This window comes from Astatotilapia calliptera, chromosome 6 (genome assembly GCF_900246225.1).
Source record: "Astatotilapia calliptera chromosome 6, fAstCal1.2, whole genome shotgun sequence".
In the NCBI taxonomy this organism is placed as follows: Eukaryota; Metazoa; Chordata; class Actinopteri; order Cichliformes; family Cichlidae; genus Astatotilapia; species Astatotilapia calliptera.
This window is the reverse complement of record NC_039307.1, coordinates 8477929-8622107: the sequence shown is the minus strand read 5'-3', so window position 1 is coordinate 8622107 and position 144179 is coordinate 8477929. Positions and strand designations below refer to the sequence as shown.

The following is a 144179-nucleotide window of genomic DNA, read 5'->3' as shown; positions in this document are numbered from 1 at the left end:
TGATTTTAAGTGTGCTGTATTTTACAAAACACACAGTAATAACGACGGCCCGCTAGCATGCGCTACCAAAAATAGTGCTTTGTTGTGTATCTGACGGACGAAAGCTAAACCAGTGCCACACCACTGAAGTTGCAGCATTTTTACAAACCAGTTCTGGTTCATCTGTTTCATTCAATGATCCGCTTTCGCCCTTCTCACTCTCCGTCGCCGCCATGCTTTTTCCGCCATGTGCGTATGAAAACAAAGGCTCTGCCCATATTCTATCGCAGTATGATATGGCCCAGTCCTAGCTGTGTATACATTTAATATTGCTTTGTTTCTGATTTGTTTCATTACATAAATACGACATAATGTTTAAATGAAATTACTGAAAAAATAGTTGATACCTGAATTAAAGGCTAGCAAACAGGCTTTTAAGTAACAATGGATAAAAGCTACAAGTTATAATCAAGTAAAATTTACAAAATGTGCAAATAATTTTGTAACTAAGCAATAATTATAATAATATTTTTCTCTATTGGTTGACACTAATTGCACAAACAATAATAATAATCTGAGAAAACATATGTTTTGATATCATAGTTGGTTCTCGCAGTAAATTATTTTTTGCGTCCCCGGGGACTCATTAGTAGTTTGTGTATGTCAAATATGTCGATAGGATGAGAGTTACACAATGATATGAGAAGAGCAGTAAAATTTATAGTAGTAAAATAATTTGGCATGGTGCAATGGCAAGCTGTGGTATTCATTGTCACTGTTAGGTTAGCTCGAGGGCAGCAATCATCAAACTGAAATTAAGCTGATGATGCTTTCACTGTCACTGGCCAAATTCCACTTTTATACAGCTAGGGGTTTGGAAAGCAAGCATGACAATGTAATAGCTAATATAGTGTACAGACAGTTAATCACATGCTAGTCTACTACAGCAGCAAAAGATATATATGAATATATATTTGTGTAAAATGCATTTCTTCGCCCTTTGTCTCTCTTTTCTATGGAAAAGTTTGAAACACATCTATCTTGAAAGTGTAGATGGAGGCAAATATTTCAGGGGACCAATGCAAAAAGAAGTTATTTAACGGTGGTATCTTTAAATTGTGCACATAGAAGTCTGGAAAAAATATTCAATTGAAACTATCAACAAGTAAAGTGAAAGTGTGGAGAAAAGAGTTTGAGAGAGAGAAAAGAACTGGTTAACTGCCTTCGGAGCTCTTCAGCTTGCTGTCATACAGGATGTCTGACTATGGGCCTATGATACGCTGAATTGAACAAGAATTAAAGGGAGAGATAGAACCAGAGAGCTGGGAGAAGCCTGACAGGGGTATGAACACGAGTGAACACAGAAATGGTAAGGCAGGAAGGAAGGAAGAGTGAAGGAGTGAACGCTATATTGCCAGTAGGCATTGGCATTTAAGATTCATTATGGGCAACCGTGCCTGTTTCAACACGGAGAAACTCAGCTGTCACCCTGATATACGACAGCAATATTTCCCTCTAAATTCTGATGGCCTACAGTAATTTGGTATTTAGTAAGTGATGTTTAACAATCCTTTTTCTTTTTCTCCCTCCTGCTCTTTGTAATCTACACAATGACATGCAACTTTTAGCAGGTACTGTAAATAAGCAAGATAAAGACTATCTGGGTTTATTTGTATTGGGGGAGATATCGTTGTTGGCTCCACAAACTCTGTTATTTAATATGAAACGACATCAGGTTGCAAAGGCAGGTGCATTAGAAACTGGCTTTCAGGGATTTAAAAGAACATCTACAACGAGACTTGACAGTCATGCTGCTTGTTCAGATAGGTGGCATGATTTAAACAATCTATGAAACCTGAGCTGCTGTTCACAGAAACGTGTGTAGTGTCTAACAAGGGGATTTCATGCATCTGTTAGACGCTACGTCAGATTCTGTGCACAGTAGCTCTAGATTGTGCACAAAAACATACAGTCCAATGAGGGGATTTCGTATATTTCACACATCTGTTAGATTTAACCCTTTAAACCCTAACCTAATTTACCCTTTAAACCAGGGGTGGACAACTCCAGGCCTTAAGGGCCGGTGTCCTGCAGGTTTTAGATGTATCCTTGATCCAACACAGCTGAATTAAATGGATAAATTACCTCCTCCACATGTCTTGCGGTCAGTGTTGGGGAGTAACGGAATACATGTACCGCCGTTATGTATTTAAAATACAAAATATGAGTAACTGTATTCCGTTACAGTTACCGTTTAAAAAGGTGGTATTTAGAATACAGATACTTTGTTGAAACAAAGGGATTACACGGCGGTATTTTCCTGTTTCATATTGTCGCGGGTCAGGACTGTTTGGGTTTTGTTTGACAGCTATGTTCTGTTGTTCCAGGCGGCAGCGTTATGGTTGCCATGGTTACAGGGTGACACGCCCTCTCTCTCTCTCTGCGACTGTGTTTCCTGGGTGAGAGAGTTCCTTTTTGTTGTTGTTGTGCTAAGCTAATAGGCAGAATGCTACAGGCATAGCCCTAAAGAATGTAGCCTCATGGGCAGTGTAGTCCGTGCTGCAGGGAGAATGGACTGCCATACCTGTTATGTGTCTGTCAGCGCGAGGAGGAAGAAAAAGGAGAGTGGAAAAGTACGAGTTGTCATTGAGAAGAAACGGGAGCTGGAAGCATGAAAATATAATAATAACCACTGCAGCCAATCTGTAGTGGAATACATTTTAAAAGTAACCTTCCCAACACTGCTTGTGGTTCTCCAGAGGCCTGGTAATGAACTAATGATTTGATTCAGGTGTGTTGACCCAGGCTGAGATCTAAAACCTGTAGGACACTGGCTCTTGAGGCCTGGAGTTGTCCACCCCTGCTTTAAACGTTAACCCTTTAGACCCTCACCCGTCGCGGGTGAGGGTCTAAAGGGTTAAGGAAAAAATACTTTACCTTAAGATGTTTTAAGTAGTAGTGGGTCTTTTTTCTTTTTGAGCCTCAATGTTGTTTTGTTGGTTGGTCCCCCACTTGTCTAGTAGTTTTTAGTAGTATTTATTTATTGTCATTGTCAAGAACAATGAAATTGCGTTTGGGGCTTCCATACAACCCAAAAAAGAAGAAAATAATAAATACCCCTTAAAACCCAAGTGTACATATTTAACCCAGTGTGACTCCAATGCAATAAGACAATCCTTAGCAATAATGTTCGTAGAAATTCAGACAAAGACCTGAGAAACATGACAAAATACAACAATGCAACCCATTCAATATTATTGTACTGTGAGATATGATATCAGATATGATAGTTATCTATTTAAGAAAGAGGGGGGGGGGGGCAGGAGGGGGAAGAGAATAAAGATATGATGCACCAATGCAGACCAGTTCATTGCTATTAAGAAGTTGGATATGGTTATTGTCCGTGAGAGGGGGGCAGAGAGTTCAGGAGCCTCACAGCCTGTGGATACAGGCTGTTGGCCAGTCTGGATGTTCTGGCCTGTATAGACCTGTACCTTCTCCCTGAGGGCAGCAGATGGAAAAGGTGGCGTGCAGGGTGATGTTGGTCCCGCAGGATACTGTGCACCCTCCTCAGACAGCGAGTGGGGAAGATATTACTGATCTCTGGCAGACTTGTTCCAATAATTCTGCCAGCTTCTTTCACCACCCGCTGGAGTGCTTGCTGATCGGCCTTGGTGCAGCTGGGGAACCACACTAGAAATCCATACGTCAGAACGCTGCTGATGGCACAGTTGTAGAAGTTCAACATCAGAGATCTGGGAATGTGTGCGCTCCGCAGATACAGGCCATTTTTTAATACATTTCGACTTGCCCTCATATTTCACCCAGTGGTCCACAGACTTTTATATTTGGTTACAGTTAGACATCACCTTGACCTAACATCACACTAAGTTAATGTTAGGTCATGGTGAGAATTATGGTTTTGAATGAACTGTCTGATTAGTAGTAGTTTTTACTGTATCTATCTATCTAATGCTACCTGTAAACATCATGCCTTTTGCATTTGTCTCAACTATGAGCATTCACTGTAATCACAAAAAGCAAAGTGTGTTTTGGGATTTTTAAATTATTATTATTTTTATGTATAGGACTGCATGGCACTGTTGGTTTTTTTGTGTGTGTTTTATGTGGTTCTCAGATCATAAAATGTTAGATGATACGATAAAATTTGAGATGATAAGATCTGCACCATGCACTTTATGAATTTTTTAAAAAGTTGGTGTAAAATGGAAAGACACTAACTATGAAGAATACTAAGAGCACGCTCATAGCTGCTAAGTGCATTTAGGTACAGTATTATCCCCATATATGTCACACATTTTAGCATAAATTTGGAGCGCTGTACAGAGACACTTTAGACATGGGACAATAGACTTGAAAGTTACACTTTATGTCATGTTTACATTTTGTATGTCCTGCATGTACAGGACATTAAATTGAGATATTAAACTTTTAGGCAGAAACCTAAAAGACTCAGATGAAATGTTTTACATATATTATTTTATGTATAGCCTTTCAAAGCCAATCTGTATCTATGGCTTTGCAGTTGTGGTTTGCATTCACTTGACATGTGAGTGTGTAACACACAGAGTTTCTGCTTTTGTTTGCGAAGTCAAATTAGCATCTTCAGCTGTGTCTCTTGAGCATTCAGTAGATTTATCTGGTGCTGTCCGCTAGAGGCATTTTCCCAGAAGATCTTCATACCAGTGAAGCACAGGCCTTAAATCTCAAATCAGTGTAGCTGCAGTCTTTGCTTTGGGCTACGTGGCATTGATATGAAGGCAATTCCAGCCTTCTTTCATGGAGGCTGCTGTCATTCAGCCCCAAGCAAAGTTCCACACAGCCCAGCATGGCAAACCTCTGCTGGATATCTCGCATTTTCTCATCATCATTCCTCACCTGGGGAGCTGCATCCAGCCATGGATGCATACACGACAAGAAAGAGAACGAGGGGCGAGAGACAGAAAGAGAAAGAGAGATGAAACTTTCATGACACGCAGGGTTGGTGTGGGCAACCACAATGAAAATTCAAAGGTGAACTTTTCTCCAGGACTCTCAGTGATGAGAGTAAAGACAGCCTGGAGAGGTGCGAGGGAGGGGAAGAGGGGCTGGGGGAGTCAGTGAGTGAAGATAGCCCCTGGATGTGATGAAGGAAGAAGACAGAGTTTATCGCTGGGCTTTTAATCCCACTATTCCTTTTTAGTATACCCCCCTTATCTTCTCTTTATTCCCTATCGCCTTAATTTTTCATTTATTTCATCCACTTTTTCGTTTTGAACTTTCTGTGTTATATTTGTTCTCCACCAATGCTGCACATCCTCCCCCGGATGTGGTAGGTGTGAGAGAAAGTCTGACCACAGACCGAGGGAAGCATCAGGAGACTGGGTTGGGAGGTGGCAGATGTCTCAGTGGAGATCTCTGAGGACATCGCAGTCTCCATGCAGTCTCCACACACACACACACACACACACACACACACACACACACACACAAGGAAGTATATCGGCTCCACTGTTCTCTCTCTCCGCATCAGCTTGTCTGTCTCCCTCTTCCAGGAAATGTGCGGTGCTGTGTTATGATCGATGGGTTGCGTTCGGAGACAGAGCAGCCCCCACTGTTTGTTTGTCTCTGTTACGCATGGCTGCAGAATGACAGCTGGGACCAGTGCATGGCTTTGAGTCTGTCTGGCAAGAAAAGTTGGGCTCCTTTGGTTTAACTCATGTTTTGTTCCAAAAATGGAAAGAGATGAGAGTTTCTGAGTGTTATGTGGCTTGGCTATGAATGCCCTTTGGTAAACCATATTCACAAAAGGCACTTGGGGAATTTTGAATATAACACGTTGCTCCTAAAATTTATGTTTGCCAAGCTCGATTTTGCAGCAAAAGAAATCAATAGAACCTACTGCGTATGTGTGTGTGTGCGTGCGTGCATGTGTGTGCATGTGTGTGTGTGTGTGCTCCAAAAATAACAGTCTATTGTGTTAAGTAAAAGTAGAAAAGGACAAAAGGGAGGGCAAGAGATGTGTGAGGATACTAGTGTCTGGAATCATAACTCATCTGTGTACATGCATTCATGGTGTGTGTACCCACACGCATTGCCAAAGCAAGAAAAGTGAGCAATCAGCAAAACACAATCACTCACAGAGACATGTTTTCGATCTCAAAGTCTACCTCAGGAAATGAGAAGGATCTTATCTGAGTTCATCTGTTAATAAAATCTGCCTTTAAAGCCAAAAAATTAAATTTAAGCATTTACCGATAATGACTGAGGATGATTCACCGATTCACTAATTACCATTATCTTGGCATGGTGCACTGGAAATGAACAGAAACTGCTCTAATAAACCCCACGCTGCCAAATCTGCATTATATCTGCTCCTAAAATAACCTTTCCTGTGTATTTGACTTCCAGAGGCAGCACAAAGTTTGCTTTGATATTTATCATACTTGTGACAAACAAGAACAGCAAGGTATGATAAGCGGTAGATTATCGAGTTGACATCCAAGACGTCTGCTATGGTGGTGTTTGAATATTCTGGCACATTCTTACCACAGTTTTTTTTATACTCTTTTTTTATACTCTTTTTTTATACTCTTTTTTTATACTCTTTCCACATATTGTTAAGATGCAGATAATAATCCTGGTGCAGAAAAGCAGACAAGCATTGGATCAGATGTGCAGCGGGACAGCTGTGGGCACTTTCTAGGGAATTCTCCTTACATGAGTGATACATCTCCATAATCTGTGAATACCACATGGTTGCAGGATATACAGAAATCTGCAGCACGGGCCTACCGACTAAAATGAATAAATTACATGCAGCAGTCACATATTGTATGAGGTGTAGTTACAGTTACAAACAAGAAAAATATCCGCAATTAATTTTTTTCTGCTGTGTCAAAAAAAATTGGATAATGTTTTCACTTGAGCAAAAGAGGAAGTGAGTAAAAACAAAAGTATCATGATCAGCTTCTTTACAAGACAGATACGCACACAAATATGCACATGCATATATGCACAGTTGGGGCAGATATTAGCTAGAGAGAAGACTTAAACCTAAAAAACGCTTAGCACGGCCGCAGTGGAATACGTATCAGGATCATTTGAATATCTTATCTTTTTTCACCTGCAACCAGGACCAAATCTAATGCTCTGAAGCCCCACTAGGATTATTGTGCACAATTTTTATTGAATTATTTACAACATTGTAGAAGAAGAATAGGATTTTGCATAAAAACTTTTGCACCTCGGAATATATTAAAAAACAAAAGGCAGAAGAACTGAGCGTAGCGAAGCTTTGCATGGTTACGCCGCGCTGCCTGTTCCTATGGAGACATCAAAGAACTTCTCATCACAGGAGGGAAAGTTTTGAAGCTTGTTAAAATTAAACGGTTGAACGGCAGTTGTTGTATCATCATATCATCATCCTCATGAAACATACACAGAGAAATGCTGTCTATGTAAGCAGGCTTCACACTGTTTACATGTATCCTTCTGACAGATGATGGAGAAGAGTGCAGTGCTCTGACTCTACATCCTCATAATATAAAACATTCTCATAATCGAGGGTTCATAGTTATATATTTCTTTTATGTTCGTTTATGATCAGTATGTTAGTTATAAATGACGTGGAAATAACATGGAAATGTGCTATATACACTTGTCGGCCACTTCATTAGGTAAAACTGTTCAAATGCTCTTTAATGCACATTTCTAATCAGCTGAACACATGTTAACAACTCAACAACCATTTCTAGGTTTCAAAGAGAAAGGTCCAAAAAAGAGAAAACATCCAGTAAGCAGCTGGTTTTGGGGTGAAAATGCCTGTTGATGCCACAGATGTCAGAAGAGAATGGACAGACTGCTTTGAGCTCATAGGAAGGCAACAGTAACCCAACTAACTGCTCCTTACAACCAAGATATGCAAGAGAGGATCTCTGACAAGTTTGAAGTAGATGGGCAACAGCAGCACACCATACCATGTGCCAGGTGGATCACATCCCACGTCACAAAGGTTAAATCATCTCTAAACTTTTTTTTAAGCATGGCATTAAGGTCACTGTACTCAAATGGGCTCCACAGTCACCAGATCTCAATCAAATAGAGCACCTTTGGTCTGTGGTAGAAAGGGAGAGTCACGTTATGGATTTGCAGCTCGCCTGTGTGATGCTATCATACCAGTATGCCCAAAATCTGAGGAATGCTGCCAGCATCTTGTCGAATCTGTGCTGCTAATAAGTATTAAGGTAGTACTGAAGGTAAAAAGGGTTGAATCTGGTAATAACAAGGTGTACCTAATGAAGTGTCTAGTGACTGTATAGTTACACGTCCTCAGAGGAACACAATACAAATGCATTATTAATAATATACTATAAAAATAAAATATTACATACTCTGTGCACCAATATGTACAGTTTAGACATATGTACAAGCATGCTATAAGAAAAAGATACACATGACCACCAGCCACGATACAAACAATACAGTAGATATAAGCAAATACAATGTGATAGCACATTAAGCATGAATAGAAATACCCACCATTTTCGCTGACACACGCACCTGTATATGCAAATAAATCCCTCCTCCCTTGAGACTCTCCACATAAATACTTACTAGGTAGCAGATTTGCCTGGGGTTTTCGGTGCACCTTTCCTCTTAACCTTGATGTTCTCTCCAATTCCCACACATCTGCTTAACACATGTAGCCCTGAGCATTCACTTCCACCTGACAAGAGAAAAAGGAGCGATGAGAAGAGAAGGAGAGAGAAGGATTGGGGGATCAGGCGTCTCCAGAGATTGTGATTGGCATTCAGAAGCACAGCTTCCAGTCCGCGTGCCCAGCATCCCTTAGAGCTCCACCTGGCCTTCACAAGGTGTGGAGAGTGAGCTGAGAGTCCTTAGATGTACTTTATATACATCTTTAGTTTATTCCTGTCAGAACAACCTTTCGTGGATGGTATTCAGTAAGAAGTGATTTTTGTATTTTATTTTTGGTAACCTGGCCTTCAGTTACGCTGACTTTTAGTCAAGCTTACTTGTCTGGATCTTGATACATCTTGATGCTTCAATCATAGGATCAGCTAACATTTGCTATTAAGTTATAGCTTGTAAGGAAAACCACAAGTGTTGCTTAGAGGGTTTAATTGTAGCCAGGAAGAATAAGAAAACTGATATTTGAGCTAAGCCAGTTATTATTTATCGTCTGACTGTAATGTAGATAAATGTTAATAAAATATTTGTTAAATAGAAGCTATTTATGTTGAAGCTTGTATTTTGGCCAGGGCCGTCTTCTTCCTGCATGGATCCAAAGCCTGCTAAACGTGACTCTCCAATATTGTTCAGACTGCAAATGAAAATCAGAAAAACTTCTGGTGTCTTCTCTGTATATCATTTTAAGATTTTAAGAGTTTTTCTCCCCACATATCTGTCTGCTATAGATAGAAAACAGTAGTGTAAGCTCACAACTGCTAAAAAGCAAAACATGGCTAGACTTCTTTCTGGTCAGCTGTAGGTAATGAAATATGTGCCTGAACCTTAGATTCCCATTGGATGAGGAAAAAACGGCATCATATTTTAGTATGAGTAACCAAATTATTGTCATTTATTTATTTTTTCACAACGTAGACAGTTTTGTTTTGCCTCATTACTGATACCACATACTTGCTGAGGGTCTCAATTACTAACTGCAAAGAGGTATTTATTTCTGGAAGACATTAGAGACCTTAAAAGGCAAACAAGGTCATTTTTCTGATTACAGAAAAACTGATTCAGATGGAAATAGCTCAAGTTTCAGGTGGAACAATGCTGGAGTACTTCTGCCACTGTATATGTGAACAAGCTCATATGTGTGTGTGGTTGTATGTGTATGCAGGAGGATGTTATTGCTGAGGGCAGAAAATCAAAGGGAAGAGAAAACAATACAGGCTATTCTTTCCATTCTGTCCCGTGGTGGTTCTCCGAGGCCCGCTTCTCCAAAAGCCTTAATATTGTCTTCTTTATTTCTCCTTTTTTTCCATCCTCTGTAATTTCTTCTCTTTTTCTCCGTATTGCGTGTACATCCACATTTTTCTCCTCTCTGTAACTTGCTTTATGTAGAAAATGACTGTTCAGTCAGGGATATACTGCATGTAAGAGAATACTGCTTCAGCCTGTAAGTTAAGACAGTGTCTAAAGTGAAAGAAATTAATAGTGACATGCCCCCAACACACACACACACACACACACACACACACACACACACACACACACACACACACACACACACACACACACCTTGTACAACTCATTTAGAACATCTAGCTAGGATAACACATCCTAGGATAAATGTTCCCACTCTCAAACCACTTCACCCCAAAGTATCCTCAGTTTCTCTGAGTTTCTTATCTGACTTTGATTGAGTCCTCAGTGCATCCTTTTGCCACACTCCGGTGTAATATTACTTTTAAAAGAGCAGAACGAGGAGAGAGCCCTCACGAACAGACTAGTTCCCATCCAACCGTTTGTAGCTTCCATTAACCCGGACTATGCAGCCTCACTGGTTTCACACTACATTTCCCTTCATTCACATTAACACGCCATTGAGTCTCAAAAAGAAAAGGGTAGGATGTAATTGCCTTTTGAGCGATGTTTGTGTCATTATCTTGCTTCAAAGTCAACTACTAACAACAACCATTTAGCACCACACACTCAGAAAGCTTCAAAAGTCTCAGCTGGTAATTTGGAGCATAGATAGTGACAATCAAAGGACAGACTTTGGGTTTTAAAGAGTCAATTTCAACAGTGTTTAATGCTGATCACAGGTTCCCTGTAGAGTAAATAAATATTGGAAGGAAACTTTGGAATGCAGGATTTTTCAACAGCCTGCATAGCTTTTTAGGAATTTAATATGTCTGTTCTTTTACCATTCTGAAGTTGCTCTTAAGTTAGTTTTCCAGTCCATATAATTCTCAATTATGCATGATTTTATTTTGGGCATGTACTAGAATAGCTTTATAACATTAGATTGTGAAAACCACCGTATTCTTCCCACAATGTACCACATTTCACCCTCTGTCTGAAAGGTTCTACTGGCTTTTTTACAGCACTAATTTTAACATGGTGTTACTAATAACATAAATGAAGGTTCTGCTGGATCTAGTTATTAGTAACAGCTGTGTTTACTTGCTATTCAAGATTCAAGCCTTATCTACTCTATATGTTCAGTGAAAATGAGGCAAAGGAATACCAATTATGTCTATTCCTATCCTTAATGCCATTGTACTGGAATAAATGAATAGAAGTAAATAAAAGCATTCACACCTGATTTTAGACAAAATAAAACATCACAGAAGACATAGCTTTCATTATAGATGTGATTAAATCAGTTTAGCTAGGGAAAGCCCTGTAGCCAAGAAAGCCCTAGCACTCTGCTCTGTATGCTGTTAGGTCTGCTAAGAATTTACAGCTAAATGTGACAGAACATCCTCAATCCATGACAATTACAGAATTAGGGAACAAAAGATAGAACAAACAGGAAGTTCAGAACCTAGAAACTCTCTGGTCCTAGAAACATAGTTGCTGTAAGTATAAGTACAGTTTTCTGAGAGCAGAACTCAGCTGTGCAGATGTCGATCAGCATCAGACCCAAATTAAGGAGAAACACTTGCAGAAGTTGCTGTGTTACACAATGCATTCACGTAATGTTGTTGCTGTTTTTTTGGAAAGTACTTGCATAATCATGACTTAATTTTCTCATGTGCTAGTAGGGAATTATTTTCAAAATATCAAAAGCTGACTTTTGAGGCAGCACTTTGAAACACAAGGTGACACAAAACACATTAAACTCCACTTGTTAACTGGTTTCTAATAGGGATCTTGAAGTATCTACAATCTTCCATTGCTTTGACCTGTGGTCATATATTCAAATCTGACGTGGTTTTAAGTCGTATATTTTTAAGAAATTAACTTAATTAGTTTAAGTTCTGAATTGTTATATTGACAGTGGTAATAAAAACCCTTAAAGGCAAGAGTATATAGGAACACTGTGGTTCCTGAAACATTATATAAATATAATTTTAAAAAAAACACCTTTTGCAGTTTATATAATTATCATTCGTGTTACAAGCATGATATACTGTACATATATCTGAGCTTATTCAGCTACAGATGTATCTGATATGAAAATGGGATTTCCATTCATCATAATGTGATACACAACACTGTAATAGCTATGTCTAAGCTAGGTTTCATTATAAGCCAAGCTGACTCCAACAGTTGCATAAACACAGCTGTTGTTTGTTTATGTTTAGAAAGGCTTGCAAGCACCAGTTGTTCTTCAATTCCAGATTCAAAGGATAACGGAATTACGTGCTCAATTTCTACTCCAAAAATCTGCCGAAGCACTGACCAGAAATAGACTGCTGTTTGTCAAATTAATGAGGGAGTCGTTTGCCAACAACAGACATGCTCAGCTGGACTCCCTTATCAAATAACCATAGTTAAACCCAAAACACAGCTTTGGTTCTACCTGGAATAAACAAAGGAATAAATCATATTCATATTCGATCGGTGTTCTGCAACAGCGTGGCGACCTGAAACTTGTCGTCCTTGTAGCCTGAGTCACGTGCTCCTATAGCATTGGCACATATGTTGCAGCATGCATATTTTAATGTATGTGTGCTAGACTGTACAGTTTGAGTGTGGTTTTGCTGTGCTTTGAATGCTAATCTGCTCAGACAACAGGACCAGCCGGGTCCAGGGGCTATGGGCTAAGGACAGAAGGACCTTGACAGCGCTGAATCTGTGTGAGTGTAAAGATGCCTCCACCCACACTGACTGGTCGGCCTCTTTCACCACATGACTGTCAAGACAATTATGATTGCTCCCATAGCGTAGAATTGGATAAATAAGGCTTGGGGGAGACAACTGGCTGAAATGTAGACAACCATCTAAAACGCAGGCTCAGAAGCAAGTTGGCCATTTTTCAAATACAAGAGGAGAGTCTTTTTTTTTCTTTTCCTTTTCCTTTTTACATTAAAGTGAAAAGACTAAGATAGAATAAAAAGACAGGAAAGCCTAATTGAGTGATGGGACAGAGAAAAAGATAGGACCTTGACAGGAGAGTCTGAGATTAAAGAGAGAGAGAGACAGATGGAGAGAGTGTAGAACAGCACACTAGTGTTATACAGTATATTGCTATTAAGGCACTGTTGAGTTAAATGCCTCCAACAGCCCCAGTCTTAATATACACACACAAGCAAATCTATACACCAACCTCTGCACTTATGCACCTGCACTCCTTTTGCTAAAAAGCCGGCTCCAGTTATTACACGATAGATCTTTGGCCCCTTGCTAGAACTCTTGCTAGAACTGAGCCACCTGGATATCAGATGAACTAAAAAACGTATCCTCCTACCGTTGTGCAACACAGTGAAAGAAATGACTCAGTCAGGGAGTTAGAACTAAGATAAAAAGAATGCACATATTTGCCAGGTCAATGTAATAGTAGCAGTCACCATCACAAAATCACATGCATCATCTCTAATAGTGCTCATTTATCACAATGCTCACTAAGGAAAGCCAACCTTATGCATGCAGTTCTCCCTGCATTGACTTATTGCTTGTTGTCAGTGTGAGAGGCAATTCGCAGACAAGATTTGTCACTGACCTCATCAAGTGCACAAAGAAAAACAAATTGTCTGAAAATGTAGCAGGTTTATCATTAGTTGACATGTGGCCTATTTTCCACCACCTCTTGTCACTCTGTAATTTGAAGCATCGACGCCGCAGTCTGCCGCACAATGCACAGAAATGTAACAGCGCTGCTCCACGGAGAGCGGGCGTTGACTTGTATCTAGACAAACAAATCGATAAGCAGTCCACTCTATTCCATTATCGGGCAGAAAAGTTAACCACCAACGCCAACAGTGGGAGCACAGCATCAGTGGAGACTAGCAAGGGGGAGGAGGAACAAAACAAAATGAATTCCCAATTTATTTCAGAGCAAACACTTACAATGGCATCTTATTGATTGAGGACAAGTTGGGTGGAAACTATTCTGTCAGTGTTTTAATGCTGAATTCAGCAGAGCTTTCCCTGCAGTGCCGCCACTACTGCTGCCAAAAATATCACATATGGCATTTAAGCTCGACCTTAGTTCCGGCTAAAGTTTAGTCCACACTTTAGATGAAACTTTGAAGGCATGTTATGTGCAAGGCTGTACTTACTGTAAATATCGGGAATTAGACTTCTCTTTCAGGACATCTGTTGTCAGTTTAATGGGGAGCATGTTATTTTTTATGTCTTTCAGATTAATTTAATTTAATCGTTCATGAATGCATTACTTATGCTAGAAGGACTCTATAAGAACAGATGTTGATGGATAATTTATCCACAATGGAAATGCTACTTCCTGGAACAACCAGAAATAAATGCTATTATTTAAATGAGTAATTCTCTAAAAATCTCTTGGAAATGCAGACTGTGTGCTTGTTGTCTAAGGGAGCCTAAGGCAGTGAGGTTGTAGCCTCTGTAGGAGAGGTCATTGCTAATCACCCAAACCAGTCGGGGCATTTAATCTCTCTCACCTAAGCAGCAGAAAGTCTGGCCACTCTAAGGGCTTTTGTAGCCTGTGCGTATATTTTCCAGACTGTCTCCCTCATTATTTTCCTGCTTTCCCTCTTGCCTTTCTTTTGTTTTTTAAAAAAACAGAGTCTTGCTTCTTCAGAATCATTGCCGGTGTTACTATTTTTACCAATCTAACAAGGTTGCTTGGTCGCAGAGGACTGTGGGGAGTGGTGAAGAAAAAAATGCTCACTGTGATCGAAGGCGAATACATGGAACTTCTCTTATGCCTGCCCTTAGAGCAAATGGCCCTGGGGCTGAAAGTAGAGCCCCTGAGATGGAGAGAGACGGGAGGAAAAGAACACAGAGCAGGAGCGCTAGCTCCTGCTACTGTCTAGACGATGGTTAGTCAAACTCTTAACCTTGAAGACAGATGAAAAGAATCAGCCTGGAGCTGAGTGAATATGAAGGAAAATCACAGTTTAAATCAGACTTGTGTCCTTTCATTTGGCGAGGAAAAGTTGGAGTCTTTGAACAGTTAAAAAACTAAAAGGACTAAAGACTTTGATGTAGCTACTAAGTGAAGTGGAACTTGTGTGAATTGTTCCTACCCTCTGACCATGTTAATGCCATCCAGAAGCATCAGGTGATTTAATGATTGAATTTGTAATATTTTTGTTTACACAGAGTTGTGTTATATGTTTTCTGCTTGCTTTTAACTTTTGAAATTACCCATTCCTATATAGTTCTCTGTATTTAACAAATGATATGAGCCTGAGATTAGTTTTAATTTAACTATGAGAGTTAAAAACCTCTGTGTTATACAGATACATGTAAACAGATAAACGAAGTCTAATCATGGCACTTGCCTAAAATGAGTGGAACCTCACTCTGAGAGCTCAAATATTCCCTGTGGTATGCAAGATATTTGAAGTGTGTTCTTTAATCAGTCATAGGAAGAAAAAATAAGCAATTAGTGCCCTTGTATTTACTGTGCTTTCTAATTCTTAAAATTAAATTTAGGGCTTCTACATTAGTACGAATGATTAGAATATAGGTGGATGATGTTCTGTTTAGAACTTCTACATCTAAATTCAGGTGTTTTCATGACAAGGTCTACGCCTTCAGAAAGCAAAAGCTATAAATGCCTATGTGGCTAAACTGCCCCAGGCTGGTGGCTTGCAAGGACTGAAAAGAGGAACAAATAAAAACACCTGAGAGTATCCTGCATCTGGGGAATTTTTCATGGAAGAATGGTTTACATGGGCAGAAATCTGTGCCATCAGAAACTGAATTTGAATAAGTTAAATTTGAATTTGAATTGCTCAGATTGAATCTGAATTGTAACTTGAAAAACTGCTTTTAAAAACTGAATGTGAATTAGCATGAATTAGACTAACTATTTACTTTAGCTAAAGTTATTAAGTTAGCTAAAGAGTTGGGATGCTGTGTAAGACATAAATAAAGCTAAAATACAAAGGTTTGGACATTGTTTTGCATGTTTCCCTACTGTATGGGTCTCTGCAAGTATACAGGGCTCTGAGAGGGAACAATAGGACAACTTTGGAATTCTACTAGAAACAGTCGATCATATTTGTTTGTCAAAGCTGAATCCAGGGCAACCTACGCTAAATTAGCGTTTTTAGCTAACAGCTACAATAAGCATAAAAGTTACCTTACAGCTATCATTTGTTAACATGACGCTTGTTCTTATACATGTAATACATTTATTACCAACCTGAGAGTTTATCCGCTGGTCATTCGACATGACGAATGACTTCTGAAGTCTTAATTCAGCTCAAGACGCTGTAGATTCCCATCAGTAACACTTTCTAGTAAAACTTAGTTCTATTAATCATTACTCTTGAACCGGAACCGGATGTAAGTCCCAAAAAATGAATTGTAGAACTGAAACTGAATGGTGGGAAGTGAATCTGAAATTATTCGAGAACTAAATTTTTAAAGGATAAAATACAGTTTCAAAGCAAATGAATTCATTTTCAAAATATAAAATTCTATTTCAATTTAGTGATAATCATTTTCAAACCAATAAATTGAATTTCAAATTAGGCTAATTCAAATTCAGTTTTTAAAAGCATTTATTCAAGTTACAATTCAGATTCAATCTGAGCAATTCAAATTCAAATTTAACTTGTTCAAATTCAGTTTCTGATGGCACAGATTTCTGCCCATAGGTTTAGCTCCTCTGGGCTGCACCTTGGCACAGTCCAATGTTTAGTGCTTTAGAGCAAGAAGGTCCAGGGTTTGAATGTGATGGCCATTATCTTGCTCAATGTAAGAGTTCTCTTACTTTGGTTTATTCCCACAATCTAAAGATTATTACCATGTGAATGGCTGTCTCTTTATATTAAATGGTAAATGGCCTGTATTGTAGCACTTTATTAGTCCCTAAGGACCCCAAAGCACTTTACACATCCAGTCATCCACACACACACACACTCACGATGGCAAGCTACATTGTAGCCACCGCCACCCTGGGGTACACTGACAGAGACGAGGCTGCCGGACACTGGCGCCACCGGGCCCTCTGACCACCACCAGTAGGCAACGGGTGAAGTGTCTTGCCCAAGGACACAACGACCGAGACTGTCAAAGCCAGGGCTTGAACCGGCAACCTTCCGATTACAAGGCGAACTCCCAACTCTTGAGCCACGATCGCCCATATTAGCCCTGCATTACACTGGTGACCTCTATATGCTCTCTTGACCAACATCAAGAGAGCTTCAGCCCTGCTAAAACCCTGAAATGGGAAAGACTATAGAAATGGACGAAGAGGAAAAAATCAGCAGGCTTATATTAGAAAATATTGGACAATTATGGAAGGGGGAAGTTGGCTGAATTTTTTGTGCACAGAAAAAATTAAAAAACAAAGAACTTATTTCTGTTGAATATATGACTAAAATGGCTCTTTTCAAAGGGAGGGATCCAAGTGAGTGAATATCTGTAGAAAGTAGGGGTGCAACGATACTCGTATCGATATTGAACTGTTCAATACAGTGCTTTCGGTTCGGTACGCATATGTATCGAACAATACAAAATTTGTAATTGATTTTATCAACTTTCCTTCCGACGATGCTGTCTGTGTTGAGCGCTCAGTGAATCTGAGTTCGACTACTCCGCCTAGGCTGCACTGTCGAGCGCAGATCCACTGAGCGCTCAACACAGACAGCATCGTCAGAAGGAAGAGCGCAGGGCAAGCTAGCGAGACAGAAGTTAAGCTCTCCTTGCAACATGGCAAATTGAACCTCCCCCACCCTCATTCAGATCTGGTGTTTGGAATTATTTTGGTTTTCATGTGACGTATGACCCTGAAGGTAAGCGCGTCATGGACTAAAGTACAACAGTATGTTGGATGTGCCACGCAATGCTCAATTACATGGGTGGGAACTAGTGTGTTAGCGCAGTTAGCTCGTTAACGTGTTGGCCGTCTAGCCCCATGCACGGGGCGATCAGGGGTAGCTCGTTAACGGAGATTTGCCGTGTTGTGGCGTTAACGTCATTTCGACGAGATTAACGCTGACAGCACTAGTGGGAACACAACTAATATGACTGCACATTTACACCGACATCATCCTAGTGCAAAGACAAGTGGAGCCAGACAAAACAACAAGCATGCATGCTACAAACTTTACCCGAGTCATTTAGACAGCCGTTTGCACATGATTCTCCTTATGAGGACCTGATATGTTTAATATTGTGGTGAGCTCAGACAAGGTGGAGACGGAGGTGTCGTTTGGTCTTGCTTCACGTGAGGTGAGCTAGCCAGGGAGCACAGCCGTTTATTGACATCTGCAGAAGAACACTGCCGCTAGCTAACTGCTCAGCGCGGCAACCGCACAGCAACAACAACAACACACAGGGCGCCCTCTGATCCCGGAAGGACACACCGTCGCAGCGAGAGGGCGTCACCCGTCACTATGGCAACATAAACAAAACATAACTGTACAAACAGAACCCCGAACAGCCCTGACCCGCTACATAGCCCCCACCTAAGGGGTCAGTCGTCCCCGACGACCCCATTACCCCACACAAAGTCCTCCTAATGTCCAGGTGCCTTCTTTTGGCGCACCGGCCGGTCACGACCGGCGGGGGAAAAGTCACTCGGGTCAGAACATAGGGTGCCACCATCATCCCACTTCTGACACCAATGTGGCGAGCTCAGACAAGGAGGAGACGGAGGTGTCGTTTGGTCTTGCTTCCCGTGAGCTAGCCAGGGAGCACAGCCGTTTATTGACATCTGCAGAAGAACACTGCCGCTAGCTAACTGCTCAGCGCGGCAACCACACAGCAACAACAACAAAAACACACAGGGCGCCCTCTGACCCCGGAATGACACACCGTCGCAGCGAGAGGGCGTCACCCGTCACTATGGCAACATAAACAAAACATAACTGTACAAACAGAACCCCGAACAGCCCTGACCCGCTACAGAAGAAGCGTATAGTATAGCTTTTATTTTGGAAAGAGCCATTTCTCTGTAATAAACTCTTTTCCAAAGATGAGTGATTCCTCAATCAGGCTTGCAAAATCGCTAGCCTGACGTCCCGGGGCTAGAACACCAGGAAAAGTATTGTAGACCTGCACCAGACTGGGAAGAGTGAATCTACAATAGGCAAGCAGCTTGGTGTGAAAAAATCAACTGTGGGAGCAATCATCAGAAAATGGAAGACATACAAGACCACTGATAATCTCCCACGATCTGGGGCTCCACGCAAGATCTCATCCCGTGGGGTCAAAATGATCATGAGAACGGTGAGCAAAGATCCCAGAACCACACGGGGGGACCTGGTGAATGACCTGCAGAGAGCTGGGACCAAAGTAACAAAGGTCACCATCAGTAACACACTACAACGGCAGGGAATCAAATCCCGCAGTGCCAGACGTGTTCCGCTGCTGAAGCCAGTGCATGTCCAGGCCCGTCTGAAGTTTGCCAGAGAGCACATGGATGATACAGCAGAGGATTGGGAGAATGTCATGTGGTCAGATGAAACCAAAGTAGAACTTTTTGGTATAAACTCAACTCGTCGTGTTTGGAGGAAGACGAATACTGAGTTGCATCCCAAGAACACCATACCTACTGTGAAGCATGGGGGGTGGAAACATCATGCTATGGGGCTGTTTTTCTGCCAAGGGGACAGGACGACTGGTCCGTGTTAAGGACAGAATGAATGGGGCCATGTATCGTGAGATTTTGAGCCAAAACCTCCTTCCATCAGTGAGAACTTTGAAGATGAAACGAGGCTGGGTCTTCCAACATGACAATGATCCAAAACACACCACCCGGGCAACAAAGGAGTGGCTCCGTAAGAAGCATTTGAAAGTCCTGGAGTGGCCTAGCCAGTCTCCAGACCTCAACCTCATAGAAAATCTGTGGCGGGAGTTGAAAGTCGCTGCTCGGCGACAGCCCCAAAACATCACTGCTCTCGAAAAGATCTGCATGGAGGAATGGGCCAAAATACCAGCTACTGTGTGTGCAAACCTGGTAAAGACCTATAGTAAACGTTTGACCTCTGTTATTGCCAACAAAGGTTATGTTACAAAGTATTGAGTTGTATTTTTGTTACTGACCAAATACTTATTTTCCACCCCAATTTACGAATAAATTCTTTACAAATCCTACCATGTGGATTCATGGATTTTTTTTTTCACATTCTGTCTCTCACAGTTGAAGTGTACCTCTGGTGCAAATTACTGACCTCTGTCATCATTTTAAGTGGGGGAACTTGCACAATCGGTGGCTGACTAAATACTTTTTTGCCCCACTGTATCTCACAGCAGAACATGCAATCAGTACTGTTCACTTGAAACAATTCTAATCTTATCTTTAGAAGACTTAGTGTCCTTCTGCTAATGGCTTTGGTGACAAATACAATGAAGAACATTTAGATACTTGATGGTTTCCCTTTTATAGACATACTCTGTCCAAAAGTCTTTGCAAGTATCTGTCATGTGAAGGCTGTGTGCAGGCAGGAAAAGGACTCAAAGGGCAGACACTCGGAGACAAAAGGTGATCTTAAATACAGCTTTAACCCTCTCAAGGCAGGCGTTGCCGATTTGCAACAGTTAAAAACTAACAACCTGATTACCCCACATACATATGTGGTACCACGGCAGGACTTGGTTGTGCATTAGCAACAAAAAGTTTAATTTGAGCCTGAGACGGTTAATGGTGAACTAACAAAACTAAGACTCCAAGGTAAACTTACACAAAAAGAACACACAGCAAGATAAGAGTAGATCACAACACGGACACAGAAACACAGGGCTTAAATACACAGAGGGAGCAATCAGGGAATGGGTAACAGGAGGGAAACACAGCTGGGGCAAATCAGGCCTAACGAGACAAAGGAAGCAAAACCAGACGCATTTACATGAAACACGGACTTTCAAAGTAAAACAGGAAACATAACACAGAGACGCGAACTTGACAAGGGGATACAGCTGACAGGGGAGACAGAGCAACTAGAGAACACGGCGACATAAACCATAAGACAGCACTCTAAGAAACCAAAGACTAGAAATGATAAATAATATAATAAACTCAAAGCCCTGGGTCACCGGCTCAGGCATCCTAACACGATCAGGTTATATGAAATCCAATATCCTCCTGTTTACATAGAGGTCACACATGGTCCAGCTGATAATCACTTCTGGCTTCCATGTCATATGAATAATCATTCTCAAAAAACAGAGAAGCGGATTCCAGTGCAGAAAAAAAAATCGTTTTCTGCCTGTCAGACATGGAGATCCAGTCATATCAATTTAAATGTGGTCTGTATTATGTCAAATTAGCAAAAAAGATGAGAGAGGCTGGATTTGGGAAAGACAATTTATTTGGTGCTTTAATGAAGATGCATAGAAGCAGATTTTTCTGTAAAATGGAAAGCAAATTCACTGAGTGACTCGGGACAAACAGAATACCTTTAAGGTCATAGAATATCAATATTAATAGATGTAAAACTACAGAGAGCTGTGCTATTCCCCAAAGGTTAATGCTACTGACAGGATACATGACATAACATCCATACAGTCTGGCTAAAGATGAAAACTGTAGTTAAAGGTGCCCTTTTTCTGGTGCCTTATGGTGACAATTTGTGGCACAACTAATTACAGGATGGCATGACGGAAAGATACTGCCATGTGTTCAAATGGTATTCACATTGTGTTCCAAATGCTCAACATTGGATTTGGCTTTGCAAAACTACTTCCAGGGTACTAGTGAGCATTTTTACTGATGTGAAAACAGCTGACACAAATTATCTACTGTCATGTGCTGCTTGTGAGAATGAAAACAATGGACTACAGCCAGATCCAACTCTACCAATATTTTCTGGCGTTAATCTTGTGAGAGTAATTTACATTTTTTCAGTAGCTATTAATATTAATAGAAATGTATGATTGCTCGTGGTCTGGTAAATAATTCCGAGTGACCCTGCTCATCCTCTGACTCTTAACCATCACAACATCCTTTGAGCTGTTTAAAAAATGAAAACATTTAAATAAAAGTTTGCTTTCCAGTGTAAAAAGCCTTAGCCTCTTTTCATTTCTTGTCAAAATTGGACTCTTCCCTTCCTTCTGGGGGACTTTGTCATGTAGAGCCTGATTGTGCAATAATACTGCAGAGTGGAACTGCGCACCATTACTCTTATGACAGCTAAGCCTTCTTGAACCGCCTTTGCAGTCATATGAGGGTTTAACTTTCCATTTCTGCCCTGCAGTTTTATTGGAAAGTTTTCTTGCTCTTTCAGGTCTCTACTGCCGCAGTTCCCCTTAACTGCCATTTCTTAATGACATTTTGGACAGTGGAAATTACAAGCTAGAAGTGTTTTCATATCTTTTTATAGCTGTTCTGCTCTGTAGGCATCAATTAGCTTCATTTTCAGATCAGCAGCAAGAGGAGTTCATGGTTGTTGAGCGTTACCGCAAAGTTTGAAGAGTCAGATAAATTTTCATGCTCTGTAAATGTCATTCACTGTCAATTTTTAATGACAAGTCACCTAACCAGTGAATTAAGTGTTTTACAAATAGAATACATGTCGCGCAATTTTTCAGTTCATGAAGTAAAAGTGTATTTTTATTAATCACAGATAGACTGTGCTGCTAGTACAGCAGTACTTTTCTTTTTTTTAAAATGTTTATTTATAAGATTTTAAGTTCAAAGTTACACAACGTCACACCAGACAAAGGACATAAGATTCAAAAACAATAACATTTAAGCACAGAAAAAAAAAAGAAAAACCAGAAACCAAACACACAACAAAAAAAAACAAAAAAAAAAACAAACAGGAAAGAAAAGGAAAAAATAAATAAATTAAAATACACCAGTTAGCCAGTACAAATCAAAAGTTCAAAAGAAACACCATTGTCCAAAGAAGATGATCTTCTGTGTGAGTTTAGACAGGGCAACAGAGAGTTCACCAAGACCAAAAGATGTGGGAAACATGTCCAGGAAGAAATCAGGGTCCGGCAGAAGTGCAGTTTCACACAAACACAAAGTGCAGTCAAATGGGTTAAAGTTTATGTTGAATTCCCATTAATATGATTGAGAAAAGGGCCCCAGATTTTGACAAACTTAAAATGGGTGTCAGCCAAACGATAACGAACCTCTTCAATATACAAACAAGCAATCATCTCACGTAGCCAAACCCTGAACAATGGAGGAGATGGTGATTTCCAGGCTCTAAGAATAAGTCTTCTAGCTACAATCATGCCAAACATTAAGGCTTTCTGAAGAGGACGTCTGAGTGCCAATGAGGTTAGGGAGCAGCCTAGCACTGCAAGTACACCATCCGGCTCTAATTTTAAGTCATAAATCCAGTTATATATATTAAATATCTCTGCCCAGAAACTCCTGAGTGTGGCGCAAGACCAGAAAAGGTGACCAAGGGTTCCATCCATTGCTTTGCATCTATCACACAAAGACGAAATAGACGGAAAAATGCTGCATAGCTTTGTTTTAGAAAAATGCCAACGATGAAGGACCTTGAACTGTATAAGTTGTAGTCTGGCATTAACAGAGCATTCTTTAATCTTCTTCAACCCATTGGCCCACAAAGCATCTGATACGTCTACTTCCAAGTCCTTAACCCAAGCATCCTTGATGTGGTTAGTAGGTGGTATAAGTGTAAAAAGTGTAAGTAAAGTAAAGTAAATTGGCTGATTAGGTGTTTGGAAGTGGGATTTTTATTCAAATAATCATAAAAGTCACTATGAGCAGGGGGCTTATTCAGATGGGTAAAAGAGTGTTTAACAAAATTCCTAATTTGTAAGTATCTAAATAAATGAGCAGAGGGGAGCATAAATTTTGATTGCAGCTGAGCAAATGAAGCAAAACAATTGTCGATGTAGAGATCCTTAATAGTGTGAAGACCTAATGCTGACCAAAGCTTAAACACAGGGTCCATCAAGCCAGGTGAAAAAGAAAGGTTTTCAGTTATTGGAGCAAAAATGGATAGGTCTGGAAGGCACAAAGCACCCCTAACTTGCTTTAAGATCCTAAGAGAATGACCTAGGACAAAATCAGCAGTACTTTTTAAGCTTTTTTTCTTCTTTTTCTTCTCTTTAATGCACAAAGTAGTAAGGACTAAATATAACAGGAAACAATTATTTATTGTTAACATGGTGGGAGACTGCAATGCGATTTCACCCAAACCACGTTACCACCATGAGCTGCTTTATTCTCTATCTGCTGTTCTAACAGGCAAGAAACCAAAACAGAATTTTTTTCTTCTTTATCTCTAAATGGTTTACACCTATGAGTGAGAACAAATCAATTATCATGACCGAGAAAACTGTAAAATGCTTTAACTGCCCTGAAAACACAATACTTAGTAATATGTACAATGTGTAATTAGTACCGACGTGGAAATGATATACGCCCCCTAGGATGGTTGAGAATGGCCAAGCTAAGAAGTCCTGTGGGACTTCCGAATACAGATGCACAAATTGGTGATGGCTAACCAACCGGACATAGTAGTGGTGGACAAGCAGAGGAAGATGGCCGTAGTGATAGATGCAGCCATACTGAGTGATAGCAACATCAGGAAGAAGGAACATGAGAAGCTGGAGAAAGGCTAAGACCTGAGAGAAGAACTCGAGAGGATGTGTTATGTTTATCAGACGTACAGTCAGTGTTGGGAAGGTTACTTTTAAAATGTATTCCACTACAGATGACAGAATACATGCCCCAAAATGTATTTTGTAACATATTCTGTTAAATTACTCAATGAAATACAAAATTTTGCTCTACAAGGTGATATCTACTTACAAGGAATTTTGTAGGTTATTATTTACAAAAGGGGCATATTATAAAATATGAAATAATAAAATATTAAAACTTTTTTAAATTATGTTTTTTCACTTACATAGACACAAACTGGCGTTTTCCAGTTTCTATGAAAACTCAAGAGCATCTATCTACACTCACACCTTAAGCCAATTTAGAATCAGTAGTTAATCCGCAAAGGGGCTTTAGTAGAAAAAGATCATCCCTGTCAGACCAATGTTTCTTTTTTAATCTAACTTGAAAGATCATTTAAACTTTACATCTAACAGTAGAATTTATTATTTGTCTAATGTCTGTTTGCATTTAGACAAACACAGAAGGTCTCATGATATTCCAGACTTTAATCTAGAAAAAATACTTTCAAGCAGTTATCATTAAAAAACACAAACATGTGCCTTGTACTGCTTGATAACATATACGCCCTTTCAGCCTTCAGAAAGGTAGTCATAATTACCTTGAGGTCCAATAATTGGCTGAAACGTATGCATTCTTGCAGGCTGTAGACGACACTATCCATATTTCTCACAGTTCACTGTCTGTTCCACATTCAAGTCCCATTATGCTTATATAATAACTAAGTAGTCGGTTAATTTAATAAGGTCTATATTAACTTATTGAAAATCATTTTAAATGTAGTTTTTATTTCTGCAGGGACTAGACATGATCTGTGCTAATTCACTTTTTTTTCAATGTCATTGGAAACACTGTGAAAAAGTAAAACAAAAAAGTGGGAAGGATAAAAATGCACCCCAACTCCACACTGATATATAGAAACACGAAGGACAAGCTGTGCTAACCTTTTCCAGCTCTCCCAAAGCAGTGGCAGCAATGAATTCGTTTTATGGATCCTTAAAAATGGTGTGTTATGTTTGTCATTTGTCATCAACTAATGTGGTCTTACAGATCACTAAAGATATATAAATTCCTGTTATATAAAGAAACAGGAATACCATAAGATTTTGCATTTTAATACAAGTTTGTATAGTTACAGTGAACTTAAAGGGGAACAGAGTCTATTCTTAATAGCAAAACAACCAAAGTAGGTGGGTCTTTTCTTTAACTATATATATAGCATGCTAAATATAAACCCTGTTGCCCAAGCAAGTCAACATTTCTCTTGGATCAAAAAATGTCTTAATGTTGGCTAGCATACACAGCATCTACCTTTGTTGCTTAGCAACAAAAAGATTTTATGGAACTGCAAAAATGATGGGCTGAACTTTTGATTTGACAGTTTTTCTTTGAAGAGGACATCGGAAACCAGAATGGTTGCTATGGTATTTACTTCACGTCTCCAAAGGCGCACAAAAATCTTGATATAACAAACACGAAAATTAGCCCAATTCCAGCAACACATGAAATCACCACTCTGATGTGCAAATATGTTTCCACATCTTTTGATGGTCTCCCACTTTAGAAGCTATGTGGCATTAATGCACTGTCTTGTAGAAATTTTCTTGTGCCCGACTTCACTTTTTCTTATCCATTTGCCCTTTTGAAGCTGTGGATTCACATTGTACTGGATGGTCTTTTTCCCTGGAGGTGATTTCAGCTTTGTACCTGATAAGAAGTGCTGTGTTCCTCCAGGGTAAGCTGTCTGATGTGAGAGAAGCTTAGTACCCTGGAATACATCCATTTCCTCAGGAAATACACTCACGTTCATACACATGAGCACACACGCCAAAGGAAACCTACAGCTCTTCACTGTAAGGAATACAACAACTTGAAATTATGGTCCAAATAAGCCAATCTCAACAGCAATCTGTACTTATTTACCACAAGCACTTCACACAAAGTAGGTTTCTACAAAGGCAATATTTTGATTCTGCCTTCAACTATATTTTCTTTTATTGTTGTTATATATGCTTTAGGATAATTCAATTCAATACAATTTTATTTTTTAAAACGCCAAATTACAACAACAGTCGCCTCAAGGCGCTCTATATTGTAAGATAGAAACTACAATAACACATACAGAGAAAAACCCAACAATCATATGACCCCCTATGAGCAAGCACTTTGGCGACAGTGGGAAGGAAAAACTCCCTTTTAACCTCCGACAGAACCAGGGTCAGGGAGGGGCGGGCGTGTGCCACAACCACTTGGGGTTAGAGATGGATAACAAGATAAAAGACAGATAAAAGTGGTAAGAACTAGTCTTGTGTTGAACAGGCAGGCACAGTGTTAAGAGACTCTGATTGGACTTATAAAATGGGTGCACAGGAAGATACTAATGGCAATGTTGCAGCCAGAAATAAATCAGCAATGAGAGATGAAATAACTGTTAGCGACACAGACTGCACAAGTCCAGAGCTAAACTGGTCTTAACTCTGGTGAAGTCTGAAATGTTTTAGATGGTTACTTATACAACCACAGTCTGGAATGGTCACTAGAGTGGCCTTTTGTCAAGTGCAAAGCAATATGAAATGTGACAGTTTTAGAGGTAAATCGGCCTTTCGGCTAAGTAGGTATGCCATTTTCTTAAAGCAGACCATCTAAAAATCTAAAAAACACTAACTAAAAATCCAACTCACATATTTTCTACACTGTAGTGTTTTTTTTTTTTTTTTTAAAGGCACAAGTTAACTGTCTTTTTGAGAAGGATTGCCTCATCCTTTTCACAGATATTAATAATTTAAGTCCTAACTTATATGACGATATGAAAAAAAGTCCTCATCTTGTTTGGGGTAGGCTTAACATATTAGTATTTGCCTTTTCCACAAAGAAGCAACTTTCCTTAGCATTTAGATAAGAGGTCATTTCACAGTTAGGAGGTTTCCTGTAGAAGAACGAGGGACTCTTTGACCTTGTCCTGTGTCCGATTCTGTAAATCCTCTCAGTGACCGTTTGCTAAGCTCACCCACTTAGTGTTGCAACACACATGTAATTTACAGTGAATGTGGTGCTATATTTAAACTTGGAATGTACAGTAATTAAAGAGTACACAGAGATCTAGAGAAGAAAAAAAACAAGACTGCATGCAGCATTGTTCATGAATTTGCAAAGTGGAGCTGTTAGTCTTTTTTAGAAAAAGAAATGCAACTGTCTTTTAACCCCTGGTTGGTTTTAATGTTTGAATGCATATATAGACAACACAGAGCTAATATTTGCAATTTAGCATTTGTGTTTCTAAGCTGTGTCTATTCACCAAAAGGATTTTATGGTGTAGTGCCTCTCTGTAACCCCTATTGCCCTTGCATTGGCAATGCAAGAGTCACGTCTGGACTAATTGTCTGCATCAAGGCATGCCTGGGTTAGCTTGGGAGATGGTTTTCACCAGACCTTATAGCCTCTTTGTCTTAATAACATTTAAAACAAAATCTGTGTTTTTAAGAGCTTTCAGGACAGTGTCCACTGTAATATTTGGAATGTGAGTTGGGTCAAGAGGAATCAGTTAATCAAATAAAGAGCAGAAAAGAGCAGCTAACATTGTTCATATCTCTGATAGGGAGCGTCTTGGATTCTATTATGCAGATACTCCCTTCCTTCCCTTTCTTTTTTGATAATATTACCAATAGCTTTATTGAATCAAATAATAAGCATAATGCTAAGCTTTTTGTTTGTAGAGGGCCATTTAGTCGGTGGGATAGCTAAAACCAAAATGAACAAAAAGCGTATCGCTTAATACTGAGCTCAAGACTGAGCTCAAGACTGACATCACCTGAAATGTGTACCATAGACCATATGGCCATGTACCATATAGCATTTTATTACATGTTAAACAAGTAAAGTAAATTAAAATAAACCTTTATTGATTGTGAAAATTTTTTTGCAAATATAAAACTGGATTAGAAGCAAGGTGTTCTCAACTTTTTGATGATGCCATTTTCAGGCTTTGACACAGCAGTGATTACATGCGATGACACGTCTTATTCTTTTAAGCATCTTAAACATTACACGGAGAGTCTAGCAGCTTCTTCTCTCCTGTGCATACCGTGGCCTCAGCTATGTATGAACAATGTCTGCTGCTTTAGTCTCTTGTCATATCACGGTGAGAGAAAAAAGACTCCCACTGGTCCCCTGGGGCAGCTCTGTCAAGGACACCTGTCTGCTACTGTGTTTCGCTGTGTTCGACTGCACTCCAGTCAGCACGCTGGCTGATTACATAAAACACTGAGTGCAATAAAGTGTCCTACAGCAGGACGCCTAAGGCTTCACCAGTCCTGTTGTGCAGGGCCCATCCAAGTTCCTCTCCCTCCTGTCCCAGACTCACTCCACCAGCTGTCTGCTCATCTGTCCTCCTCTCTGCCTCGCTGTTATTTATTCCTCAAAAGACACAGGCGGGCTGTTTGAGAGGACAACTGCATGCTTGCTTCAATATCCCAGCAAGTTCTTCTGGTCAGTCGATGTGTGTGTGCCTGTCTGGTAGAGTGACAAAGAGGTCGGCTCTAATTAAAATCAGCATTTGTTGCCGCCGGGAATGGTAACCATCGTTGTGGCGATAGTCAGCCCACTTGGTCCCCTAAGCAACAGAGCTAATGAGACGGGAAGACATGGCTCTGCTGCCAGAGGAGCAGTGCCGCTCTCCATCTCATATTATTTTTTTCTTTTCTCTGGCTTTAATCTCTTCATATTGAGTTCATAAATGGTTTTGTTTTTCCTGCTCGCTGTCTTCCAGTGATTATAACATCATCTACCTCTCTCTTTTACTCTTTACTAATTTAGTAGACCTATAGGCACACTTGCCATGCTTTGATTATGTTTTCTATTCTCCCTTCCATTTTCTGACTTCACCCCTACTTTCCAATTACATCTATTTTCGTCCTTTAACTATTCTTCATCTGGCTCTTCTTTCATTTTGCTCTCATTTGTTGCAGTATGTGCATCTCCTCCCTCACTGCCTTTCCTTCCTCCTTCCTTGTTCTCATCTCTGTCGTAATTAACACCTTTACTTCTCTGCAGTTTGCAGCCTCTCTTCCCTCCTCCTGTCTCTCACTCCTCAACAAAGTAAGAATTAACATTTATAAGATGCTCAAATATTTTTGGAGTGCCTGCGTGCATATAAAGAGATTTTGAAATTCAGTGCAACAGTCTGCGGTCTGGACCCTTATCTCTGAAATGTTCGCATTGTTTGCCTGCAGAAATGTCACCAAGTTAATCACTTGCATGGCAATTCAAATGCTTCAAGAAATCTGTATGATCAGAACGCAGATTAGGTGTTTCAAAATGCAGAAACCTACCGAACTTTACTTTTTGACAAGGACTTCACTCAAGCTCCATTGACATTACTTTTCTTCCCATCTAACTGCATGATAGAAGCAAAACAAATTCATTTTCCTCACATTTTCCTTGAAATGGCCCGCTTCTTTTTAAAAGTCTTTCCTAAGCGAAAAGTCTTGTACAAGACAAACTTGGAGTTAAGCTGAAAATAAAGATGGAAGCCTGAGGATGGTAAGAATGTCTTATTGCCTTGTCACAGCGTTAACAGCTCACATTCTTTGTCTTGTATCAAGCTGTGGTTTGGGACTGCGTGTGCTTTGTGTCTGTGTCAGTCAAGGCATTCCTGAAGATGAAAAACTGCAGTGTGAACCTCAAAAAGATAATTTCAAACCCACTACAGCATATACTTTACTTTCCAATTCTGTGCAGGATATATTCACACAATGACTAGTGTCAGAATTTTTATCAAGAATATTTTGTCCATTCTACTTCAATTATGTTGTTTTGACTTTCATTTAGCTACCAAGTTGCCAGAAAGCTATAGCCACTGTCTGTGTCCCACGTGTCTTCTTATTTATTCACCTTGGTGTTGTGTTACTCCAAAACAAAGAAGAATGAATAGCTCTCACGAAAGACTCGATTATGAAATAAAGTCGCTAGTGATGTCTCATATATCCAAAAGCTTTCTGATCCTTAGTGCACAACCAGCACTTAGGATTTAGCCAGGGTCAAAGAAAAAATCAAAGCACTATAGAAGTACATTATTGTTTAACGACATGTTTAACTGACATGAATAACTAACCCAATTTCAATCCCAGGTCCTCAAATAAATTGATTATAATGGATGATGAATATAATTGGATACAGTTTTGTGTCATTTTTCTTTAGTGCAGAGGATAGTCTGATAATTAGTGTATTCCCTCAATATTGGGCACATTGAGTGTTGTAGGACACAGCCATGGAAATGCTGGAAAATCTTGTTCCAGCTGGGAACAGTTATTCTTTCAATATGCATTCAACATAGTATTGAAAATCAACACTAAAGCCTTGAAAAGAGCATTTAAATATCTCTTTTCAAGGCTTCCTGACCACTCAAAGCTATTTTACATGCATACACACCAATAACAGCATAGGGGGGCAATCTGGAGTTCAGTATCTTGCCCAAGGATACCTTAAAACATCAAAAAGAGGAGGTGGGGATCAAACGACTGACCTTCAAATAATTTGGCAAACCACTCTACCTCGAGAGCCCTCGTGCAACCGAGGAAGTGGATCTCATGTGCAACTTCTTGGATGTGGACAAATGGGAAGGTGTAAAGGTCTAAGTAAGTTTGACATGAGCCACAAGATTGGGTTGGAGCCAAACTGCAAGGCCTGCGGGGTGCTCCCAGGCAGCAGGGATAAGAGCCTACTAACAGTGGTTCAAGTAGGTAGGCACAAACAAGTGATGGGGTGTTGGGGGATGCTGGAGTCCACGGTAGCTCATACTCCCAGCTTACAGGACATAATGGAACTGCTGTTAAAGTAGATCCTTAATAATACAGGACACATTTAGAGGTCTCAAACAGCCCATGCCTAAGTGGGCCTGGACTGTTTTGATATATAGCACAGTAGGTTTTGGTAGACATAATATTTTGACACAATTTTTTTAAACTCTCCGGACAGTAAACCATTTTAAATTTGCCTTTTGAAATGTTTTTAATAGTCATCCTCATTTTTCTTTAGTCGCCTAAAGCTCAATCACTTATTCAACACCACAGAGTAAACATGATAAATGCTTCAAGTAGGCAGCAGGCTATTTTTTCATTTACCAATTCTCAGGGTCTGATGTAACTGTCCCTGGTGTGTTATGTCTTGAAAAATACTCCCCGCATAGCCCAGCAGCTTGCATTAAAAGCTTCAGTTTATGCTTGAATGTAAGACAGATGAAACTGGAACCGTTACATCAAATAGAGCTGTTCATTTTGAGTGATTAGACAAACTAATGGTATGGCTGCTTGAGCTTTAACATCAACAGGCTCGGTATGTTGGATCAATAGTAATTGTTGATCACGATGTCGCAGTTGTAAGCCACAACACTGTGAGGGTTTTACTTTCATCATCACTCATTCTTGTGATGTGTCTAATCAAATTTAAGTTTAATAATCAGTGTGTGAGTGGATCAAACAGCTGTATGCTATGTAAAAGGTGTTGCTTTTAGACCAAAAAACAAGACAAAGTTAGTGACTTGCTAATAAACACTGTCAAGTATTTGACCCCACCATGGCTAAAATAAGCTGAAATTAGAGGGATGCCTCCCATGGTGTAGTTGTTAGGGCATTTAAGGTTGTTGGTTCAATTCCAGCCAGAGACAAAAATCTGCCCTTAGGAATATTTTGGAAGAGGATCTAGTAGAAGTCTGCCAATTCAAACATGCAGAGCTACCTTCTGTGGTCAGCCCTTGTGGCAAGTACCTGAAAGTAGGCCCCAAATATGCTAGATTTTCTTTTTATTAGAGTTGGAAAAAAAGTATAGAAATAAGTCTGTGTAAATGTTTGCTAATGTTAGATATAACTTTTAGGCTTAACGGTGTTCTCTAGTTTTTTTCACTCTCCCTTAATGCTCAAAATTAGTGAGTTAAGGCAAGAACAGGTAGGAATATGAAGGCTAATCATGATCATAATTATGTAAGATAGCCAGGCACCTTTATCATAAAACATCTGACTGGGAAATGTGAATTTTTCAGAACTCTTCTCTTAAAGAGATGTATATCACAGCCACAGGGAAACTCAAGGCTAAACATCTAGTGGGAAATTGAAGGGATTGTCCTCTTCTTCTCTCTATAGTAAACTAACCAACAGAGAGAGCCTTGTTTTCTGAGTCACCACTGGTGGATGGACTGCAGCTTCATCTCATGGTCAGTTTGCAATACTGGGGCCAGTATACAGTCACCCACGTAAATTACAGTCTTCAGTGGACTTAATGAAATAATCTGAGAGTACATTCTGCATATAATTTAAAAATGTTACATAATATCTTTACATATATAACATGTTAAAACTATTCTCATCCCCTATATGATTTAGGGCACAGCAAGGAATTTATTGTAATGCAGGCAGGAAGTGCACATAAATGTTCTAATATAAAATAAATATGCAAAACAAAGAAATATGCATATATTATATATAGAGACCATATGTCTAATAACTTCTAAAGGAGAATGATCATTTTTAATGAAAGGTCTGTTCGTGTAAACAAAGGAAATTCAATGGCTGTGTGTCAATTAAACTAGGACGTATCAGAATTTGCATTTCCTGGGTTTGACCCAAAAGAACCAACAGAAAATGTAAAATCTAAAACAGTTTGGATGTTTTATAGTGAGTGGCCGCCCATAGGTGTGCTGTAATCCATGTTGGATGGTGTAATGAAGCCCTGATACATTCATCTCCCTGTGATTGGCTGATTGACTGAGCACATTTACTGAGTGTGGTAGCACTTCCTACGGAGCCCACTGAGCCCAGTGGGTAGGCCACTGCTGAAATTCAACACTCAATGAACTTGATTTCAAGATTAGTTTGGATTCAGCTTTAAGTTTTTGCACCCTGTTACACAGTACTCAGCCCTACTTTTGTTATTTTTTTATTTTATTGACTCATAGGTGAAGGTTTGTGACTGCTTTTAGTGATATATTGCATTTATTCTATAACAGGACCAGGTCTTAACCGTGGTAGCGTGAATGTAATCCTACTGTAGAAACGGAGCATAACCAAACTGCAGGTGTAGGTGTAGGTGAAGTATGGGGCTGTGTATCTAAGCTTTCTATCTCTGTTACTCAGAGATAGAAGAGCCAGTAGAGCTCAGGAAGCGTATTTAACACCCATCTCTGAATCACTCCGAAGAGTTCAACTGAAAGTTTGATTGGTATAAAAATATTCGCTCCTCAGAGTGGGACATGAGAGTTATTTGTGAAGCTTCCTACACAAACTCTCAGCGAGCGAATCTCCTTTTAAGTGTGAATGACATCATCAGTGCCAGATTCTTTTTCTTTTTTCTTAGTCTGAATGTAAATGGTAATTAGTAACAGTAGGTGCAGAGTTTGGTGCGGGCTTCTGGTTACTCGTCAGCATTACAGAGCTTTGGATTTTTTCATGGATTCATTTCTAAGGTGTACGTACGCCTTAAGAAATGGTTTTATGTAAGTGATTAAGTGACCTATCCAAGATGAGTCACCAGTCTGAGGAGAACTTTTTGAAATTAGGCTATGAAATTACTGAATAAGTGTGTCACTGGAGTGAAATAAACACAAACACAGTTGCTAGAGAATCAGTGACACTGTGGCGTTGTCACTGGAACTCAAATGGCAAGATTTCCTTTCTTCATATTAACCCATCATAATACCTTACCTAACTAGCTGTATCACATGTTAATTCAATTCAATTCAGTTTTATTTAACCAGCGCCAAATCACAACAACAGTAGCCTCAAGGCGCTTTATATTGTAAGGTAGGCCCTACAATGATACATACAGAGAAAAACACAATAATCATATGACCCCCTATGAGCAAGCACTTTGGCGACAGTGGGAAGGAAAAACTTCCTTTTAACAGGAAGAAACCTCCGGCAGAACCAGGCTCAGGGAGGGGCGGGGCCATCTGCTGCAACCGGTTGGGGAGAGAGATGGAAAACAGGATAAAAGACATGCTGTGGAAGAGAGCCAGAGGGGTAAAGCTAAACTATAAAGCCATTAAAGATATGTCCTTCTTTATGAAAATGCTAATCATTTGAGCATTTCAATGTCACTTCTAGTTGTTTTGAAATGTATTTAAATTCTCCTAATTTTGAAGCCATTCTGGAACAATAACAGAAACTTTTTGTGTAGTTATGTAGCAGCATTGTCTAAAAATTGACTTATAATTTAATGGTTATGTGGACATTAAAAAAAAAAACAACATGTAAAAAAATAATAATCAGTCAAATCTGATCCGATAACAAAAAAACAAAAAAAAAGTTTAAAATGTTTGCTAATTTTGCTGTTTTAAAAGCTTTGAGTGCTTTCACTTTCAGTTTGGTTGTCTCTAGTGGTTTCTGTTTTTTTCTCATGAGTGAGATGTTAAACGCAATAAGCTGCATGTAAATTTAAGATAATAATAATAATAACAAACTGGTGCCATTTGCATGAATATTCGCCACCTGCTGATTGTTAGGACAGCTCCACTCTCCAAACACAGGCATTTTTCACATAAGTCATTTTGGCATGTCACAGCAGGGAAAGCACAGCTGTAAAAGAATAAAATTATTGATGACTGAATTCTATTCAGCTTCCTCAGTTCCAGGCTCCTGGTATTCTTCATGCTGGGTCACTGTTGTGACTTACTGGAACACTTGAGCCATTTTTAATGTTTTTAGCAACACCTACGCTTTTTCTACAATGGCAAGTCAAAATGCCTGCTGTGTATAAAAAGGCCTGTTGGAGGAGATATTATTACTTTCTTTCTGTCATTTATAAAAAACCTGGGAACCATGGAGCGTTTTAGAAGAGAGAAAGAAAGTGTAAGACAGAGAGAGTGGCCAAAGAGAGGTTTCCTCAGAAATACTGTACAAGTCAAAATAAAATAAACTACCAACGAACTGAAGGATGGGAAAATAGTTTCATCTTGAATCTATCAAAGGGTTTAGAAAAGCCTTGGTAAGATGGTGAATCCTGCTCTCAGTCTATTCTGAAATCGTAATTATGTTGCTGGTATGAAGGAAGAACGTTAGAGAGAGCGAGAGACTCATTAAATCCATGGCAGAAGGTGTGCTACAGTAACCAGCAGAGATGGGCAGTAACGCGTTACTTGTAACGCGTTACTTGTAACGCGTTATTGTAATCTGATTACTTTTTTCAAGTAACGAGTAAAGTAAGGGATTACTATTGCAAAATCAGTAATTAGATTACCGTTACTTTCCCGTAGGAACGCTGCGTTACTGCGTTACTAAAACCGTGATTTTTTTTGCGAGAATGTCTCATGACAGTGACGTAAGCAAGTGCGACGTTGGTGACAGCAGCTGTGTGCAGATCAACAATGGATAATATATCGAGTGCGGGAGAGAGTATGAGCGTGCAGCGTTTAAAGTGTGGAAGTACTGACCTTACTTTGAGTTTGATTCCATAAAAAGTGACAAAAACATTAGCGTCCATCGTGCGTGGGAAGAAAACTTCTTTTTACAGCGAAAAAAACCCCTAAACTTCCGAGCAAGCACCGAGTAGCTACGACGTGATGGGAAACTCACAGAGACACTCGCGCGGATTCTTCAACTGACCGCAGCACACCTGCACCAGGGTAACCCTCCGCCTACCCTGCTCCTGCTTTACAGGTGAAAATAGAGCAAAAGGACCGCTGAGTCTTTGACTTTATTTATTTTCTGCTGTGTTTTACTTGCATCTGTTTGAAAGAGTGAGTGAAAACACAAAAAATATTTTATTTTATGTGCTGGAATGTGTAGAAAATAGGTTTAAATGTTAAACTAATTTATTCAAGTCAGAGAATGTTGCATATAATTAAATTTTTGCTTGATGCATAAAGTTAAAAGATTAAAACTGATAAAACAAGTTAAAAAAAGAGACTTTTCCATTTGATTACATTTTGTATGATGGATTATGTAGAAAAAGTAGAATTGGGCTGAAAGATCTATCACTTTATCACCTCTTCAGGTTGTAAATCGTGTTTTTAAAAAGTAACTAAGTAACTAAGTAATTAATTACTTTTGAAAATAAGTAATCAGTAAAGTAACGGGATTACTTTTTGGGGGGAGTAATCAGTAATTAGTTACTGATTACTTTTTTCAAGTAACTTGACCAACACTGGTAACCAGTCAATGAGCACTTCTCTTCCACACAGTAACAATAAAAAAACAAAAAGTGGCTGTGTGGACATAATCACACAGCCAGTACTAAAAGCATAAATCTGTGCTAGACTTTATGAATTTCTAATATCGTCATAAAGTCCAAACTGTACATTTTCTTCTCGGGGCAGCCACCATCTCCAGCACTCTTCCAGATCTTACTGGGTGAAAGATTAGTGTGAACAGCAGGTGGGTCTATTGGTTAAAAGGACAGTTGACCAGATGACCAGCCCCCATAATGAAAATTATATTTCATTTTGGACTGGGGGCAAATCACCAGCTTCATTATTCAGCTGTAGCACATGGGGGAGGACAAATGTAATTTTCCTATTGGATCCCAGCTGGGCTGCAGCAAATGTAGTGCAAAGGAGATAATCTTTCTAAAACCCAGAAAGGCCCTAAAAAATTCCACTGGGGTGCATTAGATAAAAGCTGCCAGTGTCTGACAAGAACCCATTTAAGCCTTACTAATACGGCTGTTTTCTGCCCTCTAATGATAGTGACATCGGCCATTTCAAACATTTGCAGGTAGCTATTTGGTCATTACCTGAATTCCTTTAAAAGATGAAAAATGAGACTTCAGTTCCTCTCACGGACAGTGAACAGCAGAGACAGCCGTACAGATGCCGGGAGCATCCTCTGCTGCTGGAAAGCTCACCGAGTTTCACCACACGGTGGCCCTGTGTCTCCTTCTCGACGCTTCTCCTCGCCTCAGCCGCCGTAAAACCGAGACTCCCTCCCTCCTTCTCCAGCACGACCTCCTCCTCCTCCTCGTCCTCCCTCTACTTCCACTCTTTCTTCCCGTCGCGCTGCGCAGAGCCACAGACGGTCCTCCAGCTCCGTGCAGCCCGGTGCGAAGATGGTCGGCGGCTTGTGTGCTCGCAGGCTGGCCCGACGGTCGCGGTCCGCGCTCATAGCTGCCCTCACGGTGCTGCTGGTGCAGACGCTGATTGTGTGGAACTTCAGCACCCTCGACTCCGGGGAAGAAAGAGAAAACGGAGGGTCAAACGTGCGGGAGAAGAGGGACCGGGTCGCGGGCAACAAAGCCGCTGGCAGCCACTATTTCCAGCACGGGGACAAGCAGCGGCAGCATCTCCCTCCGCCTGGGAGAGGGGGGTCTCGCCACACACAGCAGCCGGTAAGACAGAGGCGCTGCCGATGTATTCATATCGTATCCCCCGCGAAAAAAAGACTGTCTCGCCGGGGATGAATGGGGTTGGCAGGCAGGTCAAACATCTCCACGCACACGGCAGGGCCCAAATGAGTGTTTGAATTGTTGTCAGTAGAGCAAAGGCTGTCTCGCAAGGAAATGATAGGATGTCAGATGCAAAGCGAGCCCTTTTTTTTTTTTACTCTACCAGTGCTGGGAGACTGGCATCCTCGGCTGGATGCTCGCTTTGGTCTGGAGCCACACTGCACCGTTTGAACGTCCGTTTAAATGAACGCACTCGTGTCCAGACTTGAGTTTGAAATGCCAAAGCTGAGTATGAAATCTGGAGTCAGCCCGCACACACGCTGCTCTCTCCAGTGTGGAATAATAGCACAGAGGGGTAAATCCTTCTCTAAATAAGGCTGTTTTAATAGCAGAGTCAGTGGCTGAGGTTGTAGCCTATACCTGTCATGCTCTGTTTGGTATTTCAAGTCAACTACAGTTGCTGCATGGCTCAGCAGCACTGTCTCAGCAGGCCAAATAGAAACATAACCTAATTTGCAAAGTAGTTTTGGAGTGTACAGAGAGCCTGTTTGTGAAAACAGGAACAGTTTTATTGGTTGTGGCAGCGTGAATCACGAAGCACAAGACAGACGTGGAGCCGAAACAAACTCCCAGACCAGCATAATGAACATCTTCAAAACAATATGAATAAATCAATAATACTAAATCAAGTTAAGTTATTGCCTGTGGGAGTGTACCCATTTACAGTCATTTAGAGAATCTAATTTCACGTTTGACTCTTTGAAAATCTTTAAAAAAAACTGGCTTCTACAAATCCAAATATTTATTTGCAGGTTCCACAAAATGACATTTTTTGCCAGAGGCTAACATACTGAACGGTTCCACAGTTCTTCCACACATCGTTTGATTAATTTTCACAACCTGATGTATCAGATTACATTCTCGAAAACCGAGCTTCTGACTGGGGTTCTTGTCAAGCAGCTAGGTTGCCCTGAAAAAGTTGGACACCGTTGTTCCTGGCAAGTGTGCAGTAGTTTCCCTTCATAAAGCTGCCAGTCATTCATGTGTAGCCCACTCCTCATCCACCATGCAACCAGTAGATAACAGGCTTTGATGTAGTTTGATACACTGTGCGACAGCCAGTCTCTCAGAGCCGTGCACTGTATCATCTGTCTCCTCCGCAGATTTTCTAGTGATTCACTCGCTTCATGTGGTGGGACACTGAGTTCCACCTGCCGGCATCTCCGCAATGCAAAGTCACGCCGAAGCAAGGTTATATTTGAGTCAGTATTCTATTTTTTGACAGAGAATCCTCTAATGAAATATCCCTGCATAACTCCTGTGTAGACAGTGGTCCTTCTTAGTGAGTTTATCTTCTAACGCTTTATGGTTTTATATCTATTTTAATGTGTTGTACATGTATGACATAAGAGTAACAGTTGGGTGTCAAGACCTTTTTTTTCCTCGCTGCTTTAAAAACAATCTGCCAGATGTATATGACTGTTAAAGCACATACAGTCAGCCTGTATCCAGTCAGTACAGCCTATGAGCGCACTTGCTCCATGCCTGTCGGATTTCTGCTTGCTCTCTCCACTTTGGTGGCCCCCCCGGATTCATAAATTCAACTGGTGCTCTCGGCCACATACACTGGTTAATCGCTGCATTTTTTTTTCGCCTTGTGGCTGGTTTGTGTGTGTGTTTTTGTGTATGTGGCTTGGCATGGCAGAGTTGTCCAGCCTAAGGCTGATGCATAAGCACCTGCTAACTGATGCTATATGAGTCACCACATCAGAGAGAGGGGATAGCAGCATTTTGATCCAGAATAGAATGAGCCACAAGCTACAGTATGACAATAGAAGAATTTCTATGTGATAACTTGTGTTGGATGGAAACATTATGCATAGCTTTGGATGTGTCATCCCAGCAGGCAGGAGCTACAGTTGTCATTAGTGGTTGTTTCCTGTCGTGTCTCTTCAGGGAAATTCTGCTCGAGAGTGTAGACATTTTCTTTTCTAGTCCAACAGACACCACGGCTTTCCTTCACAAATAACTGGATTTAATCACGAGTGATATTATGTCAGCTCTGAATTTGTCTTTTCACGCACGCTGTGGCTACCTGTTAAAGATTCATGACCAAAAAGTTCTGCACGTATTAATTAGTCTGTCTTGTTTTGCCTGACATCGGTTTATTACAAGAATTAGTATCATGATTATTATTAATAGGTGCTTATTAAGGCGGTGCTGGTGATAGATGTGAAAAACTGTTAATGTGCCAGAATTAAACCAATCTACCTTCAGCAGCAGACTGAGGAAAGCTCTGAAAAGAGTCTGGCTTCACATCTGGTCGTCAGCGGTTTCTTTCCATCTGCTGCACTAGTCATATACTATCATCATCCCCATGTGCCCAGCGGGTGTCCACCTCACACGTGTTGTAAAGAGTTTTCCCATTAGTCATGGTAAGACACGTAACATTACCACTGATGTACACTTTTTCCATTGTGCTGAGTTTTCCTAATGGTTTCCAATAGCAAATATGGCATTACAAACCATCTGGAGATGTCTTTTTACTGTTTTTTCAACATGTTTCCACAGTGTGGTGATGATATATGATGTGCTTAACCTCAAATTATTATAAATTTTATTGTAATATAAAGATATTCAATACAGAGACACATTTGGCTTTGGTGTATATCCAATTTCTTCAAAGAAGCAAAAAACAGCAGATATGTTAATCAAATTGTTTGTGATTGACAAGGCCTTGTTAGTTCTGAGTCGGAGCAAAACACAAGTTTTGCTCTCAAATTAGGGAAAAATTTTTGGGAGGAAGCTTCCGATTGCTGTCCTGTGAGCTGTATCTCTAGGTGTTCACATCCTTGGCCACACTTTGCTTGAATATCAATATTTTATTGTCATTAAAATGGATTTAAAGAGTGTCAGAATTAACATCAAGTTTAAAATGGAAACATTTTTTCTCTAGTCATGCTGGGACCAACGTTCATCTTGCCATCATGCACACCGCCTCACATGTACACCTTAGATTTGTCATATTTAGGAGCTTTGTTAAAATCCATTGTTGCTACCATCTATCCTCCAACTACCACCACCACAACCAACACTGTGTCCGTGATCACACTGCTGACTCACACTGACACACATACACACCAGCACGCTCAACAAACACCCAAAATGTTGTGTGCGTGCAGGGAAACAGTTCCCCACAAACACCCACATGCACTTAGAAATTTATAGCTACACACAGAGTGTGCGTCATTTTTTTGTTTTCAAATTTCCCTTTTTGAATGTACATATACATGTAGTGCTGTAGTTTAAAGAGCAGACAGGATAAACGATTGCATTTGTGCTAATGTTGTCTATATTTATGAGCAAATGTTCATTTTTTTTTTCCAAGAAATGTCCACTGCTTGTGCTTCTTGTGCCCCCTTTTGCTAGCAAACACTGGAAAATAATGATAAAAAGCTTTTTAAAAAGTCTAACATGAAAGAGCAGCTCAGATTTACACCACGGTGAAACAAATAATAGATTAAGATACAGCCGCTCACCTAACTGACAGTAATGTTGGCTTAAATCCCCCCAAGTGAAGCAGTAAAGAACTGGCAAGTCTGCAGAGATAGTTAAAGATTAGACTGTGTGCTGTGTTTATATTCATCCATCCATCCATTCCATCCATTCGCTTCCGCTTATCCTTTTCAGGGTCGCGGGGGGCGCTGGAGCCTATCCCAGCTGTCATAGGGCGAGAGGCAGGGTACACCTTTTACATTCATTCACATGTTAATTGTCATTCATGCAAATTTGATTTTTGACTGTGACACTTCGGGCATGCACTGTAAATCACTGTGAAGTAATACAAAAGTGTGATTGTATTATGAGTTTAGGGTCAAAATATTCATTTGTCCTTCCCTGAAAGTCTTTTGTTCACTTTGTGATAAAAGCTGCTTGTTCACCTTCTTCCATTTTTAAATTCAGTGCTTTCTCACGTTGCCTTCCTGGCGGTATCACTTGCCCCGGCGCTACTTCATGCACCAGTCACTGTCAGTGCTGGGTTTTGTATCCTGTCAAAGCCATTTTCACAGTGGTAATTGTCAGTTAAATTGGCACTCCCCTAAAGTAAATCGTTGTAGAGTGCGAGCTATTCTGTTTTAAACAGACCTTTGAACGTACATAATTACAGTCCATGAAGATGCACTGTGTGATTTAAAAATTCAAACGTCTCAATCATTACATCAATAAAGTGTTATTTTGTTAAACCTGTAATGAGGCAAAAGTAAAGCACAGCCTGCCTGTCAGTGCATCCAACTGTGGTTGTGCTTTTACACACAGGGAGTTTCTTTTTTTAAGTGCCTTTAGTCACAGAGAGAGGTGGGAACATATTCAGATCTAAGGGAGGAAGTGTGCACCTCAGACTTGAAAGAGACACATCGAAAACCCAAGACACTTTGATGTTGAAGTGTAATTTGTATACGTGACACCGGTGCTTCTTCCAGCAACGGAAAAAACATTTTATCATTATCATAATGCAATACTCTTAAAACCCTGTCATGTTATTTCACTAAGCTGAGCCTACTAAAAGGCAAAAATGTCAGTGTCAGTGTGGCATCCTAAAACTTTGATTATGTGCTCTGTAGCATGGAGACTGAAAGTTTCATAGAATCCACAGCACAGATATTTCCCTGTTTAACACTCTTCCTAGCACACATTATGCATGTATTGGAAGCTTTTTCAGTGTAATCAGTTTGCACCATTCGCTCCCTTGTCTTCCTCTTCTCCACTGACATTGTGCAAAGGAGGAACAGCCATTTAACTATTCAACAGGTGTCACAGTATGAGAAACATACTTATCAGGAGCAGAACACAGAGAAGAATGACTCACACAGTCCTGTCAGTCATCTTGACTCTTGCTTAGGAGATGAGCATCAAGCGTGTTCCATTAATTAATTATTTAACAGTTCAAAGGGCTAACAGCATCATGAAATTAACTCACTGTCCGGTAGGTTTCTACTATAGTTTACAAAAAAAAAACCGGAATCAGCAGCAATAATTTTGATAATTGTTTAATAGATCAACAAATTTATGCAAGTGCATTTCTTTTATTTATTTTCATTTTCTCAAATTTAAGCGTAAGAATGATGTTTCTTTTGTTCTGTTGGTTGGAGATGATGGTCGATCTCCATGCAAGATGACGACGCTGACATTTTATTCAATCAAAAATTAATGAAAAATCGAACTGATGAGGTTAACGTCCGTAATGACAAGGCAGATGCTTATCAGACAAGCTTCGCAGCTTTTTCCTTAATGACTGTTTTTCTGGACAAGAGGAATGAGAATCTAAATGTTATTCTCCCGTTTACCGAAAAACTGTCAAACGTGTCACTCCAAAATCGGGCTGAATTTTGGGGAGTCCATGAGGGTTAACACCAACTGCGGTAAACCCCTAAGAACTATATACCTGTCATTGATATTTTTTTTCATATTGCATTTGCATCTGCAACTTATTAGTTAGTTAGCTAATGGGTGGCATAGTAATAACTACAACCACAGCAATGACATGAAGTCAGTGACAAAGGGGACCTGGCTTTTGCCCTAGAAAGTCCAAAACTATGGACAACCTGCCTCTTATTTATTTATTTAATTCACTTTTTATTTTTTTATTATTTCTGTATATATTATTTCTGTGAACCTTATAATCAAGTCTTTTTTTTTTTAATAACAATTCAAGCCCATGCATTTTCTCAGCTGCATGAAAGCTAAATATAAACTGGATTTACTGTCAGTCCATTTCTACATGTGCTACCCAGCTATCTGTTGTTTACACAATTGCTTCCCAAGTGTTTTTATAGTACCTCAGCTAACTTTTACATTTTTTTAAAAGAAATATGGGAGTTGTTGATGTTGCATCAGGTCAAGCGCACTTAAATCCATATGTATTACAGTACACTCCATCAGGTTGTTCTTTTGCTGATAGTTCCTTTTTCCTGCAGTGCACACACAAAAAGTGTGAACTTCCTCCAAAAGCTATTTGAACTACAAAAGCTTTCTCCAGTCCTAAAGTGCTTTGTGAGTCTTTGTGTCCTGTGTAGATGCCGTTGTGTTGGTTATGTTTGTTCACTCGTTTATGCAGGTTTTCCCATAAATTTGAAAGGGATAAAGTTGAAAGAAAATCAGCTTCGGTGTCTCTCAGTGCACTCTCAGAGTAATGTGCCAACACATTAGACTCTGTATATGGATGTGTTTCTGTGTGTGATGTGCTCTGCTTGATGCCTTTGTTTGCCTCATCTGTAAAACTGCACAATCAAAGCTCATAACTACTGTTCATGGTGCTTCCGCCACGTCAACTCAAACAAAGCTCACTATTATCACTCATTACAGCTCTGCGTCAACCCGACATTTGCATACACAGAAATCACTACACACCACAACTTCAGACCAGCCAACTCTCCTGCCTCAGTGTGACATACCCCACCCCACCTCTCCGTCACCCACCCTGCCCTTCATCCTCCCATCATCCGTTGCCTGTCGTTACAGATGGTTTCATTCCCCAACACATTAATAACGCATCATCCAGATGAATAAAGCTATAAAATACGTAGCGTTGCCAATAATCCCACAGGTAAGAGGCTTAGCAGACAGCCTTAAGGGAGGGAGAGACAGAGAGACGAACTTTGGGGGGGGGGTGAAATTAGATTTATCTAAAATCGGGTATCCATGTTAATATTTAGCACAGAGTTTAAAGGCTGAATATAAATGCACACATACACGCACAAACACTGGTTTGGACTAGAACCTCGCCATATGGAGGGATTATTATACCAGTTTTTTGTTTTGTTTTTTTAATCTTGCTGTTTTTGAGTTTTAGGGTTATCCCTTTAAAAAGAGCGTTTATTTTTTGTGTAAACAGTAAAGAGATGAATGCCACCCACTGAAAAACTCAGATTCCATATGTAAAAATGTTTTTTAACAAACAATGAACAATCAGTCTGACAAAGCTAGATGTTTGAAGCTCAGTTAAACAAAAGTAATACATATTACCATGCACAGTAATCAGAGATTAGCAAAACTCAAGCGCAGTCCTGTTGATTTTCATTTACTAACGCTTAATAAATTACAAATCTCGTGAGAGTCTTAGATGTAACTGAGAAATATTCTGCCAATTTTTTTACACGATCATGGTTGATTGGCAATTTGCTGATTAATAAAAACAGGTGTGAGCATCTCTGAAGCAGTGCTGTCTGAGAAAATAAACTCGATGATGACATACTGAGGTCATAAGCGCTATCTTAGTCTTTCTGATTTGATGTTAAAAAGCCTATTTTACATTCAGCTTGAAGAAAATTGGCCATTAAAAGACTAAACGCTGTGAGAAATTATCACCCACTATTTTTTTTAAAATATAAAAATCATCTCTGCCACCGGTGCACACAAACTGTTTGAGTTCAGTTTTTGATTGATTTAACAACTCATTTCTGCAACTCTGCAGCTGGTTTCTGCTAAAACACAAACTCAAGTAATCTTTATCTTTTTTCTAAAGGAACATACAGTAAGTGATTTGCTTTCCTCCTGGTGTAGGCTGTCAAGTAGACATGATGAGAAACTGCAGGTCAGATTTTCTGTACTGGCACTCACGTCTCTTTTCTTGCTGATGTTTTGGCCTTGATGACACTGCACACTGCATATGTAGCATCTCTGTTGGATACCCTGCAGCATTCACCATGAATGAGCTTTTGCTGTGGCTCATTAAACAGTATGGAGATTGTTCCTCTTTTAACCCTAATGGTCACATCTTACTTAGGATGACAGTCTTGTCAATGAGGAAGCACATGACAGACTGTCCACTTCCCTTAAATCGTTGGAGCAACATGCAACACACTGGTCCACATGTAAAATGCAAATACATTAACATGTAATCATGCCCACACGTACTAATGACACTGACAATGAGCCAGCGCCTTGCTATTTCCTCCTCAACATGCCATACACTAATCTCCATGTACTGTGTTATTGTAGTAAGACAGAGGGAGGGAAGATGACAGAAAGAGAAAAGAGCACATGGCGGTGTGGTGAAGACACAGGGTAAAGACATGATGGCTGGGTAGAGATAGGGCTATCCGGTCTGTCAGGGAAAGCTTTTGTCCTTCCAGTCCCGTAGAGCAAGAGAAGAAGAACTGACAGCAGTGCTTTTATTCCTCTTCCTCCTCATCTTTTTTTTCTTCTTCTCACAACTGGAGCTGAATGCCAACAGCCCAGAAGACTTGTCTGCGTGATTAAGAGAGAAAGTCAGAGGGGAAAGAAAAGAGAGATAGAGACATGCAGAGAAAGAAAGACAGATATGTAAGACAGAAGAAAGCTGGAAGAAGAAATGTTGGATGGAAAAAAGAAAAGATGAACGTCTCATCCCTTCTACAAATCCGATGTCGACTCAAATCCCAGCGTAATCCTCTGGGGAACCCGGTTTGGTTTGAAGGCTTGTTAGTGTAGCTTGAGTCCCACTGGCATAGACTTCTGTGGTTGGAGACCGTTTCTGGAAACTAACCTGAGCCCAAATAGTCTCCACTCCTTCAGGGTTCAGGTCTGTAATTTTTCTCTCTGTTGGTAAAATCTTAGATTTAGTGGAAATCTGGTGCCAAGACAGTGATCAGCAGGTTTTATCAACCGTAAATATATAATAAGAGCTCTGATTTGGGATTAGACTGAGGAAGATGTTTGAAAGAATAATCTCAGCTTGATGTTTCAACACAACTGACTTGGTGTGACTCCACTGGTTTACTTCTTCACTCTGACTGATAAGTTGTTCCATTATGATATTTCTTTGTATTAACCATGGATAAAATTCTAGCATGCAAGCTCCATGCATGCAATGGGGCAGTCACCTACCTGGTTTACTTTAAATAATAAAAATGCAAGCAGGTGAATATTAAAGAACAACATCACATTATTTGCAAAATAATGCAAAAGTATGATTTAAATTCACCTATAAGTATCAGTATAATATGTATCCATTCATGTATTCTTCCCCTTGTGGGGGAGTTGTGGGGGAGCTGGAGCCTATAACAACTGTTGTAGGGCCAAAAGTAGGGTACATTCTAGACAGATAGCTAATTTGTGGCAGCGACAGAGACAGATAAGACACAAATAGAGACAGATAACCCTTCAAACCTTCATTCAATTTAGAATTACCAATTAATCTAACCCCCTGCATGTCTTTGGACTGTGGGAGAAAGCACAAGCACCCGCAAAGAATCCACGCAGAAATTGGGCGAACATGCAAACTCCACACAAAATGGATGGAAAGTACCGTCCCTACACACTGCTCCCCGGGCACCCAATGGCTGCCCACTGCTTCACTGAGTGAATGGGTTAAATGCAGAGAGGAATTTCCCCACGGGGATCAATAAAGTACACTTTCTTTTCTTTCTATGAGGCAATAGTGCACCACAACACTGTGCTTCCTACCCCAAATCAGTCTTTTTTATTTTTTTCTCTTGCTTTAAAATTTTCTTTGCTCTTGAATGCTTGACAAACAAAGACACAAACGACAGAATAAGAAACACAAAGCTAAGCAAGCCAGAGTAATTAGGACACAATTAGGGAATTAGAGAAATGAATGAGACAAAGACAGGAAGTATTATGATTAACAAAATAAAACAGGAAATGCCAAACACAGTAACAAACAGCACACTTTGAAGCAGGAAGACAGAAAACTGGAATGGCCAGAATGGTTAAAGACTAAGAAACCTGAAGGAGGAGAACTATAAAATCAACACGAGATCATAAACATAACAAAAACCGAACTAGGACTATTATTTGTGTGAGTTTTTTCTCTCCTCATGAGTGTCCCGGTTTAAGCTTGAGTTTGGTCTCCAACAGCTCCTAAGGTAAATACCATTTCCTGTTTAACTGCATTGACCAGCTAGTTATGGTTTGGCCCGTGGCAGGTTGCAGGTAGAGTCATACATTCAACAGAGCTGAAACCTGAAAACCTGCTGTGTTGGAAATCAAGTTGATTGTATCAAGCAGTCAAGAATAAAAATTGTTGAAAAATAGTCAAATATGGTGTGATGGGGGTAACTGAGTCACATTTAGTCACAAATTGGAGAACAGTCATTACAAAGCAGAGGGATTAAAAAACAGTTAAAGGCATTTGAAAAGGAGTTAAATCTAGATATGAAAGTCTGTAGTAATTAAGAACAAGAGCAAGTAACACTAAAACTTAAAATTAAAATCCACAAAGGAGTTGCTGGATAGTCAAATGTTTGGTTGAAGCCCTAGTTGTATTAATTCAACAATATTCTGAACATTATTTAGATTGCACAGAGTGGTTTAATTAATCTCTTACAAATAAATATTTAGAAAAGCAGCATTAAAGATACATTAAGGATATGTTAGATTAAAATTAATGTGCTCAGATTACACTAACATAAAGAGGTTATCTCCTGTGATAAAATCGTAAAGTGCGGCGATGTTTGAAAGAACAAATCATAATCGTGATCATGACATGTTATGCGGGAGAGTTTATTGCCAAGGTCATATTAAGTAATCCCTCACCATGAAGTCAATTGTAACAGTTCAGCTGAAGCTGCCCTTGCTGTCGGGTAGCCACTGTACAGGAAATTCTCAGGTACACTAGAGACAGCAGGGATGCACCAGTAGATGCAAACACCTACATAAAATGCCTACATGTGCATACACACTCCCACACACTCTTCAGTGTCCCTTCTGTGCTAAAGGCACGCAACAGCAGAATGCATAAAATCATTAAAATGGTCTCTGTCCTGAATCACAAAAAACACTCACACATGCAATCTGCCTCTCACAGACGTACACACCCCTACTGCATGGACACAAAGGTTTTCATCATTCTGCTTTCTCCCTTGGCTCATGCATAACATACACACACTTTGGGAGTAAATAAAATTATAAAGCACCACCTGAATAGCTGCTCTTCAGTATTCATATTAAAGCACCGGGAACAGCCGGAGAGCTGGTACCCATAACTGAACAGGTGTTTTCTCCATCAGCAGCGCATTTAGATCCTGTCTGTCCTTCCTGCCTGCTTCCACTCTGCCGAACACTTTAAGTGCAGAGCTCATGAGATTTCGACGCAGACGCTCCCATATTTTTCACCATTCTCCTTAAATACTCGCTCAGTCTCTTCATACCACTCTTTCACTCCCCGGTCGTCCTCTCCTGCCTCCTCTTCTTCTCCCTTCTCAAGTGGGGATGTCTTACCGCACTGCTGAGTCGTTCTCTGGTCCTCCAGACGCCGCAGGCCTCCCAAATCAGCTTCAATGAGGAGCCCTGCAGAGGCTGTCGCTGCCGGGGAGAAATTGCGGTGTAATTGAGCTGCGTGATAATAATACGTTCTTCTCTCTGATTTCCTACCAGCGGTGAATCATCAACACCATCATCATCATGCCATCACATCAGCAACGCTCCGTAGACGTTTCCACACTGCCACCGCCTGAGTTGACCTGCTCTTTCACTAGATTCTCTTTCTTGTCGATTGCTCTCGTTCCACTTATTTTATTCCCATTTCCTCTCGCTTTTACTTTCCCTCACTTTGTGCTCTCCACTACTCACCCTTCTCATCTGTCTCCAGCTATACTTCCAGTTTCTGTTCTACTTCATTGGATACAGGGCCTCAGAGGTATAGAGAAATTACACTGTACAAAAAAAAACATGTATATGTGTGAGCAGGAAACAGGGGGCAAAGGAAGAGAAGTTAATTAGGAAGTGTGATTGTGCAAGCGTAATATCAAACACATTTTGGATACATACTACATAAAGCATTCATGATTCTATTTCAGTAAACAGAAGCTTGGTCATTTTTTCACAATAGCACTTAACAATTAGCTCAAGTGTTGCATGTTTTTCACTCTCAAGACCCAAGCTCACGTGTACGAGTTATACTTCATGTATAACGGCCTCTGTGTTTCCTGCAATGGCCGTTACAGGGAGTTTGCTAAAGGTGAAAGACTGGGTATGCCTGCATATCAAAAGAAAGGGAGAGGAAAGGTTAATCCATACACATGCACTTTGTTGTAAAGGAGAAAAAGAGAAGTTAAACGGAGGTTGAGAATTTGCCAAGGCAGGTTTTAGACTTGCGTGTGTTTGTGTTTATATCTGTGTTTGAGCAGGAGTAGAGTTTACACATGGCTTTCAGTGTTTTAAGCATCCTCAGGAGAATTGGCTTTCCATAGAGGAGAACCATTAGGAAAATCATTGACCGCTTATTGGTGTCAGCACTCTGCTAGTGTTTGTGTGTATGAGCTCAAACAGAGAACAATGCTGCTCTTTTTTCCTCTCGCGTGCCCCTCCAAATAGCCAGCCTGAGATTTTCTTCTTTTTTTTCTTTGTCCTCAAGTTTCTTTGCTTAATTGCCGTGGCAACTAGGCCTACAAGAACAATTTTCGACAATTCTCAGTTTAATTGGTGTATAGATGATACCTCTTTTTTTTAGAGGTCTGGGCAGAGCTTCTGTGGGGCTTAAAAGGAAGTACACCAATCCTGGCGTATACATTGGATGGATGATTTTCAGCGTGTGACCAAGTTGGTGTGTTTATTCATATTAGGCTCGTGCACATTTGCTCCAGAGGTATATAGACTGTGCAGATATAATTTTCTTAACTGCTGAGAAAGAGATTTGGTCAAGGCAATTATATTTCAGCCAGGGCATGTCTGCTTGCTTAGCACTCAAGTCTATTTGCCTAAAAGACACAAATGACTGCAATTTAACAGCAATAGAGGGGGAGTGTAATGAGTTGGTAGCTATTTGCCTGATGTGAGTGTGTTGCTGTAAGGTACAAAGAACAATCAAAGGCATAGAACTATATTTTCCCTGGCATTATGTCCAGTGGCAGTGAGGGAGATTAATAAGCAGGATTATTAGCTTCTCTAAATTATTGTGCGTTTTTTGCTAGACCTTCTGTGAGTATTACATTGCTTTAACTGAAATTATTCCTGCACAATCCTGTTTAACCAAAAATGTCAAAATTGTCATATGTGCTAAATAGATAATAGCATGTTTATGAGTGAAGGATTTTGTTACCTCTGAATAAAGCCTGGCTTTCTGTTTCTCCCAGTATACAGTCTGCTTAATCTTTTCTTTTTATAACTCAAGAGCAAGAAAATTCACAAGCAGATCTTCCAAAAATGTCAAATATTCCTTGTAAATTGCCATCCTGGTTTTGATCATCCTTGTTTGTGTTTTGTTGGTGTTTATGGTAGTCCATGTCCACAAATGCATTATGTCATTTTCTGGGATTTGGTGCAAGGATGTTGCAAGAATGGCTCTTTGTCAGATCTTTGATGTCTAAGTCCACTTTTTTCCCCCTGCTGCCTTGACACAGGCAATTTTAAGACGAGAGCAACAAGTGAGACTTTATCTGCTACTACTTCACATGATCCCCTCTAGCATGTTCCTTATCAGCAGATGGAGGCTGCTCATTTAGGTCATGGAGATTTTAATGCTCAAATTTTCCATTATACCAAGCGCCATCTGCTAATAAGGATTGCTTAATATTGTCAAAAAGCAGCAGAATATGTAGGTAAGAGGACCTTGAAATTAAGCTGTAGTTTGAACAGGACCTCCAGGGCTGAAAAATGAATGGAAGTGCTACAGAAACTACAGTTTCTGGAGTGGCCACTTTTCGCTGGCTCAAAAAAAGTAAGGTAATCCTCTTAGATGTCCACCAATACAACATTAAAAAGTATGCTTACAACCAAGGCAGTTGTAGTTTTGCTCTCTATAGCTAATATATATATATAGCCCTTAATACCAACTGTGAAAGGAAGTACTTTTACATCTCACGCAATAAAAGTTGCAGTATTAGGTGTGTGGCCGTGACTTACAGGTAGATGCAGTGCACTGCAGTGGTTTCTGTCTTTCAGGTGCAGTTTATCCCACCTGGTGACAATGCAGTCATCAAAAAAGTGAAACCTAGTTAGGTTATTCCACCCTAATTTATGTAATTTGCATAAATGCAAAGAGTGAGTTAGCTTTCCACAACAAATGTGAGAACAAATTGCTTTTTGCAGTTTCTTCAACATAATAAAGCGACAGCATGTTATAGGTCGCTGCATTCCTCAGTTATATCTTTTTCCGTGCCCAATAGGAAGAGTAAGAACATCCCAGAGAAAGTACATGCACAGTAAATTATAAATGCACTGTGTGGTAAGCGTCAGAGAGATGCCCGAGATCTCACTGTTTGTTACTTGTAAGGCCTGTCAGTGTGTGCTGCATACTATATATATCATGTGCAGAAAACCTGCACCTTATTATGTTTAATGGATGAGAGTTTGTGAATTTATCATACCCCTGAGTATGCGCTCTTTAAGGGTGTATGTGGGTAGGTGGATGCAGTCGTTGAACGTCAGAGGTCAGGGAAAGCTTTAGTCCTGTCTTGATATGTTCGTGTGTGTCTGTGTGTGTCTATGTGTGTGTGTTCATGTCATGCTCTGCATGTCGTCTCAGCCTCCAGCTGACTCGTGATTCAGAGGACACAGGCTGCGTGCCATGCACTGTCTTTGACCCTTTCCTATAGCAGCTGTTAATATAACGCTGCAGCTGTGTGTATATTTTTGTTGTAATGCTAGTAAATATGGTAAATGGGGCTAAATATGTATATTTGCCACACACTTGTCACAATTAGTATGTAGTCATTGTGATATGTGCATATTTTGCTGCTTTCCATATCAGTGTACAGCTGTGTGTATTTAGTGCCTGCTGGGTCACCCCAGGCACTCTACGCTCATACCAATACCCTGCTTTGGCTCCCAGGGGCCCCAGAGGATTTTTGCTGGGATATGTTGACAAATTGATACTGCCGGACTGGCTAACTGCTTCTACTGTGGTTGGCACCGGCTGCGATGTACTCTGAATACCAAGCGACCATGAGCCGTAAACACGTTCTTCTGTCGCTTTGTTTCCTACAAATACGCACATAAACAACATGACATCGCTGAGCAAACCCTGACTTTCAGATGGACCCAGCTTGCGGAAAAAGCTCCAAATCCAGACTAAAATCTGGATCAAAAACTTAATCCTCAGCTCTGGGGTATCTTATCTGACTCGCTCTGGGGTATGACTTTGGACCATTGCTCCCTTCCTCATTGCACTCTCTTTCTCTTTCCCACTCTCCCTTGTTCTCTTATTTCTCTCCAGCTTACACTCTCAAATTTTGGACAGCTGTTTCACGATGTGAAAAAGGGGGAAGAAGCTTTAATTTTGCCAATAATGCCTCAGTCTGTGCATCTGCTATGTCGGAGTGATTAGAGCAGCAGAAGCTGTCTTTACTATGATGACAAGCCCATATGGTTTCCGTATGTACTAGTAGGCATTAGGCTAGATCTGTCACTTTCTATTAGAATTTGTTTTGCATGGTAATAGAATCATTAAATCTCTCCACAATACAGTGGATAAAGGCAATGTTTGCACATTTTGGCCTTTGATATTTTTTGGCACTCTGTTCAGTCTTATCACTGTTTCTGTTCACTGTGTTTTTGTACACTTGTATACTTCTGTATGCTGGACTACTGGGAAGCACTTTGGGTCAGCTCCTGTTGTTTTTCAGTGTATTTTAAGTGACTTGATTTTGTTGGAGGGCAATAAATGCCCCAAACAACAATGCAAAGGTCTGTGGGTTAATCCAAATTATGTTTGTGTCTGCTTAGGGAGGATAGTGGCCAGTGATTTGGTCAGTAAGTGACAGATTTTTCTTTGTGCTTTTTTAGAGTTTGGAACTCTTAAATCTAATCCCCTGAACACATACAAACACCCAACACATGCATACAAAGCAGTCTTTAGATTCATAGTGTGGCTGAACCCAGTGAACCTAGGCTATCCCTGCACTCTTAAGTAAAAGTACTCGCTGCATCGCATTCACACACACATGCACACAGGAGACTCTGTGTGGCTCTTTAAACAGTTTCCTCTCGGAAAGAGGGAGTGTAGCTCCCGACTGGTTTCGGTTTGCCACACAGTGCATCACTGTAGCTGGCTAGCGGAGCCTTCGGCTTCTGGTCCTTCAGTTGTACCAAGAATCAGCTATCCCCCACCACTTGCCAAGGCTAACCACATAATTACTTGTCTGGCAGAATCTCTTCGAAATGGAGTGCAGAGACACAATTCGAGCTGCAAAGAGCTGCTTTAGCTGAACCCTCAAGCACATGAGACAACAAGGCTAGAGCTCAGCCTTTATAGCCCTCACTGTGTGGTGAAGATAGAGCAGGCTTTCTCAGCTTATCTCTCTTAGAAGGTCATGTATTAGCAATCTTTGGGCCTTGTAGCTCTGTTTCATTCTTATGGATCAGCACTGAGCGCAGTCAACAGCGTAACAGTTTGAAGTGCTCCGAGTTGTGGTAGGAAAGTCTGATTGGTGGTGGTTGGACTGTGGTAGATCAGGATGTGGCAGGCATTCCTCTAGAGGACTGTGTCTCTATATCAGAGTACCAGAATCGACCAAACAAACTCTGCAAAACGATTAAAGTATTTCTACTTAGTTAGTAATTTAAAACGTTGTTTTCATGTTAATATCAGGTGTATATTTATTTATCTGTGTGGCTGAGTGTACAGATGTCTGTGTCTTTTCATAACTACAAGTGTGCAAGTGGATATGGAAGACTTGAATTTCCCCTGGCTACATCCCAACTCCATAACAGGAAAAGAAGCAGCAGACAAAACTAAGCCAGGAAATTCTTAAATCCAAAGTCTCACAGTGCAGTCAGTCCTTATGTTTTTTCCTGAGAGCGAGAATACAACTGTAAGGAATACAAGACCCAAAAGAACTTCCTTAGTGGGTCAACTAAATGAGTTTTTATATTTAACCTCCTAAGACCCGAACTCTTTCATGGCATGCATTTTTGATTTTTCTTTGCTATTTGGGTTGATTGGGACCTGATGAATTTAAAAACAAAGAATTACTAGATTTTTATTTTTTTTTACCGAATTTTTGTTTCTGAGAAAAATGAGATCCACATATGAGGACATTCATTTTAAATTTTGATAGAACAGTGACAGTATAATGTCCTCGTAAGCGGATATCAGGACCTTGTAGAGAAAAATTACGTATTTTGGTCCAGGCATCCCAAAATGTGATGCCAGGTCCTGGGAGGTTAATTCACCTTTCTCTGCTTGAAAATGCAGCATTTCAGTTACATTAAGTGTAGCGTGAGTGATATGACCCTGATACTCAGAAACGAGATAAGAAAGGAGTATCAAAAGGCCATCAAGCCCAAGTTGGATTTTAATATTCACAATCAACAAATCATTACTAGATCAATAATCTAATTATTCACTAGCTAGCTAGCTGGACAGAAGAGGTAAGTCCCAAACAAGTCCTCTGTCCTCCTGACTCTCAGCGTGGAATTCCATACTGACTTTTTTAAGCTTTTGGTCCATCTCTTAGCATCATGTTACACTAGCGTGTTTACTGCATTAAAAATTCTTAATGACCTCAATGGAGGGACCCATATCTGGTGTGGACATTCACAGATTGAATGTCGAAACCAGTTTAAAACTGCTTTCATGTGGTTATGATTATAACATCTCTCATCTCTTTCTTTGCAGTTCCTAATTACAGTTTATTGACTTATGTGCCATGCATCATATCACTCGACCAAAACATCAGCCGAAACATGAGTGGCAATAGACAAAACAGCCGTACACGCTACCAAAACTACTAGTGACGGTCGCATGGAGACATTTTACCACGACCTAACAGTCACCATACCAAACAGTCATCTGTCAGCGTGGTGTTTTAGGGCACTTACTCCTACTGACTGATCATTAAAGGGAATTGCAACCAGAAGAGAACTGTTTCTGTTCTGTGTTAGGCCCCTTCAGCAAAGCACTTAAGTCGCAGTGTATGTCCTGCTGCGCCACTGGAAAACGTGGTAAGGATTTTGCCTTGTCTGATGCTTTGCAGAAAAGTAATTTCCTCTTGTTTCCATTGAGGCTGGAGATAAGCCAGAACTCCTGCCACACTCAGAAACAACTTACAGATTATACAGAACATATTTTCTCTTATAGTAGAGAACAAAAAAACTCTCAGAGTACAACTACACACACACACAGAGGTGTGCATAGTGCAGGGAGCCATAGGAACTTTGTATAAGGTCTCAAGGAGACACTTATGCAAAATATGATGTCACGCCTCCACACACACTGCAGACACTAACCTACATTAACATATATAAGCACATATACAGCACAGACCATAGCCATTTTAAAGTTGACAGAAGCACTTCAACTATTTATTTCCACTAATCTTTACATTTTTTTCTAATACATAAATACCGAGAAGACATTTCTTTATTTAAACCCACTTTTTAAAAATGTATTTCCACGATTCAATTATGTATTTACCTCTGCTGTATTTACTTTTGGCAGGAGCAGGTCGGAAAACTACCGTACATCATTAGTGAGATAACCCACTGAGCAAAACTGACAAGTACGAAAAAGGAAATGAAAAGAGAGAGAATGAGAGAAGAAGCAGGCAAATGACAAATATGATGAAATAAAAAAGTTTTTCGGAATAACGCTGCGTGGGAGGAGATTTGGAGTGACCTAATTAAAATGTTGGAATCCTGAGAGGAATAAATTAAGAAAATGTCAGTTAGGCTGAGCCGGAGGAGGAGAGATTAAGAGGCGCAAGCTCATATACTGTCTGATTTCTGCTCTTCTCCTCTTTTATCACTGCTGCATGGGAACATTGGTCTTTAATGACAACACAGTGAGCTGTTGTTGTCTCAGTATTAACTGCTGGAGCGTATGGAGAGAAGTTTCAGTGGTGCATACAAAAAAGAAGGATGCTGCAGATTCAGAAGGGGTTAAGGTGTCATGAAAAAATCAACTGAATAGGCTGTAACTCATCTGATATGAGTGATGTTCTGTTCTTTAAACTTCCTGAGAGAACTCTGAAATAAAAATGAAAAGAAAGGAGACAGAATGCAAGAAAATAGTCCCACCTTGCAGTTTAAGCAGCTTACGTTTCCACATCATTACAGCACAACAGTCTATAAGCATCATCTAGCTACTGTCCCCACTGCCATCCAGGATACATTCCCTCTGTGAGAAAGCTCCCTCCATATGGGCCCCGCCTTTTTCTGCTGCGCTGGACAGGATGGGACCATACAGGTGTTGTTGTTGGACTGCACGGGTCGCGTCTTAGAGCAGATGACAGCGATGGTAATGTCTCGATTGTCAACACGGGGGGAGAGAGATGGCATGAACAACGAGAGGCAGCCCAAGAGGAGGAAGGGAGGAGAAGGAAGAAAGGACAGCTGGTACCAAGATTGGTGTTAGTTAAGGATGACTAAGTGACATGTTGACAAGAGGCTGATAAGAGGACTCCATGGAACAAAGATGAAAAAGGCGAGTATCAGTAAGCCTCTGATGCCAGTGTGCTTCCATAAAGTACAAGATCTTTGATTCTACTTCCCTTTGAAGTGATCCGTGGAAATAACACCATGTGGCATGCATTAATTTCAGCACTGGGTGGAAAAAAAGAGCAAGTCAGGCGCAGCATCTCTAATGCGGAGGCTTCACAATCGTCATTGACTTGCACAGCTACGGTAATTTCCATGTGCTCTGACAACATTACACCCGCGTGCATCCTCGCACTGTTTGGCCAATAAGAACTCACTTTATTTTCAATTGCAATCAATTCTGAGAGCTGGATTCGATAAAAGTTTGAACAATGCAAAACTTCTGCTCCGAAAAGGATGTTATATCTAATCTATTGGGCAATAATCGCTTGCAAATGAACAGCAGTTTCAGTTTACATTTTCAAGCAAGCTGAAATGAAAGTAAATTACCCCCCAACACTTGTGCGCCACACTCCAGCACTCAGCCCTGCACTGTGTAATCCACGCATGGAGTGTTTGCTCAGAAAGCATCTATTTCACTGCTGTGCGCCACAACAACATCACCAGGTCATTTGTTTCAATCTAACAAGAGATGGTTACAACAGTAGGAGGGTAGTTTTTTCCCCGTTCTCTCAATTTCTCCCCAAAACTCATGTCAGCTGGAGGAGGCTTTACATAATTTCTGTCATCATCACTTACCACAACCTCAAATCTCCTGTGGACTGTTAGGTGTGTGGTGCTCTGCTCAACTTTACAGCAGCAGCAGCAGCAGGGTCGGGACTGGTAGTTATTGGTGATACTGTTACAATGGCTGTGGGGCTACACTCCACTTAAGCTGTCACGCCTGTAATAAACAGCAGATTTCAGTGTGAAGAAGCTCATCTGTGGGTGTGTGAGAGTCTGAAAGAGAAAAATGGAGGGTAAGCTGAAGTGTAACACGGCACACACAGTACCTAACAGGAAAACCGCTGTCCTGACCATTGTGGGCTCAGGTGTCATTATCCGCATCGGCCACAACAATCGATCGCTTTTATCCCGTGGAACGTGACAACCAAAACAACATGTTAGCGACAAATAAGACGAGACAAAATAAGAAAGGATATTGTCTTTACCCACAGGTTGGGTCATAACAGCACACATTTGCCGGCATGCATTTGCCAAATCAAATAGGTGTCTTTATATATGTGGTTTGTTTTTTTGAACCACCGTTTTGTCCGATCAACAACCCCTATGTGTTATTACCAGGAAATATCACCGCACTGCACTTCACTGAAGAAAGTGCACGAAAAGCTTTCATTTTATTAGCTCCTGCAGAACTTTTGAATCCACCAAACAAGGAGTTTAGATTTTGTTGTCAGACTATGCAGGGATTTATTCAAGGAACGACTGAGCCAATGGAAAGGATTTTTCAAATTCACTTTCATGTGCAGAATCTGCTTTTTGTGAAGGCTCCTGCTCTGTAGGTTGATTTGGATTTACTGGGTTTATTTAATATTCTGCAATCTGTTCTGGTTCATTTTGGTGTCGGAGTGTGAGTGGGTGGTCTCGCGTGTCCCTTGCTTGTCTCTGGCGTCAGCACCTTACAACACTACACTACGTCCTTACACAATTACTCTGCCGACACTGCGGATTACTACGCTTTATGTGCACCTCTTGTTTCTGATAAATATTTCATCTTTGCTAACATTTTGCATGACCCATTTTTGTCACAGACCATTAGCTGGTTTATGACATTTTGAAGACAAAGTATTGGCTTTGAGCTAAAACTTTAAAAAGGTATAAAACAGAAGAAGAATAAAAGCTGTGGGCTGTTGATTCAGAGGTGTATGTGCCACGAGTGCAAAGCCCAGATGGGAGTCGTAACTATATGTCACCCGTATTACACTATCAGCTGATGAAAACAATCATAAATAAAAATGAATGCATCAGATTTGCCACAGCAATGAGATGTTGTGATTTATGAGTTACAAAGGCTCAATTAATTTTGTAATCTTATCCTGCGGAATATGTTAACATGACTGTACTTGAAAGAAGCACTTATTCACATTTTATTTAGCAGCAACGTCATACTAATGAGGCTCAATGCCGTTTGATCATAATGATGATGATGTTGTCTGGCAGAGCTCAGAAAGTTTTTCTTCCCCCCACTAATATTTTTTAATCATTTTCTCTCATTTGCACAATTCCCTGCATGTTTTTCTCTCCTGCTGTACATCTGTGTCTCATTTGTTTCTCTTTTTAGTTTCCTGCTCGTGTGTTTTTCCCCCCCCCCCCCTTTCACTTATTTTCACACACTAGCTCTGTCGCCTCAGCACTTCTCACACTGCGTGTGTCTTCTGCTCGGGGTGTGTGTGTGTGTGTGTGTGTTTCTTTTCGTAGTGACATTTCCGTGCCAGGTGTGACAAATGGCAGGCAGAGAGGAAACATTTATTCCCTGTGGTGAGCTTAATTAGCCTATCAGCTAAGCCTTGGCACCAGCTTGTTTTGAAAACCACACAAACACACACACGCAAGGATGCACACGATATCCTCAAGTAAGGATCACCAACAAGTGCACATGTAGGCATGCACACAGCACACATACAGCAGACAAATCACTTCAGTATATGAACTGCACAGATAATTGGACAGTACAATTATATGATGTCTAAATCACTGCTCCAGTCCATATTTTTCCTCTCTGACTTTACATCCAGAGGGACTCAGTTGTAGCCAACCTCATCTTTTCTCTATTAAAAGGTTAAATCATTTACAAATTATAGCTCTCTTCTAGCCATTAGCATATGGTGGGTGTGTAGAGGCCATACAAGGCCAGCAGGAAAGGCTAGAGGAGAGACAGTGAAGAAAAAGCCTGTGTGTCCCTGCTGTGTGCGAGTCAGTGCAGTTTTACATCACACATCCATCTGCGTGTATCTTTGTGTTCATATGTGTATATGTGGAAACATCTGTCCATGCCAAACTGTACAGCTGGGATGGGGGCGATGAAGAAATCCTGGTGTCCAGCAACCCCTCTGTTAAGCAAGATGGCTGTAACGCATTGCTGCTAATTACACACACACACAAACACAAGCTCATAAATGTGCTTTCAACTAAATGAGTGGTGTCTGAGGGCTTTTCTTTGTCTCTTCTGGCCTCAATCTGTGGACAAATTACAGACATTATTGGCTGCAAAAGAGACTCCCTGTCTACCTCCATCTTTACCTCTTTCACACTGAGCCGGGCTTGGCATGTCCCTGCGCACCCCTGCTGTGGAGAAGGAAATGAGAGCCAGAAATGTTGCTGATGTGTCCTGCAAAGCGCTGGGTTTTTAGGCTTTGATGCCAGCCAGGTGGTGGAGGGGATATTAAGGTGCCCTTTAAGGGTAGAAATGGGGGAGGTGAACATTGTAATTTGACCAGATTGTGTTGCAGCTTGTTTTGGGTGTGGCCTGGTCAGGCAGCCCTGCTGTCTACACACGTCTTTTGATGTTGGGTTTAAAAGGTTTGGTGAGATTTTAGAGAGACTCCATGGTGTTTTGAGGTGGGATTAGTTTTGAAAAGTCAACACTGAGGGGAAAAGCTTACTTGTTCTCTAGAACCTTGGCAGTTAATTTAACAGTTTCCACAGAATCTGATGTTGCGTCTATGTAAATGATGCCAAAAGTGTGTTTTAAATATATGCAAAAATAGGTTGATCTTATCGGTATTAAAGGCAGTCCACTTATTCCACTCAGAGTTTGGCATGAATAAAAAGTCACATATTGGCGGGACAGGCAAAAAAAAAAAAGAGAAAATCCATCAATCCATCAAGCAGTGCTGCTTCATAGCTTACCAAAGTCGTGCTAAAACAAAAAATGTTTTGACAGATTTTGAGCGCTGTGTACCACATAAAATCGGTTCGAGGTCAGTAAGCACAACCAGAATTCATACATAAGGTGCACCGGATTATAAGGCGCACTGTCAATTTTTGAGAAAATTGAAGGATTTTAAATGCACCTATTAGTGTGGAAAATACGATATATATTTCATTCTCTTTTTTTTGAGACACCAGTTGAACACTGAGAACAGCACTCTCCCATCTCACTTTAACTTTTACTTTGATCTCTGTAAATGTGTGGAGGGCAAACAGTTTCAAAGGGAGGATCTCACAAAGACAAGCTCTGATTATGACACACAGCGGGAGTGTGATGTTATTGTCTGCTAAGAATGGCATAACTTTACAACATCTTTACAGAGCAACTTGTTTGTTGCTAGGTCAGTGTTTCAAATCTCTCTTATCTGATCTTTAATCGAGCGCAATGATGCCTCAAACTCACCATTATGTTCTGTATTTCCCATAAAATGCCAAGAAAAGTGTTATTTTAGAGAACCTTTGTGACCCTGGTAAAACTGTAGTTAAGCAGTGAAATCTCTAGATTTTATATAAGAAAAACATTCTGTTACAAATTGATGTCTTTTTTGTTTTGTTGTTTTTTTCAAAGCCATAGTGCAAAATTTTCATTCTGTAAATTCTATTATTGTGGCCTGTTGATTTTTTTTCTGTGTGTGTTTCTGATAACTGTGAAAACTGCTTAAAGGCTGAAATCACCTCTGTGCCTCAGGATTGTCTCTGTTGGACAGTGGGGCCTTCAATCATTTAGAAGTTTTAATGATCTGGGTGTCAGGCCTGAAGATCGTATCAGCCATCTGTGCTTTCGTTATTGCTAGCTTAGGTTCTTAACTCCTCACCTTCACTTTCTTCCCCTCCAACTGCTTTCCCTGTTTTGCTCTGATCTTTATCTACCTGTCATTCTGCTTGACAGATAACTTCTGGACTTCTGTGACTTTAGACAGTTATTAACTGCATTCCTCTAAAGCAGTAGATTGTTATTTAAGTCTATTTTATTACATTTTTAGAGGCGACAGCATAAACGTGTTACACATTGGCAGTGTGTCTCACAGGATCACAGCTGTTTGGAGAAAAGTCATTCGTTTGTGTGCATTTTTTGTTCAAATGCAAATCTGACGTGACTTCCAAATGAATTGATTATAATCATTTGGAAAATTATATTCAAGACGAATGTTTAACTGCTCAGCATGCAGAATGCATTAAGCAAATGTAAATGTAACAACTGAACCATTCACACTTTTGAAAAAGTAATTTTTAGAGTTTTTCTGCTTCAGTAAACATTTGTGCTGCACCCTGACAGATTTGCACCCCCAATTCTCTCAGCAGATATCCAACCAGAAACTTCCTCTGCACACGATTTCTGATTCCTGCATGACAGCACCAACTGTTTTCTGTCTGTCTGAGATGAAATCATTATAAGGGACCAGACTTAAATTATCTCCTGGGGAAATAATTGGCCCTCTTAAGGGGTCTTCATTCATACTGTAATGCAGTGGTAGGCAAATAGCAGTAAGGGAACCCAATCTAATCCTCCAAGAAAAATATTTGCCACGCAATAGTGAAGCCGTTTCTTCTTTCATCAAGACCTTTGCCTATTTTTCACAAATCTACTGTTAGTTAGCAATGTTATACCACCCAATATATAACAACAAAAATGACTCTGTAACAATAAATATAATTTCATGTTTTAAACATAATTATGAAGCTGAACAACTAACCACAACTGAAGTGAATAAATTAAGTCACCGATTATTTGTTATCTACTGCAGGAACTTGCAGTTCTTTTAGGGCGGCCTGCAGGTTTGTGCGTGTTCAGACTTCACAAACGGCCTCTGAAGGACCTCTTTCAGGGCTGTTTTTTGGGTAGAATTGGTTCAACTCAGAACAAACACCATTTTTGGAAAATAAAATAAAATAAAAGGATCAAAAGCAACAGTAAGAACAGACTGCTTCTCTCGCTCTTGCCATCACAATGCAAAATTCGCCATGTAGGTGGACTAAACAAACAGGAGTGCAGAAAACACTATTTCCTCCCGTTTTAGACATTTTCATTAAGTCTTGCCGCTATCTAAAATTGACAATTTAACATGTGTCAATTCTCCCTGACCGTGTAATTATTAGCTCTTGCATAACCTTGTGAGGGCCTCATATATTGATTGCTGAACAGCGATATAGACTTTTGCTTTGAGACTTGAACAGATGATGCTTTGTGTCAACTCATTTTGACCCAATGAAAAGATTGCAAATCTTTTTTCGTTGGCGGCATTAGAAAATACCAGTTTATGTCTCCTTTATAATATTTAAATAAAACATTATGATTGACACCTGAGTGAAGCCAAATAAATCTCTAAGCTTCTTTATCCCGAAGGATCGTATGATTCAGTCATCTACCTTTAGCTCAGGAAGTTGTCTAATCTCAGCTAAATGGTTTTGCATACATGGAGAGATAAATACTCTCAGCTATAACTCCTCCTTTATCTTTCCTGTAGCAATCTGTAGTTTGGCTTGTAAGAACAAGCAAGAACATTATGCATCCTAACTATCTTTTCATCACCTTTTCACTGTGAGTCTGTCAGTTCTCCAGAATTAATTTGCAATCCGGGTATAAATGGACAAGATAGGAACGTAACTTCTGTTCATAATACGCATGTTCGTTGTATTAGTGCGACCCAGGTCACTGGCAATACAGCTATACAGTAGTGCAGTTAAGATAGGTGAGGGTGTGGATAATTTCTACAGAGGCTATATAAAGTGCTAGTGGTTGTGAGTGGTGGTTCACTCCATGTTATTATTGTGTGTTTGAGGGTACAGTTGTCCATTTTGTGTGTGCGTATGTTCAGTCCATGAGTTTAACGTGGGTCAGATGTCAGGAGGCAGAGTTCAGGAGTCTGACAGCTGTGGGGAAGAAGCTGTTCCGGTACCTGGTGGTCTTAGTCCGGAGGCTCCTGTAGCGCCTCCCAGAGGGCAGGAGGGCGAAGAGTCCATGTGATGGGTCACTGGGGTCTTGTTTTTGCCATTTGCAAAATCGTTCCCCAGCAAAATATCTACTGTTATTGCATGGTCCTTGATGTAGTCATGTACCATTCTTTACATTTACACTGAGTAAAGAGGAGAACAAGTTAAAGCATGTGTGGCAAGAGATGCAGCTAAATTTATCCGTGTAATTAACAGGTGCCTTTCATCCCCATGACAACATGTGTATTAGTCACTAGATCAAAACAATTTGAACTAATACCCCGAGCTGTGATTATCTCACACAGAAAGTGTTTGTTTCATGTTTGTTAATCAGGAAGCAAAACCTATAAAGAAAATTATGAAACAGCAGGGAGAAAATTAGGCTGTGGCACAAGAAAAAGGTGATTTTTTTTTGTTTTCTGGTGCCAATCTGTTAGCACTAATCCAGGAACCTTTTAACAGATTAACAGTGTTACACAAGGAGTATTTGTTGGTTTACTGTATGTTTCCATGAGCCTGTGCTGTTCTCATTCTGTTCTCATTGCAATAAAAGATCCCTGTTTGAATTTCAAGTTGAAGCTTACATGTTCGCTGTGTTCCCCGTGTCGGTTTTCACTATAAAAGGAGGACGCATCCACCATGACATCACACATTTTGCAGCTTCAGCATTAGCGTTTTGCTCGCCACCATGTTGGGTTTTTTGTTTTGTTTTGTTTTTTCTTAGAGCCAGCATTTGCCTCTTATGTATGGAAGGGTGAAGCGCTAATTTATCAGTTAACAGAAACTAGCTTGGTTCGAAGGCTACGTTCACAAAGTCTGCAACGCACAGATACACATATTCCCTAATTAGTGTCACGGATTGACCTAGTAAAATACTAGTATTTCCCTCACCACTTCTAGGGGGTTGCTACTTCTTAGCAAACCACAATATTAGTCAACCAGTACATGGAAATTGGTCCAAAACACGCAGACAGCACACACACAGTGGACAGAGCCAGTGGATGAGACAAGAGTCAACTCCAGCTGCCTGTCTCAGAACTGCTGTCAGTCAATGCATTTTTTGCTCCTTCTGCGTCATTTTCATTTATCAGCTCTGGAAGATGCCCCGAGGATTACTCTGGGTGCTACAGCTTTCTTCTATAGGCTAAAGACTTATATGTTATTTTAATAATAATGTGTACTTTATTAATCCTGTAGGGGATTGCTTAGTCCTCTGCATTTAACCTATTCACTCAGTGAAGCAGTGGGCAGCTACCAATCCACCACCCGGGGAGCAGTGTGTAGAGACAGTACCTTGCTCAGGGTTACCTCAGGTTTGATTTGAACCCCCGACCTTCCGATCACAGGGCAAACACTCTACCTACTGAGCAATCCCTGCACAACATGCTGTAAATAAAAGCAGTCAGAATATCAAAAAGGCGTACCATAGCAAGAAGTAAAACCGGGGAGAGTTCCTACTATAACCATTGAGTAATACTACCCCAGATGTGACTGAGCTTTCTCTGCAGAGCTATTCTGTCACCATATTTTATTCCACTGACTGCCTGGACCCTGTATAAAATACACCTCTTCTAAACGCTATAGCAGTTTGTCTTATTTCCCAGAGGCTCTTTCTCTGTATTCTGCACATTGTCTTATTTTTTGGACATATATTAAATGCATTACATCATTCATATGTGTGACATGGCCTCATACAGATAGCAGACGAGCCAAAACATGTGAATTTCTCTCTGGGATCAATAAAGTTATCCTTATTCATAAATAGTCCATCATTCTAAATATACCATAAATGTGTATGTGAGCAAGAATAGTTTTGCCCCCATGGCCCACTGGCAAACCAGGATAAAATGGGAATTTAAACCAATGTATTAGCCAAATTGCATTTTCATGTTTGTTAAAGTGAAAGAGAATCCAAATGATTATAAATTATCCTCAGTATATCTTTTCTGTATATGCAAGACTACAAGAAAGAGGCAGCAGAGTTCGTCATCTGGAAGTCTGCAATTTCACGGCAATCGATGAAAATAGTTTTTGAGATACTTCAGCATGAAACTGGTGGCTTGCCCAACCATTTGTCAGATTGACGTTGCCATTCACAGAGCCTAGCCGTGTGCATGACTAAATACATTTCTAAAAATTCTGAATATTTCTAGAAGGTTTGTCATGGTGCAATTTAGGCCTGTGCCAAATACCCTTTTTTGAGCTTTGAAGCTTCGGGAGTCATCAGTAGTGAACATTTGACGCTTGTAATGTTACTGTGAAAAAAGCATGATGAGGTGTTGCTTTTGTTGCGATTTCAGCTGTTTTTTTATGTGTAAAAAAAGTTTGAAGCAACAAAATGTTTCTTCCTGCCCCCTTTTTTTTGTCCTTTTTGGCATCTCCGATAAAAACGTCACTACCTGTTCTGTCACAAAAAGCAACAGACACAGCTCTTTAACTTAATGCACATTTGCACCCAAAAAAGTCCAGTTGGTCACCAGGGAGTTTTTGTGTTTTTCATGTTACGCAATAATGTGATTCTAGAGGCCTGTCCTGCAGAATTTGTGGTTGCATAGTGGAAGTGGAAGTGGAAGTGAAACCGTAATGCACGGCCTTGATATATTTGCACATCATTAGCATGTTATTCTGAAACACAAGGCACAAGAGTGAATTTGCACATGCACGCTGTATTTAACCCAATCCTTACTGTATATCACAGTCATGAAAGGGCATTGTTTACTGTAGAGCCATATCCAGTCTGACTTCTCCAGTAGGGTCACACTAGGGTCATGGTATACTGCATCACTGCTATGCCACACACAATCCTGGTATTTCAGCTGTTTTCTGACACACTCACTGCAGAGCTTACATCATAATTTCACGTGTTGCTTCCACCAGACTATTAATGCTGTAGAAAGAAAGCAAATGTCCCAGCCCTTTCCTTACCGTTCTGCTTTTTCTCTTGGTCTTTATCCTACACTACCCCCCCAACCTCTTCTATGTGTAATCTCTGTTTATCATTTCCACACCCTTCCTCCCCTTTTCTGTTATTCTTATCCCCTGGTCTCTTTGGATGGTATGTAAAATGTTTGTGAAGGGCCCTTGGTCCTTGTATCATACCTCCTTTGCATTACTATACATTAGCAGTAAGATCCCTCTGTGCTGTCGGACCATGTGGTCTCAATGCATAGAAGAGACCCTGTCATTGCTTTTAGCGGGCACCCATGATGTCACGGGGCCTTCATCTTTCACACACACACTATACACAGAGACGCAGCCCCTCCCCCACCCGCTTTTCTTCTCATCGCCGTGGTGAATGGAATTGCATGGCTGTGCAGTTCAATCACTGTCAAGTGCAAAGAAAAGGGGTCTCTTGTGCAAAATTTCATGATTCACAATTGATTAAATAGGGGTGTCATTTCATGGCTGAACAGGGAGGTGTGCAGTGGGGGGAGTAAGGCGTTTTCATGCCCTTGCAAGATATGGCTCAGAAATGATGGGGCCTATTCAAAGCTGGAGATGTAAAGTTCTGGGGGTTTATTCACAGAGGAAAATAAGAGGTTGGTATAAGAGAGAGAAAGGGTAAAGAGACACAGTGGGAGAATTGCCAGTATCTTCTAACAGCCTGTTAAAGGACTTTCATGCTCTTGTGAGATATGGGCCTAATATACTGTATATAAGCTGTGTGATTTAGATTCCTGTTGTCATGTGTAAATTGCAAACATTCACCCATCTGCGAGGTAGAGGAGGACAGGGGACAAAACGATGATGATGGTTTTAAAGGACTGAGCATAGTTAGACACCAGACAGTCAGACATTCATGATCAATATGTGAAGAGCAAATTTTGAGCATTAATTCAAGTATTTTACACCAATTCTTAAGTAAATGCAGTCATTAACATTTAAGGATTGTTTAATTTGAGGATGAAAATCAGAAGATGACTGCCTGGCTTCACCAAATGCTTTGTTTCCTCCTTTGAGATGCTGTGCCAGGCCTTTACTGCAGTCACCTCCAGCTGCTGCTTCCTTTTGCATTTAGCGTTTCATGTAATACCTGAAAAACATATTGTACTGGGTTGAGATCAGATCAGAAGAATATCCCATTTCTTCGCCTTGAGAAACTCTTGGGCTTCTTTTATGCTTTGTCTCATTATCATTTGCAGTGTGAAACGCTGCCCAACCAGTTTTGCAGAGTACACTCCTGTACACTTCAGAATTGACTTTGCTACTTCTGTCAGCAGTCACATCATCAATAAACGCAGCCTTACATACCCATGCCAACAGGGATGTGGTATGCTTGGGATCATGACCTCTTTTTCTCCTTCTCCATACTTTAATTTCCTGTTATTCTGGATAAAAGATAAACTTTGTTTCAAACTTGCTCATACCTTTATTAATTCTCTCTGTCTTTGTGTGTCTTTCACTTGCAGTGACCTCTATTTGGAGCTCATATTTAAAAATTATGATAAAAAGCTAAAAATACAAATTCAACAGTTTGAATCAACTTCCGACACTATGTCTGCTTCATTTGTCCTGAAATAACAAAGGAATAGCCCTCACCTGCTCATGAAACGGTTTGCCCACTTAATTTTGAGCCTGTTAAAATAGAGAGGACTATAATATTAATTATATTGGTTGCGATTCCTAAAAGGTTAATGGTTAATTTTTGTAAAACCCATGAAAGCTTTTTGCAGCTGGAAGTCTATTCTTCCGTGAAACTGGATTGGTATACAGAGGCAAAATCGGAAAAAGGTGGAAAAGGTCTTTGTCCAAATTATGGACCCAACTCTAAATGTTTGACTCAAATATTTCCAAGCTATCAGAATTGACATGAGGAAATATACAAACTTGAGGGACAAATATATTTGTCAAGAAACAGCAAATAGTGGGGACACAAGAGGGGAAAATACTCCCGGCATTTTATTTATTTCTATCAGCTTGCATCAGGTCAAGACCACAATGTAATTACCACATAATGCACAAGCACAAGCATAAATGCTAGCAATGGTGTCAGCCACTTGCATAGGTTATGTCACATGGTATACAAAGTTTCCCTGAAGAAGTCTAAATCAGTGCTTATTCATCTTATATTGAGCTGTAATGCAGCCATTGAGTCCATCCTCTAATTGACACAAGCCGCCATAGCTCCCTTGTCGCCCCTCTTTAATCAGCCTGTCTTTTCATTGGCTGTCCCTCAGTAAAATGTTTGCTCATGGCCAACGCTAAGTGGCTGAGATAACCATATCGATAATGTCCACTCTCACTAGCATTATACAGTCAGAAGTAGCAACCTTAAAAAAACATGTTTCTTTGTGTCATTTTTTACGACATTTACTAAAATATTTGTAACTTTTTATATTTAAAACACAATTATAAATGTCAAATCTAAATTTTAGATCTAAATATTATATTTAAATCCAGCGATTTAGCTGAAAACATCGGAAGAGCCATTTTGTCGGCCATCCAAAGGTTCAGCAGTAGTGCACCCTAAGCAGCTGCAGTCTCCACAATCGCTGCAGCACATGTCCAGCTAAATCACTGGACATGTTGGTAGGCAAGAAGTGAAGCAGCTCATGGCGGTGAGAAGTGACCGTCAGGGGAGAGCAGACACACAACCTGACCACTAGCGGCTATCAGGTATAAGTATAAGTATACAGGTATAAGTGGTTAAGAACAAAGCAGCCATCGAACAAAGAACAAAAGAACAGTATAGGTCAGAAATACCATAAAGGAGCATATAAGTACAGTAAGGTGACCTATCATATAAAAGTTAAAAAAAAAAAAAAAGTATGCACATACAATCTAGCTACATCAATTGAAAAGCTGCATCAAAAATTCAAGTAAGGTGTGAGCTTTATTTAAGTCTAATGAAGCCTTCCACAGCAGGACTTCATTTTTAAAGCCAGGAAAAATCAGAGTAATTTTCAAGAAGCGACATTTGTGAATGAAAGATTCTGTAACTATAAATAAGTTGTTAATCCCAAATTCTATTTTTTTTTCTGTTTGTAGGCTAAATCTAATTACTTGAAAGGTTAGGGAAGGGCAGTCAATATTTTTGGAGGTTAACCAGTACTGAAAATCATCACAAAAAGATGTGGAACTTTCACATGAATAAAAAAGATGCTCTGTAGTCTCTATATCAGTATTGCAGAAATTGCATGCGTTCGTATCTATATTGAATTTCTTGTGAAGATAGTCATTGGATGGCATTTATAATTTTAAAGTAATTTTCCTTTGGTTTAGGTGGAATTGGAAAAGAAAGAAACTTAGTCAAAATTAGCGGCACACTTTAGTACCGGAGGTTTACATAAAGCTTTTATTTTGATATTTCCGTTGACCCGTACCATAAATTTGCATGTTAGCTAAATATTTAGTTTACCGTAACATTTAGATTTAACATTTAGATTTAAATATAATATTTAGATTTAACATTTACAATTGTGCTTGTAAATGTTTGTAAATATTTTAATAAATGTTGTAGAAAAATGACTCGAAAAAACACGTTTTTGTAAGATTTTGAGCTAAATGTGGAAAAATGTTGCCGTTAATTTCAGCGTGTTTCAGTTTACAAACAGTGCCCCATAGCTTAAACCTATTTTGTCCCAGATATTTTAATCACAATGACTACCAGCTTAGAACAACCTGTCTTAAGTGTGGCATTGTCACATTTAATAACGAGTTACTGTAAGATTTTTTTTTGACTTCATAATCCCATAGATAGTTAGCTGGTTTTACAAGTTATCTCATGTTTGCATTCACTGTTTAGTCTACATAGTTTTTTGCCACATTTTGACTAGTTGTGTGATGCTAGCTGTTGGTTTGGGAAGCATTGCTATCTCAGTGCTACATTTTTGAAGAAGCCTCAACTCGAGTAAGGGAGCAGTGCGAGGATTTCAGGGTAATGGGCCGTAGTTGCTGACCCAAAAAAACATTGTCTTACATTGTCATTTAAAAAAAAGACAATGACTGTACAATAACTGGTGCGTTTTCCTCTTTCCAAGGTCTTGATTTAGTAATGCTAATGGATTAGGAAGCAATTTTTTGCTGTTTGCCATGCATTGAAATATTTTGGTGGAAATTAATTTGCAAATTGCACTTTTCTTTTTTCTTTTTACAGTTCTTTCTGCTATACATAAAAACTGAAACACTCCCAGCATTACTCTCAGTACTCTGCCGGGCTCTTGCTCCTCCACAGACACAAACACAGGCAGTCCTCAGGACAAATGTGACTTGCACTGAACAAGGCTCACATGTGACTGGTGTGCACATGTGTGTGTTCAGACGTCTGTGTGTACAGTACTGTGTGGTGCGTGTGTGTGTTTTTATTAATCCATCTGTGTAAGCTTCTGAGCTTCCAAGTAAAGATTTTTAACAGGAGAAGGCAAACCAAACCTTATGAGACTCAGGCGTGCCAGCCTTATTTTTGCCTCATGCTTTGGGGATTTTAGCTCTAACATTGTTCTCGGTATGAATTTCATTGTTGCTGTACACAGTCAGAATAAATCTTTAGGGTTATTTAAGGCTATCTCTCAACTCTATTTCTCTTTAATCCACTTTAGGCAGAAAGTATGAGAAAAGAAAAATGTTGATATAAAAACAGTTTTTTATAATTTTTCAAATGTCGAAGTCACCTAAGGTCATTTTCACAGCATTGAGTGGATTCTAAATTATACTGTGTCCATTAAGTGACTCATTTACATTTTAAACATTTATCTGATGTTGTTATCCAGAGTGACTAATAGTAAATGCAAGAGATGAATTAGCTTAAATTCCTCGATTTCAAATGCCCAAAACAACAAGCAATAAGGATTTTAATGGTGCAGAGTGTAAGCCAGGAATACAAATCTATAGTAATACATGAAGTAAGAAACAGAGAACAGCAAATGATTTCCCGCATTGCAGGAGGAAGGTGATTAAACGGCAAGGTGGGTTTATTGAACATGGCTGAATATGGTGGATAAAGGCCAAAAACACCCAACTGACAAAGAGACAGGAGGGGGATTGGCCGTTAAACTTTTCTGTCATGTTTTATTGACACAACCTTTGTCTTGTCCTCTTCATTTTTAGATAATACTGTTAGATGACCGATAATTCAGCTCATATGTTTATCCACAACAAAATTGCAGAGTTGGTTGAGAATATCGACACTATCCTACGTTAGATAGAAAAAAAGACATCCTGCAGGTGATTAGTTTAGCTCTGCAGAGCTGTGCAGGTCTGGAAAGAGAAGACAGCATTTATTGAAGTATATTAAACAATATGTTTGACCTGCTTACAAATCTGGGACTTTAAGTATTTGCAGGTACCTTTGTTAACTTCCCACGCTGTGATTGGTCCCCCAGGATCACACTGTCATCACAGTGATCCTCTGTGAATTCCTGAGGTGTCTAAAAGATAGAATTCAGTGCAGACGACCTGAACTGGTGTTTTCAGTAATTGTAGACAAACCAAAGATTTTCAGACAAAGAACCTGGCAATGATTATGAATCATGGTGGTTTGCTATTGTTTTGCTTTTTCAGAAGCTTGCGGTCACTGTTCCAACAATGAATTCTGCGTCATATCAAAGACTGCTTAAAGATTATATGAAGCCATGTGTCCGAAGTCTGAAATGGAACCAGAAGAGGGCCTTTCACCGGAATAATGATCCGCACGCAAGCAAATCCACAAAGGAATGGCTCTAAAAGAAGATATGAAGGGTTATGGAATGGATTAGGCGAAGCCTGAGATTTGAATCCCATTAAAATGTTGTGGGAGATTTGAAATAGGCAGCACATGTAAGAAAAGCCACAAACATCTTGTAACTGGAGGAATTTAGCATGGAAGAGTGGTCGAACACTAAGCAGATGTCAGAGAACGGTGCACAGTTATGCGAAACACCTAAATGAAGTTATTACTGCTGAAAGAGTGGAAAAAAGCTATATATTGGGCTTATAAAAATCCACCGTGGAGTAATGGCATGATTTGATTCTTTATATATATAAAGCAATCAAAGGACACAGTTCTTTGAGTGGGCTGAGTATTGTGGATACACAAGAGGGGCTCTGTGGAAACTATTGTAAGGGATCATAATACAAGTACTGTTATGGAATGCAAACATATTGCGAAGTAAGCAAAAGTATTTTTTAATTCCACTGCGGCCTTAAAGAAACCCCCTGGAGAGTCCCCCAGAGTTAATAAGTTTCTTTATGTGTATCTTGATGGCGAGCTTCTCATGCAAAGCTTTCCTGTCCTAATTTTTTTTTTAGAAATAGAAACTTGTCTCTTCCTTCTGTCTGTGGTTTCAAGTGGAGAAGTCTGTGCTTTTTGTCTCCTTGCCTAGCTTAAATTCATGCATTCAAATATAGCCAGTAAAATCATATAATTATATTACAAACATGTCCATCTGGAAGGAGCAGGAAGTCTACTGCAGTGAGTTCACCTCTGCCCTCGTGTTCCGAATACCCACAAGGTTCAGCCTCCGGATCATTACATCTGGAAAATATTTAACATTTACTCAGCTGTTTTACATGTATTTCTGCTTTCTTTTCAACTAGAGCAAACTTCCTTCCCTTCTCTGAAAGCTCACATCATTTTTTTTAGATGTTTGTAACACATTTGCACTCACATACAAAGACACAGTCTGCTTCCGATACTTTTGCTCCAGGGACTTGTGCGCACGTCAAACCCGAACTATTCATTAGGAGCTGCTGCTAATCACGCGTAAACTTGTGACCAGCATCTTCCAGTTTTAGCCTCCGGGAAAGAAGAGTGTTGAAGGGGAAATAACAAAGAGAAAGGTACTGGACAGAATACACTGAACATCTTTTGGGATACAAACAAGTAAAACTGCCACATGAGATTTTTTTTTCTCAAGTAAAACATCAGAAAATATCTCTTTGTAAAATGTGACTGTTCTCATTGTGGGTTAAACTACATTTTAGACCCTTTGAAAGATTTCAGACACTTTGTTTTGAATTGAAGGTCAACCTTCTTTGCTACTTTATAAAGAAAAAGCTTCTTTTCTTACCCCCTCCACAGCTAATAAGCTATGATGAGTAAAATCTCTAAGAAGCATTTAGGTTGTCCCCACTCTACCCTGCGTGACTCTCCACGCTCTGTCCTGAGGTGCTTGAGCAGCTGTGAACTAAGTCTGTCAGTATATCAGTCTCCCGTGTCATGCCAGATGCCACATCTTGCTCAGAGTATTGCAGGGATTCAGTTCAGGTAATTAATCTGAGCTCGTTAACCACATGGAGGGCAGGTCGTAGCAGAAGTTGGCTTATAAGCTGTTTAGTTGACATAGCAGCCACTCACTCACGCATGGGCAGTACTGTACTTCTTAAAAACCTCAACTGCGTGTTTATGTACATTTTGCCCACAAAGCTGTCAATACACCAGCTTGTGTTGACAGAGCGCAGCTTCCTGGCACACACAGGAGCTTGTCTCAGCTCAGGCCCCATAGGAATGATGTCTTTTAAAAGAAGCGGGCAGGGAGGGTGGGGTGAAACTGATATGTGCTGCTACCTTGCTCTTCTTCACATCTACCGTGAGGCTGCAACAGCAAATGATGGCATTAGGGAGGTGGGGAGGGTGTGGAGCAGATGAACTGCTTTCCCTCCCAGAGCAAGTGATGATACGGCAGAGGGGAGGAGGACAGGGGAGAAGCTGGACAGGTGCTGAGAGAGAGATATGTGCTTTTTTTCTTCTGCTGCATGGGAGATTGCAGGGAATGGAGAGAAAAGGAGAGAGAAAGAGAGCAAAAAAGGACAGGTGAAATATTTCCCCCTGTGGCAGAGGAAATGAGGGAAAGTGGAAAGGGCCAGCTCTGTATTGAGAAATGGACTAAGCCATCCCCAGAGGGGGTTCTGAAATTCCCAGCTCCACAAGGCTTTCTCTAAATGTACCCACTAGTGATAGATGATTTTTACGTTTACCCCCTCTGCTTTTGCCTCAGTCCTCAGCAGAGCTCAGGAAGCTCACTGTCTGCAAGTGTGTGTGTGTGTGTGTGTGTGTTCACGGGCCTGCGCAACCACCTCACTGCATGCCAGACAATCCTGGCTTCGCTTCCCCGACATTCCCAAGGAGCAGAAAACATATCCCCTGTAACAATCGATAGCTCCCCCCAGCTCCCCGCCCCATCTGCAGCCTAACGCAGCTCTGTCTCCAATGGCCGCCACCGCTATTAATTCTGTGCCCCTCCGCTTCCTGCTTAGTGCCTGGTCCCTGAGATTAAAGAGCAGCGCAGCTACTGGAGTCCTTTACTCACAGGAGGAGGGAGAGGGGGAGGGAGAAGGGAGCCCAGTGTAAAGATTGTTTTGCTAGCTTACAAACACCACTCATTTCTACTTTAGACCACACGGGACCAACCGTGTGGGGCTCTTTGCAGTGTCAGTTAATTGCAGGAAATCTAAACCTGTGATCTTCTTCCCATCCCTTTAAGTGTGTGTGTGTGGGGGGGGGCAGTTATGGGAGGTAAAAGAGTTAATAGTTTAAATAGAGTAATCCTATGCTAAAAACTAATGCCACACATTTGCTCAAATGTGATGATTTGCTGTGTTTGTCTACATGTTTGCAAACTGAATATATTTGGCTTTTGGAGTGTGGATGCTTCCACACCTGACTCTTGCTGATTCGGCTGTTTGTCTTTATTATTCTCAATTCGAAAGAACTTTAAAGGTTGCTTCTTCTTTTTTTTTTCTTGATGCTACAAGACAAAGCTCTGATTAAATAATGGAAGAAATCAATCAATGAATGCCAACTGTTGAGCTCGATTTGAAAAGTTCCCCCACACAATTATTAAATAGGAGTTTTCTTTGTGAAGCTTAGCACAGATTAGCTTTGATCAGTAACTTCCTGGATCCACTGAAACGGAAATCACCTAAGAAACAACAATTTTCATAATAGTAGTTTAAAAAAATCACGCAGCTAGTATTTGGACTAAATCAGATGATCAGCTGAAGTTTCTTACTTTGCCTCTGCTCACTCAAACGTTATTCCAATTTAACCGTGTCCCTCATCTTCTCATGTCTTTCACTGTAGGAGTCAGAGTGGGAGTATCCCCAGGGCAAACATATGCTGCCTCCACTTTGCTTGCACACTCAAGTCTACATTTCTTTTTTTTAATCACAAGAAGCTTGCCCAGTCTCCCATAATCATGAGTGCACACATACTCATTCTACCTCTGCAAACAGCCAGTGACTTGCACTGCATGGATTAGCCTTCTAAAGCATTCCCTTTGAAACTCTGCAAGTAAGGATTTCTTTTTAGGTGATCACTGGCCTAAGCAGCTGTTACACGCAGGATTAGCAGGTTCTGCCATTCAGACAAACATGTTCTGTTTAAACTGGCAGGGCGAAGGAGGTAGAGAAAGACAAGGAGGAGAGGAGAATGGGCGAGGTTACCGGAAGGAGCGGGGATGAAGTTGAGAATAATAACAGGGAAGCAAGAGAGTGGTAGTAAAGGAGGTGTGAGAGACGTGAAATGGGGAACAGATGATGAGAGAAGTGGACCGATATGTGGAGCAGAAGGGATGAGAGGTGAACGGAGCAGAGCAGAAGTGTGGAATCGGGATGTGTGAAGAGAAGTGTGAAGGGCAGGACAGGGGGAAGAGGCAAAGATTTCAGGAGAGGAGAGGCAGAAAGCTTCAATTCAGTGTTGTTAGAATCAAATCTCTGCCAAGGAAGAAGCTTAAAAGGAGCTGATGATAAGCACGTTGTCTTCGCCTTGTTTTCACCCAGGTTTTTGTTTTTTGTCTCACCTGTATAATATCAGCCCTCCTTCTGACTCTCTGAGTGTGAAAGTGTGTCATCCAGCCACCTCTGTAATTGCGCTTGTACAAGGTGTTTACAGAGAGAGAAGGTTGATGGGCTGATAACGGGCCTTGCTTTAGGGCCGGAAAGACATTTCCATGCCGAGCCGCCGGCTCACAATGGCTTCTCGCTTGCTTCTCTCACTTCACCTCCTTCTTTTCTGTCTCACATACATCTTATTGCGCCCACCCCACCCTCCACCTCCCCAGCAATCTTTTCTCTTTTCTGTGTCTGTAAATGGAGAAACACATCTGGGATCTCTGCTGTTCTGAGCTTTATATTTTCACGGCTGCTATTGTCATTTCTTTCCCCCTCGCTTTTTTCCCCCCTCTCTTGTGTGCCTAGCAAGGGGGATGACAGTGGCGTGGCAGGCAGGCAGCTTTCTTAGTTTTTCATTTGAAGCATCACAGCACATTTCACTGGAACGCGCCGGCTCTTCCCGGGAGAAGAACTCATGCCTGGTGTCAGCGCTCCTTCCTTGCACTCCCCACTATCAGTCATTACCCTTTTTCCTCTTTCTGCTGTGCCCCTCTTTTCGCTTTCAGGCTATTCTACTAGAAAGATACTGAAATTGTACGTTCAGACATGTGCAAACACTATTTGGTAAATGTAGACAAGTTCAGCTTTTCCAGTCAGATGCCACGACGCTACAATTTCTTGGGATTCTCATGTGGCTCCAGTGAAAAAACTGTACACATGTGCGCACACACATACACAAACTGACAGTCATATTTTGGCTCTTTATCCCTACTTGGTAATCTGTTTACGGAGTGCTGGGCCCATTTGAGGGAGAATTTAATTGAAACCGGGACTAATCTGATGATGGCACAGAGCAGCAGCGCCCTCGGCCCTGCTTCACCTCCAGTTAGGTTGCACCTTGTAGCCCTCACACATAATACCTTGCTACTTCATTTCATGCCTCACGGTTCAATGCAGTGCTGCCCACTCTTACATGCCACATTGATTGTTAATCCAACACTTGATATGCGCTGTTTTCACTCAATTCTGATCTTGTTTTCCTTGTTTATGTCCCCCTTTTCTTCTTCTTATCCCCCCTCCCTCCTCCTTACCCGTTGCTTCCCTTGTCTTTCTCCTTCCTATCTATGTCCAGGATGGATATTACTCCCACCGCCCAAAAGAGAAAAGTAGAGTCGACAGCAACAATGAGAACTCTGTGCCCAAAGACTTTGAAAATATAGACAATAGTAACTTTGGTGCACGCTCACAGCCGCACCGACAGCCTGCAGGGGCCATCAGCAGTAAGCAGCAGCGGGAGCATCTGCAGGAGAAGGCCCACGCCCAGCAGCAGGCCTGGCGGGACAGCTCCCCCGGTCTGGGCCGCAGCTCAAATGAGGTTCTGCCATTAGGCCACCAGCCACTGGCAGTTGGCAACAACGCCTCTTATCCAGTTGGTGGAGGACCGCAGCAGCGCTACCATGCCTCGCAAGCGCAGCAGACCCAGTCACAGCACAGACATCAGCATCCCCACAGGAAGCAAGCAACTGCAGCAACTCTGGAGGTGACCTACGACCAGCCACCTAAGTGTGAGATCAGTGGAAAGGAAGCCATTTCAGCTCTGTCTCGAGCCAAAAGCAAGGAGTGTCGGCAGCAGATCGCTGAGGTGTACTGCAGACACAAGGAGGGGCAGTTAATGCCTGAGAAGGTCACTCGCTACTGCCCAATTGAGGGTAAGTTTTTCATTTTGATTGAAAGAACTGATTGTTTGATTTTAGTGAAAGGGGAGTCATGCCAAGCTGGCACAGTCACAACTGTCAAACGTCCCCTTTTTCCACTATATCTGTTTGGAGCTCTTAAAAAGCTGCTTTCCAGATCTGAAATACTTCTTTTTTAACATTTCATTTTTATGACTAAATATACACTAATCATGACCTTGAAATAGGTACATATCAAGAAGTTATTGAGACTGTGACACTCAAAAATGTAACTAGTCTCTTTCAAGAGTTCTGTGTGGATTTGACTGACTGGCAGCATAAGCAAACAACCCCACAACACATATGTATTGTAATTGTTGCTAAACTCAAGCCCCCAGTCAATCCAACCAACTTAATATCAGTTATAAACACGAGGACAATAAAAGAAATCAGGAAATCTCAGATATAAAATAATCAGGGACATTTATCACTTTGTAGATAACCCAATTTATTGCAGTAAGTAGTCTGAATGAAAAAAATGGGTTTCCAGGATGTTCAACACCTCGCAGTTTAATTATTTACCTGGGATGTATACTTTTATATTAAAACTGCTTTAGGTTTAAGTAAACAAAAAAAAAATCTGATTTACTTTAAAGGACATTTATTCTCGCCATCATACTGTAAAATACACCAGAACCAATCAAATCAAACAGCTCTATGACATATAGAAATGTATTAGATGGTGAGTGGGAACTGCTCTTATTCTTTGAGTATTTCTAAATCTCAAATTTAAGGACTACTCAAATAAATTCAAAGTCAGATAAGTGATCGAGTTTGAGCTGATTTTAGGGCTGTTCGATATAACGATATATATCGGATGACGATATAAAAACGTCTATCGTTTCATTTTACGCTATCGTTTGTTTCGTGCTGTTGCAAAATAAACTGTTTACGGCAATATTTTTTCATCGTTTTGATGGTCACTGTAGTGGCTATATTCATTTCCTAAAGTTCTCTCCTTCTCTTATATTTAATATAACCACACTACAGACGGACAAGCGCCTGTTTTTATGTATTGTCGTTAGCAACAACGACGGTAAAACCATCACGTGTCCGCTTGTTTATTTTCCACGTAAGCCTTTCACAATAAAGCTCAAGATCCTGTTGAGACTTTTCAAAATAAACTGAATCACGTGAAAGAGCAGATTATTTACGGATGAGAATGAAAAAAGAGCCGTCAGGTGCTAAAAAATAGACCTTAGAGTCAAACGTTAGAACAGGCTTTTCCCCGCAGCACGCCATGTAATAAATACTCACAAAGAAAACGGCGGCTGTTACAACTTATGTCTAGAAATGTGTAGTTTAATGCATTGGTAAAACACTCGACTCCAGATACACTATGCCCAGCTGGAAACACTTCACATACCTGAGATTCACAGAATTTACAGAAAATGTTACATTTTTGTGATTTATATCGTTATCGGACGATAGATGTTTTATATCGGGATATGAGATTTTGGTCATATCGCACAGCCCTAGCTGATTTGTCTAGCAAACAGACTTTACTTTTTTATTATTTTAAAATATACCAACAAAGCTTGGTATAAAGGGTGTAGTCTGACAGACATGGATGGTCAAATAGTTCCTGCTCTTGTAATTGCAATTTCTCATCAAAAGCAAGAGCTGTCCTTTTTGCTGATGTCTGTGTAAGTAAATTTGTTTGAGGAAATTGAGATGCTGCCTGTATTTGATTCAAATTGGTTTTCCATTTTCATTTGTTTTTTCAAGCTGGCCACAAAACATAGGTTCCCCTTGGTTTTGCACACACACACAGACACACACACAATTTTTCCTAAGAGTTTATAGACATCTGCAGTCTGGTTGTAGATTCTGTAAACAAAATCTGTTGCGGCTGCAGCCTTCAGTGAGCACCACGCATCAGCGGCCATGTTTAAGTGAACATCACATACACACCATCACATGTGCCCGCATGGGAGTGGACTGAATACAGCATGGACAGCAGGGGAGGAGGAGAAAGCTATTCAATACCTTGTCTGTCAGGCACCTTCCCAGCCCTCGTTCATGTTTTATAACTTGAAGAGGCACGTATCTAACTGTAGCTACTTTTGTGCATGTCCCGTCCCAGGAGCAGGTGAATGTGCCTCCGCCTGAGCTTGTGTCATCGCACACAGCAGCTCACCATCTCACTCAAACTGATAGTTTGAGCAAAAGAGACATAGATATTGAAAAGGGCTTTCCCCTGGTGGCAGGGCTGTGACAATACGACGACAAAATTAAATCACTTTTCTTTCTCTCTGTCTGCCAGCCTGCTGCCTGCCAATGTGTTATTCACAATTCGAGTCCTAATCTCGTTAGCCCAAAATTGTCCAATTTGATTTAATGTGCATTCTGTCCTTGAGGCCTTTGCTAAATTAGCAATTGTGTCAGTTCTTTATTTGCATCATTGAATACAGGAGGAATGTGTTCACTCTCTTAGCTTCCCGTGTGTAAACTTTTTCTAATAATGATGTTACCCGGCTACATTGCTCCAGCAGGGAAAGCAACTGGCAGCTGATGCATCATAACAATCGAGTGATATCATAATGGCTTTGTAGTGAGAACGATTCCATACTTAAACATGCTATAATGAATGTTTTTGAAGGGAAAGCTCTGTAATGTGAATGAGCTCCAAATGAATCCTGTAAGTGCCAGAGCTGCACTGTGTGTAACAGAACCTTTATGTGTGTTTGTGTGCGTGTGTACATATTAATTTGGAGAGGATTTGTCAGAATTTGAATATAAATTAGTTATTTTTAAAAATAACCTGAGTAAACATATCAAACGTGGTCCAGTTCCCGAGGGAAAAGGGAAAATACTTAATGTATTTATATAAATAAAATCCGTCAGTGTGGTTTATATCCACAAACCTTGCTTTGTGGCTTGTTTCAAGCAGCTGGCACTATCCCTGAGACATTTTTAAATGCAATTTGGTACAATCCCTTTGGGATATAGCTCGGCTCTTGTTATAAGTCCTCATATGAGCAGTTAAGAAGGGGTGGGTAAGAACTCCAAAGTTATACGAGATGATGGAGGAAGAGAGTGGGGTGATAGCAGATGAGGGAAGGGCAGTTTAAAAGATTGATGGTGAAGGAAAAGATGATGAAGAGTGATGAGTTGAAGAGGAGGCCTTCTGTTTTCTTCTTTTTTTTTTCTTCCTTTCTTTACAGCGAGCGCTGTGGTGGCTGCAGGTACATAGTGTGATTTTTAAAAACTCGACACGTGAAGCTCTTCTGCGGATAAGCACACGTTTGACAAGTCTGACAGCAAAATTTAAGCACACACACACACACACACACACACACACACACACACACACACACACACACACACACACACACACACAGCCATGCTCATTAGTTCAGCTAGCTAGCATGGCACACACTCTCAAAGTGCTTTGTGAAGCGACTGGCCAATTATCCGTGTGCAAAGCAAACCAGTGAACCTTCTTAGCTGGCCACCAATTACTGTTCAATCTGATACGGCCCACAGCAGATTTTCCCCTGAGCAGTCACTCACACACACACACACACACACACACACACACACACACACACACACACACACACACACACACACACAAACGCACGCACGCACGGAGACAGAGAGAAACAGCAGCAAGAAAGATGTGTGAGTGAATGACAGGAGCCATGGCCAATTGGAGCTAAGGGAGCATATCATTACCTTGACCCTTGTTGTCAACCCTTAAACACAGCCATATTGGACACCTGGCCTTAAATTTGAATGAATAAGATTAGCTGGAAAAGAGGGACTTCTTAACCCTGTTTCTAAAGAGTATACATGTCAGACACAGTAATTAAAGGACCTCATAGCCAGATGCAGGCAGGAGCCAGGATGGGCTTTTTCTTTTTCTTTTTTTTAGGAAAACCTTACCCCAGGGGAAAGAACAACCCCCAGTATTCCCTCAGCTTCCTCTGCTTCTATAGCAAATACAGGCTCTTGGGAACTGAAGTCCCAAATTATAGTCATTAATCTCCTTAAGACACGTTCTGTGAACAAACATGTCTCGAAAGCTGCGTGTATGCATTTGCTGTAATAACTGAAGATTCAAAACAAACAATGTGTGTAAATGTTGGGGGGCTTGACAGTGTAGAACAGCTTGAAGGAAGGTTTGTTTTTTTTAAAAAGACAATTTTTTAAAGTGTTTTTTTTTTAGTGGTTAAAGGCAGTAAGAAACCACACAGTGGAGCTATGTGAGGTTAACAACGACTTTCCAGAGATTGCTGGAATTGTTCTGTTTGAAAGTGGCCTGGCTGGCCACAAGCAGGGCTGTGTTTGTTTGCACGCTTATTGTTGTCATTTGTGCAAAATCCCATTCATCTTTTGGGAGTTTCGCTTTAGAGGAATGGTGGCATATTGTCAAACGATGCTCCACCCTGAAAACCCGAAAATCCCAGTGGATTCGCTCGTAGGATTCCTGTCAAGGGGAGGATAGTCGTTAGAGTGGTTATTGTCTGGCTGAAAACTGTCATAGTTCCAATTTAATTACATAATAAATGGATGAATGGCTTTGTGGTCCTTTTGTTGTGTGGCTGAATTAGCTTTCTAACATTTCTGTTCTTTTTTCACTCACTTGTCAGTACCACAGATCTGACCTAGCTTTCTTGTAGATGTGCATATTTTGACTCTAATCCTAACCTAGTGGTATCAAAATGTGTGATTTTAGCCCTGTGATCATTTTTCCTGGCAATCAAAAACTTTTTATTTTCAAAAACTAACTAAATAAATGCCTTTTGTTCTACATTTAAAGGTTAGAGTTAGGTGAAGTGTTATTGCTCATGTCTAATAAGAACACAAACCTCAGAGGGTTATGGCTAAAACTGTCTAAAATATGCATATGTACAAGAAAGCTATAACTCGGTCAGTGTTTTCTTCTTACTCTTACTGTATATCTTCATATTTACAAGAAAAAACAGTCTTTCTCTATCAGGAAAACCGTTACTCAGTGAGCATTCACTTGTGACATAGCCGTTTAATTATTTTGAATATGCTAATCATTACAGAAACTTGTACTCGCTGTGTTGCTTAGCAACCTTGTTATATAGCTATTTGCTTGAATTGTTTAATAAGAGAATGACATTTAATTATCATTACTATTTATAATCATTATGCTTTGCATTTCTTCATCCTCTGAAGATACGTACAGGTGCTCCCCATCGTGTACTGACTGATACACTGTTTGCACGGCCTCTCACAGCTTCCATGAAATAACAGATTTGATTTAGTAATTAAACATGTAAACAACCCACGAATATATCACTGATGAAGGATCCATGCAGTCTTGTGTGAATTAAAAGTGCAACAGATTTATAGGAACGTGAAGACATGGTGTCTTTTTACATGCATAGGTAAAGCCAACGTGAATATCCAGTGGGATGAGGACTCGGCTGAGAGCTTTCCATCAAAACCAGTGAGAATAGCGTTCGTACTGGTGGTTCATGGACGAGCCTCTCGCCAATTCCAACGTCTCTTCAAAGCCATCTACCACGCCTCTCACTACTACTACATACATGTCGACCAGGTAAGGCGCAGATGGCCATTTTCTTTCATTTCCAATAAGTGAAGCTTCTAAAATGTATGTGTACCGTTAGTCCATGTTTGATCAATCTCTTTGTTTCAGCGCTCTAACTACCTGCACAGGCAGGTACAGACCTTGGCTACCCAGTATCCCAATGTGAGGGTGACTCCATGGCGCATGGCCACCATCTGGGGTGGAGCCAGTTTGCTGACCATGTATCTTCGCAGTATGGCTGACCTGCTGGCCATGAGAGACTGGAGCTGGGATTTCTTTATCAATCTCAGTGCTGCCGACTACCCCATAAGGTAACAGCAGAGGACCTAATAATTAAGGCACCTCAATAAAGAAAGATGTGAGATGTTTGAAGGAAAAGTAGTTACTCCTAGTGACTCCGTAAAGAATTGTCCTGCAAGGAAAACTGCAAAAGGTGCAAGCATCCACTGAAGGTCAGAAATCTGTGCGCTTGGTTTTCTCTTTAGGAAGCCATGCACCACAGTAGTAGTTCACAGCCAATATGGAAGAAATTCAATACACAGTAGTCTGAGCTCTTGTGGTTAACTGTGAGCTTTAAATACAGAGTCACTCCAAAGCAAACAAATCAATGGAGCCGAACCTCTACTTTCTCCGACAGCATTCATTCACACCTTCCACATCTTCCAAGTGCCTGCTTCAGCGGTGAACTGATTGCAGTTTAATTGCCAAGGGTCAGTGCCTAGTGACTCTCCAGGCCTGTTGTGCACTGTATAGTCTAAAAGTCATCTTTTTACTCAAAAACCTCCCACTTAAGAAGCTGCAAAATGTAATTAAAAGCTACAAAGTCTCTGTGAACTAGAAGTGAAGTCAGGGAAGTAGCCTACTGGAAGAGAAATTTCATGACTTTTAAGTTTTTTTTAATGTGAGTTTATAGTCCTTCTGGGAGTTGAGGGTCTGCTGGGTTTTTGATGTAGCTCTGCAGCAGCCAATTAAAATCCTCCTATTAAGGAGCGAGTTATCTTTTCTGCACAGCCAGATGTCCACCAGTTGAATTTAGACAAGCTGTAATGGCCAGTGGGTGAAAGGAAGCTGGGTGTGATGTCTCTACAGCTGGAGCCAAGACGCTGAAACAAATGTGGATTTTGTTCATGGGTGGGTTCAGTCTTGTTGAGTTAGTCAGTTTCACCATATCGATGAATGCTGCTGACATGCTGTCCATGTGCGTTTGCCTTTTCGTGCGCGTCTATGTTTCTGCACCACTTTGTGCAAGCCTGACTTTCTGTCTTGCCGTCTGGATAGTTCGGTGTGTCTCAGCACCTGCCTGTACGCAGTTGTGTGTGTTAGGCTCTCTGTGTGTCTGTCAATGCATGATTAAAGGTATTTGCGAGTGTGCGTGCTGTTTTCTTCCCATCTTTTGTCTCCTCATTTGCATTAGGGTGATGTTGTTGAGAAAAGGGCTGACGTTGGAGGTTTTAAGCCCCATCTGTTGGGAGACGAAACGATTGATGGAGCGAAAGAAGGAGCCGAGAGGCAGAAATTGCAGGGAGTGGCGGAGGAACAAGAATAAGTTAGAGAAAGGAAACAAGACGAAACGGCATGATTTGGATCCATGCGATATAAAATTATGTAAACTGAGTTGTATCTTTGCTTAGTAAGTGCATTTGTAACCACAGCTTGGATTTGACTAAGTCTATGCAGTGCCCATCTACAGAGTTAAACTTGCAAATATAAACCTTTAAGTGGCACGGCTGGGTCCCAGTCAGAGAGTGAGTGCTGCTCAAGTGTCTTCAAGCAACAAAGTGAAGCCCATTCAGCTGTTTTTTTTTTTTTCTTTTTTTATGACCAGACAATCCCTTCTCATCTCTTTAGGAAGGAGATCCGGAAAAGAGAGCCGCTCTTCCTTAGGAATAAACACATCAGCATTACATTATCATTATGGACTTAGGTTACTAGCGCAGAAAAACATGTTGGAATAAGCAGATGTCTCCCTCCTGTGCAATGGCAAACCAATACAGCCACATGAGTTAATTCATCACAACCCATAACCCATTACACAAATTGATCCTATTAAATGTATCCAAGGAAAACTCAACCATCTGCTCTAAAATTTCCTTAAGATGCAAAAACTTTGGTCACACATTTTTTTCCCATATTGATCGCACTGTGTTTTTGCAGGCAGGAATGTCAGGGGCTCCCCTGCCCTGTGCTGCTCTGACTATAGCTGTTGTTATCAGTGGGACTGGAGACAAGCATTATTTCCCCTCTAATTCCCTCATAATGTCTGTCCTGCCGCATGGATGGCTCTCAAAGGCAATCCCACAGCCCCTCACACCAGCAGAGGGTCTGTGTGTCCAGGGGGAGATATACCGTGTGGATGTGTGTTTGTGTTTGCCTATGTGTGTCTGTCTGTCTGTGTGTGTGTGTGCATGTCCAGAGAGGCCAGAGGATGAGTTACACGCTTGCTTTGTCAGAGCATACAGTCCCCTTTCCCAGCTTTTATCTACACACTCTCCCTGCTTTTTACCTCTTTTCTTTAAAGCCTCTTTCATAGACTTTACAGCAGCTTTTAAGAAGACTGAGCTTTGTGAGGCAATGACTGGCTGCAGGCATCATATCTTCTAATCTCTTTCGCTTTGTCATCCACGGCTGAAAAAAAAGTGCAGCATCTCATACTTTACCATTGCTCATTAGGTGATAGGTGTCATTTCCTGCTGCGAGAAGAAAATAGAACATTAGCCCATTTACAACAACACCAACCCTTTCAAGATCCTGCTGAAAACATCTAGTTCTTTTATTTGCTGAAGTTTTGTAAGCTTCTACAGGCCAGATCCACGTATGAAGGATCCATGCAGTCTTGTGTGAATTAAATGCAACAGACTTACAGGAATTTATCTGTTAACATGCAGAGTAAAAAGACACTCTGCGTGCATTCAAACTGTTTCAGCTGTTGCATTCAGCCATCCCCTCTTGAGCTGCATATTAAAAATGTTGGATTTAAAACAACACATAATAAATATAACAGTATGATCACAGCTGTCATACAGTGGCATAATAATTAAGTTTAATTGGCCCTTTTATTTAAAAGGTGCATATTTTTTCAGTGACAGGTGGGGTTAAAACTAACAGCGCTCTGTGTGTGTGTGTGTGTGTGTGTGTGTGTGTGTGTGTGTGTGTGTGTGTGTCTGTGTGCAGAGCAGCCACAGGGCCGAAAGTAAGCAAACTAGACCCAGTGGACAGGGTGACCACTCAGGTGGCAAATCTGGAGGTTGACATGAATTCCCTGTGTAGTGTGCATGTCTACAAGCATTTGTTCGTCTGTGAATTTGCATTGCATTGTCACTTGTAGTCACAGTAGCAGATACACAACGCGTAAGCATTTGTTTGTGTGTGTGTGCGGAGTTGAGACGGCGAGGACTGCATGCGTCTGTACAGCACATCATCAGTTAGGGTTTATGGCTCAGGACCTCCTGAGATAAGCCCCCCAGGCTGTGAAATTGCTCCTTGAAGAGAAAATGACATTAATATGCGCTTGTCCCTCCCCCCACTGATCCTTGAGCCTCGCTGATCTTTTAGAAAGGCAAGCCAAGCCATCATGAAAGGCTCCACCGCAGATGAAATGTTAGAACCACTGACTGGGGCATAGCCTGTGGAGCAAAGCTTTTAGCCTGTCTGGCCTGTATATGAGGAACTAGACTGCTCTACAATGTAAGAGCAGCATGAAGTCATTCATCAAAATCATGGATAGCACAATCTTTTGTATAATCCTAAATAGCTTTAACAGCTTGAAGGAACTCAGAGACTGATCCTGGGAGCAGCTGAGGCCTTTTCTTCTAATTGATTGATATGTGACTTTAAGCCCTCAACTATTTCCTCATTACAGTAAAATTCCCCTCCGCTTGAAAATGTGTTTTCATTGTTGTTACATCACTTAAATGTTCGAGCACCATTGTGCTGAACTGGACACAGGAATGCTGTCTAACATGAATCTTCTGAAGGGTAAAGTTTGCAGTTACAAATACTTTGCGATGTGAAAACTCTGACTCTCCAGTGAAAATAACAATGCCTAATAAGTTGCATATTGCATATTTTGCGATTTTATGTGTCATTAAAAGTGTGTGGAGATGATCAATAAATAAGACCTTGATAATACAGCTGATCTGCTAAACTGGGACTGTGGGTGTAGTCGATCAAATATAATTGTTATTGGTATTACATAAATCACATTTTTTCCCCTTTTTTCCATGTGACCAACTAGAGAACTGTAACACATATACTGAATGTTTTTTATGTGAGGCAAGCAGTCAGCAGAAAAGAATTACGTGTTCATGATGAATCACAACAATCACAATCATTTTCCATGCCTTTAAAGTTACCATGAAACACAAATGATCGTTTTTCCCTTTGTAATGTGACGCATTTCAGAATGAGACTGAATTTATGGGAAAGGGCATTTAAATCCGATCACATGTGTAGAAAAACTCACATTAGTCACCTCCGTGTCTGGTCCAGAATGGTTTCTCTTAATATATCATATTTAAGCTGCAGCACCTGTGAACTAATAACCAAAAGAAAAAAAATACAGTTATGTCCGTAACTGTAAAAGATGTAATTTTGTTCAACTTCCTCTTGTACTGGAGCAATTGTGTATATAAGAATATGGAAAATGAGTGTTGTGTGTCTATAAAACAAAGAAATAAAACAAAATATCAAAATGTGGAATTATTTCTTCACTTGAAATTAAAATGGCACAAGTGAAAAAAATCGCTTACTCAGAGGCCCTGGCTCTACTCTGCATCTGTTTCATGCCTCCTGCCTAAACCAACAAGTTTTACTTTTCAGAGGCGCCCTGGGGGGACAGGGGCATAACTTTGTAGATTTCCTATAGAATCTTTTCAAATTAAAAGCCACCGCTTTGTTTTGAGGGGATAAAAATACTCAGTGACCTCGTACTGTAACTGGTTATGGCCACAATGATGCTTCTGACCTCCGTGAGGGTTAAAAGATTTAAAAGGTTTGATGACTCTGCTCCGAAATAAAATGCAAAAGCTTCTTTACTTCTTCTATGGTGCAGGACACCATAAATATCTATACAGGATTTCCTGAGCACTGATTTAATGTCTACTGCAAAGTTAAATTCAAGATGTGTAATCAGAATTGTGAAAACAAAAAGAAGTCAGTGCTATCATGTGTTTTTCATTTGTTAAAAGATAGTTTGCATAATTCTCCTCCAAAACTGATATTTGTGCTTCAAAATCAGTGTTTCCAGCTGGATGCTACCACATGTTCCTAGTCATAAGTAAATCATTATCTGTTATGTTTCAGGACCAATGACCAGCTGGTGGCCTTCCTGTCTAAATACAGATACATGAACTTCATCAAGTCCCACGGCAGGGACAATGCAAGGTGAGATGCAAATTCTGAAACGTAATTTTAATTTCTCCACAGCAGCCCACCCTCTCCCTTACTCTCTGGCTAGCTCCGTCTGTGTTTCTCTCGCACACATACAGCACCTATGTGCACGCCCGACGCGCTCCTGCCAGCACGGTGTGGTCACTGAATCATAATACAATTAGCTCCCATCTGTGGCTTCATTAATTAACCTTCTTGGTGGGGTGAGCCAGAGAGGTGGCTGCCAGAACGTTTGTCTCTGCTGACGCCACCCTGCCTGCCCCCCCCCCCCCCCTCCCCCCTAGCTTTCAGCCACATCACACCCCGCTGGCAAACCAGTCATCACCAAACACTGTGGGCAAAAATACCCCATAGCACATGGAAAAAATATGTCCTGCATGAGTCAGCATGAGTCAGCACTACCTTTTTGTGTTTGCAGTCAGTATTTTATCAGTGCTGTATGATAAGAGTGCAGCTGTTTTGTTCCTCGTTTAACCCTTTATTAACAATTTGAGTGTGTCTGTGTGCCACAAGTTCACCCACTGTCACCTTTCAGAAGGTGAGTGTGTGTGTGTGTATGGGTGATGTCACCACATTTATAAAGTCCTTTATAGCCGAGCTATTATGACAGTCTTCACCTGGGGCACTTTCTTGGGCGACCGTGGCTCAGGGGGTTGGGAAGCACATCTGTAACCAGAAGGTCGCCGGAAGGTCGCCTGTCCTGGTCGTTGTGTCCTTGGGCAAGACACTTTACCCTACCGCCTACTGGTGATGGCCAGAGGGGCCGATGGCGCGATATGGCAGCCTCGCTTCTGTCAGTCTGCCCCAGGGCAGCTGTGGCTACAACTGTAGCTTGCCTCCACCAGTGAGTGAATGAATAGTGCAATTGTAAAGCACTTTGAGTGCCTTGAAAAGCGCTATATAAATCCAATCCATTATTATTATTAATTTTTCCAACTTTATTAAATACTAAGATTTTATTTTTAAAGAGAAAGTGAGACTTTCTAAGTTTTGTGTCCTTCCTACAGGAAGACGGTTGCTCTTTGCTATAAATGAGCGGAGCTTTAAAAAAATCTGTTTACAAGAAAGAAATTGGAGGAAAATATAAATATGCTGATGCAACAGTAACTGACCTTTCTGAGCTTGTTTTTATGTAAATGATATCTCAAAAAAAGAAAAGAGGACTTCACAACAACAAGCTCTCACATAGTCACTGATATTACCAAAACGTTGTTCCCGTGTGCTTGCTAGGTTCATCCGTAAGCAAGGTTTGGATCGTCTGTTCTATGAATGCGACACCCACATGTGGAGGCTGGGTGACCGTAAAATCCCAGAAGGCATCTCTGTGGATGGTGGGTCCGACTGGTTTCTTCTAAACCGCCTGTTCGTGGAATATGTTATCAACTCCAAGGACAATTTGGTCACTAACATGAAGCGCTTCTACGCCTACACTCTGCTTCCTGCTGAGGTAACACACACTGACAGAAGCTGCTCTCACAGGTTCGAGTGTCTCTTAATCTTTGACTGACAGGTAAACACTGCTTTGGACTTGCACCGTGTCATATATAGAAAAGTTTATTCTGTTCTCGTTTCATTGCCTGGAAAAGAATTTGACAGCAGAAATAAGATGAGAACTGAATGATCTCTGTGGGGAAATTGAATGTTTATCACGAGCTACTGTGAATCTCCTTTCTCTGCTCCTACTCTATTTCCTCTTGTGAATTGGATGGTGTAAAAAATAAAAGGTATACAATTTTCTAATTTCGTCTTTTTGTCTTTGCTCTCCGCCTCCCCCTCCCTCTCCCTATTCATTTCTGTTTCTCATTTTCCAGTCATTCTTTCACACTGTGCTGGAGAACAGCGCCCACTGTGAGAGCATGGTCGACAACAACCTGCGCATAACAAACTGGAACCGTAAACTGGGATGCAAATGTCAGTACAAGCACATTGTGGACTGGTGTGGATGCTCTCCTAATGACTTCAAGCCAGCAGACTTCCATCGCTTCCAGGTAGTAACGATACACAAAATACATTTAAACAAAAGCTCTTTTGTGATCATTCAACAATAACTGTTAAAGGAGTAATTTGTAGAAAGGATTCTCAATAACAAAATGTTTAATCTTTTTAAGGCTGGGCCTTTGTTTTTTCATTTTTAAAGACAGTGTTTAAACATTGGTAAAAACAAATAATAAAAGGCTTAACATAGCAGTCTCCTTATTTGCATCGTAGCTAATTTTCAGTATCACTTAAGAATAAGGCGGGGTCAGTCTTTGGACCAATCACATTTGAACAAGACATGTTTGCATATAGTTGAACAGATGGTGTAGAGAGCCAAAATGCAAGATTGAAACCATCACCTATCAGTTTTATTTTTTTAAATAGCTGTTTAAAATATATATTTACTGAGCTGCAGGCTGAATATGAAGCCCTGACATTTTTTGCTAATGTCTCCAGAGGTTAAGTAAGTGTTTGCAGATTGCTTAAAACCAGAAATCATACATCAAAATGACATACTTGACGTGCAGTTACAACATATCTATGGCATAGATTTAACGAGTGAGCATTTCAGGTACAGTAGTGTCTTATGTTTTTGCATAAGATTGCTAATCACAAAGTGCCTAAAGATACAATTTAGAATTTGTTCTTTGCTAACTTTTCTAACGGACTGCAACTTAGGAAAAAAAACCACCAGCAATGAGAAAAACGCTGCAAAACACAATGGAAATAGAACAAACAAAAACGGAAATAGGAAAAACGAAAACATAAATAGGAAAAACGAAAAAAGAAATAGGAAAAAACAGGTTTCCAAAAGCATGAGGGAATTGTTTCTGGGGAGACAATAACCTGACAGACCAGTTGCAGGAACCAAAACATGCTAAGAATAGCACTGGGAGACACTTAAAAGAAGTGGAGGATCAATCAGTTTTGTGAAGAAAGAAAAGATGAGAGGTAAGTGTGTTAGCCTAACTAATAACCTAAAAATCTGCCATCAGTATTATATGAATCATGAGATTAAAGCACACTTACCTAACATATTTTGGTTCCTGCAACTGGTCCGTCGGGTTATTGTCTCCCCAGAAACACGTCCCTTGTGCTTTTGGAAATCATTTTTTTCCCTTTTCTGTTTTCGTTTTTCCTATTTCCGTTGTGTTTTGTGTGCTTTTGCAGCGTTTTTCTTATTCAAGTCAAGTCAAGTCATCTTTATTTATATAGCACATTTAAAAGACATCAAGTGTGGGCCAAAGTGCTGAACAGAGGGATAATATAATAAAAAGAATTAAAATAGATAAGATGAAAACATTATAGAAAACATTGTAAGACATCCATATATGTTTATGTTTATTTTTGCTGGTGTTTTCTTAAGTTGCAGTCCATTTGGCCTCTCAGGGCCACTGTACTTTTCTGTTGTGTTCAGACACAACACTGGCTAATCATTAAGTTAGGTCCCTTTTTTGTTCTCCAATTATTTATAGAACAGTGTTAAGTTCCTTAATAAAAAAAAATCATTACTCTGAAAATGCTCAGGTAAAAAGGAGTGAAAGTGAGTGGAAAAAGCAGCCAGAAAGTTTAGCTCCTTGGAGGGTAGCTCAGGAGTTGTGCACAGTCCTGTACTAAGTTAACTATTAGCACTTCTTAATTAAAAAGTCTACCTTCTTGTCCAGATATGGTTACTTCCAGCCCAAACCCAGATGCTAGGCACAGTGATAAAACTGAGGCTTTACAGAAGTCATTCTGTAAACATTTAAATTTTCTGTGTTTGATTTAACTTAGAAATAAGGGAGTCAGCAAGTTGAAGCAAGACTAATAGGTTTTAAATCCATGAGAAGGGCCAGAGAAAAACTGATGCTCCATTTTCTTTTTTTGTTCGCTTTGGATTTTTTTTTTTTTTTTTTTTTTTTTTTTTATTTCTTTTAAGGAGGAGGAGGGAAAAAAAGGATTACAGTCAAAAAACGACTGTACAGCAAAGACAGAATAACATTGTTGTGGCTTTTCCTCATCATAAGCATGAGTTGGCAGTATTTATGCAAAAACTCTTAGAGCCACAGCAGTGGGATAATGGCTCTGCACTACAGATTAAAATATCATAGAAAATATAGTGCAGAGAAACGTCTGCATTGTCCATTAAACTATATGACCATATATATGAAAACAAACTACCCTATCATAAAACTACAATACGAACAAACATAAAATGCAGTGAAAATGGAAAGAATTACGTGGCAGACAAGATGCAACTTCCACAGTTTAAAAAAAAAATCAAGCTAACAAAAAGTGCAGTTCCTCTAATGGCCACTTGAGGCTGACACCAAAAAGCAACTCGGTGTTAAAATGTTCAGCCTATCACCAGAAATAGACGTTTACACGCTGGTGTTGATTTACTACTACTTCTCTACCTTCTTGTCCAAATATGGTCACTTCTACCTCCAACAAACCACAATGGTGATAGCCACAGTACTAAAACTGAGCCTTTACAAACTAATGGGTGGCATCACCATAGCAACGTCAACTTTTTATGCCCAGTCTTTTGTTGTCAACCTGCTAATTTAGCTTTAAAGTAAAGTTAAGAATTAGAACAAGGCCTTAATATGAATACAAAGGCATGTATCAAGTGACTTTCTTTTGCTGGTCATGTAATTTTAGTCTAATAACTTTCGCCAGATGTCACAAAAGAGGGCGAGATGGGAAATTCTGCAGCTACAACAGGCCGCCAACCTGGGTGGTTGTGTTTAGTTATGAGGTGAGGAAAGTGAGGCATGTTAGTGTATATGACGCAGTGCAGTCGACTTTCCAACCTGAACTAGCTCACAGGCTTTGCTCCATAAAGTGTAATAGAGCTGGTTTCTGTTTATCACATGAATTATCACATATGCAGTGTCTTCAGTCCAGCAAAAGCCAGTATTGTTCATTCTTAAAGAAAAGTCAAGAGCAAGAGCTCGTATAATTTTGACATTTATTACTGTTTCATTCGTGGGAAATTTGTAATATTCCCCACAGCTATTAACACGACTGCCTTTAGCTTCCAGCCAAATGCTATAGGCAGGAATGAAAGGATTTGCAAAAATGGAAATTCCAGCTGTCCTTTTATCCCATGTTAAAGAAAAGCTGCTGCTTAAGAAGAAAAAAAGTATTTAATAAGCAAAACTGGCAAAAGGCCAGGGGAAAAGACTATGCAGCGGATCCTCATCAGAGATGTCAATCAGACACACCTTCAAACATACAAAAATGAATGTTAAAAACAGCACTACTTTCAGCAGACGGTCGCAGCACATCAGTATGTTGCAGGAAATCAGCAGCAGTCAATCCTTAAATTCTTTGCTCACAAGGTCTGTCCTCTCAACCTCAGCATCCAATGTATCCCCACAGCTTTCACAGTCGATATGTGCAAAATTATGTCTCAATTAGTATGACCCTGAAAGGAAAAAAATGGTAGGAATAATTAGATCTTCTCAGCCTTGGGTCTGTGATTAAGGAGACAGTTAGCTAGCCTTTCAAAATGAAAGTGAATGAGTGGCAGTGACTCTAGAGCCCCAGAGAAAGTCAGCGTCACACTTTTAATGCGCTCCTAAAATCTTAAAGCTGAATTACAAAGTGAATACAAATGTTCTGCCTCAGCAGAATATCACTTTAAGTCGTATCCTTCAAGAACGGTGAGTCATTTCATCTCTCCTCTTCTTTATATACCAGTCGGCGCACGGAGCTCAGTTCTCCCTTCGCCAAAGCTGTCTGCCGCATGTCTAGCCTCAGTCTCAGTTTAGTGCCAACCCTTTACCCTTGGCACTGCCGCTGGGTCTGGTTGGCACCTTGGTATCAGTGAAGTCCAATCCTGGGAAAAAAGACTTTCCAGAAGCAAGCCAGAGCTTGGGATTACTAGGACTTAATTTACCGTAAAGTAATCTCTTTGAGACGGTACAGCCAAGTATAGAAAACTTTCATTTGTTTTCCAGATCAGAACAATTTTTTAAAGTCAGTACAGCTGTCAATTTCCTACCATAGTTACTTTAAACTGTACTCATTAGAGGAGGAGTTTTATTAAGGAAGATTGGTGTAATGTGCCTTTTCTCTTTGTGCGTCTTTGTTTAGTAATGTGTTTAGAATGGGTACATTTTGGGAAGAATGTGAGAAAGACAGGCTGTGACAGGCTGCTGCTTTCAGATGATTCCACAGAGGGCATATCAGAACACCCACAAGCTCTAGGACTGTCTGGGAACTAAAACCCACTCCTTTGCATTTCCTTTGATATCTCGAGCCAATCTCTGAGTGTTAGGGCAACATCTGGTACTTTGCCACGCCACACAAGCATCCAACAGTTTCTGTGAGAAAAAAGCACATCTCTCAGAAATGTGCCACAGCGTGATTTGGTCTCCTTTTTTAGCAAGTAGCACCGATGTGTTTGGTGCCAGTTGAATAGTTTGGTGTCTAGGACTTAAAAGATGCCTTTGTGTGGAAGCCAGGCTGTGAAGGTGGCAGATTTCGTGATGCACCATCAGCTGCATAACCAACAGCGTGGCAGGGACAAATACAACGTGGCTTGAGTGGATGATTCTAGGCAGAGCGATTAATGCAAAGAACTGATAAGGAAAAAGACAAATAATGGATAACTAAAGAAAAGCATGCAAATGTTTATAGGGTATAGCTTCGTGTCTAGTTCTTGCTTTTCTTTGTCTACTAGTATTGACTGTAGTTACTATAATGAAGCTGTCTGATACTGATACCCTAAGTGACTTACAAGTCCAGTGATGCACCCAAAGTCCTTCTATCAATAGCAATTGCACCATAATGTGATTAACCTTTAAACATCTGTGTTATTGGCGTGCAGGTGGATTTGCTTGTTCTGCCTCACAAGTTTCAGAATTTGTAGGATCATCTGCTGATGTGAAGTGACGTGCACAGGAGCAGCGTGAGGTTTTCTACGGGTTTTATGTCAGTGTTTTTAGTGATTATTTGTCCATTAATCATATGCATTAATAAATAAGGCGTTAATATAACATGTTTTCTAGTTTCTTTTGTTCTTATAAGCAGCTGTGTGATTATTTTACACATCAAAGTCTGTTTACAGGTCTGGATTTGTACTAAATTACCAATCATGTGAAAACTGTTTTTATAAAGCTGTGTCACTGCAGGGGGAAAAAATTTAAATTATGTCAATGTCAATAAAGAAAGGAATTTACCAGAATACTGTGTGGCAGCTTGAGGCCAATGACTTGAGGCTACATTAGCTGCTACAAGGCTACGCAGTCAAATTTCCAGCCAACTGGCAGCAGAGCTTCATTGTGGGTAACATAAGCGCCAGAGCCGATGAGGAAGAAAAGACTATATTTGTGGTTTGACATTTTTGTCTATGGTGATTTTGTGGTGTTAAATTAATGGGATAATCTTTTAAGCTCATCTAAACCCTCCAGTTTATCTTAACATCCCTTGTGGGGCAATGACCAGGATGCTGGGAACCGCTAAAGTACAGGACACCATTTGTACTGCAAAAGAATGAAATAGAGAGATAGTCTTGGGAGAGAGTATATTTGATTTAATACATAATAATTAATTCACAAACCCCATATGGTAATGATTTCCCTATTTTTATCTGCTACTTTCACTCACTTTTATACTACCTCCTATCTAATTCTCTTTCCTGCCCACATGTCACTTCCTCACATATCTCACACATCGCATTTGTTCGGCTGACGTCCTGGCGCACAACCATTTCTTAATCTTCTCCTTTTTTTCTTCTCTTTATCTCATCCGTCTTTGCTTTGCTCTCCCCCCACCTTCCTACGCTCTCTGCCTGCAGCAAACAGTGCGGCCCACCTTCTTTGCCAGGAAGTTCGAAGCCAGCGTTAACCAGGAGATAGTGAACCAGCTGGATGCCTACCTGTTTGGACCATTTCCCCAGGGGTCGCTGGCATTGAACTCATACTGGGAGAACGTGTACGACGAGCCAGATGGCGTGGCCAGCCTGTCTGACACGCAGCTAACGTACTACCATGCTTTCTCACGACTGGGCCTGGCCAGGGCTGCCGCCTCGCTGCAGGGGAACCCAAAGGATCACAGCTGCAGGTTAGTTTAGTGAAGATGTGCACAATGCACAATCCCCGCAGACGTCCATGTATGCATGCTAATAGTTCTCAGGCCCTTGATCTTCTGTCCAGCCACACCCACACGCACTCATTATCATTATTATTACGCCGCACCTGCACCTACATCCACAGGTGCATTCAAGTTTGCTTTTGCTGTCAAAAGCAAGCCATACACGTAGTATACGAAACCACAACATAGAGTATACAAAAGCCTTTTGTTTGTCTGCTGATGCATTATCTCACATAGATCACATGTCATGGAAATAAGATAACAATGAACAGTACCAGTCAGCAACTGGGAACTCTGGGTAATGCTATTCATCTTGTAACACAATATGACACTCAATTTATCCGTCAGATAATGACGCTATATAGGTCATAACATTGAAAGCTGGCCTTTATGCTAGGGTATAATTAGTGGAAATGCATGAATTCCAGAGTGCTGTTAACATACAGTGTGTGGTTAAATTAAAAGGGAAAACCACAGTATGCGTTCATATTTAACAGGCAAATGGAACATTTCAGCTTCATGTCTTTTAGTAGGATTTTTAATAGCATATGCTTTCATCAGTTTAGTTTATTTGCACAGTGATGAGACCTGTATGCAAAAGAGTCACAAATTCAGTATGCTAATGTGGAACAGAAAGGGGAAGCGTAAACTGCTAATTTGCGTACATGCGACACAAGGCCCCATGTATCTCAGTGCATCCAGGAAACAAACGCCTACAACATCTTAATGATGTCAGCAAACATTAACACAGCTTGGCCCCACATGACCAGGAACAAAAAAACATATTAGAAAACAGCATGAAGGCAGGCTGTTTGAACAGCGTATGGTGGCGAAAGGCGATATGATCCGTCGTGGCTTTTGTTGGGAGTCATCCAAGCTGCCAGTCTGTGTTTCCTCTCATGAAACTTTCAAAAATCATCAGGTGTCTTCGAAGGCAGTTTCAGTTGCAGTTTATAGAGTAAGTCAAGAAGGCAACTCTCGCCCTATGACAGCTGGGATAGGCTCCAGCGCCCCCCGCGACCCTGAAAAGGATAAGCGGAAGCGAATGGATGGATGATGGATGGATGGAAGAAGGCAACACGAATGCCATTACCTCAGCTGGCGCGCGCTGCATGTGAGCTGAGATAGTTTGCTCCTCACAAGCAAGTCCCCACTATAGCAAGGCGTCCGATGCCCCGCTGCATTGTGGGTGTTCTGTGAAATCTAGTAGGTAAAGCCAGGCAGTGAAAGAAGGCATGGTTTCAAAGTCAAACTTCAAAACCATCTCGCGGCGACAGCTCTTGTTATTCAAACACTGTGCATCTGTTAAAATAGAGAGCTAGAGCACGGGACAGGTGTGCGTGTGTGTGTGTCTGCACGAACGAGAGAAAGTAGAGGCTTCAAACACACAACTTATATTAGTTTCCAATCACTGAGAGGGCAGAGGTCATAGATTAAGAAAACAGAAAGAAATGCTTTAAATATCTGCATGTGTGTGTGTAGTGTGGGTTTGTTTGTGTTTAGGTAAGCGCCTCATAATTGATGCTGTTAATGTGTCTGTTAACATACATGGTAAATAGACTGTTTGTCATATAGCGCTTTTCTACTCTATCTCAGCCCTCAAAGCATTTTACACAACTTGCCTCATTCGCCCATTCATACAAGCACTTTTCTTTTTCTATGTCCTTTCTATGCAAGTGCTTTCTATCTAACACGCACACACATTAATAGTCCACTGGATGCATCAGAGAGCAACTTGTGATTAGTATATATTGTTGATTAGCAGATGGCATGAGTTGTCAAACATTTTTCCTTCATGCCCCACTAGAGAAGACAGAAAAGTTTATACCCAACACCCCACAGTTTTTAGCCATCATTAACAATAACAAGGGATCCAGGTTGAAATTATACTGCAATAAAGGTCAGTACAATAGCATCGGTAAAGTGTTTATTTTCCCTAAAATAAAAATCTATTCACTCAGCTTATTCGACTACTTGTACCTGCATTTAAATAATTGATAGCTTAGAGAAAACGAGTGATTACGCTGGTATGTGGGGTTCTTTCTTGAATTACCACAAGCACAACAGACGGTTTTCTTTACAGTAACCGCTGGTGTGTTTTTTCCACAGTGAGTGACAGGATTAGAAAAAAGTAAACCTGGAATCTTACCCAACATTAGTCCCAGGTTGTACCTTTCATGTATTAGCATTGCATTAGAGGCATGACAACACCTCTACCTGGCTATCTTTGAAAAACGCAGTAGGTTTTTTTAACCACACTAAACCACTTTGAGGTAATCCCGGAATCCTCACAGCACCTTTTCACCACTGGGAAGATATATGTTTTTTAAATTAAATATGTCTGCTGTACAGTAAATACAAAACATGTAACAAAGTCTTGAAGGTATATACCTGACGATATTAGAATATTGATAATCTGTCTGCATTTTATGTACAAAACTGTGTTAAATGCAACAATGTGCATTTATCCACTTTGATTACTAAAGACAGCAATAGAAATATTGAAAAAAATATTCTTTGTTTAGCACATTAAATATGTTAAATGTGTTAAATGTGTTTCACTTTGATTTTTATGTAGTGATAATACATCAGAGAGGCAGGCTGGGCCTAAAGAACATGTACATGATATGCTGTGTGAAATGTTATGATGTGATATTTTAGTCTCATAATGTGGTCTTAATTTTCCATAGCGTCATATGATGTCATAACTTAGTGCTTGGTCTCACAGTCCTCGCTTGTCTTTTGTGTTTTACGTCACATAAGTGTTTCCAGCTGAATCGCTTGCTTGTGATTTTTGTAATTCCACCACTCTGTGGTTTATTAACGTAATAATTAAACACACAATGTGTGTGCTGGCACTCTGCAAGGCCTGCCTGGAGCTGTCCTGTTTAAGTTTTATTGATCTGTAATTTAGTTCGTGAGCTGAGTAATTAAAGCTGATCACGTTTTTGCTTGAAGCGAGCCCCAGCAAAGCTCACATTTGAAAATATATCTTTTTCAAGTGTCGGTGTGATGTCTCGAGTCTGCTCACATATGGTGTGCGTGTGTGAATGTGTTTGTGTGTGTGTGGCCACGTGTTTTGCATGCATTTCAAATTCAGATGTGCTACCAACAGATGGATGGGTCAACTTCATTGTGAGACCTGAGCAGCAGAGAGAGAGAAAAATGGACACAGAGAGTGATTTGGCTCTTTTAGCAGCCTACTGTGACTCAATTGGAGAGATTGTGGAGTAAAAGCCTGAATGGAGCTTCTGTGCAGGCTACGCCCTTGCCCCCTGCTCTCTGCTTCTCACACTGGCAGCCACGTCTCTTTTGGGAAAGATGGGACAGAAAGCAGAATGAAGGAAGAAGAGCGATGAGGGGAAGGGAGGAAAAAGCAGGTGTGAAAATGTAGAAGAGGAGAAAAAGAGAAAGACTCGGGGAAAAGGAGCTGGAGTGGAGGGAGTGTGCAAGGCTATTCTTGTGAGTGTAAATATTTGCTGTTCTGCTTGTCAGGGTAGCATTTACCAGGACGGGTTGACTCCTGGTCCTTTACTGGAATACTGATGAGGCCATAGGCACAGGGGAGCAGGGAGAAACAGTGCGTGGATGTGCGTTTGTGTGTGTTAAGCTGTGCAACCAAAAAGGAGGAATAAAGAGGAGTTTAAGGAAGCAGAAGGATGAGAAATCTGGGCGAGAAGGACTCAGGACGTGTGCAGAGAGCAGCTGCAGCGTGCTCCCCAGCAGTGCCTGCCCTGGCCCCTTTTTTGTTTTTCCAGAAGTCACTCCGGCTGGCTGCCCTGAGGGCAGACCCTCTGTCACGTATGAAGCGACACACACAAATAAACAACAGACTAATCAGAGGGGCAAGACCTTTATTCAGCTTCAGCTGACTGGATGACCCAGTTCAACTTTGTTCAGCTGTCTTGTAATGCTTTAGTTGGGTTTTGTTCGTGTGTGTGTGTGTGTGTGTGTGTGTGTGTGTGTGCGCGCGCGCATCTGTGACTAATCTGAATATGCTGCCAATGCAGCCCATGACTATTCTGTAATTTTCAGACCACTGTGGTGCCGCCTGTCACGTGCCTTCTTAATGCCATCCCTTCCACTTCAGAGCACATGTTAAAGCAACCAGCACATTGTAGCTCAAGAAACTTTGTTGTTTACTCAGAAGTTCATATCTGATCTGAGATCTACTGCAGCAGCAGTCATGAACCCACAAAGTGTGGACACAGCAACTCGCAAGCAGTGCGGTTTGGGAATTATCTGCCTAGTTGACACATGTCTTTTACCAATTGGATTTCTGTTAAAGGTCATTGAATTAATGTCGGCCGTGTCACACAATCACACAGCACATTGACTCTCCACTAACCTTCACGGCAAGCATTCATTAGCATCCAGCCACATTAGCATGTCCAAGGCCCCCCAGACCTTATCCACATGAATCTTGATATTCTCCTCTCCTTACAGTATCAGCTCTGAAAAGCAGCACCGTCAAGTAGGTAGGTCAGAAGGTATCGGGTTTGCTAATGGATTCTCATTTTCTCAACGCTCCATCAGGTATTTCCCCATGGGCCACCCAGTATCAGTGCATCTCTACTTCCAGTCAGACCAGTTCCAGGGCTATCTGGTCAAGCACCATGCTACTAACCTGGCAACAAGCAAGCTGGAGACCATGGAGACCTGGGTGGCACCCACAAAGAACTTCAAGTTAACCACTCCTCCTACGAGCACATTCAGCAGGTTGCAGTTCGCAGAGGTGAGTCAGCATATTAGTCTGCATGCCCTTGCATTCATTTTTAATTTGAATTCGCTTGTTTGGCGTGAGTCACAAAACAATCAGTCAGCTGCTGCCAGTGTCAGAAAATGAGTTCCATTAAAACTCTGAGCAGCACACAGCAAAAACACACTCCTCAGCATATAATTAGAGGTGAGATATACAGCTCATTGCCATGGTGACCTCATATATCGCCCTTGCCAAGACTCATAGCAGTGCATCTCCACACAATTAAACTGGTGCCTGTAATGGCCTTGTAAAATGTAAATTGATTGAATTCATCCCAGTTTACAGGGATGAGCGCTTCATGTGCTGCTTATTTGTTGTTTCCTAATAGAACGTCTTCTCACCTTCACACTGGAATGCTTCCCTTGATTGTCTTGTTATGTTAATGTGTGTTTCTGTTTACCACAACGCCTGTTTAGGATACAGCCGCTCGGCTGTGATGTGACAGCCACAGAGTGTCTTTTTAAAAAGGACAAAATTAACTGAGTGAATGCAAATTGACCTTTTTCTCTGCTTTTATCGTGCAGAGCTTTAGTAGGAGGCAGAAATGTCAACAAATTTGCGAACAAATTTGTTTGTGCCCGCGGACAATGCTCGTGCACCTGGATACACTTTGACCACGTTCGACCTTTTGCGGCGCTCTCATTCTGAACACGAAGGGATGCAGACGCCCGGCCGACGTGTGGCTCCCTCTTGCTAAGCCCTGTTTGTCTGTCTAACCTATGAAACCGTGAGTGACAGAGAAGTGATATGAGCTGTGGCTTTTATCTGAATGCTCAGCCTGAGAAAACATTCTCTGTCTAGCACTGTGTAGTGGCTGTCAGTCAATCAGTTTGTCCATCTGTCATTCAAAATACAAGACGACAGCACGGCGTAGCTGCAGCAGCGCACTGCCTTTTCTCAAATTTGTAGATATGGACCATTATGCTATAGCTATATACTGGGGTTTGCTAGATAAACCATATGGTTGGCTTAACAATGGTTTCCTTGTCCTCCTTTGGATATAAAGAAAGACAGATATGTCTTTTCACTCCCCTGTTGCTGCCTTTATAGGCCTTTTTTACAGCACTTTAGTACAGGACCGCTTAAAACCTGCACATTAAAAACCAGTATTTCACCTCAAGTCAGATTTGACATTGAGAGGCATTTTAAGCTGTGCATAAATCCTACAGCACCATGACTAACTTTAACTGAAGATTACGTCCTCATTCCACCACAGTCTAGATAATTTATGTGGACATACATGGGAGGAAAAAAGAGTAGCAACATATTATGATGTAATGTAACAGAATACAATGTAGAAAAGCAAGAGTAATGCTTCTGACAAAGTGTATGCATTTTTGAGCATTTTAGCTTGAAACAGCTGGGACCTTTCTTTGTGGAGCGCTTCCCATTCTCTCCATTATTCCCGTTACGTCCCAAAGACATGTAGGTGTTTAGTTAGCTGATAGACTTTAAACTCATTGTAGATGTGAGTGGACAGATGTCTGTGTCACTCCTGCAATAGACTGGCAGCTTGTCCAGATGTCCACAGCAAGAAGGTGGACATCTGGTGTGGAGTTTGCATGTGCTTCCTTTGTTTGCGTGGGTTTCATCTGGCCTCATCCCACTCTGCTTTTTCTTCCACACATGAAATTTGGACAATGATGTAACTACCTTTAAATTTACTGGACTGGTACATGGACTATTCTCACAATAGCACAAATCATTTATTGTCCCATTCATGTCAGATGTTTGCATTTTTCTTTTTTTGGATAACGTCTAGAAACGTTTAGCTCCAGAAAAACATGTCCAAGAATAACTCCAGTTTGTGCTTTTATAACAGAAATTGTCTTGTTTTCTCTTGTTTTCTACTCATTGCATCACTGTGCATGTTTATTAGGGTCCTTCCATCTTGCCTCGGTAGCGTAATGTGTGCCCCCGGAGAGTCCTCTGGTGCTGCTAGTAGACACCTGTATTTGATTACCACTCCAAAAAGTGTCCCTAATAAGCCTGCAAATGCAGCCTCGAGGGGCATTTGTGCCCTATGTTTTTAAGCAGGGCCAGATGTAGAGTGGGACTGTCCATGACCTTGCTTGATAAAACTGACCAGACTTATTTAATGGAAGTGTCAAACTATAGGCACCGACTGCCCGATGACATGGAGAAGAGGTTTACAGGGTTACTGGGTCACAGAGAAAAAATGAACTGTAGCTGGATTATGAAATAGAGTGTTTTATGCGTTCTGTTAAGTCAGGTACAGAGCATGAAACAAGTAATACAGGTAATAATGGTGAACAATGAATTTGGGAAAAGTAATCCAGGTTATTATCAAGTTTTTTTTATTTTTGTTTTTTGTCAGGTCAACAGCAGACGATAAATGAGGGCTAAATGTTTCAAACGTAGCAGAGGCTGTTAGTAATTGCTGGTTAAGAGCGGAAAATCTGAATAAATGGTCCAATTGGGTGGAAAGTGTGAGTGAACAGACTGGTAGAAAAATGTAGTAATTGGACAAAGAGCGTAGAGCCACAATGAGGTTGCCAGATCAGCATTTGTTCCACCTAAGCGTGTTCTTCTAAGTACAGCTATAAGCGAAAGAAGGTCGTGAGCCCCTGACTTGGTTAGCACTCATAAGCCTTGATTGAGTGTTGGTCTTAAGCCAAAGCTTATAGGGTAGGAGCACCAAGGGACAGGTTGAGTGTGGAGGTCATCGTAAGCTATAGGCTGAAGTAGGCAGGAAGTTAATCCCTGTTCGACCTACTTTCATACTCGAAGGAAGAGTTTTCTGGTACTGGTTCCATCTCTTATCCACAGATATACCTTGAACGTCATCACCAGGAGAGAAATATGTTAGTGGAAAACAATAATTGCAGTCTTTAAAACAATAAAATGAATGTAGTTAAAATGTTCCAGCCAACTTTTGCTATTGTTAAAACACTGCCATGTCTTTGCAAAAAGACCTCAAGTGTTCTGTATAAATAAACAGCAGATCAGTTTATACACCAAGCAGTCACAACATTAAAACAAGCCTAATGTTAAGTAGTTCTGGCTTGTAGTGTGGTGTCTGGCCTCGGGATGTTGGCAAAGGATCGTCCATGTTCCGGCACATCCAACTGATGCTGTATTGGATTAATATCTGGGGAGTTTGAAGGCCGTGAGGCCTTGTTTGTGTTACTGAGCAGTTTTTGTGATGCGTTAGGGTGTATTCGTCCTCCTAGAAGAGTTTGTTTGGATTGCAAAACTGTTTTTGTGGGTGGTACGTGTTAAAGTTACATCTCAATACTTTTTTCTTCTTTTTTACACTTTTGTGGTAAAAATGGCCTTCTGTCCAGTATTTCTGTTGTAACCAGGATAGACCCTGACCTTTGGTCATGAGGCCAGACAGCAGTCAGGCAAGTTGCCTGTGCATCTTATTAACTTGGTACAGAAGTCTGTGGAAGGAGACTGCCCACTCGTCTGACCTGAAACGGCTTAGAAAAAAATGCAACTTGGAATGCAGATGTGCATATTTTATATTGCGCATAGTAGATGCTCAATAAACTGCAAGAACTAGAAGCAGGTCTCAGAGGGTTCCCCTCTAGGCACGTGAACACTGTCACAATCTTCTTCTTACAGCTCAGTTTAGACAGCCATCTGCAAGTTTCCTGGTAGTGGAAAACAGTGTTATTTCTCTCCAACTGCTCCTTTTAACTTCCTCCTGGGGCCTTGAAGGAGAGTGTTGCTAGCCATATGAGCGTTAGTGTGCATTAGCGAATCAGTATTGAATAAAGTAATGAGCTACAGAGGTGCAGGACAAGAGAGCTGATTAGTAATTTAAGGGGCAAGGTCCAAGGGGCAGATATGGCAGAGGTCAGTCCAATAATTGAGAGGAAAGTGAGGTGTGTTTTAACTGATGACAAAACACACACTGTTTCTGTGCGTGTCTCATTTATGCAAGTGGTGTCTATTTATACTGTACATGGTAATCGCAGTTCTCAGAGGACCTAATGCAGAGTCAATTCCAGTCAGGCATTGATCGTCCGGCTGGGTGAGGCTGTGTTAATCAGCTACTATTGTAAGGATGAGCGCTTCTTAAAGCCGCCATCCCTCTCACATTTCTGCAAACACCCTAGACATCTTTTATTGTCAGAGCCTGTGTGTGTGTGTGTGTGTGTGTGCGCCTCCCTCTCTATCACTCTGTCTCACAGTTTTGCAATTTAGATGACTTTTTTAAGTTGACCACAGCAAAGATATTAAACACAATTACTGTAATTGTGTTCCTATTGTTATGATTTGTCTGTCTTACCGCTGGATCTCGTTTGTTCTTTCTTATTGCGGGATGTTTTGTAGCGGGACTTTTGGCAAAATATAAGTTAGAAAGACATAACCAATAACCTGCAAACATGTGTATTCTAAATGTTAATTATGTAAGCTTAGAGGACATTATAATCTTAAAGTGGCTCATTGTTCCATTGGCAGCCCTCCAGTGTTTTGCAGGCTGGCAGCTTCTGCAGCCAGAGGCACTGTATGTCTCCTAACTCGCCAAAGATATATTTGACTTACTGCTACAGTTTGTTAAATTTATTTATCTCAAAATTCACGCAAAGAAAAGCGCTTTCTCTGATTTTGTGGAAGCATTGAAACCCAGTTTTTATTGAGCTTTTCTCCCTAGATGCTTTTTTTATCCGTCAAAAAGCTGCAGTTCCCTGTCTCTGCATATAATCTGTGTCTTCCTCTATTTGAGATTTTTTTACTTATTTAGGGTTTTAATAATCTCCACTGTTGTTTCTGTTTGAGACAAATAGTGTTCACACTGGTGTTGGTGTTCACTGCCTTCTGATTTTGTCTTTGTGTGAAACGGGAGTGCGTTTGGTTTTCACCCCTTTGAGATATCTTTTTTCAGCATGACTCCTTAGCCTCATAGAGTCAGTCATAATAGCAAAACTGTAGCCAAATTTACTTAAAAGTGCTTGTCAGAAGAATCAGACTTGTCAGCTTTTGCAGATTAAAATAGTATATAACAGCTGTGTTGAGAGTAGGGCTGAAGTGCAGGGCTTTTAAATAAAAAATGCATACTTAAAATGACTCCCTATGATAACATAGTTGAGATATCACTCAACTAGTTGATATATTGACAACAGGTTACAGAATTCGGTGGCCATTAAATCAAAATGTTTTGTTTTTTAAATAAAGACTCAATCTGTAATTAGCTTTTTCATCATTCTGTGAGCAACAGTGATGGTGTGTCATTACTGCAAAACAGCACAGGAGCACTATGAAAGGGAGTTGGTTACCTTGCTGCAGCCTCACACCTGCAGTGAGAGGCTGCACATTACTCCCTGCAATATTTTAAACTGTCCAGAAAAGTTGAAAAAGGTCGTTGCCTTTTGCATTTTTATGAATAACAAACCATTTCCCCCACTTAAATGTTTTTAATGTGTTGCAGCAGCTCCTGTGCGTTTTTGCTGTAATCTCTCTGCTTGTCTTTGTTCTCACCCCAGCCTATCACCAACTCACGTGCCTATTCTTTCTCTTCTGGGGCAGATTGGGACAGAATGGGATGCCAAAGAACGCATTTTCAGAAACTTTGGCGGCCTAATGGGTCCCATGGATGAGACGGTGGGCATGCAGAAGTGGGTTAAAGGGCCGAATGTCACCGTCACGGTTGTGTGGATCGACCCTACCAACGTCATCGCAGCCACTTATGACATTTTGATTGATGCAAGCGCCGAGTTTACCCACTATCGCCCACCGCTCAACCAGCCTCTGCGGCCCGGTGTGTGGAACGTCCGCATCCTGCATCACTGGAGTCCTGTAGGGGAGATGCGCTTCCTCATTGCCCCGTTGGCTTATAACAAACACCAGCCCATACGACAAGGTGAGAAAGAGATTCAAGTTGTCTCTGTGGTAGAAGGCTCATGTATAAGTAGCACTTGCCATTTGTTTCAGCTTTAGCATAAAATTACTATTGATTGTGTTATTTGCAAAAGTAGCCTTACTAAGCATATTGCACTGATGTGCTATTCCTCAACAAAAGATGACCATTCATCAAAAAAAAAAATACAAAGGGTGTTTTTCTAAATGTCAAACATTTCTCTGCTCGTGGAGGTTTAGTGGAAGCTCTGCAATTACTTTATGGACCTTGAAAGTGCAATTCAATACAGCACCACAGTTTGTGATGCATATAATATTGAGTCTTTGTGAAACCGTGTCATAAAAAAGACTTGGGTAGTAATTTTGTGGTGTGTTTTCTGGGTTTTCTGTCATTATACTGTCATACTTTACTTTATGTTTCAAAGGACATCTGTAGTTGCTTGGCGATGAACATTTTATGAAGTCGACATACCGAGTCTCAGAGAGCCCTAAAAGTCCAATTTTAGTCAGGAGTTTGGCTCTTTTGTGGAACCTCCTTACACTTATTTATGCATCCATGGAAGGCCAGAGGTGAAGAGACCAGAAGCAACATGTTCATACCGAACAAAGCAGGCATCAGTCACAACAGATTGAGTCATACGCAGTACGACAGGCAGAATTGCTGTGGAAGTGGCTTGTAAAGGGGCTTATACATGTGGAACAATCACAGGCAGATTAAAGCAAGGTTAATAGGCAGCCTTACATGAGATCTGCCAATTGGATGCGTGAAAGTGTAGAAATCAGCTGATATAAGCTGGCTTTAAGAATATGGTCCACGAAGCTCATTGTGCTTTTAAAAAAATAATAATAATCAAGCAGAACTGATGAGATCACTTTGATAAAAATCAGTCTTCATGAATTTTCTTAAGTGTCCTTTTTTTAAATTTCTGCAGTGATTCCCACATGACAATATCAGCTCAAAGGACTGAATGGGATCAGTTTTATATCGCACTCTTTACACAACAGGTCACGTCTAAAAGAAGCGATTGCTGATTTAGGTGTTTCGAAATGTCTGCACAGGCACGCACACAAATGCACACAGCCTTGCATTTGCAGCGATGCCCTTTCTAATCAAGCCTCTGGGCCTCGGTAGACCCTGGTTATTTGTCATCAAGTCAACCCTAATAACCCAGCGAGCTGCTCATACATACTAAGCAGAGTGTTAAACAACAGTGCACTTAGCCCTCCGAAAACAGTGACACAATTAAATCAATCAGTCAGCATGGATAAGGGGCAGCACTGCAGTCTTGTAATCCATAAGCAGCCAAGTTGCTTTGAAAGTCACATGAGAGCTGAGACGCCAGCTTTGGCATAATCATGTCTTTCACTGTTTAATAATTTCACTGAGCTTTTTAATGATAAAGGGGAACAGCACATGGCATTTTTTATTTTTCACCTGAATCTCTGTGGCACACTGGCTACAAGAATAAGAGGAATATTAATAAAAAATGGTGATATTATAAATATCACGGTTAGATGTTTTTTTTAAATCACTGTGCATTATGCAGTTATGTTTCTACTGATGTATGGATAGAAAGGGCTGCTGCGTGAGCTCAGTCTTTTTGTCCAAAACAAAGGGCCTTCTTACAGTTACACACTGAACCTCTGTTACAGTGCATCAAGAAATAGTAAATACCACAATGCTCCCAGGTATTTTGAATTTTGGATTTTTTTTTTCTTTCCTTAAAGTAACATTGAAACATTGTATTTGTTGTATTTTTAACCTAAAAAAATCTATTTAATATTTTTTCTAAATCTGCAGTTTCTGTTTCTATTTTTAAAAGCACTTATTTTAAGAATCTATTATAAGTGAGACATGAAACAGAACAGACAAAGCTATGTTAATGGTCAACACAGGTTTTTAGGTTTTTGTTTTTTTCAATACATTTAGCTTATTAAAACTTAAATATAGGATTCGGTAATAAAGTAACCATTGATTCCAGCTATCAGGTAAGTGTAAGATAGTAAAAAGTAAAATATACAGTCAATGCAGTGAAGCAGAAATATTCAGTATGATACAAAGATTACACTTGAACTTGAATAAATGTGTCTAATATTGCAAGCCAGCTATACACATTAAGTTGGGCTGGGAGCTGAAAGAGCTCTCTCAGAAGGATCGAGCACTTTTTAAACTCTGATTAGATACTTTAAAGCGGGGAACCATGAAAATTTTGGTTTAAAGTAAAATATCCATGGACATCAAAGAAAAGCTGCTTTAATTTTTCTGCTATAGCCGTACTTTGTGGCAGGACACAGCTTACTGTAACTTTTACTGAAATTTGTAGCAGACTAAAGATTAATATAAAGATTGTGGTAAAGCTGACATTTTTGAATCACTTCACTTACATTCTCATTTCCTCTTATACAACATTCAATTCAATTCAATTTTCTTTATATAGCGCCAAATCACAACAGTCGCCTCGAGGTGCTTTATATTATAAGGTAGACCCTACAATAATACATACAGAGAAAAACCCAACAATCATATGACCCCCTATGAGCAAGCACTTTGGCGACAGTGGGAAGGAAAAACTCCCTTTTAACAAGAAGAAACCTCCAGCAGAACCAGGCTCAGGGAGGGGCGGGGCCATCTGCTATGACTGGTTGGGGAGAGAGAAGGAAAACAGGATAAAGACATGCTGTGGAAGAGAGACAGAGGTTAATAACAAGTACGATTCAATGCAGAGAGGTCTATTAACACATAGTGAGTGAGAAAGGTGACTGAAAAGGAAAAACTCAATGCATCATGGGAATCTCCCAGCAGCCTACACCTATTGCAGCATAACTGAGGGAGGATTCAGGGTCACCTGGTCCAGCCCTAACTATATGCTTTAGCAAAAAGGAAAGTTTTAAGCCTAATCTTAAAAGTAGAGATAGTGTCTGTCTGCTCAATTCAAACTGGAAGCTGGTTCCACAGAAGAGGGGCCTGAAAACTGAAGGCTCTGCCTCCCATTCTACTTTTAAATACTCTAGGAACAACAAGTAGGCCTGCAGTGCGAGAGCAAAGTGCTCTAATGGGGTGATATGGTACTACAAGGTCATGTGTTTACATCGAGTCTGCTACAGATAAACATGTCAGCTGTGAAACTGCAAGCAGAAATTCAGTGCATCAATATGCTGTAAATATGAAATATTATTAGTTAGTGTTGGACGTGGGGAGCGATGTGGGGCATCTCTTTAGCTTACTTTGGATCCGGACATTTGTCTTTAACTGATGCATCACCCGAAGTGGCTGACGGAAAATAAAGTTGTCTTTAAAATTTATAACGTAAGGCTACATAATTATTAGACCCGCTAAGTTAATAATGTTTGTGTTTAATTTATAGTTATTATGTAATAATCTTGTTTTTGTTTTTCTTGATGTGTGTTGTAATGTGTTCTTTGGTTATTAGCTATTTCATGAGTCCACATATAATTTATTGCCATGGCTGACATCAGGTTTCCCTCCTAAATGGTGTGCCAGTCAAACTTTACGATGTGGCCTTCCATGCGCAAAGAGAGCGAGCAGCAGACGCATGCATATACAAAAACTCTACACAGATGCATGACTTCATACTGCACGCTGCTGCCACAAAGCTGGCTGGCATTGGTTGGCCACTGCCATGTCAGACTGCATCTTTCTGTCATCAGTGTGCAAAAAGTGCTGAAGTCTGCTAACATCTGGATGAGAGGAAGCTTGTGTTAGAAGGGATGGCTAGCACCCCAGTTAGAGTGGCAGTGAGGAATTTAAAGCTTCACTGGAGCTCAGGGTGGAGAGGGTGTTTTAAGGAGAAGTTCTGTCTATGTTTACCATCTTCCTTCAGCGCATAACCGTCATGGGAAGAAAGGATGACTTCATGTCTTGAATATTTCTCACTGTTTCCAGAAAGTCAGCACTGCAGTAGCCTAACAAACCACATCAAAAGAGAAGATTTAGAGGGTCCAGTTGTAAAAAAAAAAAAAATCAATGCAAGCATCCAATTTACACTTTTAAGATAATAAGAAAGAAAGTCACGTTCACTTCTTTGATATTGTACTTTTTCCCTTTTCCCCCTTTTCTCCATGCCCAACTTTTTCCCCCTTCTGCAATCCAATCTGCATTTTTGACCACTGACTACCACCTTTTTTGTTCACTGTCTATAACTTCTTTGTCTGCTCTCTCTTTCTTGCTTCCCACAAACCTCCAGAGGATACTCTGAAGCTCCACAATGGGCCAGCTAAGAATAGCTACATGGAGCAGAGTTTCCACGGCCTCAACCCGGTGCTCAACATCCCTGTCAGTCTGAGTTACGTGGAGCAGGCCAAGAGGAACGCGGCCCTGACTGGCCCTGAGCTCGAGCGTTGGATAGACAGCCTGGTGGGCAAGTTGTGGGAGGCAGCTGACGTCTGTGCTGTGGGCCCTACGGCCTGTCCTGTCATGCAGGCGTGCCCCAAGAGCCCGTGGAGCTCCATGAGCCCAGACCCCAAATCTCAGCTGGGAGCACCTCGTGCCAATGGTCGTATCAGGTAGCAGCAAGGCCTCCAGCTGGACAGGAGGTCGTGGCACTGTTTATCTTTATTTATTTGAGGTGTTTGTTGCAGATGACAGGGGGGTGAGTGTTCTCCATCTCTCGCGGAAGATGTTGAAATCAAAAGAAAAAGTGGATTTTGGGGGGACAGAAAGCGCAGGGGAACATTTTCCTCCCACAATATTCCTTTTTTAGGGGATTATGCTGGCTTTGCTTTCAGTTTCTCTGTGTATTTATTTTTCTTCTCACGGCTGAGTTTTACTGTGATCAAACATTGCAATTTTTAAGCATTTATTTGGCTGCTGAGTGAATTATAAAGTCAGCTTTTAATGCCTCGCACAGGGCACATGGGTCAAGTGAGTGCGGGCTATCGACACTACTAGCAGACCAGGTTCTGCTGCGATAAGGCCTTAGTATTAAGACATACACAAGAAGATAGCTGGGTACTGAATTAAATGTGCCTACTTAGAGTTTATGTCAGCACCAACAAAATGACACAGTGTGTGAGTATTCACATATCCCCAGTTGAACAGATTATTTTGTGCCCACTCAAACATATCGTCAGTAAAAGCAAATTTCTCATTTTTAAGTTTCTTAAGTTTGTACATGAGTAGAACAACTCAAAACGTAGTTCATATCAGTGCCTGATTAGATTGTTGAACGTTTTGTTGCTTGGCTAAATCTTCACAAGTCACATTTTGTTGTAAAACTGCAAAAAACAGAGAAGAAAACAAGTACAGTCACTTTCTCAGAGTAATTGGAGGCTACGGGGTTCTATTAGGAATTTCATGTAGACATTTTAGTGTTAAAAATGTACTAAATTCATAAATGCTTCTTTTGTCATAGTTGTACGATAGCATTTTGAGATTTAGCATTTCCACGGTGCAGTTTTCCACACAAACAAAACACCCAGAGGACAGAACGAGAGCTGTTCTTTTATTTTTTAACCAACTTGCCTCAAACTTGAAACAAAACTATGTCACATTAACCTTAAACGTATTGTCCTGGTTTTACGTGTTGCCTTCTTTTTCTTTATTCCAGTTATTTGAACACCACTTTATGTTGTACATAATTCTACACTAAGTCTCAAAAATGGTGTGGATGGAGGGGGGGGGGGGCGGGGAGGTCCATGAAGTCGCTATTTATTTATAAGTTTCTATAAATACTGATATTTTTAGTCAGTGACTAAATAACTGCAACGCTGCCTTGGCAGCTCGATAAATATTTTTTTGTAAAGAAAGCTGCCTTTATTTACAAAGGCCAACACCCCAAACTTATACTGTACCTTTTTATGGCCCGCACCTATGTGTTAGTCAGTGTTGTCCTGTCTGAATAGATCTTCTTGTCTTGGGTTTCTTACGTGGCCGTTTGCCAAGTGCATCACAAGAGAAAGCCACTCTGACCTGTAAGGTAAAAGGTCAGCTGCCTAACAACCTGAGCAAAAAACAGAAAAGCTGAACAAAAGCAGTCTTCACTAGCGAACACACTGGACGTTGTTTGTAGGAGAAACTGTGCTTTTTTTGGTGTTTAATGGTCGCCGTCGGTTTCAGAATGGTTTGAGTGGTAGTGATCTTCATGCTGTGACAATAATGTACAATTTCAAGTGAATATCATATTGTATCTCTTGATTATAAAGTGACTAATTTATTGGATCGGGTCTGTCGCGCCTTTGCAACCCTATTTACATTTAAAGTACTTTTTCTCTCATCAAGACAATCTCTGGACATTTGAGACAACCTAATTACACTAAGTATGGCACTGTACCACAATAAGAGGTGCGGTCACATATTTGTTTTAACTTGAAATAAGTTTCCTCTGAAGCCAATTAGGTTTTCAATCTGTGATTGTCAACATTGTTTAGTCATCACATGAGCTAAATGAGTGCTTTTGAACAGGCTAATTAGCAGACATTGCTGTTCATTAATGTCAAGTTCACCTTGCCTCTCTGTCAGATGTGTGTATTACGATTGCTATCTCTCCTTCCTCTCAAATCTGCATCGTTTCCGGGGTTAGGTTGTAAAGGGCGGCTTTGTTTTCCACTTTCTAGTGCCATCATGCTCTGTACAATTACATCACACAGTACATTATGATGTAAGCTCAATGACCGTTTTGGAAAAAGTGAAATAATTCAATGTAACTAAATGTGAAAGTCCTATTTTGTAACAAAAATGAATAACAAATGAAGAGGATGTACATAGGTATTTTGTATCGAAATAATGTTTAAAGGGTATTGTACGTGTAAATACAGATGTGGTAAAATGACATTGAAAGTGTTGATAATTGGGCACAAATAGTGAATTGATGGTGTTTATTGATCAAAGTACATAACCTGTTTCAGTGTTTTTGGACAGCTGTGACAACGACCTTGTCCTATTTGCCTCTCAGAGAAAATCACATGCCAGATTGTTGTTGTTCTTACTGGAATGTATTGTTGAGCAACTGTTGCACAAATTTCTCTGACTGACGTTTCCCCGTCGTTCTGATTTTTTCTTTTGTTTTTTCGGGGAGGCTCTGTGTGCCTTAGCTGACTTTTAGAACCTTCTCTGTCCATTGAAATAAAATCCTTATTTTGCTGTTTGTTTTGAACTTATGTGAAGAATACCATGAGTCTGTCAAGTGATTCACTGGTACTGCAACACCAAAATGATGTCTGCTGTTGTATATATCATCAGGCCTTCTGTCATTATCAGCTTTTACTTCTTCCCTTTCAGGGATTTGTTTTGTTGTACTTGACTCGCTTGTTTTACTTTTCTCCAACTGCTTTTTGGAAATAAAATTCTATGGAAAAACAACTCACGGCTCTGTGCTGCTGCAGTGATATATACTATGAAGAATATGGAGGCTGATAACAAAACACTAAGCCACTGACGCATGTTCACACTGTTACTCTATTGTTGCTTATTAAATAGTGTACTTTTGCAGCTCCAGTCGGTTGTACTGGGAATGCAAGGACTCCCCATTCAGCGGTTTAATTTTATTTTACTGTTTATTTATGCGGTTTTAGTGTTGTATGTCAGAACACTAGTCTTTACAACTAAGACACACCAATCAACATGTGATTTAAATTGACATTAAAACTGCACTTATTGAAAGATTAATATTGTTAACTGCACAAATAACGTAAAGTTCAATGCTCACACAGAATTACAAGTATATGATAGTTCTTCTCAACTCTGGAACATGTTTTTCTTTCAGCTCAGCGTTTGGGTTATGCAGCTTCACTGTTTTGGTTAAGCCATGTCATCTCTCACCAGCACTGCTGCCATTATAGACTGTACGTAAAAGATGGTCTTTGTCATGTAACTTCATCTTCCTGTTTTGTGTTTTGAAGTCTCAATTATAGCATTTTGACTACCCCACGTTGGGTTTTTGGTTTTTTTGTTTGTTGGGCCCAGGAGTGATCATATTTGGCCAAGAGGGCAGGGTGGTAAATTATGTACCAACATTAGCAAACTTCAAGAATTAAAATAAAAAACAATTAAAATCCAAAAACGTCATTATGTTGCCAAGCTCCCGTTTAATGACACCACTTAGTGGAGTGACCAACAGTGTTGGGATTTTTACTCACAAAAAGTGTATTATTTCACTTAATTACTAACTTTACTAATAAAGTAATACTGTTTACTGCTCGGTACACTACTACTACTACTTCAGTATGTCCTGAGATGTGGTTTCACATACTTAAGTTAACAGTGTAAACCTAGGCTGCAGGCCTCACACTGATATGAAAAACTACTGTAATGAAGAGCGCACTCACAACATGTTTCTTTCAGTTTTTTAGTTTAGTGCAAAGCTGACAGCAGCCTAACGAGCACAGCAATTAAACCACCTATTCTACTGCAGAAATAGGTACAGGAAGGGGTTAACCAGAATGATCCAGAAAGGTGTTTCATCTATTCAATTCAGTTTTATTTATATAGCATCAAATCACAACAACAGTCACCTCAAGGCGTTTTATATTGTAAGGTAGACCCTACAATAATACATACAGAGAAAAAAGCCCAACGATCATATAACCCCCATTGAGCAAGCACTTTGGCGACAGTGGGAAGGAAAATCTCCCTTTTAAAAGGAAGAAACCTCCAGCAGAACCAGGCTCGGAGGGGCGGGGCCATTGGGGGCAGGGATAGCTCAGTAGGTAAAGTGGTCGCCCCATGATCGGAAGGTCGGCGGTTCGAATCCACTTAACGGCTACCCTGAGGTACCCCTGAGCAAGGTACCGTCCCTACACACTGCTCCCCGGGCGCCTGCTTAGTGGGCTGCCCACTGCTTCACTGAGTGAATGGGTCAAATGCAGAGAAAAACAAGTAATTTCCCCATGGGGATCAATAAAGTATCCATTATTATTATTATCTGCTGCGACTGGTTGGGCTGAGAGAAGGAAGACGGGATGAAAGACATGCTGTGGAATCTCCTTGAATTACTTAGCAATTAATGCAGACGCAAAAAGTTTGCATTTCAGCATCTAACTAGCACTACAGAATAGGTTAAACCATCAGCAAAGTAACATTTTACGTGGCTCATAATTTCAAATGCAGCTTTTTAAACAGCTCAATAAATATCCCAAAAAACACAAACTGCACAGTATGTGTTCATTCATCTCTAAACATTAACATGAACTAAGATTTAATGTTTTTCTGAAACTGTACTAATCAGTTTAGTGCAGGCTGAATTTGTCATTTTGCAGTTTTCTGAGACAGTATGTTGGATGCAGAGAGAGATTAGATTCATTCACTGAATTAAACCTTTTATACAACCTCTATAGTTTCCGGTGGTGGGAAATCAGCCGTGTAGCTTGTTAAACATCTGCTTATTTTTTTGTTAAATTCAGTTGTCTAAATCCACAAAGAGCGGCAGCACAAGTTAACTGATCACAGCTTGTCTACACCAAAAACTAAGCTGGAGCTTGCAATACAAGGGATTATGTGACTTATTTTCCCTGTTTTTCACAGCACCTTATGTATTAGTGTTTCCCAACAACTGGATATGAGGAGGTTGCAGTGCTACCGCATTTAATGCTAATCACTACCTGTGTTGCATTTTGAAAATCCTGCTTCAGCTGCTTAGCAGTCATATACCTCGCTTGAATATCATTCTCAGTCCTGGGGTCTTCACTGTTAGCTCTGTGAAGCTGGAGGGTGTAGAAAAAGGGTTAGCAGTCGTCCGTGTCTATATTTCCACTGTAAAAGATGTAGATTAATATATTATTTTCACTTTCATTTACATGAACAGAAGTCAAATAATGGCATCTGCATTAAGTACAATGATGTGTGTTACAGAAAAGGTAATGTGATCTCAGCTCTAACATGTCTTTAAGTCTATGGGCATTGATTTACTATTGGAGGCAGTCTCAAGTGGCCCCTCAAGTAACTACAGTTTTTGGTGCTTCAGTGTTGGCTTCATTTTCCACTCCTGGAGCTAGCCCCTTGGTTGCCACCTGTTAAGACCAGCTGTTTTCAGCTAAAAGCTCTGATAAGCCCATTCTACCTTACTTTCTCAGAACCAGACAGCAGGCAGACAAATTTAGTAACAGGCTGGTGAACATGGTGGAGCACTTAGCCGCTAAAGAGCCAAGTATTTCCCTCAAGGGTTGATGGAGAAAAACTGAAGCTTAAAGCTGAAGCTGACAGTAATTAATACACTTTAAAGGGTCCAGAAAGGGAGCTTCAGAAACATCGTGTGCTGAATGTGTAAATTTGAATTGTTTTGTATGTTAGTAAAACAACTGATAAAAGCATATTTAATGATGAAATAAAAACAATAATGGATACAAATGTAATAACTCCGAATTGAGGGGTACAATCAATTTCAAAAGACTATCCTACTAAATATCACTTGAGAGTGGTTCACTGCAGATAAATCTGTATGTGCTTCACAGTTGGAAATCATTTGGGACATTAACACACACTTCATGCCATAAGTATTTTCCTCAGTCAAACCGAGGAGGTTGAATTGTTAACTGTGGGTACATGTAGTTGCTCCCATATGTTTTCCCCCAAATTAGCTTCAACAATTGTTCTCACACGGATTTTCTAAGCCCACACCCACAGCACAGCATAGCTCTGTGAGCTATGTGGCTACAGGGAAAGTTTTAGTATGTTGAATTAATGTTGGCTTCAGTTTACACTTTGTGCCCATGAATACCAATACAGCTGTATGCAACGGGGCAAGGCAGACCTGGAAAAACTGCACACTTTTTAAATGAAAATAAGCAAATCTACACAACTAAATAAAACAAAACATCCTTTTATTGGTGTGCTCTTGCGGTTTATTTTATGAACTTTAATTTCACAAAAATAAAACACACTCTAGAGTCAAAACTTGAGGTCTTTACTGTGTTGTGAAGAAATGTCATTAGGAATTGTCAGCTGATGAATTTGCTGACTGTTTGAACCTTGTGGTAACATTTACATCCCTTGAGCAAGTACATGTCGATGTGAGAAAAAGAAAAAAAAAAGGTTGTGCCTGCAAAGCAGAAAGGCTGTAAAAAGATCTCAGGGCCCTTCCAGCTGGCAGTTAAAGCAAAGTGGGGAAGTAAAGACAAGATCTGTAAGACTTAGAAAACTGCCTGCCTGTGGTGAGCTTATTCACAATCAGCAAATATACTGTTGCGTCCAAAAGTACTTAATCTCCAATTTAACAAATTATAGCATTTTACAAATGATATGCGCTTAAACTCTAAGTAAAAACAAAGATGAAAGATGTACATCTAGACCTTAATAGTTGATAATACCCATTACTGCTTTAATGACAGTCAAAAACCTTATAATCCTTGTTAGCTCACCGTGGCTCAAAAGTTGGGAGTTTGCCTTGTAATCGGAAGGTTGCCGGTTCGAGCCCCGGCTCCGACAGTCTCGGTCGTTGTGTCCTTGGGCAAGACACTTCACCCATTGCCTACTGGTGGTGGTCAGAGGGCCCGGTGGTGCCAGTGTCCGGCAGCCTCGCCTCTGTCAGTGCGCCCCAGGGTGGCTGTGGCTACAATGTAGCTTGCCATCACCAGTGTGTGACTGGGGTGGATGACTGAATGTGTAAAGCACTTTGAGGTCCTTAGGGACTAGTAAAGCGCTATACAAATACAGACCATTTACACTGGTCTTGGGTTCCTCTTTGTTCATGTCAATACAGGAGGATGAAGGACATTATACCACTGACTGACCCCCAAACATGCCTGAAATCCAATAGAAGACCTCTGTAACATTATGTTTTGGTCCATTCGACTCACCAGGTTAGACTGTTCAGCTCAACCCTCAAATGGAACAAGATTCCCAAGACGTTGTTGTGTCATTAGGAGCATGCTCTGACATTGTCAGACATGCATACAAGCACTTAGGGGCCAAGCAGACTACTGAGTAGTCATTTTGAGTTTCTGCAGTAAAATTCCAGCAAAGTGGATGAGCCTGCTTCATCACTTTTTTACTGTCTTTAAATTCAGCTCTCTGTAGGTTGATCATTTTAATTTCAAACGATGTGCATTACCCACTCCATATAGATTTCCAGCATGATTCTTTTTTGCACTAATATATGATGTGTTTTCAGAGCATTACTTTATTTTTTTGAGCAGTATATTTTCTATGTTCTATTGTGAATAAAACATGGGTTTAAAAGATTTTCAAATTGCTGCCTTTTTAAAAATTGACATTTCTTTTCATATTTATTTGCAGTTTAACATACTTCCAATACGGAGCATGAAATTGATGTGTTGCACACAGAGTTTATAGCTATTGCTAATTTTCAACTCTTGTACGGTGGCCCTGAGAGGCCAAACGGACTGCAACTTAAGAAGACACCAGCAATGAGAAAAACGCTGCAAAAGCACACAAAACACAATGGAGATAGGAAAAAAGAAAAAGGAAATACGAAAAAACAGATTTCCAGAAGCACAAGGGAAGTATTTCTGGGGAGACAATGACCCGACGGACCAGTTGCAGGAACCAAAACATGCTAAGAATTGCACTGGGAGACACTTAAAAGAAGTGGAGGATCTATCGGTTTTGTGAGGAAAGAAAAGATGAGAGGTACGTGTGTTAGCCTAACTATTAGCCTAAAAATCCGTCATCAGTATTATATGAATCATGATAAAACACACCTACCATGTTTTGGGTTCCTGCAGCTGGTCCCTCGGGTTATTGTCTCCCCAGAAACACTTCGTTTGTGTTTTTTCCTACTTCCGTTGTGTTTTGTATGCTTTTGCAGGGTCTTTCTTATTGCTGGTGTTTGGCCTCTCAGGGCCAACGTACCCTTGTCCTTTGCTGGGCTTTAACACAAACAGCATTACAACACAGTGCATTGTGTCAGTTACCTAAAATCATAATACACTATCACTACAAAATTACAAAATTACAAAAAAAGAATTCAGTGTAAAATATAGTGTAAAAAAAGGGAAAGGGAGAAAAAAAAAGAAAAGAAAATTATTTTTAAAAGTATGGATACTAAAAATATAATATGATTATCTAAAATGACTACAGCTCTGATTTACCTTTAACCAACAATTACTGTGAAAGATTTCATATCTGTGATCAATTTGATTTCAGTTGGACGTGTGTTCCATAGATGACAAGCCTTCATAGAAAATGCCGCTTGCCCTAATTTAGATCTCTGATATAGTATTGTACAGTTGTACATGCTCATACTATTGCGCTCTATGTATCTAGAAAGACTCTCTGGGGCCAGATTGCGTGAGCATTTGAAAACTAATTTAAGAAAACACAAATAAAACTCTCAAGACTAAAGTAGTACAAAATATTTAATTTGCATACAGGATCCCAACCCTCTGATGATGAGATTAAATCAAACTATGTGGTATTTAAATACTGCAGAAGAAGATATATTTTAGGTGAAGAAACAAATAGAAATTTATGTACAAATTAAACTTTAAGAAATGTAACTTAATTTAACTTAACTAGCACTGAATCCTTTATGTTTTCTCTTCATTTTCTATGTCATTGATTTTGTTCTTACTATTCCAGATTAACTTTAATATAAGTATTTGTAAGACCTGGAAACGATAGATGAAAGAAACTGTCCATTAATTTACATCACATTCTTAAGAGAAAACATTATATGTATTTACGTCATCGTCGTAATATTTGCCAAAACTTTTGCGTCATTCATATGATGCAGAGTAACAGTCATTCTGCCAGCAGCATTGAAAAACAAAAGCAGAAGCCTGTCAGTAGATAAAGAAACCGATGTGTATGTGCGTGTGTGTGCGCGCGCGCGCGCGTGTGTATCCCCTGGAGGCTTTCCAACATAAGGCAGTACTGTCCAGTGTTTGACAGGCGTTGATCAAAGGAACAGTGCCAACAGATCCTATTTACTGTCCCGTAAGATAGATTAGGTCCACTGGGACACGCAGTCTAATTAGTCCACACTTACAGTGTTGTACGTTTATGTGTGTGGAGGTGTGCACATGCTACTGAGTAATAAAGTACTAAAGTCACAAAAATATAGCACGCAGGTTTACATCCATGTGTGGGTGTGATGTTTAACATGGATTTGAAGTGTCGCTGCTGAATTCACAGGCAGCAAGGCAAGCAGTATTATGTTTGTTCGACTATGATGTGAAACACTAAAAGCTATCCTGCTGGTGTTGAGAGGAAATGACTCGGATTAATAGCACATAAACATTTTGATGATCATTTTAAGCTTTTAACTCTAGCTCAGTGACACACGCTGCTTGATTAACAAGCATCTCTTTACGCACAGAGCCTGTAATAACAGTGATGGAAGACATCTTTCTCACTTTGGTAACATCTGCACGAGAAGAGCAGAAGAAGCCTTTTTGTGAATACATTTGAGCCACATATAAAGATCACTTTCGATGCACGATGTGTACATTTTATTCTTAAAACCACATTTGTATTAAGTGATAACACATGTTTTGTGCCAATCTGAAAGGACAAAGGCTGTTTTTCACTGCAAACAAAAATTTAATTTTCACTAGATTGGTAGAAGAACATGTTTTCATTGTTGTCTGCATATCTCTTAAATGTTAACTGATTTATTGATCTTAACAGGAAGCATTTACTGAGCTGATACTTTCTGCTTTATAGATTATTCCTCTGTTCCACGAGCCCTCGGTGTTGTTGTAAAAACTATTAAAAACACATCAGTGAGTCACACTGCTGCAAAGCATGGCTTGTTCCTTCATAACAACGAATATGGGTGCTGTAGTATTTTCCTGTAGCCCTTCTGTCATAAAATATACATCAACCCACAATTGAAAATAGTCTTTAATAAATTCCAGTTTTATGCAAAAAGCAAACACGCACACAAAAATTGCTGTACCCAGCTGCAAAATGATTAAACATGGGCCAAAACAAAATGAATGTTAATTAGTGTCTCTATGTGGTTGTTGGGAGTAACAAAAATATAAAGTATCAACAGCTATATTCCCATTGTTGACTGCACAAGTGACTCATGAAAAAATATTTTTGTGATGAGTAGTTTGCTGCTTTGGTCTCATAATTATTGCGTTACAAATACTTCAAGAAATGTGTGTTTTAACAGTGAGGCACAGAAACTTAGAATATTTGAACATGAGTGCATTCGAGAAATTCATGTATTGATGACCCATGTGGAAGAACATGATCCCAGCGGTGGTAGGATTTAGGACAGGCACCCTCAGGAGTTTAAATGCTGGTGGTGGTGAAGATAAAGATTGAGACTTGAATAGAGCCCTGGCTGAGGTGTCTGAGGTGGAGACGGGGAGGAGGTGGGTTGCACAAAGGAGGGTCTGAAAGGGAGAATGATGGAGAGCAGAGATTTAAACGATGGGAAGAGGAGGCTGATTGGCTCAAAGAAGGTGGGTGAGAAGATGATTGGACTAGAGAAATGATGTTGGTATTGAGATTGACAGCGTGGAAAGCAGGCAGATGAGACATTGCAGATCATAGTTATTGAACTTGTGCATAAGCTTCTGTCATGGCTGCACTGGCAGACCATGGGGATGTGGGGAAAGAGGACCCAAACGCTGGACTCTTCAATACAGACAGTACATTTATTTACAGTAAGGTAAATAATCACACAACAATAAATCCCCGTGCACCCCAGACTCCTGTGCCGTGTCTTCCTCCCAGTGTCCCTGCTCCTTGTCCTCGCTTTCAAGTGTCCGTGCATCCCGTGCTTGCTGCCCTCTTATTTCCATGATCTTCCTGTGAAATCACAGAAACAGACGTTAGACACTCTTAATGTAACCAGCTCACACTCTCTGAATAACTATCTGGAAAACTGACGGGAATTCTCATGCAACAATTCAGCATCGATGGGAGCGCAGCCACACTGCTAAGTAGCTCCCCTGACAATCCTGATCAGCTACAGGTGTGCATGATCATCCTCCTCAGGTGTGGCCAGCCTGTCAACGGGTCACACCCACCAGGCCTGACAATGCCTGTAAACTGGTCCTCCGGAACACACACACACCCACACCCACGCGCAAACACCTATACACACAAACCTGGAAATGAGGGACACAAGCGCCACACACCAGCAAATATGCACAATTCCACAACCTGCTCAAGAACCCTGGGTTTGCACACCCAGGTCCCTGACAGCTTCATGTTAAAAGTGCAGTGAATTCTCTTATCACCATAAACATTTTAAAGTTTCTTTTAATAGGAAAGTATGGGCACACTGTTGTAGATCTAAATTAATTTGGAAGTGTAGTCACTGGACTGCAGCAGTAAACTCATGTGTGCTGCCTGTGTTGCTGTCTTCACGCTCTTTTTACTTATAAATTCCTCTGTTGCAGCTGATTTGCCCTCATCTCTCTTTTGGTGTTATCTTCTTTCTGTCACCTGCAGAGTATGACATTTTGAATTTCAAGCACAGTATGTGCTCATTGCCTCTGATTAATATCCTTAAATAAAATGCAATTAGAGTCACTAACTGGCCATCTAATAGTAAGATACTCAATGATTGATTTCAACTCTCATCCCTCATCGTCCATCTGTGCAGCCGGCAGATCTGAGATACTTAGCGTCAAGATTTCACATCCAAGACTGCTTTGCAGTCAAACTCGTCTTTAAATAAGGCCAATATCCTCAGCGTTTACTGAATCTGAAATACGGCGTATGATGAGTATAAATTTGATTTTGAAAACCAGAACAAAGGAAAACAATGTTCATTTGAATATTTTTTGCAAATGCACTAAGGAATAAGCACAAGTTTAAATGAAAACCTGTTATCTGAAAGAGACATAAAAGATTGTTTTATGTTTTTTAACTGTTTCACTGATCCCAAACAAATTGAGTTTAATATTACAGTGAAACTTAAAACAGTCATCTTCAGAGAGGTTTGAACTCATTCCACTGGCACTCTGCTCTGCTTGATGCTCGATTTCAAAAAGCCGCTTTGCATTTAGAAACAATGAAGACTTTAGCAGTAAAGTTTGCAGCCATCTAACCATAAAACTCACTGCCAAGTCAAGTGTCAGTCCAAGAAAGCATCAAGTGGCCATCTGGTCACTATTGCCAGTAAGTCTGCAAATACACAGATGGCTGTTTTTATGCTTTTCCATATAATTTAGGGCTTCTCTCTTTTGAAAAGCACATTAGAGAAGTACTTAATACTGAAACTTGCCTTTTGCTGAGGTAAGGTTTGCTGTTTCTTTGTTTCTTCTACTGTCCAAATCTTAAAGCTAACTTAGGAAAATCACACATTAGGTCTGTCAACAATTGGCAGTCCCTTTGTAAGTACACTCATGCATACCAATTACAGGCTGAGCTTGGGATGTGTCCCGCTATGTACCTCAATGAACCCAGAGCCGCACAGTATTCCAGGCTTATGAAATAACCACACAACTCTGAAGACTGAATATAACTTGGGATTTTGGTCTGTCGTGTAAATTTAACTCTCAAAGAAAGCGGGTGCAACAGATGCACAGAAGCAAGAGCTTGCATACAGTGCACGCTGTATTTTTGCAGTTATATGTAATTCAATTCAATTCAGTTTTCTTGATATAGTGCCAAATCACAGCAACAGTCGCCCCAAGGCGCTTTATATTGTAAGGTAGACCCTACAATAATACATACAGAGAAAAAAGCCCAACGATCATATGACCCCCTATGAGCAAGCACTTTGGCGACAGTGGGAAGGAAAAACTCCCTTTTAACAGGAAGAAACCTCCAGCAGGACCAGGCTCAGGGAGGGGCGACGGGTTGGGGTAAGAGAAGGAAGACGGGATAAAAGACATAAAAGACAGTATATATATGAGATCTTTTTACTTTAAAACGACAAAAAAAAAAGGAAAAATACACTATTTACAGTAAAATAAAATGTTATTCTACTCTGTTGATGTTCAAGATTTGTAGGAACCAATTTCCCATCACTCTCACTCTACAGGACAGTGTCCATGTAACCATAACAAGAAGCTCAAACATGACAAATGTGTTGTTAGCTAGCTTCTTTTGGTGGTGGTTGTAGTGAATAGAAGTCATATAGTACAGTATGAACAGCTACTAAGAACCATCCTACTAAAAAGTACATCCCATCAAAAGATGTTGGCTTTTATGTCATAATTAGATAAGCAAACATCTTATCAGCTTTGATCAGCTTTGCTTTCCTGATAGAAGAAGTATACAGGGTGGGCCATTTATATGGATACACCGTAATAACATGGGAATGGTTGGTGATATTAAAGTCCTGTTTGTGGCACATTAGTATATGTCAGGGGGCAAACTCCTCAAAATGGGTGGTGACCATGGTGGCCATTTAGAAGTCGGCCATCTTGGATACAACTTTTGGTTTTTCAATAGTAAGAGGGCCATGTGACACATCAAACTTATTGGTAATGTCACAAGGAAAACAATGGTGTGCTTGGTTTTAACGTAACTTTATTCTTTCATGAGTTATTTACAAGTTTCTGACCACTTATAAAATGTGTTCAATGTGCTGCCCATTGTGTTGGATTGTCAATGCAACCCTCTTCTCCCACTCTTCACACACTGATAACAACACCGCAGGAGAAATGCCAGCACAGGCATCCAGTATCCGTAGTTTTAGGTGCTGCACATCTCGTATCTTCACACCATAAACAATTGCCTTCAGATGACCCCAAAGATAAAGTCTAAGGGGGTCATTCAACTGGCCCACGACGACCAATCCACTTTCCAGGAAACTGTTCATCTAGGAATGCTCAGACCTGGCACCCATAATGTGGTGGTGCACCATCTTGCTGGAAAAACTCAGGGAACGTGCCAGCTTCAGTGCATAAAGAGGGAAACACATCATCATGTAGCAATTTCAAATATCCAGTGGCCTTGAGGTTTCCATTGATGAAGAATGGACCCACTATCGTTGTACCCCATATACAACACCAAACCATCACTTTTGTTGGTCCAACAGTCTTGGAGGGATCCATCCAATGTGGGTTAGTGTCAGACTAACCCACATGGTTTTGTTTGTTAACTTCACCATTCACATAAAAGTTTGCCTCATCACTGAACAAAATCTTCTGCATGAACTGAGGGTCCTGTTCCAATTTTTGTTTTGCCCATTCTGCAAATTCTGTGCGCCGATCTGGGTCATCCTTGTTGAGATGCTGCAGTAGCAGTAGCAGTGTTGGCAAATCCAACACTGAACCAGTTTCACGAAACTTAGCAAGCTGTTTGCTAACTGTAGCATGGGAGATGGGTGGTCTCGTAGGGTGTCTTGCACTGAAATCTGCTGCAATGACCTGGTTACTGCGTTCACCAGATATCAACACAATTTCGATCGGCTCCTCACGTGTTAACCTCTTCGACATGTCAATGGCTGTGAACAAAGAGAAACTTGTAAATAACTCATGAAAAAATAAAGTTACGTTAAAACCAAGCACACCATTGTTTTTCTTGTGACATTACCAATAAGTTTGATGTGTCACATGGCCCTCTTCCTATTGAAAAAACAAAAGTTGTATCCAAGATGGCCGACTTCTAAATGGCCACCATGGTCACCACCCATCTTGAGGAGTTTGCCCCTCACATATACTAATGTGCCACAAACAGGACTTTAATATCACCAACCATTCCCATGTTATTACGGTGTATCCATATAAATGGCCCACCCTGTAGATAAAGAAGACAGGGAAAATAGTTTATCTGGTAATTCCTTCAGCAAATATATGAAGAAATTACCTCCTGTGAAAGTACAATATCATCCATGTAGTGTTACTATCCAATCATGAAATTATTAATCTGCAGTGTGCAATTTTCCATTTCATTTATTTTTCCATTTCTATATGTATCAAAATGCAAGACTATTTACTTGCTCACTGTCACAGTCTTCAGGAGTTTTTGTTTTGTTGACACTACATTTATCACCCAACCACCACCACCACCCCCTGTATCCACTTTCCCTTTCCAGGACATTGTTGATACATCTGCAGCCTTGAAATGTATTCAGTTTAAAGAATTTGTTACAGCTCGAGTGTGCATGTATTCTTTCATCAGCTACACTGAATATGCAATGAACCTCACCTACTTTCTCCTTGCATGTTTGTTATGGTCCAACCCCACTGTTATGCCTTTATGAACAATTCCTTGCTGCATCGTTCACCCGCACAGCTCAAAATGTTGCTTCTTTGTGAATTTCAAAAATCCACGCCAAGGCCAGAATCAAGCTGAAAACTGGGATGGGGCAACTACCGTTTCAAACCACCATCATCAGCCACTAAAAGTTTTAAACAAATGGAAATAGTTAGACTTTGATCACAAGCTGCCTAGTAACAGTGCTTATCTTACCAGTGGACAAAATAATGATGTTAACTTTCAGTTTCGGCATGATCCAGATATTCTTTGGAAAACAGCAAACTTTTAGCTGCACGTCAGAAAAAAATTCCTTAACAGTCGACTTCGATTTGAAGCACCTCCTCACCATACAGCTCCAAGTTAAACCACCAAGCCAATATATATCCTAACAGGCAGAAAGAAGGCAGTACATGCTTATGAGTCGAGTGGGTGCTAAATAATTCAGTAACAGCTTCCAGACAGTGAGAAAGGGCGAGCGAGTGCAGGGGATGCAGCGGGGCTTGGTGCTAGACGCTATGGGAGCAGCAGTGAGGGGCGACAGGTTGGTGCTGGTGTTACATGAGGAAGTGTCTAAAAACATCAGCAATAGGACGAATAACAACACCTGGAATGTAAAGAGCAAGAAGGGATCCATTGGGTCTGTACTTATACACCTGCTGGTACAAGGTGTTGGTGAGCATTAGAGAGGCAGGAGGAGACAGGCTTTTCCTCTCACAGACAACATGACTCGAGGCAAAAAAAACCCAGCAGAGAATAATGCGAGCTCATACCTCAGATTCATAAATCTGTGAAAGGAGAAGAAGAATGTTTGCTGTACATCACGCAGAAATGAAATCAAACAAAACAAACAAACAAAAAGAAAAGTGTGAAGGTTGATGAATGCTAGACAGAGATCCTCTGAAAGTCTGCTTGAAAAAGTGCAAGTAAATGTAATTTATTATTCTTGCTGGCTGGTTTAGTGCTGAACCCAAAATCATATATAAACTGCAGCAAATACAAGTCAAAATCCGCCTGCATCCTTTTCCATTCTTCAACCAGAACCAGCCCTGCGTGCCAGAAGGTTCATCTGTGCTACAAAGTTGACCAACTTACCATGTTGAGAAAACCACTGCTGTCTCAGAGATACATGCAAAGCAACCTTTGGCACCAATGCTGCGACACAGCAGCTGCAGTACTGGATGCCAAAAGACTACAGCTCAGCTCGTGTTTTGCTTTTACACTTCTTGCTTTTACTCACTGTTCAGTCTCATTTTCACTTGTGGTTTGGTTCTGTTTAAACTCTAAATTGCTCGGTTAGGTTTTGGAAAATATGATTTTGGTTATAAAATGCCTGTTAGAAATTTTAATCACCCACACTGAAAAATTAATGGCCAAACAGTGTGAAGAAATGTGGTAACAAGGGCTCCATATGTCACCTTATGAGCATGAGCACTGGCTTAGATGATACATTGGTAACTCACAGTGGTCCACTGAGGTCACCTGACCTTTCAAGTAAAACAGTGAATGCCTGTTCTTTCATCCTGTCCTCTTTTTAAATCCCGGTGTTGTTAGTCTGAATTTTATGCTTCATACCTTTTCGTACACCAGTCGTGGAAAGGAAATACTTGTGCCTCATTTTCCAGTCAGTCCACTGGACAGTAGCTGTTTTGTGCTGTGTTATGATCTATTATATTATCTGTTATATCTGGGTTTCTTCCAAAAGGGGATATGTCTGTGAAGGTTCTCAGTCATCCAGGTCATCGTAGTCAAAGGAGCTTGCAAAGAAAAGCGTCTGGACTTCTTTAAGTTGCTTGAACACGTTTCACCTCTCATCCAAGAAGCTTCTTCAGTTCTAAGGTCAAATGGTGGAGAGTCCCAGAGTCCCAGTTCCAAAAGGGGAAAAAATTCAATAATAATGAAAGCTAAACTGGGAGCCCATTAAAACATACATAATGACTTCATACTTTTCAAAAAAATTAAAACTGCTCAAAATTAGAGAGAAATTAGAAAACTACATTCCTGCTGACTGATTTTGATATAACAGGGTACTGTTAAGGTTCAAATATTGAGGAAGGAGAGTACAAACAACCATTGGTCCAGAAGAGCGTGGTCAAACAATTGATTTTTGCTCCACAGTACTCTATATCCACGATTCACGGTTGATTTACTATGTGTTTTAACATACTTGTCTATATCTGATGCATTCACCAGACAGCCCCTTTTCACAAGTCTTGGAAGAACGATGGGCACTATAAACATAATGTATGCATGTTGTTGCTTAAAACTTCAATTCAGCTCAATTCAATTTCGTTTTATTTATATAATGCCAAATCACAACAGCAGTTGGCTCAAGGCGCTTTACATTGTTGGTAAAGACACTACAACAATACAAGGAAACATCAAACGACCCCCTTTGAGCAAGCAATTGGCAACAGTGGGAAGGAAAAACTCCTTTTTAACTTGAAAAAGCCTCCAGCAGAATGAAGCTCAGTGAGGGACCGCCATCTGTCGCAACCAGCTGGAGGTGGTGGGAGGAAGACAGAATAAAAGACACACTGTGACAGACTGATCTTCTTGATAGCTTTTTCAATAATATAAATGCTTTTCCCAACTTGTTATCAGGTTGTTACACTATTGCTAATATGTAATTTTTTAACTGACCTATAGTTAAAAAATGTTACATATTAGCAGTAACTACATATAATTCATTATAAATCACTCTACACCAATGTCAAAAAAGGAAATGTAAGCAAATAATAATAATGATGATGATGATGATGATAGTACACAATATGTGAATTTGCACAATTAATCAAATTTCTTATTTATTTTCTGTCTTTCTTATTCAAATAATTAGTATCACACTATATGAATGACTCAGTTTGATGAGGCTATAATTGCGATGCTATTATTACATTATTAGGCTGTAGACCGTATATAAATAAATTTATATGTGGTTCAAGGACTATACTGGCTGCTTTTTAAATCTTTTTTTTTTTTTTAAGACAATAACAACATATACGGCTCAATTTTAGCTAAAGTGGGCTAAAAGAGTAAATCAACACAGTTTAGTTTTTCTTCATTACAAAGAAATTCTGCTTTGGTAAAGAAACGCGTCAGCAGGACTCTTTGGGCTCACGCTTTCAAAAGCAAATACAGTGAAACCCCGACTTACGAATACCCCATTTAACGAGAAATTCAAGTTACGAAGGCACTTAACGACAATATTTCTGCCCTTGTTACGGCAAAATGCCCGCGTAACGAAATCCGCTGGCTCTGATTGGCTGAGCCCAAAATGCCTACAATGCCCACAATGCCTTCCGAATCATGTGACAACCCCCTTGGCTTTTGTAGTAGTGATGTGCGATACCACTGATTTCCTTTCCAATCCGATACCAAGTAAAATTCAGGGTGGTATCGATGATACTGATCCGATACCGATACTTTGTAAAAACACATGTTTTATTTATTGCATCTCAAATTATAGCGTCATAATGATTACAGGACATCAGATTACTTGTTCTTATCACTTAATAATACAGAATTCATCACATAGAAATAAAAAAAAAACCTGAAGCTGTGCGCTATTTGAACACCTTGCCTGCCTGCAGCACTAAAGGACTCCATGAGAGACATTTGTCTTGCCCTAGCAGCACCTGTCCCTGTCCTCCTCTTCAGTTCGCCTCAACATACGCTCGTCATATTCTGTGATATGATTTACTCTGAGGTGTTTGACAAATTTGTGGTGTTGCCACAACACCTCACTTTCTTGCCACATGTATCGCAAACCACGTTTGTGGATGTAAAATACATCCGCACATGACTCCAGTTACGCTCAGCCATTGTTGTGAGTGCGCACGCCAAGGGGCTGCGCCACATTTATACAGCCATATTTCGCACATGACTATGAAAGGCAGAAGAGGAAGTAGTTCCTTCCAATGTAGACAATCTGAATGAAATAGGTTCTTCCCACTGTGTTCCTGTTAATGATAAACTACAAATTTACCCTAAATTACTAAAGTATCGATATTTTAATGTGAGAATCGATTCTAGAACATAAATGACTGGCATCGGAGGAATCGATATTTCACATCACTATTTCATAGTTGTGCTTCACTGTCCCACTTGAACGACGTATTGTTGGTGCAGTTAGCAATTAGCCTATAGCCTATCGTTCACTCAAAAGGGGCGATGGGTGCTTTGATTTACAAACATTTTCGACTTACGAAAGACCCTCGGGAACAATTTAATTTCACAAGTCGGGGTTCTACTGCCGGGAAAGGAGAGTTCGTCCGTTAGTCGAACCTCGGATACAGGAGGAACAATGCGGTTTTCGTCCTGGTCGCGGAACACTGGACCAGCTCTTTATCCTCTCCAGGATACTTGAGGGTGCATGGGAGTTTGCCCAACCAGTCTACATGTGTTTTGTGGACTTGGAGAAGGCATTCGACCGTGTCCCTCGGGGTGTCCTGTGGGAGGTGTTGCGGGAATATGGGGTGTCTGGCCCATTGCTACGGGCCATTCGATCCCTATACAACCATTGCAAGAGCTTGGTTCGCATTGCCGGCAATAAGTCGGACTCGTTCCCGGTGGGTGATGGGCTCCGCCAGGGCTGCCCTTTGTCTCCGGTTCTGTTCATAATTTTTATGGACAGGATTTCTAGGCGCAGCCAAGTGGCGGAGGGCTTTCGCTTTGGTGGCCTCAGAATCTCATCTCTGATTTTTGCAGATGATGTGGTTCTGTTGGCTTCATCGGGTGAGGGCCTCCAGCTCGCACTGGAACGGTTCGCAGCCGAGTGTGAAGCAGCGGGAATGAGGATCAGCACCTCCAAATCTGAGGCCATGGTTCTCAGCCGGAAAAGGGTGGAGTGCCCACTCCGGGTCGGGGATGAGTTCCTGCCCCAAGTGGAGGAGTTCAAGTATCTCGGGGTCTTGTTCGCGAGTGATGGGAGAAGGGAGCCGGAGATCGACAGACGGATTGGGGCTGCAGCTGCAGTAATGCGGACGCTGCACCGGTCCGTCGTGGTGAAGAGGGAGCTGAGTGTAAAAGCGAAGCTCTCAATTTACCGGTCGATCTACGTCCCTACCCTCACCTATGGCCACGAGCTGTGGGTAGTGACCGAAAGAACGAGATCGCGGATACAAGCGGCAGAAATGAGCTTCCTCCGAAGGGTGGCTGGCCTCTCCCTTAGAGATAGGGTGAGAAGTTCGGCCATCCGGGAGGGGCTCAGAGTAGAGCAGCTGCTGCTCCACATCGAAAGGAGCCAGCTGAGGTGGTTCGGGCATCTGACAAGGATGCCCCCTGGGCGCCTCCTGGGTGAGGTGTTCCAGGCATGTCCCACCGGGAGGAGGCCCCGGGGAAGACCCAGGACACGCTGGAGAGATTATATCTCTCGGCTGGCCTGGGAACGCCTTGGTATTCCCCCGGATAAGCTGGAGGAGGTGGCTGGGGAGAGGGAGGTCTGGGCCTCTTTGCTTAGGCTGCTGCCCCCGCGACCCGGCCCCGGACAAAGCGGATGAAGATGGATGGATGGATGGAGGGTTCTACTGTATGTAAAATTACAGAAAAAAACTGCTTATACCTCATTAGTCCAGAAATGTAAATCTACTAATTCAAAGAAAATGTGTTTGACTGTAAAAAAAAAAAAAAAAAAGAAAGAAAGAAAGAAACCCTAAATTTCTACTGTAAAAAAACACAAAAACAAGAATTTAATGTAATGAAAAAAAGAAAATGTTTTTAAACCCACAAGAATTTCTATCATTTAACGATTTCTTTCCAATTTTTACATTTTCCAGAGACATCCACTGGGCTGGATTGGGCACTTTGGTCATGTGTTTGACACATACACGTCCCATTTAACCCTGTATTTTGAGTTTTAAAGACAACTTGCAATATAGCAGCTAATCTTAATTAGCAACCAGCTGATTTAATTTAACATGGTTCATATCAGTTCATAGCTGTAATTACCCAAGATTTGAGATTGTGGTTACAGGCCAGCTGTTACAGGCCTTTGTTCATTAAGTCTACATGTCACAGGAAAAGAAGATGTTGTCTAAGCCATATCTTATAAAAACAACACAACACAATACTGAAAAGAACAAATACACCTGAAAGGAGGCTTGTTAAAATAAATTGATACGCCTACAGAAAACAGACAGGAAGAGGTTGTTTTTTTAACAGCTCCCGTCCTGAAACAAAACAGTTATTTTTCCCCAGCCTACACTATGTCGAATTAACATACTAGAATTATTCACTCCCAGTCTAACACAGCCATTGATTCACTCAGAGCAAAGAGCCCGAGGTCAATTTTAAAATGCTGATCAGCTGCACCTTAGAGTTAAGATGTACAGTGGAAATAAGTCAGCAAGAGGGGAGTGGATGGAGACTGAGAAGGAGCTAGAACGGTAGAGACAGAAAGAAACAGGAAAGAGTGTGTATGTGTGTGAGAAGAGTGAAACAACTGAGAAAGAGACAGAGACAAGAAGACAGCTCCCAGCAGAACTCTAAAACAACAGCGCGTCTTGCTGACGGATGATACGCAGAGGCCGGCTGACCAGTCAAGCAAGCAGTCCATTCCCTCCTGAACAACCTGTCACAGAATGGGATCCACATCAGCAGCACATGAGAGGAGAGGATAAAGCAAAAAGTAGAGGATAGGAAGGTCAAAATAGGGCAGAAAGAAGTGCAAGAGGAATAGGTGAGAATCGAGATGATGGCACAATAAGGGAAATACACAAATCGGGCGGGGAAGAAAGATGAGAAGGAAGGAGGCAAAGTGAATCACAGAGGAGGCCATGGAGATTTGAAAAGGGCAGTTAAGCCATCTTTCTCAATTATTCATTCAGAAATCAATACAGCCTCTGTGCAGTAGAGATGAGAGGTTAAAGAAAGAACATCAGAAGAAAGGAGCTGGGTGAATTTCCAGAGATTTACTTTTTAATTTGTTCAATTATTTAGCTTTGGATGCATGGAAAATTTGGAAAATTCCTATGAATGTTGTGACCTGTGAGGTCAATTGTCCTCTCTGTTGGTTTACAGCAAATCTAAGGTTAAGAATGAAATGCTGTTGGAGAAATGTGTTCTCAAATGACCTGCCTGGCTTAGGGAAGAGGTTGTAAAAAAGAAAATGGCTGTAAAAATAACAATAAAAATACACCATGAATTTACCTTCCAGGGTTCACTCATGGTCTTTTATTTGTTAAATTGTAAAACTGCTGACTGGCATAACAAGAAAAATAACTCATAAGTGAGGGTATTAGCCTTTTGTTTGTGATCAGATCAAGCCATTACACCCTGTGACTCATGGGGTCCTTACAGCCTCCTCTCCAAAGTTTTCCTTTGTGTGCAATGGCTAGGGGGATCGAGGGATATATCTCTTAAATGTCATGAAGACTGATGGCGGGTGTGTTTAAGTGTGGTGACATTACTGCCTCTATACTCTCCCTCTTCCTAAGTCAGGCTTGTCTGCTTTCTGCACTGACATTTTGCCAACCATGTTTACGTGGAACTTGCCGGCCAAAATGTCACTCCAAGATTTATAGCTGTGAACATTGACCGGTGGAGCAGAAAGAAGGTGTGTGCAACCAGGTAGAGAAAGGCAGAGAACAAATTAATCTGAGCAATCACCGGGTCTCCATCTTCGTCTTTTTCCTTTTATAATGTCCATTGCCTCCTCTTTTCTTTGATGTCCACTATCATCTCTTCTGTTCTGTGAAATTCTCTTGCCCTCCCAGAAATGTGTTTGCTGAAAATAACTGATTCTCCTTTTGGTTCAACTTTTCTTGTTTTGTATACGTGTTAATATTTTTGATTTAATAGAGAGAAATTAGCATTTTACGTTTTACCATGGTGGTTTTTTTTGTGCTTTCAGATTTTGCAGTAATACCATTTGTTTCTTCTAAATATTAAGGTTGGTCATGAACATCGACAATTTGAACGTTGAATAAATTACATACGCTCCCTTGTTTACCAGGTCCTATCTAGTTGTATGCATCGCAATGCATGTTGTGTCACTGGTCCTCTTCTACACTTCCGTTGCATCACATCTTGAAGCTGCCAACCACCATTAAACAACAAAAGAACAGTACCAAAAGACACCAATGCTAAAAAAATGCTGAGGTCTGGATTTGGACCGATCCAATGCAGCACCTTGATACTTTTCCTTTTTCAGCTACTCTGTTGTGGATGGTCTGTTTGGGATTGTTGTCTTGTTGCATAACCCAGTTTGAGCCAAGCTTTAGCTGTCAGATAGATGGACTCACATTTGACTCTACAGTGCTGTATGCAGAGAACTTCATGGTCAACTTAATGACTGCAAAGTTCCCAGGGCCTGTGGCTGCAAAATAAACTTCAAATCATTAAAGGCTTGCAGTTTGTTCAGATGCAACTTTGCAAACTGAAACCATGCTGCTGTGTTCCTTTTAGAGAGGAGAGGTTTTCTTCTGGCAACCCTTCCAGTCAAGCAGTACTTGCTCATTCTTTTTCTAATTGTACAGTCATAAACGTTAACATTTAACGTGCAGTTGTAATGAGTTGTACTGTAACTCTCTGTTTTTTTGTAGTTTTCCTCTTTTGGTAGGACATCCACTCATGGGAAGATTGTTGCATTGTGAAAAGACAATACCAGACCAAGAAATCACCAACACTTCTGTTTTTATCAAGGAGGTCACACTAGCTGATGATCAGTTAATCAAGTACAGTCGGTTGGGAGCACCTGGTACATGGAAACAGCAAGTGTGTCTTTACTTTTTCACAGGACTCTAATCAGTGTTTTTTCAGATGAGTGTAAAAGATGGATGTAGTTTCTAGGTTTGTAGAAGGGAAGACGATGTCAAAGTGCCTTAAACTACCATTCTTTCTAATGACCACTTGGGGGCAGCTCCCCTGGTTGCGAAATATAGTCTGATTGTAAAGAAGTTTATTGGAAAGCAACCCTACATTCTCCTTCTTTTATGGCTTTAGTAAACACATTCCTGAAGATTTTATGGTCACTGAATACAACATGATGTTCGTTTTCTAAATTATGCTTCCATGAGAATCAAAAAAGAGGACAAAGCAAATTGGGTTTTACCTTGTGACTGATTAGTTAAAATTGTTTGAGTATCAGACAGTTTCTAACTTCAGTCCACACCTCGTTTGCAAAATCCTGTTTTAAAACACCAAGATGGTGATGCACAACCAATGACATCATCTTTTGTAGTTATTTCTCATTTCAGTCACATGATGGTTGCAGGTTAGCACCTATAGTTTTCCATTGTTCTTTTTCCCCCCCCTCATAATTACGCCAAAAAAACCATCCTGTTTTTACACAGCAGTTTATAGTTCAACAGGGAACGATTACATGATACTGGATGGATGTGCTAGTTTTTCAGCCAGCTTTTGTTATTTTAAAACTCTCAGATACTCCATCATTGCAAAGGTAAGAGCTTGTAGGATAGCATATTGTTGGTCAGTAGTATTGATTAATTATTACACAACAAGCCCCCGGGCCCCAACTTCTCACTTGAATGTTTTTGAGTTTGCGTTGGTGGTATTTGATTCTCTTCAAGGTAATTTGTTCCTTTTCTATTCTCTGTTTTATTTTGAAACATTTTTACCCAATTTGTGTTCATTCTTTATCTGCTTTTGACACTTTTGTGTCACTTTTTATTTAATGTTTAGGCTTTATTGTGATTTTACATCTCTTTGTAGAAATATGCTTTTGGTGTCATAGCAGTCCTTTTGCCCTTGTTTGCATTGTTTTGCATATATTGTTGTTGTTATAAAATGTTTTTCATCTCTTCTGTCTCTCTGCATCTCTTAATGGTTCTTCTATAATAAATACAATGAATAAATGAAATACTTCCAAACACTGACGTTTTTACTATTGCAATCAGTTCTTTTATCTTTATTCTTCTTTATTTTGCAATAAAACAATTTCAAAAGGCAGTTTATCTCCTGTCCTACCATATTTAGGGCTTTATCACTTGTTCTTCCTGATGTTTATGTTGTTTCAGATTCTCCCTTTTCCCTTTTTCTTCTTTTCTGCTATTTTCGTATGGTCCTATTGAAAATGTTAAAAGGAAAGTTGTGATGACTACATATCACATATCACAGTTTCTCCCAGGCCTAAATCCTCCCCTGGGGAGAAACATACACCACATGACAAGAATATTTAAAGCTTACCAGCTTATATGTTAGCGGTAAGATTTCGCTTTTGCTTTTTCTTCTCGTTAAATGACTCTTTTAACATTCCTGGCGTGCAAACGTAGAATCAGCCAAAAGAGGATAATTATAGGGGAAAATGTGAGTGAATTCACAATAGAAAAAGAAAGAATGTGTAAGAGCTGAACTTCTTGCATACATTCAGGATCGTATGACGTGCTGTGCACAAAGTTATATGATACAGTCCTAGTGGGACCGGGTGGTGGTGTCCTCTGAGGCAAGAAGTCACATCTTAAGGGCATTGTTTCGCTTCCTTTATGGGCTACGTGAAAAATGTCCTATCTGCCCTGCTTTGGCTCTAAACGCTGTATGTGACCCACATAAAACAGTCAAAAGGAACAAGGGCCCCATCCTATGTGCTCACTGTTTGTACACACATCATATGTCATGCTGCACTGAGTGTCATCATTGCATGGTGGGGAAATCAACTTCCTCTGTGGGAGAAGCTCTCTGTATAATGTGCTGGATGCATCATCCCTCAGCCTCTGCGCCAACCTCAAACCACCACAATCTCTCAGTGTGAAGAAGTGATCTGTCATGCAGGCAAGGTGGCACACTGAATCCCACTAAAACATGTACTGTGAATGATTTCTTTATGTAATGGACCACATCTCACTGACACTATGTGTGACCGTTTGCTCTAAATATAATTACAATGTACCAGCACTTGCTATATCAATGCATTCTTGCATCTCTTTTTCAAAAACCCCTCCTGTCATTAACAGCCCTGGAAATATCATTTCTCACATCTACCCAGAGAATGCACAGGAAGCACAAAGTTTTCATCCGAGTGACTTCCTTCTGGTGTAATATAAACTAACAGACACCCATTATCCTTTGTCACAGCTGCCACCACACTGTGCTCCACTGGTGCTTGAATGCACACACTAATCATATGTTAAATGAGTAACAAGTAGGTTGCAATTGATTCTCTATAGATATAATGTTGTTAAGCTTTGGTCTTTAGCTCTGTATATTATCGTGGTCCCCTCCATCTATTGCCACGTTATTGTGGTGGGGGGGTTTTGTGTTTCCTGTGATCTCAGAGTTCATGTTATTGGGGGCAATTTGCCCCTGGTAGGGTTTCCTAAGGCAAATTGGTCCTGGGTTATGAGCCAGATGAAGACTGATTCAGAAAATCTATGATGACCAAAGATCAAGTGATCAGTTTACCCAGGACATGTTTATTAGGGTTCCACCCTGGAGCAAGGCACGGGGTAGGGGGCTCAAGACCATGGGACCTGGCTTGCCTGAGACTGAAGGGGCTACATGAGTCACACTCATAAAGCTTTGGTGCCTTGTGGATTAGGCAATAGCCAGAAGTGGAAGTGATAGTGGTGAAATAGACAGCTTTCAAAACTTTATGTGGCTGGTGAAGATTCTGAGCTAGTACATAGCATAGTGTCTCTAAAGCTCTAAGTAATGACCGAAAGACTGAGATCACATATACCAACAAGATACAGTTAGTCTTCCTTGAACAGCTCTGAAACCACGTTCCTGGAGAGGGGGTGGACCCTGTTCTACGCTGGAGTTGTAATATGTGAAAGTCAGCAGGTAGGGGTGTATACTTGTATCCCTACAGGTTTGGTGCATGTACATTGGGGTTTTCCCAAGTGAACAAAGATTTGCTTCCCTGGCCTTTGGGTCAGGGAGCGAATCCTAACTGAAATTTGTGCATATGTATCAAAGAGAGTATCCAGCTTTCCATGAGCGACTGGGCACGGTGCTGGAAAATGCTCCACCTTGGGGCTCCATTGTCCACCATGACTTTAGTGCTCACATGAGCAACATTTGGAGGAGTGTGACTGAGAGGAATGACCTGTTCAGTCTGAACCAGTTCTGTTATTGAACCGCTGTGCAAAGCACAGTCTGTCCATAATAAAATCCATGTCTGAACATAAGAGCATAAGAGCAGTTGGCACCAGGTTGCAGATTGATGATTGATTTTGTAATTATTCATCAGATCTGCTGCCATATATCTTGGACACATAGCTGAGCTGTCAACTGATCCCCAACTGGTGGTGGCAGAGAAAAATGTTGGATATGCCTAATGTACCCAAAACATATCATGTGGATGTGCTGGGAGCACCTGGTAGAGCCCCCAGTCAATGGCATCTTAAATTATCACTTATCATTCAGGCAGGACCTCAACAGCATTTCAAGAGAGGCTGGAGATACTGAGTGGATCTCCTCAAACCCACTGACACGCCTTCTCTAATGGAAGCAGAGTGGACCATGTTTAGCAGTTCCATTAGTGAGGCACCTGCACGGAGCTGCCAGAGGTGAAGGGAGCTGTCAGGCTGTCAGACCACAGAGCAAGACGTCCGGTCAGTCTCAAAGCAATTCTGGAAAACCTTCAAGTAAGTCAAGAAAGGTAAGTAGTGCTCTACTCACAGGGAATACGGTGTGGAGTCAACTAAAGATACAGTCAGATCCTCAAGGTGTCCCTTCTACTTTGAGAATCTCCTCATTGAAGCAGAGTCTGGAGATGAAGAGTACAATTTGCTTCGTCTTGATGCATGCTCAATCACCCAGGTAAGTAAATCTCCAAAAGTTGATTCTGTTCATCTGGACGTAGCTGATAGGTTTGTAGCTTGAACCCATCCGCTGGAACGTTGAAGACAATATAATTACACTGCAAAGCAAGACACAAGTAGGCAAGCTTCTTCATGTTTCTCGTGCACGGGTCAAACATTCTTGGTCAGGAAGAGGGTAGCCTCCCCCTCACCCTAGATGGTTCATCCTAGATAACACGGTGAGGAAGTCCTGCAGTTCATCTAAACAAAGAGCACTTAGACTAGAACAGACGCAACTACGTTAATCCTACCATAAAACAATAAGACACGGTATGACCTCTCATGCTCCCAAAGTGCTGTCTAATACACACAAAGTTTGCAGACTATCAAGGATCAAAACCTCTACCAATCTACAACTAATTACAAAACTCTAAGCATATATAAGTAAATATTTCTAAGCATAAATGACAATCAACAATACAAATCTAACAGTAGCGTTTTGTGGGAGAAACATTTCGTCACTCATCCAAGTGACTTCTTCAGTCTCAGCTGACTGCAGGTTTCCCCAATCTTATAAACAGCACATTTGCATAATGACTGAACCCAGCCCACTGGAGGAACAATGGGCTAGGAGGTCAGTTCCTTAATCTTAATTATGCAAATTCTCATGACCATTGATCAACAACCACTGACCAAAACCCACTGATCAATGGCCATGAGTACTATTCACAGGGAGTTGGGGAATGGCTGCAATCACAGTATTGTAAGATGGCAAAAGATGTACCCTTAGGCCCCCTCCTCGATTCAGAGATGATCTTTTCCTTTTCACGTAAATGGCCTCCTTCTTCTCCCCGCTTAAACCAGCGTTCCTCCCTGTCGATGATGTGTACATCCTCATCATTGAAAGAGTGTCCACTGGCCTGTAGGTGTAAATAGACTGCAGAGTCCTGGCCTGACGAGGTATCTCTTCTGTGTTGTGCCATCCGTTTCGCCAGAGGTTGTTTGGTTTCCCCGATGTACAGGGAGTGCAGAATTATTAGGCAAATGAGTATTTTGTCCACATCATCCTCTTCATGCATGTTGTCTTACTCCAAGCTGTATAGGCTTGAAAGCCTACTACCAATTAAGCATATTAGGTGATGTGCATCTCTGTAATGAGAAGGGGTGTGGTCTAATGACATCAACACCCTATATCAGGTGTGCATAATTATTAGGCAACTTCCTTTCCTTTGGCAAAACGGGTCAAAAGAAGGACTTGACAGGCTCAGAAAAGTCAAAAATAGTGAGATATCTTGCAGAGGGATGCAGCAGTCTCAAAATTGCAAAGCTTCTGAAGCGTGATCATCGAACAATCGAGCGTTTCATTCAAAATAGTCAACAGGGTCACAAGAAGCGTGTGGAAAAACCAAGGCGCAAAATAACTGCCCATGAACTGAGAAAAGTCAAGCGTGCAGCTGCCAAGATGCCACTTGCCACCAGTTTGGCCATATTTCAGAGCTGCAACATCACTGGAGTGCCCAAAAGCACAAGGTGTGCAATACTCAGAGACATGGCCAAGGTAAGAAAGGCTGAAAGACGACCACCACTGAACAAGACACACAAGCTGAAACGTCAAGACTGGGCCAAGAAATATCTCAAGACTGGTTTTTCTAAGGTTTTATGGACTGATGAAATGAGAGTGAGTCTTGATGGGCCAGATGGATGGGCCCGTGGCTGGATTGGTAAAGGGCAGAGCGCTCCAGTCCGACTCAGACGCCAGCAAGGTGGAGGTGGAGTACTGGTTTGGGCTGGTATCATCAAAGATGAGCTTGTGGGGCCTTTTCGGGTTGAGGATGGAGTCAAGCTCAACTCCCAGTCCCACTGCCAGTTTCTGGAAGACACCTTCAAGCAGTGGTACAGGAAGAAGTCTGCATCCTTCAAGAAAAACATGATTTTCATGCAGGACAATGCTCCATCACACACGTCCAAGTACTCCACAGCGTGGCTGGCAAGAAAGGGTATAAAAGAAGAAAAACTAATGACATGGCCACCTTGTTCACCTGATCTGAACTCCATTGAAAACCTGTGGTCCATCATCAAATGTGAGATTTACAAGGAGGGAAAACAGTACACCTCTCTGAACAGTGTCTGGGAGGCTTTGGTTGCTGCTGCACGCAATGTTGATGGTGAACAGATCAAAACACTGACAGAAGCCATGGATGGCAGGCTTTTGAGTGTCCTTGCAAAGAAAGGTGGCTATATTGGTCGCTGATTTGTTTTTGTTTTGTTTTTGAATGTCAGAAATGTATATTTGTGAATGTGGAGATGTTATATTGGTTTCACTGGTAAAAATAAATAATTGAAATGGGTATATATTTGTTTTTTGTTAAGTTGCCTAATAATTATGCACAGTAATAGTCACCTGCACACACAGATATCCCCCTAAAATAGCTAAAACTAAAAACAAACTAAAAACTACTTCCAAAAACATTCAGCTTTGATATTAATGAGTTTTTTGGGTTCATTGAGAACATGGTTGTTGTTCAATAATAAAATTATTCCTCAAAAATACAACTTGCCTAATAATTCTGCACTCCCTGTATAAATCCTGGCAATGCTCCTGGCACTTAACAGTGTGCACTTTGCTAATCACTTGGAATGAGATTACTGATGTAGTTAGAGAAAATAATTCATCTATTAGTCAAACCTCAGATTCAGGAGGAACAATGTGTTTCCAATTCATTCATTTGGTCCCTGTAAAAACACAGTCAGAGCTTGGTCTGTATTTATGACAGTAAGTCATATCCTCTTCATAGTTTTTACAGAAAAAAAATCCTTGGCATAGTGGAGCACTTCCACAATCTCATCTTTGCTTTGTTGTGGATGATGTGGTTCTGTTGGCTTCATCGGGTGGTGACCTGCAGCTCATGGACCAGTTTGCACCTGACTGTGAAGTGGTGGGAATGATGATTAACAACTCCAAGTCTGAGGGCTCCCAGCCAGAAAAGGGTGCAGTACCCATTCAGAGTTCAGGACGAGGGAAGAGTGGAATGCAAGACTGACACTGAATTGATGCAGCATCAGCAGCAATTTGGATGTTGGATAATGTTGTGGCGACAGGAGAGCTGGTCGATCTACGTTCCTTTCCTCACCTGTGGACATTAGCTCTGAGTTGTGGCTGGGTAGAAGGCTGGC

At 40.7% G+C, this 144179-nt stretch overlaps 1 protein-coding gene across 1 annotated transcript; it reads left to right on the top strand.

Annotated features, from left to right (window-relative positions):
- Nucleotides 1-37410: 37410 nt before the first annotated feature.
- On the top strand, nucleotides 37411-116104 carry xylt1 (xylosyltransferase I). Its single transcript, XM_026170048.1, has 11 exons — nucleotides 37411-37990; nucleotides 78105-78681; nucleotides 84072-84244; nucleotides 84344-84546; nucleotides 89537-89617; nucleotides 90854-91070; nucleotides 91435-91611; nucleotides 97389-97654; nucleotides 102221-102419; nucleotides 107946-108279; nucleotides 112481-116104. The coding sequence occupies exons 1-11, from the start codon at nucleotides 37712-37714 to the stop codon at nucleotides 112801-112803; spliced, it is 2829 nt and encodes a 942-aa protein (XP_026025833.1). The 5' UTR covers nucleotides 37411-37711; the 3' UTR covers nucleotides 112804-116104.
- The last annotated feature ends 28075 nt before the right edge of the window (nucleotides 116105-144179 follow it).

Coding starts and splice junctions, on each gene's coding strand:
- xylt1 (XM_026170048.1), top strand. CDS start 37,712: ATGGTCGGCGGCTTGTGTGCTCGCAGGCTGGCCCGACGGTCGCGGTCC. Junction 84,547..89,536: donor GCTGCCGACTACCCCATAAG/GTAACAGCAGAG, acceptor GTTATGTTTCAG/GACCAATGACCAGCTGGTGG. Junction 102,420..107,945: donor GCAGGTTGCAGTTCGCAGAG/GTGAGTCAGCAT, acceptor CTTCTGGGGCAG/ATTGGGACAGAATGGGATGC.